Here is a 144,179-nt window from a genome sequence, read left to right as displayed (position 1 = left end):
TTTTTGGTAAGTTACGTACTGACTCTGTACCTCAGTCTTGGTCTGAAAGATGGATAGAATAAGCATCAGAGAAAATTTGTACAAAAAATAATTTTAACTAGATTGCAAAAGCAACCAATTATGAAAAAATTAACTAGTGAATGTGTTCGTCTCATGCCTTAAAGAAGACTTACACTATGAAGATAATTGATTTAATTCACATCATCCGCATCTGCCTTTTAACACTTCAAAAGGCTTCTTCCTACTTTTGATGTTTTCTTGCCAAAGCATGTTTTTTTTCCAACCCTACTGCTATTATCTGGATGGCAGACATTTCTTTCCTACCAAACTAGAGAGAAAAATTCACTAGATTCATTTAGTTTTTCTCTAGGTATCTCTAAAAGTTACTAAAGTAAACTTTATCTCCACATTTATTTTAATTAATCCCTATTCAAGGATTTTCTCTGAGAACACAACCACAGCTTTTCCCAAGGATACCATCACTGACTGTCTGTCAGTTACAAAGCAAACCCTTTCGAGTTTGCTCAGGCTGCACACTTATATAACCATTTCATTCCAAGGATCACTGAGACCTTTGCTGGCATACACACCACTAAGCAAACACAACGTATGGAAATTCAGATTGACCCAAAAGATAAATATAATATGGAGAATATTTTTCTTTACAAAAGGAATTGCTATAGGCTTTGTTCTGCCTATGCTGATGCATATCATCAAACACATTTTAAAAACATTATTAAATGCTACCTGTAAGTCCACTCTGTCAGGTGCAGTGGAGAATGACTGACTGCCCCCAAGGAATTTACAATTAGAGCGGGGTAGAGCTATGTAAAAAACTAACTGTATCTCAAAAACTTTAAATCAATTAGAAATAGGGGTTCAACCAACATACTGTAAATGTGGAAAAAAGAGAATAATACATTCTGATTGAAATATTACTGAAGATTTAGTAATTATCATATCATAAGCATTAACATATCAGAAACATTCTGATAAACTGGTGCAACAGACTGTCTTGGTGGCCTGCTCATATCTCCTACCATCCCTTTTACTGGTTTGGTTGATGTACCCAAACCCTAGTCACTGTAGGGTGCTTCAGCTAACAGTTCATACCGCCAATCCTCCGTGGAGGCGTGCCTGTGGATGACTGAAGCTACCTTTTCTTGTTTGTTTTATTTTATTTTAACATCTTTATTGGAGTATAATTGCTTGACAATGGTGTGTTAGTTTCTGCTTTATAACAAAGTGAATATACATATACACATATCCCCATATCTCCTCCCTCTTGCGACTCCCTCCCACCCTCCCTATCCCACCCCTCTAGGTGGTCACAAAACACCAAGCTGATCTCCCTGTACTATGTGGTTGCTTCCCACTAGCAATCTATTTTACATTTCATAGTGTAAAGATGTCCATGCCACTCTCTCACTTCGTCCCAGCTTACCCTTCCCCCTCCCCGTGTCCTCAAGTCCATTCTCTACATCTGCATCATTATTCCTGTCCTGCCCCTAGGTTCTTCAGAACCACTTTTTTTTTTTTGATTCTATATATATGTGTTAGCATACGGTATTTATTTTTCTCTTTCTGACTTACTTCACTCTGTATGACAGTCTCTAGGTCCATCCACCTCACTACAAGTAACTCAATTTTGTTTCTTTTTATGGCTGAGTAATATTCCATTGTATATATGTGCCGCATCTGCTTTATCCATTCATCTGTCGATGGACACTTAGGTTGCTTCCATGTATTGTAAACAGAGCTGCAATGAACATTGCGGTACATGACTTTTTTTGAATTATGGTTTTCTCAGGGCATATGCCTAATAGTGGGATTTCTGGGTCGTATGGTAGTTCTATTTGTAGTTTGTTAAGGAACCTCCATACTGTTCTCCATAGTGGCTGTATCAATTTACACTCCCACCAACAGTGCAAGAGGGTTCCCTTTTCTCCACACCCTCTCCAGCATTTACTGTTTGTAGATTTTTTGACAATGGCCATTCTGACTGGTGTAAGGTGATACCTCATTGTGGTTTTGATTTGCATTTCTCTAATGACTAGTGATGTTGAACATCTTTTCATGTGTTTGTTGGCAATCTGTATATCTTCTTTGGAGAAATGTCTACTTAGGTCTTCTGACCATTTTTGGATTGGGTTGTTTGTTCTTTTGATATTGAGCTGCATGAGATGCTTCTATATTTTGGAGATTAATCCTTTATCAGTTTCTTTGTTTGCAAATATTTTCTCCCACTCTGAAGGTTGTCTTTTCGTCTTGTTTATGGTTTCCATTGCTGTGCAAAAGCTTTTAAGCTTCATTAGGTCCCATTTGTTTATTTTTATCTCCAGTACTCTAGGAGGTGGGCCAAAAAGGATCTTACTGTGATTTATGTCAAAGAGTGTTCTGCCTATGTTTTCTTCTAAGAGTTTTAGAGTGTCTGACCTTACATTTAGGTCTTTAATCCATTTGGAGTTTATTTTTGTGTATGGTGTTAGGGAGTATTCTAATTTCATTCTTTTACATGTAGCTGTCCAGTTTTCCCAGCACCACTTATTGAAGAGGCTGTCTTTTCTCCATTGTATATTCTTGCTTCCTTTATCAAAGATAAGGTGACCATATGTGTGTGGGTTTATCTCTGGGCTGTCTATCTGTTCCATTCATCTATATTTCTGTTTTTGTGACAGTACCATACTGTCTTGATTACTGTAGTTTTTTAGTATAGTCTGAAGTCCAGGAGCCTGATTCCTCCAGCTCCATTTTCCTTTCTCAAGATTGTTTTGGCTATTCGGGGTCTTTTGTGTTTCCATACAAATTGTGAAATTTTTTGTTCTAGTTCTGTTAAAAATGCCATTGTTACTTTGATAGGGATTGCACTGAACCTGTAGATTGCTTGGGTGGTATAGTCATTTTCACAATGTTGATTCTTCTGATTCAAGAACATGGTGTATCTCTCCATCTGTTTGTAACATCTTTAATTTCTGTCATCAGTGTCTTATAGTTTCCTGCATACAGGTCTTTTGTCTCCTTAGGTAGGTTTATTCCTAGGTATTTTATTCTTTTTGTTGCAATGGTAAATGAGAGTGTTTCCTTCTCTTTCAGATTCTTCATCATTAGTGTATAGGAATGCAAGAGATTTCTGTGTATTACTTTTGTATCCTGCTACTTTACCAAATTCATTGATTAGCTCTAGAAGTTTTCTGGTAGCATCTTTAGGATTCTCTATGTATAGTATCATGTCATCTGCAAACAGTGACAGTTTTACTTCTTCGTATCTGATTTGGATTCCTTTTATTTCTTTTTCTTCTCTGATTGCTGTAGCTAAAACTTCCAAAACTATGTGGAATAATAGTGGTGAGAGTGGACAATCTTGTCTTGTTCCGGATCTTAGAGGAAATGGTTTCAGCTTTTCATCACTGAGAATGATGTTGGCTGTGGGTTTATCATATATGGCCTTTATTATGTTGAGGTAAGTTCTCTCTATGGCTACTTTCTGGAGGGTTTTTATCATAAATGGGTGTTGAATTTTGTCAAAAGCTTTCTCTGTGTCTTGAGATGATCATATGTTTTTCCTCCTTCAATTTGTTAATATGGTTTATCACATTATTGATTTGCATATACTGAAGAATCCTTGCATCCCTGGGATAAATCCCACTTGATCATGGTGTATGATCCTTTTAACATGCTGCTGGATTCTGTTTGCTAGTATTTTGTTGAGGATTTTTGCATCTATGTTCATCAGTGATATTGGCCTGTAGTTTTCATTTCTGTGACATCTTTGTCTTGTTTTGGTATCAGGGTGATGGTGGCCTCAGAAAATGAGTTTGGGAGTGTTCCTCCCTCTGCTATATTTTGGAAGATTTTGAAAAGGATAGGTGTTAGCTCTTCTCTAAATGTTTGACAGAATTCGCCTCTGAAGCCATCTGGTCCTGGGTTTTTGTTTGTTGGAAGATTCTTAATCACAGTCTCAACTGAAGCTATCTTGACGCCATTTGCCCCATTGCCAATGGCCCATTATTGACTAAACAGGAGTCTAAAAGCCTCTCTTCCTGTCTCAAGGTGGGACAGTGCTTGTGGTGCAATTTACATTCCAGCATTCCCCACTGTATCATGATGATGACTCTTCCTACAACTACCAGGGATTGGTTTCTTCCACAGCTTCTTCCCCTCTACATTGTTTCCACCCCTCAGATTTTACCCTGAAGCAGCTACAAACCCTGAGCTTTATCAGCTGGAACCAGGAAAGTATGCCTGGGAAGGATGTTAAGGGTGCTGGACCAAGGCTGGCAAAATGTAAGCCTGGATAAAGCAGAGTTTATCAATATGGGGGCCTCTCCACATTAGACAGATTTTAATGTCCTGGTAAGAGCCCCAGTCCTAAAGCACTGCGAGGAAGGCTCTTAGACACTTGGGAAAGTGTTAGCTCCCATTAAATGGGTAGCAATACCAGAACTGTCCTGGCAGAGTATGAAAAAGGATCAAAGGCTCAGAGGAGTGGGCTTGCTAGAATGGGTCTATTATATAAGTCCTCAAACTCCTAGTGGACTGTGTTTTTCGGAATTCTCAGAGGACTCTCCTTACTTGGTGGACTAGCTACTGGTCTCAGCCTCAAGGAACAGACCCTGAGGGCAGCAAGCCTTGTCCTGTAGGGTGGATCTCTCCAGAGTGTATTTTAAAGGGACCCCTGTTGAGTGTGGCCAAATGGACAAAGTCTGAATTCACAGATCAAGTTTCCTTTAAAAAATAAAAATATATGGGAAATAACCAGAGAAAAATAGAAGGGAACTTAAATCCTTCCAAGAAAATCAGTGAGATTGGAAAAATGATTCTGAATTAATCAGAAATGCTCTCTCCTCCTTAGAGAAAGGCAGTAACAATGGACATTGATCAATTCCAAGGTTTTGTGTCAGGGCCAAGTCAGGACCTGCATCACCCACTCCTTCACTGTTCAGCCTAGCATCTTGGAGTGGGAGATTAGGGACTTGCTATGTAAACATGAGACTCTGGAAGCAGCACAGAGCAAAACCTCTACATGCCCGTGAAAGCTCTTTCCCATCAGGAAGGAAAACACTGTAGATGGTACTGAGTGTACCATAACAAGAGCAATTACAGCGAGAGAGATTACAGCCTCAAGGATCAGTGCTTCTGTTACTCTGTCACAGAAGGAGCATTTGGAGTCATTGACACATGGTGTGCTGGGAAGGAACATAATGTTAGCCCCAGAGATAGGTGCTCCATAGCCATGAAAAGTATGGCCCTCCTCCTAGCAACATCTGTCACCTTTGCTGTGCCCAAAGTGTCGTTACTGTAGCTTTTTTCAGAATATATTTTAGGCTTTCATTTTAGACAAGATATCACACGCACATCGCCATCGACCCCATTACAGCATTTGCTGAGACATATGGGAAGAAGAGTGAGGCGCAGGCTAGCACTGGAAAAAGTGAGAAAAGAGCAGAGCCAGGATTGGTTCTCATTGTTAACCCAGAGTTTACCCAGAATGGAATCCTAGAAGCAAGAATGTTTGCAAAACAGAAGATATGTTAGTTGTTTTTATAACATAAATCTCTTGAAATAAACTCTGTCCAAAAGCTGTCACACCTGTGTTTGAAGATCATATAAGTCAGTACAACATATACAAAATAAGGCGCTCAGTGTTTGCACACACTGGCAGCTCCACTCCAAGCACCATGCATGATCTGTATGTCTTTGGTTACCGTTAAATCTTACATGTTAATAATTTCTATCTGAAATCAGCTGGGCACTGGAAAAAAAAAAGCAATCTGCTTTGATTTAACCTGTATTGTTCCTAGGTTTGCTTATTATAGCAAAGCAGCCACAAGACAGCACCACAATCCTTTGTGATCTTATGCCAACCATCTAGCCTCTCTGAGGTATAAATCTGTCATCTGAAAGTCTCTTCTTGGAGTTTCTAACTATAGACCTGCTGACTCTTGGACCTGAGATTCATGTGTAAGTTATTTGCAAGGTCATGAGAAACCTATGTCAATAAATTGAATTCAACTGGTCTACTGCAGGTTGGGTTCTCCAGAATCAGGGCTGAGGTAAGAGACTGAGGGAGTTGTTTATTAGGGATGAACGCCTGGGAAGGGAAGGAAGTGGGAGTAGGATGGGGCAGAGGGAGAAAATGAATAGTGATGCATGACACAGCCTCAGCCAACCCAGCGAGGTTATATGGAGTGAGTATTGTCATTCAGGGTATCCCGAATGGGGCAGGTATAGCCAGGCTGTTAAACCTGCTTCATGATCTCAGGTGCTGTGGCTTCCTACAGCTGAGCAGAACCCAAGTGGCTAAAAATTAGAGATTGTCTGTTTAGCACACTCTCTGCAGTGGGTCAGCAAGTTCTTTCTTTTTTTTTTAAAATAAATTTATTTACTTTATTTATGTCTTTTTGGCTGCGTTGGGTCTTCGTTGCTGCATGCGGGCTTTCTCTAGTTGCGATGAGCGGGGGCTACTCTTCATTGTGGTGTGGGGGCTTCTTACTGCAGTGGCTTCCCTTGTTGTGGAGCATGGGCTCTAGGCGCACGGGCTTCAGTAGTTGCAGCACGCGGGCTCAGTAGTTGCAGCATGCAGGCTCTAGAGCGCAGGCTCAGTAGTTGTGGTGCGCAGGCTTAATTGCTCCACGGCATGTGGGATCTTCCCAGACCAGGGCTCGAACCCATGTCCCCTGCATTGGCAGGCAGATTCTTAACCACTGTGCCACCAGGGAAGCCCAGCAATTCTTTCTTGAAGAGGAATCTAGACGCTGCATTTCCGTGTCTGCCATATAGTTTCAAATTGATGGTGTCCTCTGGGTCCTAGCAGTAGAAAATACTTTTCTGGGAAGAATTTTTCCTGATTCATGCCTCTTAGATTAAGTTCATCAAAGTATAAGTTCAAAATAATAAAGTATCAAACATGTAAGCAAATAAGCCAGTGTGAGAGAGAATCAGAAAAAAATAATAAAACATTTAGACACCACACAAGACTTGAATACTGACTATAAAATGTTAGCTTAAAATGAATTTTTAAAGTAAAGATATATTGAAAGTATGATTAAGAAACAAAAGGCCATCATTACCCATTGACTGGGTAACTTCATATAATTCTACGGAACAAAATTTGAAATTCTAGTAGAAATTATTGATCTTCTAGGAAAATTAATTTGGCAGAATTGGCCCAATTGAGATTAAAAAGTCCAAATAGGCCATTTACCATAAAAGTATTAAGAAAATTGTAAAATAACTTTCGGGCTAAAATGTACCAGGTCCAACTGGTTTCACAAAAGAATTTACTGGATTTTTCAAGATCAAGTAATCCTAAAGCTATTTAAACTATTCTAAACCCTAGAATAAAAGAAGAACTTAAAAATTGTTTTTATGAAGTAGATTAACATTTATGTCAAAATATATTAAAATTGCACAAAAATTGTAGACATCTCCTTTTAGAAAATTGGCATAAAAATCTTAAATGATTAGCAAGGACACTTGCAAAACACACTAAAAAACAATACATCATGACTAACTAGAGTTTATTACAGAAATCTAAGGTGATTCAGTGTTGGGAATCTGGTAATATATTCATCACATTAAAAGAAGTAAGGAGAAAAATCGTGATTTTTTAATGAAAATTTGACAAAATTCAAACTCCATTTTAAAAACCCAATTAAATAGACAACTTACTGAATGGGAGAATATATTTGCAAATCATATATCTGATAAGGGGTTAATATCAAAAATATATAAACAGGGCTTCCCTGGTGGCGCAGTGGTTGAGAGTCCGCCTGCCAAAGCAGGGGACACGGGTTCGTGCCCCGGTCCGGGAAGATCCCACATGCCGCGGAGCGGCTGGGCCCGTGAGCCATGGCCGCTGAGCCTGCGCTCCGCAACGGGAGAGGCCACAACAGTGAGAGGCCCGCGTACCGCAAAAAAAACAAAAACAAAAACAAACAAAAAAAAATATATATATAAACAACTCATACAACTCAGTAGCAAAAAAATCCCAAACAATTTGATTAAAGAAATAGAGAATATGAATAGACATTTTTCCAAAGAAGACATACAGATGGCCAACAGGTACATGAAAAGAGGCTCAACATCACTCATCATCAGAGAAATGCAAATTAAAACCACAATGAGATATCACCTCACACCTGTTAGAATAGCTATTATCAAAAAGACAAGAAAAACTAGTGTTGGCGAGAATGTGGAGAAAAAGGAATCCTCATGCACTGTTGGACTGTAAATTGGTGTAATCACTATAGAAAACATTATTCAGATTCCTCAAAAAACTAAAAATAGAACTACCATATGACCCGGAAATTCCACTTTTGGATATTTATCTGAAAGAAACAAAAACGCTATTTCAAAAAGATATATGCACCCCCATGTTCATTGCCGCATTATTTTATAACAGCCAAGACATGGAAGCAACCTCAATGTCCATCGATAGATGAATGGATAAAGATGTGGTATATATCTATAGAATGGAATGTTATTCATCCATAAAAAAGAAGAAAATTTCGCCATTTGTGACATGGATAGACCCTGAGGGCACTACGCTATGTGAAATAAGTTGGAGAAAACAAATACCATATGATTTCACTTATATGTGGAATCTAAAACCAACAACAACAACCCAAACCTTGAAATCATAGAGAGAACAGAATGCTGGTTACCGGAGGCATGGGGTAAAACGTGGGAGAAATGGGTGACAGTGTTCAAAAGGTACAAACTTCCAGTTATAAGATAAATACTAGGAATGTAATGTACAACATGATGACTATAGTTAACACTGCTGTATGGTACACAGGAAAGTTGTTAAGAGAAATCCTGAGTTCTCATCACAAGGAGAATATTTTGCCTTTATTTTTTTCTTCTTTCTTTTCTATTTATTGTTTCTATAAGAGAAGATGGATGTTAGCTGAATCTATTGTGGTAATCATTTCACAATGTATGTAAATCAAGCCATCATGCTGAACTCCTTGAACTTATAAATTTTCCAGCCTAATACAAACCTGCTGTTGTCTTCCTACTTAGAACTGTAATTTGTTAACATAATTGCTTAACCTTGAATTTAGAGGATATAGATGATTCAGACACTAGGAGAAAATCTCTCAGCATTTCAGCAGACTTTTCTACCCTTTTGAAGTAAATTCTCCTTATTACCTCTTTTTGAATTTCATAAAATCTATCATCCTTGCTTTGACCTTTGGCAGGTGGGAAACCTCCCTGCAACTGTGTGCAGTAGACTCCTGACAGTAAGTGAAGTGAGCTTGAATAAGCATGGAAGATCATGACTAACCAATCCAATAGCAGGTTGCTCTCTTACAAGAGAGAGAATTGTTAGAAGTCACAGAAACTTGAAAATAGCAAAAGGCATTTCAGGCACTTAGTCCCAGTCCTCCTTCCTGCGCCCTTACAAGTCTATAAATTCCACTCCATTAATAAATCCAGGTTCTAACTAATAAGAACCTGCTGCATAAGAAAATAAATAAAATAAAATTCAAATAAAAAAAAAGGAAAAAGGAAGGAAGCAAGTATGTCATCAAGTTTTTTCAAGATTCAGTGACAGATTAAATGAATAGCGACCTTCTCCGTGATGAAAGGATCCAGGAAAAGGAGTATGTTTGTGAATAAAGGTGATGAATTTGCAAAAAAAAAAATAATAATAATAATAAATCCAGGTTCTTAGGTTTGAATCTTTAAGCTCATCTTTGACTCCTCCCCTTGCTCTCTCCACAACAGGTAGATCAACTGGTCTTACTGGCTCACGCTGTCTCCTAAACTCATCCCTCCATTTCTGTTTAGCACTGCTCTAATCCCATTCTGAGCCGATACTCCCCCTCTTCTCCCAAATATCCCATAAATTATAGCTGGTTGAAGATAAGAAGAAAAGTTGCAATGATGATCACCTTTTCCATCAAATCAGATGTTGACTCATCTGCAAAGTTCACAGTACACACCCTCCAGAGAATGATGTAAAGGAAACTGGGCACGCCAACTTTTTCTTTCAATCTTAAAATCTTGGTTGACGTTGGCAATCCTGGCTCCCCGGCTTTTTGGAAAGTGTCCCTGTTTTTGGCACTAAATTCAACCTTTTCATATCTACACCAAATTCCTCAAATTACTTACTGGTTATGTCCTCCCAGTGGGTATATGTTACCTATTTGGATTATTTACTTTTAAAAGAAAGGAAGAGAGAAAAAGAAAAGAATAAAAAAGTGAAAAGAAAAAACCCAAGCGGGTAGAACCCAGAGTCAGCGGGTCACATTTAAAGCCCCCTCAACTCAGGCCGCACATTAAATACTGCTTTCATTATGTTCAAGTCCAAAGTCCTTTTCATTACACTCAAGGCTTTTACCGCTTCTCTCTCTCTTAATCCTGTATCCCATTACATATAAAATCACTTGGCCTGGAAGTATGCCTGCTTCACTAAGTCCTGCTTTATTATTTCCACAGCAATAAGAGAATTAGCTTTTGCACGTTGCCAAAGTAACTGAGTATTTCCCAAAGAACCCAAAAACTCCTTGAGTTCTATATCAACCCACTCACTCCCAGCCAGTGGTTTTATCATCAGAATTGCACTCATTAAAGAGGTGGTGGGACTTCCCTGGTGATGCAGTGGTTAAGAATCCGCCTGCCAATGCAGGGGACACGGGTTCGAGCCCTGGTCCAGGAAGATTCCCACATGCCGAGGAGCAGCTAAGCCCATGCACCACAACTACTGAGCCTGCACTCTAGAGCCCACGAGCCATGACTACTGAGCCCGCGTGCCACAACTACTGAAGCCCGCGTGCCACAACTACTGAAGCCCGCACGCCACAGCTACTGAAGCCCACACGCCTACAGCCCATGCTCCGCAACAAGAGAAGCCACCACAATGAGAGAAGCCCACACACCGCAACGAAGAGTAGCCCCCGCTTGCCGCAACTAGAGAAAGCCCACACGCAGCAACGAAGACCCAACGCAGCCAGATAGATTAATTAATTAATTAAAAAAAAAAAAAAAGAGGTGGTGGGTCACTTCAGACTCTGTGGACATGGAGCTGGCTGAGTAGTCATTCACCCAGAAGTAGAACATTTATATAGGGAAAGTCTGCATGACATTTTGTGCCCTTCTAATAGGCAACAGATAACAGTAAAGCAGGAAAAGTCAAAGTTACCACGACTCTTTCTTAGGCCCCGACTTTCTGTATTGATCATGAAGACACACTTCAGAGTATTTATCCATATTTTATTAGCATTGTGGCTCATAGCTTTTGTTGTATTTTAATTTAGCTTCAATTCAACAAGTATATTTTTGGACACGTGATTCTAACTCAGAACCATGCTGGGTTCTGTGGGGTAATGGAAGATTGTGTCCCTTTATAAGTTAAAAAAAAAAAACCTGAAGAAAGCAGGAATGTTGTTTACCTTGAAAATGCATCATTTTGAATAATACTGGATAGAAGTATATACCTAGAAACTAAACTAAGGAGAAAAATGTGACTTCCAGGCTAGGTTTTGGTACCTATCTGAGAATGCAGAAATGTGTTTTACTCCTTTTCTTATCAGTCAGTATCCAGTGAAGAAAACAGAAACTGCTAGAGGTATTTCCAACAAAAAGCGCTTTAATTCAGGGAACTGGTGTTTTGGGAGGTCTGGCTGAGCAAAACAGATAGGGTGTTACCCAAAGACCAGGAAGCAGCTACTGCTGAGGGGCCAGAACCAGGACCCTAGACTCATCACGGACCCTGCTGGAGATTTGGCCACTGCAGTGGAGAAGGACATGTCCCTGCTACCTTTACCTGGGTCCCCCATGCTAACTCTGTGGGGCAGCTGTCACTGAGGCTGCTGGACCCAAGGCCACCACTGAGGAATGTGAAGTTGCCTGCCACTCCCAGAGACCGGAGGAGAAGAGTGCCTGCCTTCCTACTGCCTTCTCATTTTGCTTCCATTCCTCCTATTGGCAACACCTATCTGAAACCCAACCCCCAAAGGAGTCTAAGAAAATGGCTCCAGTCTTTCTGGAAACAGAAGAATGCATGGAAAAGAGGGGCTGTGATTGAGTGCTGGCAGACACTACCTGGTACACTTAGAGATTTTAAGAAGAAAATAACGAGGTAGAAATGATACCATTAAAATAGGCTTGTATCTTTACAGTTCTGGGTTAATACCAGTTTTAAAAAATGCCCATTAAAAGAACTGTACATAGTTTCAAGAAAAAAATTTTTTCTTAGAGAATAATACATAATAAAACAGGCTATTAACTCTAGCTAGCTTTTAAACTCTGCTTACTAGAAAAATAAAGAAAAGCCAAGTTCATGTGGAATACCATTAAGCCAATCTTCAAAGTTAAAGAGATTTTCTAATGTGAAACTTTACTTCGCAGTGAAACAAGAAGCTGACACACAACATCATTCATTCATCCACTCAAGAGTCTGAGATGGACGACATGCATTGTTCTAATTTCTGTGGGTAGTGCACGAGAACACCCGTGGCTTTATCTGCACCTGCACAATTGAGATAGTCTGCCAATAAATAATTACAGCATACTGTAACAGATGTATGTACAAAATACAATGGAGGCATAGTGATGGAGTGAGAGAGACCATTAGAGGGCAGAAGAAGTAGTATATGCAAAGCTACAGATGCACGGAGAAATTCTGATGCATTTGGGAAGCGCTATTGAACCGTTTCACAGTATCAATTTCACCTTGTTACTTTTTGATATCTCAAACCCTCCAGTGGCCTCCTTCACACCAAAAAGAATCCCAAAGTCTTTACAAGGCCCTGTGTGATTCGCCCCCTGGCTACCACTTGGGCTTCAGCTCCTCCCACACTGGCTTTCTTGCTGTTCCCTCTGCCCAGAATTCTCCACCTCCAGGTCTCTGCCTGGCTCTGCCTTTGCCTCAATTGGCTTGCTGCTCCAATACACCTCATGAAAGAGCCTTTCCTGACCTCTGTTACTAATAGAGCTTCTCTCTTCTAACCTTGATTAACTTTTCTTAATGGCATTTATCTCTAGCTGACATGATATATTTATACTTGTATATTAAATACAGTCAGGGCCAACTATACTAGTTATTTTATGTAAGAGACTTAAGCATCTGCAGATTTTGGTATCCATGGGGGTCCTAGAACAATTCCCTGATGGATGCTAAAGGACGACTGTACTTATACATACTCATATACTTGTACATTACGTACATATAGATTGGCATTATATATCACTTATACATTATTTGTCTCCTCCCCCCCACACACATGGGGACAAGGACGTTGCTTTATTCACTGCTGTGCTGTACGTCAGCACCTAGAACAGCCAAGTACATACATGGTAGATAATCAATAATCCCTTGCAAAATGAACTAATACATAACTGAATGAACAAATGAATCGACGAGTAGGAAAAAGGGTGAAGACCTGGACAGATCACCCTGGTGGGAAAACAGAACGTAGTATGAGGGACTCAGGCCTTGTATTTGATTGGGGTCAAAGAAGTGCCACCAAGGTGGGTGAATACATGGGAAAGGGAGGCCCATCAGTTTCTTCAGGTTCCGAATTTTGCCTAGCATTGGCCCTTTGGCAAATCATTGTGGCTTTTCTATTCAATAGGAAATGCTTTTGCTACACTTAGGAGACTTTCGAGGGGGAAACTCTGCATAGTCTCACTTCAAACTTTAGCCTAAAAAAAACCAAAACAAAACGGGGGAGTTATTTGCTTCTAAGCACAGTAGCCAGAATAAATTATGGAAAGATAAAAATATCACAGAACTCTGGTTGAATGACTAACTTGTAATAAATCCCCTGCCCAGCCTCCCTTCCCAATCCCTGTCTCCCATAATAATTGCAGGGAAATCTCTTGGAGATACATGTAGTGAAAAGTGATCAGTTCCAAAGAAAAAAATGGAGTGGGGAGTGAGGGGTGGGTGGTGGCGGGAGATTAAAATTAGAATGATGACATGGCAAGTAAAATTAACACCAGAAAGGGAAAAGAGCTTGAAATCCAAGTCAGCCTGACAAACAGCACCACTCAAACAGCTGCTCCCCAGCTATACTGAGAGGGTTGGAGAGCGCTCTGCCTTTCTCTTTCCCAAGGAACCTCTCCCAGTTGACACCCTATGTATCGCTCCTCCCAAGTCCGCCCCGGACACTCTCTCATTCTCTTCCACTGTCTCCCTGACCTCGGATCCGGGCTTGTTTTCCTTGGTGCCTTGCCAAGAAAAAGATGTAAATTCCACATAAATGTCAAGCAAGGCCCTGAAGCCCCTCCTTGACCTAAAAAGTTGGTTTTCCTTGCTGCTTAGTTAACTGGAGCACAAGCACAGAGATTTTCTAAATTTATTCAAACTGTAAGACATTGAACCACTGAACAGAGGACATCAGGGAATCTAGATTGGGAAGACGGATACCTCCTGCTGCCCCAGTAGGGCTTTGTAAGTCGGTTAAAACACAATACAAACAGCATTATAATGACGTAAATTATTTATATAGATGAGCACAGATAAAAGTGAAATTAAAACACCATTAATGAACTTCACCATGTTCTGTTCTGTTTTGTTTTGCTGCACTTTAAAGCTTTTGAGAAGGAAAAAGCATGTTGATGAGGATGAAGAAAGTTTACTAGAATAGATGCGTAATTAACAATTTTTCTGGTTTAGTGAAAGTTCTCTTCAATTCTCTGCCTTTTGCCAGATGAACAGGGGCACAGAAAGCCAGAGAATTACTGCTATAGCAGACTTGCCAGATTTAACACAACAAAAATATAGCAAATAAACATTCAAATTGAACTGAACATTCTGTGTTTTACCTGGCAACTCTGCCCTGTAAGGCTCTTGTCTTATTCTGTGTCACGATTAAAAGCATGGCTTGGAGACCTACAGCTCTGTTATCTTAGTAAACAGTTTAACCTCATTAAGTCTTTGCTTCTTCAAATGCAGAATGAGTTAATAATAGAACGTACCTCATAGAATTGTTTTGAGAATTAAATAATTCAGTCCATGTAATACCATACAGAATGGTGTTCACACATAGAAGATACTCAATTAACTTTTATTATTATTATCATTATTAAGGGATGGTGAATTTTTAATCAATTAATGCAATTAATTTATAGAGGATTATTTACAAGAAAAATTCAAGCAAGTTTCCATATTTTGATTTTGTTTTATTGTGTTTTTAACTTTAGGAATTGCTCTTGAAAGTAAGAACAAAGGGTATATAAAATTATTACATAAATATTTTAAAAATATACAGAACTACATTTCAGTTCTATATTGGGAGGTATGGGAAAGGAAAAGTTAATAGGGGAAGATGGAAGAAAGAAAGACAAAGACAGGCCAATATGCTTGGTTTGGACTGCATGTTACCTTAAAATGTTTTAAGTTATTTTCCAACACTTAAAGACTGGGAGAGTTCACATAAATATACACAGTTCTGGCTCCTCTGCACAAATTCGAACTTCAGGCCCTCCAAGCCTTGAGTAGCAGTTGCCCTTATTAGATGCGGCATACGCATTCCAGTTCAGCCCCTACCATCTACCAGACTTTGAGGCTTAGTGTCAGTCACCATGATTCAATGTACTTGCACTGTTTTCATTCTTAGACCTGGTCAGCTTCACTCATTCATGTCACCTGCCTGGCACAGTAGGGGGGTCCAGGTGTGGCTGCACTAAACCTCCAAAATAATCTCTAACAGCAACCCCAAGCTACCCAAGTAAACAAAACATCTAAGTAAATAACTGGTGAGCTTGGTGAGCTAAAATGACTTAAGACAAATCACCTAGACCCACAGACTTCGAATGTCTTTGCTCAAATACCTCCTAAAGGAACTTTGAAACCTTTGTACCTCTTGTACATTTTTACGTTGAAATCTAAAAAATTCTGTCTTATGGTTTAACAGTTGAAATGATATAATTTCTAGCATAATGTAAGTACTAAGTTTTAAATAAAACTCATATCATTCCTTTAAAGGCACCTGATGGACTCTAAATATGATTGTATATATTCAGCATTTTATACTGAAATTGTAGACTTTAAGAAAAGACTCAAAGATAGTACCGAGAGCTCTCTGTGCCCTTCCCCCAACTTCTCCTAATGTTCATATCTTACATAAGTGTGATATAATTATCAAAACTAAAAAATTAACATTGCTAAAAAAACTATTAACCAGTACTAATAATGACAGACTTATTTGGATTGCCCCAGTTTTCCCATTAATATCCCTTTTCTATTCTAGGGTTCTATCCAGGGTACCACATTGTATTTAATTGTCATGTCCCCTTAGCTCCTCCAATCTGTGACAGTTCCTTGGTCTTTCCTTATCTTTCAGCATCTTGACACTTTTGGGGAGTACTGGTCAGGTATTTTATAAAATGTTCCTCATGGGACTTCCCTGGTGGCACAGTAGTTAAGAATCCACCTGCCAATGCAGGGGACACAGGTTTGAGCCCTGGTCCAGGAAGATCCCACATGCCGCGGAGCAACTAAGCTCGTCTGCCACAACTACTGAGCCTGCTCTCTAGAGCCTGCGAGCCACAACTACTGAGCCCACGAGCCACAACTACTGAAGCCCGTGCGCCTAGAGCCCGTTCTCCGCAACAATAGAAGCCACCGCAATGAAAAGCCCGCACACCACGAAGAAGAGTAGCCCCCGCTCGCCGCAACTAGAGAAAGCCCGCGCACAGCAACAAACACCCAACACAGCCAAACATAGATAAAATTACATCTTTAAAAAAAAATAATAAAATAAAATGTCCCTCAATTTGGGTTGGTCTGATGTTTTCTCATGGTAAGACAGAGGTCATGGATTTGTGGGAGAATTCCACAGAGATGATGTGCCCTTCTCATTGCATCACATGAGGGGCTACATGATATCAATATGTCTTTATTATTGGTGATGGTACCCTTCATCATTTGGTTAAGGTGGTATTTGTCGGCTGTCAGCTTAAAGTTCCTAGACTTCAACTGTAATTAATAAATATATACTTTGAGGTAGACACTTTGAGACTACTTAAATAGCCTATTTCACTTGTTGAGTATCCATGGACAGGTCTTGCCCACAATTACTCTAGTGTTCTAAAGTGATTTTCTATTTCCCTTATCCCTTCTTCGTTTATTAACTGGAATTCATTTGTAATGAATACTTACCCCTCCTCCCCCATTTATTTATTTAGTTATTTATATTAGCATGGACTCATGGATATTTATCTTATTCTTTAGGTTATTAGTCAAGAGTTCTCCAGAGAGACAGAATGAACAGGACATGTATATACATATATACAGGTTGTGTGTGTGTGTGTGTGTGTGTGTGTGTATACATGAAGAGAAAGTGAGAGAGGGGTTTTAAAAATGAACTCACACTAATGTGGAAGTGCAACTCTAAAATATACAGGGGAGGCCGACAGGCTGGAGACCCAGGGAAGAGTTGTAGTCCGAATCCTAAGGCAGTCAGCTTGCATAATTCCTTCTTGCTCAGGGGAAGTCAGTTTTTGTTCTATATTCAGGACTTCAACTGATTGGATGAAGCCCATCCACATTATGGAAAGTAATCTGCTTAATCTCATCTAAAGAACACCTTAACAGAAACGTCCAGAATAATGTTTGACCAAATATCTGGGCACCATGGTGAAGTCAAGTTGACACATAAAATTAACCATCTCAGGTTATAATCCAAATGACCATTATTTATTTTCTTTCTCAAATTTTTCCAACTTTACCTATTAGGAGTTCCTTCAGGTTGACTCCTATGTTCTCCTGACAAGCTTCTACCCTTTTGTACTTTTATACTTTCTGGAACTATGACATATTTCAGGCTCATCTTGTATTTTACCGGTCCCAGCCCTGGAACCAACCACTTCTCCAAGGAACGTTGTTCTTTTTATGGAGAAAGATATTTAGAAACAAAGATCTAGGCACTGAGTGTGCCCACTGCTACTGGGGTATCAAAGCTTGTAGGACCTCTCAGTGGACAGAGCTAAGAAATGTGTGTATGTACACTTATGCACAAATACATATTTATTTATGTATCTATCTCTGCATATTTTAAAACATGAGTTTACATTGATACCTCTGAATCTAATTTAGTGCCACAGGGTTCAGTTCTAGCCTTCTCCCTTCCCTTATTTGTAATGTCTTTTTCCAACAGTGAGAAACCCTTTCTGACATTATGTACAACACATTAACTTGTTTGTTCCCTTCTAGCTTATATATAGTTTCAGTATTGTTAGCCCATACTGCTGCAGGAAACACATTTACCAACCAGTGTTCAGTGACTATGTTTAGTAATTTTGTGTTTAGTCTTACATTATCCAGTCAAAACTCTGCTTTTCAAAGTTACTTAAGTCAGTTCCTTTCATTCCCACCCCCTTCAGTGCAGTTATGCCATTCCTTTGAACTACGGTTAAAATCATTTGTCACAGTCTATCTTTCATCTTTAGTTCCTTCCACATCATAGTCAATCTTTTCTTTTTATTTACATACAGTAGAATTCTCTCTTCGTGGTGGACACTTCTGTGAGCTTTTACATAGTCATATAATACCATGATAAATGATCTTAACACTTTGCTGTTTATTAATCTTTTTTCTATGCCTATCTGTGTCAAAATTAACATTATAGTATTACTTCCATCCTATCTGGGAAAGAGTATGCCACTAGAATAAAAAGCCTAGTTTTACAGATCATGGCCACTGTTTAGACTTCATCTACTTCATATTGTCTTCCCAAGGATCAAACGAGATCATCATATAACTTTGTTTAGTAGGAGATAATTGGCTTCAAGCTTTTGTATTACCATCCGTTTCTTTCTCTTGTAGAAATATAGTTTTGGCTCTTGTGGATATTAAAATGTATAAATTCATCTTTAAAAATAAAGTGAAATAAAAATAAGCGATCTTTCATTATCCAAGCTTATTATAGGATCTCGTGATCCATATGCTGATTCTAAAGATACTTTTCAAAAGCCATATCCATACATAAATTTACACTGGCAACAGTCCTTTCTTCCTGCTGTAGTGCTTTAAAATTCAAATGCAAAGAGACCATCCTGAAATTTTCTTGCCTTGTGAGCGACATGCTCCATGAAGGCCTAAATTTATCTCCAGCCCACATAGATCCAGTCTTCACAGAGTTTGCTGCTATGAATTTTAAGAGCTGGAATGAAGAATAGTAAAATAGAGGTCTGAGAGATTACTTGTGCTGAAAAAACTCAGCCGCACATCAGTTTAGATATCCTTTCTGAACATTTAGTTTCAAAGAAGGAGACTTACAGAGGAACCGATTACAGACTTGGACTCAAGAAGAAATAGGAGGCGTGAGTCAATACACCTACAGAGGGTAGCTTGTGTTCTGTCCCCTGAAATCAGGAATGGCCTTGAGGAAAACTGGCTTGTGGCACCTCCCAGACAGTAAAGCTGGAATTAAAGGAAATGGGGTGAAAAAAGATTTTTGTAGTGTGTCCCTAAATAAAGAATTTCAAAATTTATGATATCTGGGGACATGAAGGAATATTGGGTAAAGAAGTTAACTGTGATATTTATAGGTATCAAATGAGAGATTGTTATTTTTAAAATGGTAAAAATGGTTCTCCATCTTTGTTTGCAGTGGAACAGAGGACATAGGCCTGGTCTGTGACATTTAAAAGATTGGTTAGGTAATAGGAATTTCCCAGCAGGGAGGACTTTCAGACTGTGGAATGGTTAACAAGTGAAAGTGCTGGGTTTCATTAGCGAAAGCATTTTGGAATCCATATTCGCTCTTACATTTGTTCCTTCCTTTTTGGGGAGGGTGACAGGAAAATGCACTTGATCACTAGCCTATTTCCAGTGTTCTTCCCAGTAACTAACTCATTCCCCAGTTAAGGGACAGGTAACAAGATTTCACCCCCATTGATTATGGAAAGAACAAGACTCACCATGGAAATAGAAAGCTAAGCAGACATAGATGGTGAATGTTATTGGAAAGAAATCTGAAATGAAAGGGGAAACTTGTGAGATGAGAAGTAGTGTCTGGGAGTGAGCAGTGGGCAGAAGAGAGAGAGACACTAGAAGCAGGGACTTGGGCAGGGCAGAGGGAGGGGTGGAGCCAGATGACCACTCTACTCCTCTCCAGGATGAGACTTAGAAAGATGAGAGGAAGAATCTTTAGGGCCATCTAGGTCCAGACATGTTTATGAAACGGATAAAGTTTTGCTAGCACAGTTCACCTCCCAGTCCCTCTCTCATTCGAACATTTCCAGACCCTTGTGCCCTGTCCCTGGTCAGCCAGTCCCTCTAGCACCCTAGCATGCCCATTTAATCCTTTCTCTTCTCTATCCTCTAAAACTCAGAAATTGAGGGAGGTCTGCATTCATATGGATCTCTTCTTTTTCTTTTCCTTAAATATGCCCACAAAAGCAAGCTCTATCATTATTTTCTCATTTTCTAACTCCTGAGGATTTTATTTCTTCCCCTTCTGTCATCCTCCCTCAACGTCCCCGCATTGTGTTTCAAGTTTCCTAGATCTTGAAGGTGTCTTGTGAGGATGCAATAATACATGTAAACAGTAGGTTGTTCAAGTGCCTCCAGATACTCCAGGATTCTACCCCAGAAATTCTGACTCACTAAGTCTAAAAAAGAACTGGGCTCCAGATTTTTTTAAAGCTCCCTTGGTGATTTCAATGGCCTCTCTACTTAGGAACAACTGGATTAATAGATATGTCAAAGAGAAGGTAGAACTCACCCTAACATTCACATCAAAATGCAAAACAGTTATCTTGACCAAGTACTCTTCAAAGTACTAAGCATTATATCTGTTTTCTGTTAGCTGCTGCATCTTCTTCATCCTTGTGAGTGTGTGTGTGTGCCTATGTGTGTGTATAATCTCCTTCTCTCTACAGATAGATAGACTGATATTTGCATCTTTCCTCTTTCTAGTTTCGTCTTCTTTAATCCCTTTTTCTCCTACTTCCTCTGACCGTACTATAGATTTACACGCTCGAAGTTAGGCCAGGGATGCCCCCAGAACTTTTGCAACAGGGGAGCTAAAACCCAGCAATAGTGTGAGAAAGGAAGGCAAAGTTAGCAATTTTCAACCTAAAAAATGAGTGGCCCTGGGGCAAGGAGGGCACAGGAAGACTTTTAAGGGATGTAAAGGCACCCATAGTTTTAAAGGAATTAATTTCTCAACATTCATTTGCACTCTTTCTTAACATCAGGTAAACTCTATTTTCCATCTCCTTTTTCACAATATCCCATCGGCTACCATAAGTCATACCCTTGGCCATTAGGAATCTCACTATGGTACATTGTTCCAAGGGGTAACAACTTCCAAGGTGACAAACTAAGGAGCCATTGCAAATACTATCTTGGGGAACCTCATTTAATGAGTAATCAAAGTAGATCAAACCTATCTTAATAAAAGCTTCCTGTCTTCCTGTGTCTTATATCAATTTGACGAAAGTAAGAAGAAACTGGGTATTAAGATGATTTAAAATCAAATATGTTGTAGAACATGGTCACTGAGAGTGATGATTTTCCTTTTACAACTTTAACCTCTCCATCCTTAAACCATTATCAAAGAATTAGTTACTAAAGAAGGTGCAAGCAAAGCAAATCAACAATATGAAAGAAAATATAAAGGCTGAAAATGGATTTTTTTTTTACTTAAGTGTGAGCATTGTGTTTCCATTTTTCTCAGTAGTCATCCACAGAATGAGTGATTAAGTGGAATAAAAAATACCCATAAACAACCAAAGAAGAACGAGAAGTACCACATCATTCTAATTACAACAAATAAGACCTGCAGATGCAAATTTAATGTGATATCACTTATACTTGGGGAAATTAAAGCATACAATAAAGTAATACAATTAAGAACCTATTTTCAGAGATTGGTTCAAGATGGTAGAGTAGAAGGACGTGCGCTCACTCTCTCGTGCGAGAGCACCGGAATCACAACAAACTGCCGAACAAACATTGACAGGAAGACACTAGAACTCACCAAAAAAGATACCCCACATCCAAAGACAAAGGAGAAGCCACAATGAGATGGTAGGAGAGGCGCAATCACAATAAAATCAAGTCCCGTAACTGCTGGGTGGGTGACACAGACTGGAGAACACTTATACCACAGAAGTCCACCCACTGGAATGAAAGTTCTGAGCCCCACATCAGGCTTCCCAACCTGGGGGTCCAGCAACAGGAGGAAGAATTCCCAGAGAATCAGACTTTGAAGGCCACCGGGATTTGACTGCAGGATTTCGACAGGACTGGGGGAAACAGAGACTCCACTCTTGGAGGGCACATACAAAGTAATGTGCACATCAGGACACAGGGGGAAGGAGCAGTGACCCCAAAGGAGACTGAACCAGACCTACCTACTGCTGTTGGGAGGGTCTCCAGCAGAGGCGTGAGGTAGATGTGGCTCACGGTGGGGATGGGGACCCTGGCAGCGGAAGTTCTGGGAAGTACTCCTTGGCATGAGCCCTCCCATAGTCCACCATTAGCCCCACCAAAGAGCCTGTAATCTCCAGTGCTGGGTCGCCTCAGGCCAAACAGCCAACAGGGAGGGAACTCAGCCCCACTCATCAGCTGACAAGAGGATTAAAGTTTTACTGAGCTCTGCCCACCAGAGCAACAACCAGTTCTACCCACCACCAGTTCCTCCCATCAAGCTTGCACAAGCCTCTTAGATAGCCTCATCCACCAGAGGGCAGACAGCAGAAGCAAGAAGAACTACAGTCCTGCAGCCTGTGGAAAGCAAACCACATTCACAGAAAGAAAGATGAAATGAAAAGGCAGAGGGCTATGTACCAGATGAAGGAACAAGACAAAACCCCAGAAAAACAACTAAAGGAAGTGGAGATAGGCAACCTACCAGAAAAATAATTCAGAATAATGATAGTGAAGATGATCTAGGACCTCAGAAAAAGAATGGAGGCAAAGATCAAGAAGATGCAAGAAACGTTTAACAAAGACCTAGAAGAATTAAAGAACAAACAAACAGAGATGAACAATATAATAACTGAAGTGAAAAGTATACTAGAAGGAATCAATAGCAGAATAACTGAGGCAGAGAACAGATAAGTGACCTGGAAGACAGAATGGTGGAATTCACTGCCGTGGAACAGAATAAAAAGAAAAGAATGAAAAGAAATGAAGACAGCCTAAGAGACCTCTGGAAAAACATTAAATGCACCAACATTTGCATTATAGGAGTACCAGAAGGAGAAGAGTGACAGAAAGGACCTGAGAAAATATTTGAAGAGATTTTGTCGAAAACTTCTGGAACATGGGAAAGGAAATAGCCACCCAAGTCCAGGAAGTGCAGAGAGTCCCAGACAGGATAAACCCAAGGAGAAACATGCCAAGACACATAGTAATCAAACTGACAAGAATTAAAGACAAAGAAAACTTGTTAAAAGCAACAATGGAAGAACAACAAATAACATACCGGGGAACTCCCATAAGGTTAACAGATGATTTCTCAGCAGAAACTCTACAAGCCAGAAGGGAGTGATACTTAAAGTGATGAAAGAGAAGAACCTACAACCAAGATTACTCTACCCAGCAAGGATCTCATTCAGATATGACAGAGAAATCAAAAGCTTTACAGACAAGCAAAAGCTAAGAGAATTCAGCACCACCAAACTTCTCTAAGTGGGAAACAAAAGAGAAGAAAAGGACCCACAAAACAAACCCCAAACAATTAAGAAAATGGTAATAGGAACATACATATTGATAATTACCTTAAATGTGAATGGATTAAATGCTCCAACCAAAAGACACAGGCTCACTGAATGGATACTAAAACAAGACCCATATACATGCTGTCTACAAGAGACCCACTTCAGAACTAGGGACACATACAGACTGAAAATGAGGGGTTGGAAAAAGATATTCCATGCAAATGGAAATCAAAAGAAAGCTGGAGTAGCAATACTCATAACAGATAAAATAGACTTTAAAATAAAGAATGTTACAAGAGACAAGGAGGGACACTACATAATGATCAAGGGTTCAATCCAAGAAGAAGACATAACAATTATAAATATATATGTACCCAACATAGGAGCACCTCAGTACATAAGGCAAATGCTAACAGCTATGAAAGAGGAGATCGAGAGTAACACAATAATACTGGGGGACTTTAACACCTCACTTACACCAGATTATCCAGACAGAAAATTAATAAGGAAACACAAGCTTTAAATGACACAATAGATCAGACAGATTTAATCGATATTTATATGACATTACATCTGAACACATCAGATTACACTTTCTTCTCAAATGCACACAGAACATTCTCCAGGATAGACCATATCTTGGGTCACAAATAAAGCCTCAGTAAATTTAAGAAAATTGAAATCATATCAAGCATCTTTTCCAACCACAATGCTATGAGATTAGAAATAAATTATAGGAAAAAGAAACGTAAAAACCACAAACACATGGAAGCTAAACAGTACATTACTAAATACCCAAGAGATCACTGAAGAAATCAATGAGGAAATCAAAAAATACCTAGGGACAAATGACAATGGAAACACGACGATGCAAAACCTATGGGATGCAGCAAAAGCAGTTCTAAGAAGGAAGTTTATAGCAATACAATCCTACCTCAAGAAATAAGAAAAATCACAAATAAACAATCTAAACTTACACCTAAAGGAACTAGAGAAAGAAGAACAAACAAAACTCAAAGTTAGTAGAAGGAAAGAAACCATAAAGATCAGAGCAGAAATAAATGAAATAGAAACAAAGAAAACAATAGCAAAGATCAATAAAACTAAAAGCTGCTTCTTTGAGTAGATAAATAAATTTGACAAACCTTTAGCCAGACTCATCAAGAAAAGGAGAGAGAGGATCAAATCAATAAAATTAGAAATGAAAAAGAAGTGACAATGGACACCACAGAAATACAAAGCATCATAAAAAACTACTACAAGCAACTCCATGCCAATAAAATGGACAACCTGGAAGAAATGGACAAATTCTTAGAGAGGTCCAAGACTGAACCAGGAAGAAATAAAAAACACGAAAAGACCAATCACAAGTAATGAAATTGAAACTGTGATTAAAAATCTTACAACAAACAAAAGTTCAGGACTAGGTGGCTTCACAGGTGAATTCTATCAAACATTTAGAGAAGAGCTAACACCCATCCTTCTCAAACTCTTCCAAAAAATTGCAGAGGAAGGAATACTCCCAAACTCATTCTATGAGGCCACCATCACCCTGATACCAAAACCAGACAAAGATACCACAAAAAAAGAAAATTAGAGACCAATAGCAGTGATGAATATAGTTGTAAAAATCCTCAACAAAATACTAGCAAACAGAATCCAACAACACATTAAAAGGATCGTACACCATGATCAAGTGGGATTTATCTCAGGGATGCAAAGATTCTTCAATATATGCAAATCAATCAATGTGATACACCATATTAATAAATTGAAGAATAAAAACCATATGATCATCTCAATAGATGCAGAAAAAGCTTTTGAAAAAATTCAACACCCATTTATAAAAACTCTTTATAACTCTGGGTAAAAACTCTCCAGAAAGTGGGCATAGAAAGAACTTACCTCAACATAATAAAGGCAATATATGACAAACCCACAGCAAACATCATTCTCAATGGTGAAAAACTGAAAGCATTTCCTCTAAGATCAGGAACAAGAAAAGGATGTCCACTCTTACCACTATTATTCAACATAGCTTTGTAAGTCCGAGCCACAGCAATCAGAGAAGAAAAAGAAATAAAAGGAATACAAATTGGAAAAGAAGAAGTAAAACCGTCACTGTTTGCAGGTGACATGAAACTATACATAGATAATTCTAAAGATGCCAGCAGAAAACTACTAGTGCTAATCAATGAATTTGGTAAAGTTGCAGGATACAAAATTAATGCTCAGAAGTCTCTTTCATTCCTACACACTAATAACAAAAGATCAGAAAGAGAAAATAAGGAAACAATCCCATTCTCCACTGCAACGAAAAGAATAAAATACCTAGGAATAAACCTACCTAAGGAGGTAAAAGACTTTTACTCAGAAAACTATAAGACACTGATGAAAGAAATCAAGGATGACACAGACAGATGGAGTGATATACCATGTTCTTGGATTGGAAGAATCAACATTGTGAAAATGACTATACTACCCAAAGCAATCTACAGATTCAATGCAATCCCTATCAAATTACCAATGGCATTTTTTACAGAACTAGAACAAAAAATCTTAAAATTTGTATGGACACACAGAAGACCCCAAATAGCCAGAACAATCTTGAGGGAAAAAAGCAGAGCTGGAAGAATCAGACTCCCTGACTTCAGACTATACTAAAAAGCTACAGTAATCAAGACAATATGGCACTGGCACAAAAACAGAAATATAGATCAATGGAACAGGATAGAAAGCCCAGAGATAAAGCCACGCACCTATGGTCAACTAATCTATGACAAGGGAGGCAAGGATATACAATGGAGAAAAGACAGTCTCTTCAATAAGTGGTGCTGGGAAAACTGGACAGCTACATGTAAAAGAATGAAATTAGAACACTCCCTAACACCATATACAAAAATAAACTCAAAATGGATTAGAGACCTAAATGTAAGCCCGAACACCATAAAACTCTTAGAGGAAAACATAGGAAGAACACTCTTTTACAAAAGTCACAGCAAGATCTTTTTGACCCACCTCCTAGAGTAATGGAAATAAAAACAAAAATAAACAAGTGGGATCTAATGAAACTTAAAAGCTTTTGCACAGCAAAGGAAACTATAAACAAGACAAAAAGACAACTCTCAGAATGGGAGAAAATATCTGCAAACGAATCAACAGACAAAGGATTAATATCCAAAACATATAAACAGCTCATGCAGCTCAATATTAAAAAAACAAAAAACCTAATCAAAAAATGGGCAGAAGACCTAAATAGACATATCTCCAAAGAAGACATACAGATGGCCAAGGAGCACATGAAAAGCTGCTCAACATCACTAATTATGAGAGAAATGCAAATCAAAACTGCAATGAGGTATCACCTCACACTGGTTAGAAGGGGCATCATCAGAAAGTCTACAAACAACAAATGCTGGAGAGGGTGTGGAGAAAGGGAACCCTCTTTCACTGTTGGTGGGAATGTAAATTGATACAACTACTATGGAGAACAGTAGGGCAGTTCCTCAAAAAACTAAAAATAGAATTACCATATGACCCAGCAATCCCACTACTGGGCGTATACCCTGAGAAAACCATAATTCAAAAAGACACATGCCCCCCAATGTTCATTGCAGCACTATTTACAGTAGCCAGGTCATGGGAACAACCTAAATGCCCATCAACAGACAAATGGATAAAGAAGATGTGGTACATATATACAATGGAATATTACTCAGCCATAAAAAGGAATGAAATTGGGTCATTTGTAAAGACGTGGATGGACCTAGAGACTGTTATACAGAGTGAAGTAAGTCATAAAGAGAAAAACAAATATTGTATATTAACACATATATGTGGAATCTAGAGTAATGGCACAGATGAACCAGTTTGCAAGGCGGAAATAGAGACGCAGATGTAGAGAACAAATGTGTGGAAACCAAGGGGGGAAAGTGGCAGGAGATGGTGGTGGTGGGATTAATTGGGAGATTGGGATTGACATATATACACTAATATGTATAAAATAGATAAGTAATAAGAACCTGCTGTATAAAAAAATAAAATTAAAAAAAATGTTTGAAGTTTAAAAAAGAACCTATTTTGTCAAATTTTATAATAAAATGTATATAGATATACACACATATGTCTCATGTATATATATATTATATGTAGTATAAATAATAAAATCTTCATTCCATCCTTTTAATTTACCTTATAAAAAATTTCATATTTACCGTATTCTACATATTAAGAATACATAAAAATACAGAGTAGCTACTGGATAAACTAGTTTTTAGTAGTATATACTTCTTTCTTTTGTTAATACATAGGAAAAGCTTAATCTTAACACCTAAAGAAATTAATGGAGTTATCTCTGACTTTTCATACATAATTCTTTTTTAATTATTCCCCAAAGCTGAACATCAGAGTCTAATATATGAATGTATACCCATTTATTCAAGGAATACTATCCCTCTTAGCATCCTCTTTTCTTCTTAAATAAATTATATTAGTTATTCATATAATGCATTAGTAAAATTAGTAATGAATAATTATATAAGTTTTTGTCTTTAAAATCTTCCAAAAACTTACAGTAGTTATATTAGCTACAGTAGTATTCATTACATTAGTTCTTATATAATTTTAATCTTGAATTGACTGCTTTTTATATTTTATGAGATTTATACCATAATTTATCTTAGACATTTTTATTATATCCTGAAAATTCATTATTTTTTAATTGTTTATGTAAACTGAAAAAGGGAGCCAGACTCCCTTTTGACTGAAGTCTAATTTGACTGATTCTGTTGATTGTGAGGATTGGCTTTGTTAATTACATTAAATGGCAGATATTATACAGAAATTTATGTTACTTCAGGTCCTCCAAGAAGCACGTGCCAAGACAGAATTAGATAGGCAAGAGACTTACTAGGAAAAAATCCTATGGAGAAAAAGGAGAAAGGAGCTGGGGTTGGCAGGATAGCCTTTAGACTACAATGCAGTTCTGACACCTACAAAAAGAGAAATTGCTACTGTATCAGTTTCACCTTGGAAACTGGAAAGAGCATCATTCCCACTCTTGCAACAAAGAAAAAGCTAGAAAAATGTCAAATTAACAAGTTTCCTTTAACCAATCAGACAACCGAGGGCACAAGGCAAACAAATGACCAGAAATCTGCGGACGGGGGCTTGCAGGGAGAAGCAGTTGCTTATCTCTGGTGGATGCTGTCAGATACCACAGATACCAGTAAAGAGTCAGCTGAATAAACTTAATAAATTACAAAGGGATGAGTGTAGGCCAGTATGACAGTGTGAAGCTCCTGAAGACCAGATATCCAGAGATAAAAGGTGTTCATATTTCTTGCACGCTTTTCCTCCAAAAACCTCACAAGGCACTCACTAAAATGATTGGGAAGAATCTAGAGAAGGTTCCCTTGTGGTACAGTTTTGGAGAGGAATCAACAACCACCTCTGAAGAACTCTGACTATACAGTTCAGATGTTACCCATCTCCTGAGCCTATCCAAATTCTGGTCTGGTTTGTGTTTATTGTAGACCTAAAATTCTGGAAATGCAAGCACCACAGAGATTATCTGGGCCAAATAGTTCACTGTAAAGTTGAAGAAATTAAGTTACCTATCCAAAGTTAAATACATAGCACAATGCAGCAGCAGAACTAAAGCCCAAGTCTCCTCAAATGTCCATAGTACCTTTCAATAACTCTTTCTTATTCTTTAGCTGTGGTATGCATATACATTCCAGCCTAAACGACGACACATACGGGAACACTATAAAATCTTAAGTTAGATTTCCTGTTCAACCTTCAGAATTAGCCACATTACTCTAGCTAAGGTGTGTGTAAATGAGACAAACATACTGTGGATAATATTAAAGTCAGAAATGCTAATTGGCATTTCTGCTTTGGACAGGTGAAGCGGGGCTGCATTTCTCTACCTGAGTAACGTTGGCAAATGAAAATACAGACCGTTGCAGAGAGTGTATTATTTAGTTTCCTGATTGGCACCCCTTCCCAGGGATATGATCAATCTCTTTCATTAAATATGAACTCACTTATAATGCATCATCAGAACAATTCAGAGAACAGAAAAAGAAAGCGAGAGAGAAAAGAGAAAACTCAAGATTGATTTGATATTAACAGTTGAAAACATTCAACATCTGGATTTCATACATGAGTAAACTACTAAAATAAATTTAGTTTGAATGAACACTCATTTCTTAGATTGAGTAGTTTTAAAAACCTAATAAATTCAGTCGCTCTGATATACTCATATATTATTTTAGAGGAAGTAATTTTTATGCCCAAAGTCAAATTATGGACTACACATATAATTGCATATGAATAAAAACCTGCCTCAAATTTTTCTTCTCAGCAATGTGCCTTTAGGTTATATGAATCTGAGTAATATTATATGCACAAATATATAAAAGACATGTGAATGAATATTTACCTTCAAAAATATAGGTTTTATTCAAAGAATAGCACTTGACTATTTTGCATTTCTATAAAATAAAATTATACTGCAATTATAACATATTACATTTGTCGAATATAGCTAAAGCACTGCCTAGAGGGAAATTTATAGGATGAAATGTTTCTATGAGGAAAGAAAAGAGGTTTCAAATCAATTCACTAAGTTTCACTTGAAGATTAGGAAAAGATAAGTATTAACCCCCCCAAAAATAGAAACTATGACTTAATAAAAGAGCAGGTATTAATGAAATATATAGCAATCAGTAGAGAAAATTAAAGTACCAATAAAAGAAGGCAGAAAAGATATTATTTTCAACAAATGGTACAAGAACAACTAGATATCCTCCATATTAAAAAAAAAGAAACTTTAGAACCAGAGTAATTTCCAGCTACTGGCCTATTGCGTTTGAGTTACATCGTTCCAACTTTTGACATTATGCACAGGATCATTGATCTTTATATACAGTTTGCAAGTGTTTTAAATAGAGTTTAAAAAGAAATTATGGAGAAAAACACCAGTTCATTAAGAGTTTTACCATGTGTTATTCAGGAGTGTTAATGTTCTGGGGAGGGGGCCTGAGGGGGGATAGAGAAAGTGAAGGAAGAGAGAAAAGTATTGCATATGTAGATTTAGTATTCAATAGAAATTGTTATGAATATTTAAGTTGTATTACTATTTGAATATTTTTCATCACAGGCATGAGTTAATTTTATATAAAATAAATTTTCTTTGTAATTTCAAAAAAAAATTGAAAACCAAAAAAATTAAAAAGCTGATTCACTTTGTTATACAGCAGAAACACAAGGTTGTAGAGCAATTATACTCCAATAAAGATGTAAAAGAAATTTTTTTTAATTAAAAAAAGAAACTTTAATCAATCCTTATCTCACATAATGGACAGAAATTAATTCAAGATGGATCAAGGACTTAAATGTAAAGCTTAAACTACAAAGTAGAAGGAAATAATATCTGCTCAACTTTGGTGAAGGTAAACTCTTAGAGAGGAAACAAAAAGCATAGACCACCAGAGAAACAATTGATTAATTGGACTTTAACAAGTTAAAAACTGTTACTCATGAAAAGACACCATTAATAAAATTAAACAGAGAGCCAGGGACTAGGAGAAAATATCTACAATACATGTATCTAACAAAGGACCTGTATCCAGAATTTATAAAAAACATTTACACCTAAATAATAAGAAAAACAATCCAATTAAAGAATGGGCAAAACACTTGAAAAAACATTCCAACAGAATGCATAAGAATGATCAATATGAACATGATAACTGCTCAACATCATTAGTCATCAGGAAAGTACAAATTAAAATTACAATGAGATGCCACTTATATCCACCAAAATGACAAAAAGGCCTACACCACCAACTGCTGGTGAGGATGCAGAGCAAAGAATACAACCAATTCTGGAAAACCGTTTAGCATTTTCTGCTAAAGTCAGAGATATACCTAGCCTACAACCCAACAATTTCAGGTCTAGATATTTACTCAATAGCAATAAAAGCATGTCTGTTAAAAGGCTTGATAAAAGAAAGTTTATAGGAACTTATTTATAATAGTCAAAAAAACTGGAAACAATCCAAATAAAGTATCACTCAACAGTAAATATCAACAAACTGCTGAGACATCCAACAACATCAGTGAATCTTGAAAATGTTATATTGAGCAAAAGAAGCTAAGCACAAGAGTCCTTTATAAAACTCAAGAACTGGCAATGCTAATGTTTGATCATTGAAATCAGACTTGTGATTATCTATGGTGGGTAGGAACTGACTATAATGGGTCACAAAAGTACTTTCTAAGGTAATGTAAATGACTTATAACTTGATTGTCATGTTGGTTATACAGGTGTATACATTTTTTGAAATCCATTGAATTATACATTTAGGATCTACACATTTCACTATTTACAAATTTTACCTCAACAATAAAATGATGCAATAAAAAATTAATTCCTTATGTACACTTCAGTCACTGCAAATAAGAATTGTAAATAATTATAGGTATATTGGGGGATTTGGCATCCTTTTTATGAGTCAGACATTGCCAGATTTATGTCTTATAAAATATAGTTTTTATTAAAAGAATAACTCGACTATTTTTGCTAGTTCTTATTCATAGCATTTTATTCATAGCATTCTGTATTGATGTTTTTAAAACAAAGCATTGTTATGATGTGTCAAATACCTAAGGCCACTTTCCTTCTCCACATTTCCATAACTCATGGAGGGAGACTGAACAGTACGTGGCATTTTGGCTTACACAATAAAGTTTATCCTTAAGAGCTATTCACAGGGAAAAGATGGTTTAAAAGGCAGATCAAGATGAGCTAGGTCAAATAATACCATAATTAAAAAGCTGGAAAAAAATAGCAGACTAAATTTGTGCTAAAAATAGTTAATATCACTGGAATTTTGTCCAAAGAAAACAATTACAAAAATATATTGTTAATATAAAACAGCTGGAGATTTTGTTTAGCAAATAAGAATTTTTTATTCTTTATTAGAAAGCAACTTAAAAATTTTTTTCAACTCAAGGGTCTTTTCCTGGCTACTTGCTGTGCATAGTAGAAATTAGTTTCTTACTCACACTGGGAGACCAACTCCAGCTGGTTTTATTCATATCGATTTAAAAACAGGTAAGGAGAATAGAGCTATCACAATATATAATTTTTTTATCCTAATAATTGATATTTTTAAAACTTTCACATTGTTAGAGAATATTTGTAAACTAATAAAGCCTAAAAAGTTTAAGACCACATACAGTTCTTTGTTTCAAAGCCTCCTGAAGCTTGAGAGAATTACTGGCTTTACAAATTAGAAAAGAGAGAATTAGTGAGTTGTCTTCCTAAAATTGCCCAGCTGCCTCTAATTTGGGAAAGATAAATGCAGGTTAGGAAGACCATTGGAAGCTGCCAAACACAAGCATTAGCAGGAAGCCAAGCTGAGTGGGAGGAGAGAGACAGCAATCCATCTGCAGACAAAGCTCTTGTGAAGTTGGGGAAGTTTTTTTCTGAGGAAGTGCCCCGGAAAGTTCATAATAATTTCTTGAACGCTTGTAAAATTCATAGCAGCAAGGCATCAGCAGTAGCTGTTCACACTTTATACACCTGAAACCTTCACCTCCAGAAAGTAGAGTTCTGTCTCTTTTGAATCGTTTTCATGTACATTAAAAGGAAACAGTGGGAATAAGGGATCACACTTGGACCAAATTAGGATACAACGGCTTTGGATGAATCCCCACAGTACGTGAATAACCACGTAGGGCACCAAGAAGATGACCGGTCATTGAAGGGTAAACCTAATTCTGTGTGTCTCCTATCAACATACTGCATATGAAATAATAAAAGAAAGATTATACTGGTTTATAAAACACTTAAAGCAAAGAAACACTAATCCTTCATTAAACATTTAACACTTCCTGTGTCCCATATATTTTATGTACACACTTTAATTTTTAACAATCCTGCAGCTGAAATAATGCCAACTTCACTTTACAGATGAGGAGACACAGAAAGACTGCAATTATTTGTCTGTCTGTCTACATGGGTTCCTTGAGGGCAGGAATAGTATTTTACTTGACATATGGCCCCAAGGCATAATAACTAGTCCATATTAAACTCAAGAAGTATGTGTTGAATAAATGAGTAAATGACTGAATGAGGTACAGTTGGGCTGACCTTGCAAAATACATAGGATTGGAATAAGCAGAAGCAGGGGAGTGAAGGTAGAAAAGAAAACCAGGAGGAATATCCGGCATGTGAACATGCATTTTATCAAAGAGGGATAGGCTTATAAGTACAGATGATAACAATTTCAAGAGCTATTAGGAAAGAATAACAGAATTTCCTTCTTTCAATTACTTGTTCTTGTACCTAAGTCAATTCACAAATCCCATACTGATGTAAAACACCAAACTTCAGTGTATCATTCTGTTGGAGTCAGAAAAAACACAGACTTCTGACTTATATAAAACTTTATACTCTGTTCAAATCGATTTGTGCGTGCATCCCCTATATTCGTCTTCACGTCAAGTCACTTGAATCAGCAATGATTAAACATTGCTGAATTCTGTTTTGATACACTCTTAATTTCAGTTTCGACACGATGTAAAAATGTCAACTCTCTAGAATCTGAGAACAATCACTCTTCGCATGTATTTGTTAAGATTATAATTCAATTCTGCATTGTGTATGGGAGAGAAGAAATTCAAATTCAGTTTACATTTCACAAACATCTTGCAACAGCTGTCCACAAGATCCTATGAAAAGCAGACTCTGACTCTCGGTCATTATCACAAACTGTTCATATTTGAAAGATTCATAGTTTAGTATGTACTTTCCTGATTACATAAATATGCACATTTATGGGAACTTAATGGAAATATTTCCTCCTGAATCATTAAGGTTGAAAATTCAGTATAGGTATATGTTTTTTAACATTCATTGATAACATTTTAATCTATTTTTATGTGTATTAGATTTTGTTTACTGTAAGAAATGTTCTTTAAAATCTGCAGTGCATTAAATTTAAGTTGGTAAAAGGATTATCAGAGTTCTCTCCAAGTCAAGAGCATCCAGGGGACTTCTAGTTCCCAATCCAGCAAGTAAAAGCTTAGAAGTCACCACTTCGCCCTAACAAGTAAAAAGCTAAACAAACTGAAAAAGCAACAACTCTTCTTAGATCTGTAAGAGAAGTGAGGTCACAGGACGAACCTCTACCCCCAATATTGGAGAGAAAGACAGGCAAATACAGAGAATCACAACCTATTGGAGCAGAAACCTCCATGGGAACCAGTGCCAGGGTAGGGACCCTGAACTGTAATTGATGAATTGCTAGAGGCTCAGTGTGGACAAGTCTGAGAGAGAGAAAAATCCAGGGGAATCCAGGCATCAGAGATCTCCACATTTTGTAAGTTTTATTTCCTGGAGCTCTCTAAGATTCTCACAGTGAAGATTAGAGAAAAATCCCCTCATGCTTAGGGGGAATGGGGAAATTAATCATTTCAAAATATGCCAGATTATTCAGTTCTTTTGAACAAGCTCTGCCCTCAGGAGAAACTATTTAACCAGAGACAAACCTACTGGGACTTTATCAGTGCCTAATGGACCCGGGAGAAGGGAAATCCCCAACTCCAGCTCACTCTAGCCCATCCTGTCCCACTAAGTGGGAAAGAAAAATGAAAACAAAAACCAAGAAGTACGTGTGAAGTTCACAATCCAGACTCACTAAAAGACTGACACTCACAGGACTACAGAACCCTTCCCCTCCCCCTACACCTTACCACCACTACTAAAGTCCTATATTACAGCAGTTCCTTTTACCCAGTTAATGACCCATTATTAAAAAAAAAAATACAATATATACTAAAAGACAAACAACACAGTTTGAAGAAACAGAGCAAGCATCAAAGCCAGATCCAGATATGGCAGAGATATTGGAATTATCAGACCAGAAACTTAAAACAGCTATGATTAATATGCTAAGGGTTCTAATGGATAAAGTAGGCAAGGATGCATGAACAGATGGGCAATGTAAGCAGAGAGATGGAAATCCTAAGAGAGAACCAAAAAGAAATGCTAGAGATCAAAAACACTGTAATAAGTGCAGATAAAATGAAAACTTTTGTTTTTCTTATTCTTAATTAATCTAAAACATAAATTCATTCAAAATCATAGCAAAAATGTATTCGACTATATATACACTCATGTATACTTATATATAAGTGAAACAAATGACAGCAATGATACAAGGGATGGGAGGGAGGAATCAGGATTGTTTTGTTGTTATAAGGTACTGGTACTACCTAGGAAGTGGTATAGTGGTATTTGAAAGTGGACTCAGATTAGTTGTAAAGGTATGTTGCAAACTCTAGGGTAACCATTAAGTAACACTTAAAAAAAAAAAGGCATAACTGATGAGACCATGAGAAAATTAGTAAATATAATAAAGAGAGGAGAGACAATAGATTCACATAAAATACTCAGTTAAAACCAAAAAAGACAGAAAAAGAATGGAAGAAAAGAGTAGAAACAAAGAACATGGGTAACAAATATGAGAGATATTACTACAACTATATCAAAAATCACTTTGAAAGTCACTGGTTTAAATGCACCAATTACAACAGAGATTATCAAAGTGTATCATAAAACAATACGCACCTATATGTTGCCTACATAAAACTCACTTTAAATATAAAGACAATTTTTATACAGATTAAAAGTAAATGATTGGAAGGAGATATTCTATGCTAATACTAATCAAAAGAAAACATGAGTAGCTATATTAATTTTAAATCAAGCAGATATCAGAACAAGGAAAGTTACCAGGGATAAAGAGTGGCATTACATAATGATAAAGGGGTCAATGCTCCAAGAGGACATAACAATCCTTAATGTGTTATGCACCTAACAACAGAGCCTCAAACTGCATGAGGCAAAAACTGATAGAACTGCAAGGAGAAATAGATGAATCCACTTTTATAGTTGGAGACTTCAACATCCCTCTATTAGAAATAGATCCAGTAGGCAGAATATCAGTAAGGACATAGTTGAATTCAACAACACTTTCAATTAACCGAATATAATGGATATCTACAGATTGTATACTCCAACGTGATACACATTTTTCTCAAGCCAAGAGCATCCAGTACTTTATTTTTGACTAAACTTTTTTGGTTCTCCCTCAGAAAGTCTTTCTTTTAAATATATATTATGATTCTATGAAATATACTGTGTGACAGTTTTTAAAGTCCAAAATGAAATTTCATAATGCCTGTTATGGAATGACACATTATTCCTATAAAGCAACATGGTGTATTGCGTCTATAAGGGTACCATAGCATACTACTTGGAGTATAATTTGGAGTGGCAAGGGAGTCTTATTGTGAGACCTAACAAGAATAAAATAATCTTATATCCAAAAAAATGTGGAAAATGTTTCTTCTCAACCAGGTATTGGTAGCTCTCAACCTGTGGAAAGGAAAAATTATGACCAGTTCACTTAGGACGACACACTAACTTAACCATTTGGGCTCTCTAAAGAATTGCTTTGTGAGTCTCAAAATCCAATTCACTGTGAATATTACTATGAATATTACTGTGTTCCCTGGAGAGATTCCTCCCTGTGCATAAAAGTCTACACACTCATTGAGTCCAAGGTTGAAGGGATGTGCATAGGTTATGTAGTATAATAGTGAAACAGGACACACTCAGCCTTATCCTTTTGTTCCTAGTCCTGTGCATTCTTAAGATAAGACAGCAGCATCCATTAACCAGCTCTACCCATTGTTTCCCAGTCTATGCATTCTGGCTGTGAGGGAGACACCACTTATGGGCCAAGGATTTAAAGCGTGTGCTGTATCCTGTAGGACAGCACTCCAACCTCTCAGGGTGTTGTCACCCAGATGGTGCCCTAACTGACCCTTTAGTAGGCCATGCCAGAGTTTTATCAAATCAGGTATTTCTGGGTAATAGAGACATGGTAAGATTGGTGAATTCTGTGAGCATGATCCATTGTCTCACTTCTCCCTCTGTAAAGCAAGTTCCTTGATAGAAGGTAATATAATACATGATACCACAGATGTTACATCTGTAACCAGAGCTGCAATTGGCATCATCATCTGATTATCTTTTTTTTTTTTAATTAATTTATTTTTGGCTGTGTTGGGACTTTGCTGCTGCACACGGGCTTTCTCTAGTTGCAGTGAGTGGGGGCTACTCTTCGTCGCAGTGTGTGGGCTTCTCATTGCAGTGGCTTCTCATCGCGGAGCACAGGCTCTAGGCGCGCGGGCTTCAGTAGTTGCCGCATGCAGGCTCAGCAGTTGTGGCTCACGGGCTCTAGAGCACAGGCTCAGTAGTTGTGGCACACAGGCTTAGTTGCTCCTTGGCATGTGGGATCTTCCCAGACTAGGGATCAAACCCGTGTTCCCTGCACTGAGGGGGATTCTCAACCACTGTGTCACCAGGGAAGCCCCATCATCTGATTATCTTTATGATAATCCACAGCTTTTCTTTAAGATCTGGATAGGATTTGCACCGGCCCAAAGCATAATTAAATCGGACTGTGGTAGGAATCCTAAACTTCCAAGTATTTGGTGGCATCAATTCCCCCATCGATACAGTATTGGTTTTGGTTTACTTTTTCTGGGGGGAAAGGAGAGATCTGGAGGACAGTTCCAGGGACTTTCACTTGGCCCTTTCTATTATAATAATCCTCACTGCACAAATGAGGAAACGTATGGGAGAATCCTGCTAGTTACTAAGCACGTGCATTTCCACTTTATATTCTAACCTTGGGGAAATGAGCACAGGATGGTTCTGTGGTTGCCAGGCACTCATTGCTGAATTGATTTGGGGCAGGAACCAGCTTACTGCCTAGCCGTCACAGACTCCCAGTAAGCCACACTGATGTTTTGAATCTCTGGAGATCAGAGTCATCTCAGAGCCAGTATCTAAGAGCACTTAGGAGGTCTGGGTATTTGTTTCCTCCTGGGCACTGTCAATGAGATAGCTCCCACTGGAGAAGGCTTGGAGGAACATACACAGTAAACACACGTTTGTGGAAGAGTCATTCTTTAAAGAGAGCCAGTCTCTGCCCACATAAAGAGTCTGTGGGTCTGTGTTAAATTAATTAAACAAGAAAGCCATTAGACTGAGGGAGCTCTAATGCCATGGCAGCAGCATAAGGAAACCAAAAATCTAAGCCTGTAAATGTCTCAGGGTTATGAAATCAAAATGCTAAGGACAACCAATCACAAAGACCCAAATAGGCTTTAAGTTATAGCCAATCAAATAATTTCTGTTCTCCAATTGGAAAAGAAGTAAAACTCTCACTGTTTGCAGATGACATGATACTATACATAGAGAATCCTAAAGATGCTACCAGAAAACTAGAGCTAATCAATGAATTTGGTAAAGTAGCAGGATACAAAAGTAATGCACAGAAATCTCTTGCATTCCTATACACTAATGATGAAAAATTTGAAAGAGAAATTAAGGAAACACTCCCATTTACCATTGCAACAAAAAGAATAAAATACCTAGGAATAAACCTACCTAAGGAGACAAAAGACCGGTATACAGAAAACTATAAGACACTGATGACAGAAATTAAAGATGATACAAACAGATGGAGAGATATACCATGTTCTTGGATCGGAAGAATCAACATTGTGAAAATGACTATACTACCCAAAGCAATCTACAGATTCAATGCAATCCCTATCAAACTATCAATGGCATTTTTCACAGAACTAGAACAAAAAATTGCATAATTTGTATGGAAACACAAAAGACCCCGAATAGCCAAAGCAATCTTGAGAAAGAAAAATGGAGTTGGAGGAATCAGGCTCACTGACTTCAGACTATACTAAAAAGCTACAGTAATCAAGACAGTATGGTACTGGCACAAAAACAGAAATATAGATCAATGGAACAGGATAGAAAGCCCAGAGATAAACCCATGTACATATGGTCACCTTATCTTTGATAAAGGAGGCAAGAATATACAATGGAGAAAAGACAGCCTCTTCAATAAGTGGTGCTGGGAAAACTGGACAGCTACATGTAAAAGAATGAAATTAGAACACTCCCTAACACCATACACAGAAATAAACTCAAAATGGATTAAAGACCTAAATGTAAGGCCAGACACTATAAAACTCTCAGAGGAAAACATAGGAAGAACACTCCATGACATAAATCACAGCAAGATCCTTTTTGACCTCCTACAGAAATGGAAATAAAGACAAAAATAAAGAAATGGGACCTAATGAAACTTAAAATCTTTTTCACAGCAAAGGAAACCATAAACAAGACAAAAAGACAACCCTCAGAATGGGAGAAAATATTTGCAAACGAAGCAAAGGAATAATCTCCAAAATACACAAGCAGCTTATGCAGCTCAATATCAAGAAAACAAAAAACCCAATCCAAAAATGGGCAGAAGACCTAAATAGACATTTCTCCAAAGAAGATATACAGATTGCCAACAAACACATGAAAAGATGCTCAACATCACTAATCATTAGAGAAATGCAAATCAAAACTACAATGAGGTATCACTTCACACCAGTCAGAATGGCCATTGTCAAAAAATCTACAAACAGTAAATGCTGGAGAGGGTGTGGAGAAAAGGGAACACTCTTGCACTGCTGGTGGGAATGTGAATTGGTTCAGCCACTATGGACAACAGTATGGAGGTTCCTTAAAAAACTACAAATAGAACTACCATATGACCCAGCAATCCCACTACTGGGCATATACCCTGAGAAAACCAAAATCCAAAAAGAGTCATGTACCAAATTGTTCATTGCAGCTCTGTTTACAATAGCCCGGAGATGGAAACAACCTAAGTGCCCATCATCGGATGAATGGATAAAGAAGATGTGGCACATATATACAATGGAATATTACTCAGCCATAAAAAGAAACGAAATTGAGCTATTTGTAATGAGGTGGATAGACCTAGAGTCTGTCATACAGAGTGAAGTAAGTCAGAAAGAGAAAGACAAATACCGTATGCTAACACATATATATGGAATTTAAGAAGAAAAAAAATGTCATGAAGAACCCAGGGGTAAGACAGGAATAAAGACACAGACCTACTGGAGAACAGACTTGAGGATATAGGGAGGGGGAAGGGTGAGCTGTGACAGGGCGAAAGAGAGTCATGGACATATACACACTAACAAACATAAGGTAGATGGCTAGTGGGAAGCAGCCGCATGGCACAGGGATATCGGCTCCGTGCTTTGTGACCGCCTGGAGGGATGGGATAGGGAGGGTGGGAGGGAGGGAGATGCAAGAGGGAAGAGATATGGGAACATATGTATATGTATAACTGATTCACTTTGTTATAAAGCAGAAACTAACACACCATTGTAAAGCAATTATACCCCAATAAAGATGTTAAAAAAAAATCTACAAACAGTAAATGCTGGAGAGGGTGTGGAGAAAAGGGAACCCTCTTGCACTGTTCGTGGGAATGTAAAGTGATACAGCCACCATGGAGAACAGTATTGAGCTTCCTTAAAAAACTAAAAATAGAACTACCATATGACCCAGCAATCCCACTACCGGGCATATACCCTGAGAAAACCATAATTCAAAGAGTCATGTACTACAATGTTCACTGCAGCTCTATTTACAATAGCCAGGACATGGAAGCAACCTAAGTGTCCACTGACAGAAGAATGGATAAAGAAGATGTGGCACATATATACAATGGAATATTACTCAGCCATAAGAAGAAACGAAATTGAGTTATTTGTAGTGAGGTGGATGGACCTAGAGACTGTCATACAGGGTAAAGTAAGTCAGAAGGAGAAAAACAAATACCGTATGCTAACACATATATATGGAACCTAAAAAAATAATTTTAAAAACTGGTTCTGAAGAACCTAGGGGCAGGACCGGAATAAAGACGCAGACGTAGAGAATGGACTTGAGGACACGGAGAGGGGGCCAGGGTAAGCTAGGACAAAGTGAGAGAGTGGCATGGACACATATACACTACCAAATGTAAAACAGATAGCTAGTGGGAAGCAGCCGCATAGCACAGGGAGATCAGCTCGGTGCTTTGTGACCACCTAGGGGGGTGGGACGGGGGGGTGGGAGGGAGACGCATGAGGGAGGAGATATGGGGATATATGTATATGTATAGCTGATTCACTTTGTTATAAAGCAGAAACTAACACACCATTGTAAAGCAATTATACTCCAATAAAGATGTTAAAATAATAATAATAATTTCTGTTCTTTGTTTCCACACTTTCTCAATATAAATCTTTCCCCTGGTTCCTTTTGGCAGAACGCCCCTAACCACTTAAGGTTTGACACGGCCCAATTCAAAGAGATTGTACTCAAATAAACTCTTAAAATGTTTAATATGCCTCTATATTTTAACATCTGTGAAATAGCTTAAGTTTGAGAACTCTGGTAAAAGACCAAGATTCCTCACTACCATACTTTAACTAATTATTTTTCTGACCTTCGGAACTGGAATTTTTCCACTCATATAGAACCATACTGCTACAGTGGATTGAAAGGTGGCTCCTAAAAAGATATATCCATGTCCCAGTACATGGACCTGGTACGTGTGACCTTATGTGAACAAAGAATATTTCCAGATGTGATTGCATGAAGGATCTCTAGATGAAATCATCCTGGATTACCCAGGTAGGCCCTTAACCCAATGACGAGTGTCGACATAGAGACAGAAGAAAAGACACAGACACACATAGAGGAGGAGGCCCAGTGACCACAGAGGCAGAAATTGGAGTGATGCAGCCAAAGCAGCCGAAGAATGCCTGGAGCCAGCAGAAGCTAGAAGAGCAATGAGGAATTCTCCCATAGGACATGCGGAGGGAATGAGGCTCCGCTGAACCTTGATTTTAGACTTCTGGCCTCCAGAACTGTGGGAGAAGAGATCCCTGTTGTTTTAAACCACGCAATCTGTGGTAATTTGTTACAGCCTCTAAAAAACTAATACAGCAGTCCATTTCATGCCCATGGATCTGATCATCAATTAACCATTGTTATAAATCCCTGCAGGAACAAACCACTCTGCCCCTAGGGTTCTTATTATAACTGCCCACTTTTTTCTGATGCTTAAGTTTCAGCCTCACTTCTAGCACTGGGGATTGCATTATTCCCATTAAACAAGGCTGTCAAATTCCACTGCAGCCACCACTGTCATCTCCAGCTTACAGGGAATAGTCACCACAGAGTTTTTCAAGGATCATAATCCACTTACGATCGCATTTTTTAATGTCTTGGTGAAGACCCTCTCGTGGAGTATAGACACCTTTAAGAGGCATCTGAGAAAGTTGCACATAACAGATCCACTCCAACAACCCATCTTCCTAATATTTTCCAGGGGGAGTCCTGGCATTTCAAGCTCACTGATATAGGTCACTTTTGAGTTTAGGCTCCAGTTAACACATATAGCAATTCTCAGGGCCTCAAGCCAACACATTAAATCTTGAATTCTACGCAAGAACATCAACTTGGCTTGATATAATCTTTTGTTTTACCCTTTTTAGTCTAACATCCTTACAATAAATTCTTATATATACTCCCCTGAATCTAAGTAAAAATTGACACACTCTTGAAACTCTTTCAGTATATAGGCTAACTCATACCAGACCATACACTGTTCTTCCTCACCAGTATCCTTACCTAAGCATGAGATCTAACCTGGGTGCACATCTAATTGACAAGACAACTCTACACACATTACAATCAGGCTTCAGACTTAATCCTTAGCCACGTATTCCCTGTATATGCAGGAGATAATTTCTTTAGAGCTGTCTTAAGGGCTTTCTGAATTTCTGTCTGGGTCTGTATTGGACATCTAAGGCTTTCAATATATCCATTTCTTTATGGACTCGCTCTAGGGTAAGAATACCCATCTTATGCCACAATCTTTGTCATCAAACTGACTAATTGCATTTCATCTCCCTAAGCTTATCGGCCATCCTGCACCCCGTTCCATGCCTCCACTGGCGAAGTTTTGAGTAATCATGATGCTACCACACACTGCATATTACCAGTGTCCCATTTCCTATATGGAGGGTACCCACATGCTCTTCAAACATGTAAGCAGCCCGAGCCTACGATTACATCTTAAAGTCCATTTACTGGGACCACTCTTGGTACCAATTACTGCTTTGTTCATGGTCCAGCAGAACCTGTTGGCAGATTCAAACTGGCTAATTTGAGAAGTATTTAGTAAAAGGACTGTTTACAAAGGAGATGACATTGTTTAAGGAAATCAAAAAGAAAAAGTGAAGCACCTTAACCCAGCTACAAAAGAAAGCCATTATCACCCATAAGCTGAAGAAGTAAAGAGAAGGAATGAGCCCCAGAACTCAAAGAGAGTTGAAGAGTAGGAGGGATGACCGTCCAACCACAGCTGTGGTCTTAGGCAGATAAAAGCAGTCGCTTGACAACAACAGACCAAAAGGCAGATGGGAGAAGCCAGGGTAATAAATATCTCAACCTCTTTCTCTCAGACCTCAAATTTCCTGCTGATGCTTCCTATTGACCAAACCCAACTGAGGAATATTGTGCACTCATTGATGCACTGCATAAATATCAGCCTCCAAGGGCACAAAGATGAGAAGAGAAGGGGGAAGGTAGAACTGAAGAAGCACATGAAGAATATCCGAGAAAAACCATATGCTTTTATCTTTTAATACACTTTTTGGATTTGGTTTGCAGTCAAATGCTCTACCACTGAGCTATCCCCCCTATTTGCTAATATTTTGTTTAGGATTTTTGCATCTATATTCATAGTGAAATTGGCCTATCATTTTCTTTCTTGTACTATCCTTGTCAAATTTTGATATCAAGGATATGCTGGCCTCATGAATTGCGGAGCACTCATTCTTTTTCTATTTATTAGAAGAAGAATATCTAGTTAGTAGAATCAGAATCTTTCATTCCTTTAATGCTCAAAAGTGACACAAGATCATTTTAATTGCGTTACATTGGACAAAGCATGCTACATAATCCTGCCTCACTTCAAGAGGATGGAGAATTGCAATCAATCACTCAGTGTTCCTGGAAAGAGAAGAGAAACAGCATTTTGTACCTCTTGACTCATTTCCCTTTTTTTTGTTTTCCATTTCTAAGGTTATCTGTATCAAGAACTGTGAAGTATCTGAAATGCTGTCCTAATTGCAAGGTAACAAGTTTGGTGCCACAAGTTCATAAATGATAGTAAAAGACATGAGACTCCTGGGTTAGAGATAAAGCACAATTTATTTTTCACAGAAACAGCAGCAGCCAGAAGATCAGCATTTTGCCCTAAATCCCTCAGAGTGACACAAAGTCCAGATGACACATGCACACAGTGAGCTGCTTCATAGACTGGGAATGCTGGGCTTAGAGACTCTGAATCTTTTACAGGGAACAGTGAACACTATCTCTATCTTCTAAGACTGCTTGCTTTACAAACATCCTTGAAAAAAGGAGAACTAAGTACCTCTGCTCAAAAGACGTGCAGAAATGTTAAAAACCTATGGAGAATTGTTTCCCAACTGACTTTTTGTTTTAAGCCTACTTGCGTACCCAATGTAGAGATTAATTCTCCATTTATATTGTGAATAATAATTTATCAAAATAAATAAAACTTCTTTTGCTCTTTTTCTTCTTGATTTCATCCTCAATATTAATATTGCCACCAATTATTTTGTTGTCTATTTGTATATGACTGATATAGTTTTACTATATATCTTTAAATGTCATTTTATTGGGAGTACATATCTGGTACACAGCTTGTAGTTCACTCCTTTGATACCATATAAGAATAACTATCCTTGGGCTTCCCTGGTGGCGCAGTGGTTGAGAGTCCGCCTGCCGATGCAGGGGACGCGGGTTCGTGTCCCGGTCCGGGAGGATCCCACGTTCCGCGGAGCGGCTGGGCCCGTGAGCCATGGCCGCTGAGCCTGCGCGTCCGGAGCAGCGGGAGAGGCCACAACAGTGAGAGGCCCGCGTACCGCAAAAAAAAACAAAACAGAATAACTATCCTTTGCTAGAATTTTAACCCATTCAAATTTATGCACTGTGATATTTTTAATCTTGTTTTTCTCTTATATATACTTCCTATTAACCTAAAAAAACAAACAAAACCCCTTTATTTCACAATAGTTCTCAAGTTTGTTGCTGTTCCCTTTTTCTCTCTAGAAATGTGGAGTTTATAATTCCATTTTCATTCTGCTAGCAGTTGCCTTTAAATTTTTTAACTAAATATTTGAATACCAACTTTCCTACCTATATATCCATTTACTCATCTCCCCTTGAAAAGATTTGGAACACTTTTATCCCTCTGAACCCTCCTATAGCAGACATTTAGTGACAATACTCAGGGTATTTTTTTGTTGTTGATTCGTATTTTTGTTTTTTGCAGTATAGATTTTTATTTGAAAATTTATTTTTGTTCATTGCATTGTTTCATAACCATACAAATGATGATCATTTAGAAAGGATTGAAGTTGCAGTGCTCACTGCCATTTCTCATATACAGTATCATGCCCAGATCCTACCGCCATAGTTTCGAGGTCAGCTGGAGGACAGAATGAGTACACATAGACTGATGACATGCTTCCTGCCTAACAATGTCTTCCTGTTGTCTTCACCAAAAAAAATTTGCCTGAAAGTAAAATTCTTAGGTCATTTTTTCACCCTCAGAATTCAAAAGTCTTCAACAGAAGTGTTCCTCCTTCACCTTCTGGCACTTAATGTTGCAGAAGAGAAATCTATGCTGTTGTTATTGACTTTTTTCCTTGTGGCTTTTCCTCTTCAACTTGAATGCTTATAGAATTTGTCCAATATTTCTGAAATCCAGAAATGTCATGAGGTTGTGTCTATGTGTATCTCTATATTAATTTTCCCAGTACTTGGTAGATCCTTTATACAGCTATGGATATATGCCTTTTTAGCTTAGGGAAATTAGCTTTAAATTTCCCTTTGCTAATTGTTTCTCCTTCTCTACTCCATTTTAGGCTTATGTTATTTCTAGTGTAGACAAAGCAAAGCTGTTAGACTTATCATTTTTGCTCATCTTCCTCATTTCTTTGACTTTTCCTCTGAATTCAAGGGGACTATCTTTTTTTTTTGACCGCACCGTGTGGCATGCAGGATCTTAGTTCCTCGACCAGGGATCAAACTCATGCCCCCTGCATTGGGAATGCAGAGTCTTAACCACTGACTGGACTGCCAGGGAAATCTCTAGAGGACTATCTTGAGCTAATCACCCAATCCCTGTATTAGCTTTAGCTTTCAAGTACCAAATCTGCTCTTCATTGCCATTAGTGTGTTGTTTATTCTAATTCAGCAATTGTTTATTTTGTTGTATTTATTTATTTATTGTAATGATTTATGTAATAGCAATTTTTCCCAGTATTTTTTTTCCAAAAGATGAAAAATGCTATCAAATGTCCTTAATATAGTTGAGATCTGTTAAATGAATATTTGTTCTCATTCTTCAAAAGGATCCCTTTTTTGATTTTTGAATCTTTACGTATACAGTGACCATCTTTTTTCAGCTTGTTTTTGCAATATTGGGATATAAAACTTTGTTCTGTTCTACTGTTTAGGCCTCTATCCATATAATATAGTCCTAAAGGAGAAAGAAGGAAACACCTTCTACAGTTTCATTTGTTAGTGGGCCAGGGGAGGTGTGCTCATCAGGTCATAAACTAGAGAAAAGCAGGTCCTTCTACGGCAGGGGAGTTTAACTTCTTAACTGGTTGCTGTCCAGTACCCTAGTGCCAGGATTCTAGTAGGCAGCAACTGGACTTTTTCCCTGCTGGCTGCTCTCTAGCCTGACACCATCTCTAGCCCCTTCTGCTGTGGATTTTTGGAGACCTGTGTAAAATGAGAGCTGTAGTTCCAATGAGATGGAAAAGAGTTTCCCAGAAGAGTTGACCTTATTAAGCAAAGTCTCTCTGTTGTTGAGCCTTTTTTTTTTTTTTTTGCTCTTTGTGGTTATTTTCCCAGGCCTAAATTAAGGTGCTGCCCCTTTTCATGTATGATTCAATAGCTCTGGTTGCCTGCCCTCGCTCTGCCCCCCACCAGTTGTACTCCACAAGTCTTCCATTACTATAAGCAAGTGCTTTACTCCTAGGGCAATAGAGGAACTCTCAAAGTCCTCTACTTGCCCCTATCTATTGCCCCCTCGCTGCCTGCTGCCCCAGCCCTTCCTGCTGCCTCCTCTGCTCTTCCTACTCTGACCTGGGGGTTTCTCCTGAACTGTCTTGTGAAAACCTGGTTATTTCCATTCCAGTGTAAACCCACTTCTGTCTGTGTTAAATTTTTACCTGTTTATTAGTGATCAGAATGGTCCCCAATCTAATCCTATCTGCAATTTATTGTTTAGAAAGTTCCCAGAACATCTGAATTGTCTATGAAAACTTGAAAATAACAACAGCTTTATAGTGCTTCCCTTTTCAATGTTTAGTTCCTTAAAGACAATAATCATGTGCCATGTTTTTGCTAAGTAAAAAAACTGTGGATATCCTAGAAAATATGTTGCTAAAATGTTGGTAAATATTTATGTAGAATAAATATTAATATTTAGATTGAATTCCTTGACTCCTTGATCACTAAACTTGAGAGAACAGCCTCATTAATTACTGATTGAAATTAAGAGAATTCTCTCTCTCTCTATATATATAATATACACATACGCACATATATACTTATATATAAGTATAATATATACAAATATATTTGTTGTGTGTGTATGAAATATTGCTACTTGAATTATAGCTCTTCACTTTCACTTTTAATTCTTCTCTCTAGCTGGATGTCTTCTCTTTAGCCAGCCAAATGCACTCTCCCACTTGTCTCCTCTGATCTTTGCCCTGAAGCTATACGAATTATGTCCACAGACTTCTATTTTTTCTGCTTTCCTTTCGGGTTCTTCCAATGGGAAACCCAAGCAAGAGACTGGAGGAAGAGAGAAGTATGAGGTCTGATATTTATTTCTCTAGCTCATGAGATCACCTAGGGCCCTGAGAGTTGCTCACTGATCTCAGTTATCTCCTTTACACTCTCTTTCTGGGTTCCCAGACCGTTCCCTCCCCGGATCCATTTGAGATTAGGGTAGACACAGCTTATCTGATAGTGACCCTACATTCCTACACTATTCCCTTAGTTTCCCTACACACTGCTCACACTTTATAAGAAGTCCCTTTGTAAATAAACTCTCCTTGAATTATCCTATTTTGAACGTATTTCCTGTTAAGATTGACTCATATACCGTTGTTCATCATTGTACGTCCCTGACATGCATGTGGTCAAGGTTATTCCTTTGGTTTATTAGGGAAAGGAATTGTTATAGTTTACTTGACCATTTTTATTGTTCTTACAGAGTTTCATCATTGCCCCACAGGGAGTTTTTCTACCATAGAATAAAATATAGTTCCACTGTTCACCCTGTTTTCCAGTATGGAATGAACTTTTTTGTTTGTTTATAGTTTGTTTTTTCATTGAAATTTTGAGAAGAATGGAAGATGAAAGTAGAAGATAAAATGTGAAGATTCAAATCCCTATATTAAAACATAGCATCTTTTATCCTATATGTAAAGATTTTCATGAAAGAGTATTCTATAATGTTTCCTCTCATCCGTATACTGACTATTCTCCTGTAACTACAATTTTTTCTAAAATAAATTTTTTGAGTTGAAAATTAAGCCTAGCTTTTGTTTGTCTGTTGATTTTAAGTATAATATAATGTATTTGAAATTTTTAAAAATTTTAATCTAAAAATAAAATGTTCTCTTTAAAATATTAATTTCAGTAACACAGTTATATTTAAATTTAACACTAACGATAAAGCATTTGTATAGGGATGTTTTCTCTTCATACAACTTATGACATTATGAAGAACAATTAAAATCAATAAAAGATAAAATTCTACTACCGTACTGTGTGACCTCTGTATTACTCTATTAGCAGTGGACAAAAATGCTGATCATCAAACAAATAGTCCTGGATCTTTTAAGGACTAGGCCTGTGGATATCTATAATCTTAGATGTTGGTTCTGATTGATGTTTCTTTCTGATCTCATCTACTTCACCATCACCAAGTAAAAATGAAGCCAGCACTGGAATTTGTGAAAAATAGTTCTTAGCCAGGAAATGTTTGTGTTTGATCTTGTGAATAAACAAGGGTTCATATCCCTGAAAAGAAAAGAAAATCAAATTCTATTAAATGTCACAAATATATTTTGCCAAGTAAAAACACTTTTATGCCTCAGTGCCTTTACTTCTCAGTTCTTTCAGCCCAGAAAACATTTATTCTCACTTTGTCCATCATCTTTCGGGGCTCAGCTTTTATGACGCTTTAACCTGGAAGCCTTTCTTGATTCTCCCTCTGACCTCTCTAAGTCTAAACTAACCCCTCCTTCTTATATACTTGCAAGCACTTTCATGTATTTTAATTGTAATATTTAGTTCATTCTGCCTTGAATTTCACTATTTACTTGCAAGTCTCTTCCATGATGATAAGAAAGGCTCCTTAAAGATTCAAACTGAGTCTTTTTTTTTTTAATATTTATTTATTTATTTTGGCTGCGCTGGGTCTTAGTTGCAGCACGAGGGATCTTTTTTTAGTTGTGGCATGTGGGCTTCTTAGTTGCAGCACTAGTTCCCCGACCAGGGATTGAACCCGGGTCCCCTCCATTGGGAGTGTGGAGTCTGACCCACTGGACCACTAGGGAAGTCCCTCACACTGGGTCTTTTTCATACATGTGTGTCTTGGCACCATAAGGTAAAGAGTCAATCAATATTTTTGTGTGAATGCTCTTGTCACCTTAGTTCTCTTTAAATCTATTTCAATACTGATACAATTACCCACTTGAATTTTTTTTTTCTAAAATTAGTCCTTCCCTCTATATCTCCAGAGTTCAAAATAAAGATCACAATGGTGCTGTGACAATGTAAGCTTCTCTTTAGTCACCCTTTTTACTACCTTAGATATGAGTCCCTGCACTGTTTCTCTTGTGTTTCTCTTCTGTCTTCTAAATAGAAAATAACTTTCCTGCCTTTATCAAATCTTTGTGCCTTTCCATTTTTATTTGTTCATAATTAATTTTTAGGCTTCTTGTCTCTCCACAGCTATAGCAGCACTTTGAACTTTCTCTGTTATGTAGCTTTGCCACATTATAAGACAATCTGTTTTCTAATGAGAGGGGCACAATGCTAGTTGCCAACCCAATATTCATTCTCTCTTGCATTCATATTTAGAGGCCCAACTCTATATAGGGGCCTTATTTTGTATTTTGTGATGTGCTCAGCTTTCTTAGGCTTTATTATAGCTAGGGGTGGCCATATGACAAGTTTCTGACATATATATGTGTGTGTATGTGTATATATATATACACACATATATATGGCAGAAATATATATATATTTATATATACACACATGTATATATGTACATTTGTAAAAAAGAAGTCATTGGATAAAGCTTACAGGGAAGCTTTTTAGGAGTGGGAAGTACCTTTAGGCTTTTGCCATATCTAGGAGGGGGATATAATGCAGAAGATGAAGTAGCTATCTGTCTCTAAGAGTACACAATCATTAGGGTTAAAGCCAAAGGTTAAATATGGCTGAGGAAGAAGTTAGAAGGCCTGGGTTTCTGAGAGCATTGTGGAGCTACCATACAAGTCTCCAGATGCCAAACTCTGGATCCCTATTATATAAGACAACTGACCCCATATTTGATTAAGTCATTATACTGCTTAGTCTGTTATTTGCAGCTAAACTCAAATGCAACTGAAACAATGAAGTATTGTATCCATTACATTTCCTTGCTTTTCCCCAAGCACTTATCACAATATCTGGCAGATTGAAAAGCAAATTCTGGTTGAATTAATAAATACTGTCTATTCTCTTTATTCTTTTTTGCTTTCTGTTTTTTTTTGGCTGCATTGGGTCTTTGTTGCTGTGTGCGGGTTTTCTCTAGTTGTGGCAAGCGGGAGCTGCTCTTCGTTGCGGTGCGTGGGCTTCTCACTGCGGTGGCTTCTCTTGTTGTGGAGCATGAGTGCTAGGGGCACAGGCTTCAGTAGTTGTGGCATGTAGGCTCAGTAGTTGTGGCTCGCGGGCTCTAGAGCGCAGGCTCAGTAGTTGTGGCACACAGGCTTAGTTGCTCTGCGGCATGTGGGATCTTCCCAGACCAGGGCTCGAACCTGTGTCCCCTGCATTGGCAGGCGGATTCTTAACCACTGAGCCACCAGGGAAGCCCCTCTTCATTAATCTTAATTGACTCTTCTTTTCAACCAAATCACAAATACTACCTGTACCTCCTCCTAAAATTTGTTTTCTGAAAGGTTAGGTATCTCTTTACTAAGATATCTCCTTACTAAAGATCCTTCCATAGTGTCAAGTCAAGATAAAGAAAGCCCTGGAGAAAAGGAGCCAAAGGATGTGGCATTCTTAAAGAAAGCATTATGTAGAAATATCCTGGGCTTATTTTAAAGTTTCCTCTCTATGGTATGTATATATACACAATGGAATATTATTCAGCCGTAAAAAAGAATGAAATTCCACCATTAGCAACAATACAGATGACCTAGAGAGCATTATACTTAGGGAAATAAGTCAGAGAGAGAAAGACAAATACTCTATATTATCACTTACATGTACAATCTAAAAAATAAAACAAATGTATACACCAAAATAGAAACAGAGTCACAGATACAGAGAAAAAACTAGTGGCTGCCAGTGGGGAAAAGGAAGGCAAGATGGGAGTATGGATTAAGAGGCACAAGCTACTATGCATAAATAAATAAGCAACAAGAATATATTGTACAGCATAGGCAAATATGGCCATTGTTTTATAATAACTTTAGAGTATAATCTATACAAATATTGAATCACTGTGCTGTACACCTGAAACTAATATAATATTATAAATCAGCTATACTTCAATTTTTTTAAAAAAGTTTCCTCTCTACAGACAAATTCACCAGGTCAAAATACTCATTTAACCTTATTCCAACACTTCTTAGCCCATATTTCATTCAAGAAGTACTAACACATTTCTGTTATACAACATTAAACAAAACATGTAGAGAACTTTATAGGTTTTCAAAGTGCATAAAGGCAAAAAGTAATCATCAAAGATGAGAATAGCACATTATGGTACATACAATAAAAGGAACAATAAGTAACTCTTAAAGAGTAATATAATATGGAAAAATATCCATTATCCCCATTTTATAGATGAGAAAACCGGGGCATTGAGACATTAACAAACTTGCCCAACTTCTCCCATAAGTGATAGAGCCAGAATTCAAAGCTCTAATCTACTCTAATCCTTTATACCAATTTCATGTTTTTTGCTAACCTTTATAAAATTTTGCAAAGCAAAGAAGGAAGGTCTTAATGTCCTGCAGATCATTAATGACAGAAATGGGGAAATACTGGGTCAGGTGTCTTGACTTTAAATCCACTATTGTCCTACTCTGGCCATTGCACACACCAGGAGAAACTGATCTGCCTCATATACAGTTCAAAGAACAGAAGTCTTTTTCCATGCTTTTCCTACAATTTGTATCATGATTGCAGGAGTCAAGATTATTTTAAGTTTTGAGTAGTTTTTTACTCAATGAGATAGCAAATACCTCTGTTCATTTAGGAAATTCTGGAAATTACAACAGGACATAAACTATTCTTTAAGTAGGCTGAATATTAATACTTAAACGATTACACCAGCCCAAAACCATAAAAAGGCAAATTTTTTAGTTTGTCTGAAATGACAATTATATTTGAAGTCATTTCTTTATTTACACTAGGGTTGCTTGGCGTAAACGGAGCTCTATTTACAGAAATTCAGTAAGATCCTGAAATTAGAAATGCATGTGAATAGAACATTTAATTTGATACTGCAGTAATTTGATTAAATACACAAAGGGAGTTGTGTGTATGAATTGAAGAAGCAGTGGAATATCAGCTTTGGGAGTGAACTTCAATCCCACTATGGGTCCTATATGAAACACTATTGCTAGTATTGGCTAGGCTTTCAGTGATTAAATATTTATGAGGCAGCTTAGTTTACTAAATATAATATTTAACATAGCTTCAGTTTCTTGTTACCCTTTCCTTCAGTCCCTAGAGTAAAATTTTTCTTAGCCTGACTCCTAATGGAAAATTATTCAAAAAAGTTGAAACTTTAACTAGTTTCTCCTCTTTACTCCTTCCCCCTCCCTAATAAAAACACAGGCAGGAAATAGCACGATTCAAAACGACTATTATATTTGAAGTCATTTCTGTATTTTCCCTTAGCTGACATCTTGCATGGAATTAAAGTACAGCAATTTAATTAGCAGAAGGCAGAGAATCAATATCAGATGTTGGGATCATAGGCTTGCTTAGTATAAACGGAGCTTTCGGGGAACTCATCAGGGACCCCTCAATTCTGTTCATCAAAATGTTTTACAGATTGCATCTTATAAATTACTGGAATTAAATGGTATTTAATTTTTACAGTGCTTTCCCCACTCCTAGTTAACTGGAAGCAAATGAAAAATGAAGCCTCAGAACTATACCCCATCAGTATGATTGTCATTTAGGGCACAAAATTATGAACAGAATTTATTTGAGAATCTACCGTGCTTTTAGGCAGACTTGTGATGATTAATCAAAGGACAGACTTTAGGTTTCAAAATACCTATCTGGTGATAATATTCATTTATTCATTCAACAAATACTTATTAATTCCCTAGTCTGTGACACTGCTGTAGGTATTAGAGATATAGACACAAATAAACTAAACAATATCCCTGTTCTTATGGAATTTACTGTGGAACTAATGTGCTTGAACTTGCTATTATTAGGAGGGTCTGGTTTCATGTTAGGTACTTGGAAGACTTTCAGATGTCTTATCTTTACCTTTTAAGTGTCTTAGCTTCCTTTCAATTTTAATCTCTGCCGTACATACCATCCATGTATTTTGTTACTGTTATCCATGGGTTCTCTGTTTCTTAATCCAATGGAAGTATTTAACTTATGCATGGAATGTAGTAAAAGGCAGTCAAGTTACCTCTAATAATTCCAATGACCAAATTAAGGTCCCAAATAAAGTTTGACCTCCTTACCTCTTCAACACTCTTTAGCTTGAGATGAGCAGTGCCTTCATCTTTGGTAAGAAGAATGCAGTTCCAGGGCGACCACTCCAAGGACTTATCCCACCTGACCATGACCAGATCATTGAGATCATTCCAGGTACTGAGCACTGACTGGGATGCCCAGATGTTCTCAGTCAGGTACTGAATATCTTGTAGCTGCATGTCAAAACATTTGTGAAAAACAATGTTTTCTTCTAAACATAAAATTTTAAATTATTCTATTACTTGAGAAAACAAATTATACTGAGTATATTTTTTAAAGGAAAACATTATTCATGAGGTTTTCTGCGCACATGGCTTATTTCTCATCAAATCTCTGCTCATTCTGCCCAAACCATAATATGTTACCAATCTCACAGTCATGACTGCATCTTTAACCCAGAGTAAGCTGTGTATATTTCTTCCAATATGCTAATTTTACCTTACATTTATATGGTATTAAGTACTTTTCAAAATTCATTAGTAACTATCATCTTATCCTCAGGGTTACTGCAGATCATTTTATTCCCATTTTACAAATGAGGAAATTAAGATTTAATAAAGAATAAGCAATTCGCTTAGCGTTATTAAAAACTTTATTGTTTTAATGAAAAAAGAGGGAAAAGGGAAGAAATGAAATAACTGTTTTAAAACTTTTTTAAAAAATTTTAAACCATATTAGCTAAAGCTCTTGAAATGACTTTCTGTCACAAGGTCTGCATATATAAACTCAGAATTGCCAGAGAGGCAAGCTTCACAAAGAATAAACATGGGAAAGAGAAACATTATTTTAATAGGTTTGGATGGGAAAGCAGAAATCTTTTCTGTAAAATCAATGGACAAATTTCATCCATGATTGGCAACATTTACTGATCATACCTGCATCAGGAAAGCAATTTTAGAATCATCTTCATAATCAGCTTCTGAATAGTAAAGTCGTTGAAGTAAACATTTGTACTTCAAACATGATTCTCGTTTTTGAGTCTCATTGTCAAGGTTAATGCAGTGGCGACAGCGGTAAATGTGGTGTGAGGTGGATGATACAGCAAACTCTGTAGAAGGCAAATAGAGCTGGCAACTGAGGCAAAAGTAAATCTTCTTATAAAACTTCAGTGGATCTTGAGGGACCTGAAAGAAAGAAAGAAAGAAAGAAAGAAAGAAAGAAAGAAAGAAAGAAAGAAAGAAAGAAAGAAAGAAAGAAAGAAAGGAGGGAGGGAGGAAGGAAAGGGAGGGAGAGAAGAAGGAAAGGAAAGGAAGGAAGGAAGGAAGGAAGGAAGGAAGGAAGGAAGAAAGAAGAAAGAAAGAAAGAAGGAAAGAAAGAACGAGAAAGAAAAGAAAGAGAAGGAAAGAAAGAAAGAAAGAAGGAAAGAAAGAATGAGAAAGAAGGAAAGAAAGAAAGGAGGAAAGAAAGAAAGAAAGGAAAGAAAGAAGGAAAGAAGAAAAGGAAAGAAAGAAAAAAGAAACGAAAGAAAGAAGAAAAGAAAGAAAGAAAGAGAAAGAAAGAAAGAAAGAAGAAAAGGAAAGAAAGAAAAAAGAAAAGAAATGAAAGAAAGAAGAAAAGAAAGAAGGAAAGAAAAAAAAGAAAAGAAACGAAAGAAAGAAGAAAAGGAAGGAAGGAAGGAAGGAAGGAAGGAAGGAAGGAAGGAAGGAAGGAAGGAAGGAAGGAAGGAAGGAAGGAAGGAAGGAAGGAAGGAAGGGAGGGAGGGAGGGAGGGAGGGAGGAAGGAAGGAAGGAAGGAAGGAAGGAAGGAAGGAAGGAAGGAAGGAAGGAAGGAAGGAAGGAAGGAAGGAAGGAAGGAAGGAAGGAAGACAAACTATAACAGCCAGGCCAAATGCTAAGGGCTAATTTATCTTAGAATGAGATAACAAGTTGGTTAATTTTAAAGTCATATTTTTTCCTTAACTTCCTACTCTATACAAAATTTAAATTTCAAGTAGTATTCATTTACCCTACCAAAATATTAAAAATCTCTATTATTCATAAACTTTTAGATATACATGGTAAAATCACCTAGAAAATTAACTGACTGAAAAAAATGAGTCGGTAGAGGCTTTGAGTTGCAATAGTAAGAAAACTTCCCAAGAAGAAAAGAAAAGAAAGTGCTTTGGCACTTATTTTTAAGAATTTAGATTTTTGGTGCTATGCTGTGTTAATTATTTTTACAGGCAATAGCTAGATTCACACAGAAATTAAAGCCCACTAAACCAAGTGTTCTCATTTCATTTATCTTAACACTAAATTTAGATTGGCTCAATTATCAATATTCAAAATTTGAAATTCTGCATTATATGGTAGTTCTATTTTTAATTTTTTGAGGACCCTCCATAATGCTACATTTCCACTAACAGTGCACAAAGATTCCCTTTCTTCCACATCCTTGCCAACACTTGTTACCCTCTGTCTTTTGAGTAGACATTTTAACTTTGGTGAGATGATATTTCACTGAGCTTTTGATTTGCATTTCTTTGATTAGTGATAATGAGCACTTTTTCATGTACATGTTGGCCATTTGTATGTCTTCTTTGGGAAAATGTTTATTCAGATCCTTTGTCCATTTTTAAATTGGATTAAAATTATTTTGTTATTGAGTCGTACACGTTGTTTTTGATACTAACTCATCGGATAAATGGTTTGCAAATATTTTCTCCCATTCAATAGGTTGCTTTCATTTTGTTGAATTCTTTCCTTTGTTGTGCAAAAACTTTTTAGGTTGATAAAATCCCATTTGTCTATTTTTGCTGTTGTTGCCTTTGCCTTTGGTGTCACGAGCAAAAAATTGTTGCCAAAGCCAATGTCAAGAAACATTTCCCCTATGTTTTCTTCTAGTAGATTTACAGTTTCAGGTTTTACATTTAAATAATTAATCCATTTTGAGTCGATTTTTGTATGTGGTGTGAGATAAGGGCCCAATTTCATTTTTTTTTGCATGTGACTGTCTAGTTTTCCCAACACCATTTATTGAAGAGACTGTCCTTTCCCCGTTGTGTATTCTTGGCTCCTTTGTTGTAAATTAATTGACCATATAAGTATGGGTTAATTTCTGGGCTCTCGATTCTGTTTCATTGACCTATGTGTCTGTTTTTATGCCAATAATATACTGTTTTGATTACTATAGCATTGTAATATAGTTTGAAATCAGGAAGCGTGATGCCTCCAGCTTTGCTCTTCTTTCTCAAGATTGCTTTGGTTACTCTGGGTCTTTTGTGTTTCCATACAAATTTTAGGATTTTTTTTTCCTATCTCTGTGAAAAATGCCATTGGAATTTTGATAGGGATTGATTGCACTGAAGCTGTAGACCACTTTGGGTAGTAAGAACATTTTAACAATATTAATTCTTCCAAAAATTTCTTAAATACAAAACAAACAATAAAAGCATGATCCATTTTAAAACTGAACAAATTGAACGTCATCAAAACAAAAACTTCTGCTCTGTTAGAGATACGGTTAAGAGAATAAAAAGACAAGCCACAGACTGAGAAAATATTTGCAAATCATGTGTCTTACAAAGGACTTATATGCAAAATATATTAAAAATTTCAATAACGAGAAAATAAGCAACTCAACTGAAAAAATGGCAGTGACAACAGATGTTGAGACACTTCACCAAAAAGATATATGGATGTCAAAAACATGCATGAAACGATGCTTAATATTATTACTCATTGGGAAAATGCAGATTAAAACACTACACACCTATTAGAATTCCAAAAATGAAATAAAAACTGACAATACCAAGTGCTGACACGGATGCAAAGCAACTGGAACTCTCATACATTGCAGATGGAGTGCAACATGGTATAATCAGTTTGGAAAAATGTTTGGCAGTCTTTATAAAGGTAAATATGCATTTACCATATGACTCAACAATCCCACTTCCTAGGTATTTAACCCCAAACAACCAACTTACACAAAAACTCACAATTGAGTGTTCGTAGTGACTTTATTCACAAAAGCCCAAAACTCTAAACAATTTAATGTCCTGCAATTGTCAACAGATAAACTCTGGCACACCCAGACCATAAAAATATTATTCGGTTACAACAAAAAACTAATGATACACTAAAAAAATATGGGTGAATATCAAATACAATATGCTAAATGAAGGAAGCCAGTCTTGAAAGACTACAGGCATACCTTGGAGATATTGCAGGTTCAGTTTCAGACCACTGAAATAAAACGGATAATAGCAATAAAGCAAGTCACACGAATTTTTTTGTTTCCCAGTGCATATAAAGCTATGTTTACACTATACTGTAGTCTGTCTAAAAAAACAATGTACATAATTAAAAATACTTTATTACTTAAAGATGCTATCATCTGAGTCTTCTTTTTTCTGGTGAAGGGTCTTGCCCTCCTTAAGGGCTACTGATCGGTCAGGGTGATGATTGCTGAAGTTTGGGGTAGCTGTGGCAGCTTCTTAAAATAAGACAACAATCAAGTTTGCTGCACTGATTGACTCTTCCTTTCATTATGCTAATGGTTTCTCAGTAGCATGCAATACTGTTTGACAGCATTTTACCCACAGTAGAACTTCTTTCAAAATTGGATGACTCCTCTCAAACCTTGCCACTGCTTCATCAACTAAGTTTATGTAATATTCTAAATCATTTGTTGTGATTCCAACAATCTTCACGGCATCTTCACCAAAAGTAGATTCCATTCCCATAAACCACTTTCTTTGCTCAGCCGTAAGAAGCAACTCCTCATTTATTAAAGTTTTATCATGATTTGGAGCAATTCAATTACATCTTCAGGCTGCACTTCTAATTCTAGTTCTCTTGCTATTCTCACCACATCTGCAGTTACTTCCTCCACTAAAGTCTTGAATCCATCAAAGTCATCCATGAGGGATGGAATAAACTTCTTCCAAACTCCTGTTAATGTTGATATTTTGACCTCTTCCCATGGGTCACAAATGCTTTTAATGGCATCTAGAATGATGAATCCTTTCCAGAAGGTTTTCAATTTACTTTGCCCACATCCATCAGAGGAGTCATTATCTATGGCAGCTATAGCCTTATGAAATGTATTTATTTATTTTAAAAAATTATTGAAATATAGTTGATGTACAATATTATGTTAGTTTCAGATGTTCTACATAATGATTTAACATTTGCATACAATATGAAATGATCATCTGGATAAGTCTAGTAACCACCTGTCCCAGTACAAAGTTATTACAATATTATTGACCATATTCCTTATGCTGTATATTACCTCCCTGTGACTTATTTACTACATAACTAGAGGTTTGTACCTCCTAATCCCCTTCAACTATTTTGCCCCCACCCCCGCCCCGACGCTCTTACTTCTGGCAATCACCTGTTTGTTCTCTGTATCTACAAGTCTCTTTTCGTTTTGCTTTGTTTTTTTTACTTTTTAGATTCTACTTATAAGTGAGGTTGTGCAGTATTTTTCTTTCTCTGTCTGACTTATTTCACTTAACATAATACCCTCTAGATCCATCCATGTTGTAGCCAATGGTAAGATCTCATCTTTATGGCTAATACTCCATTGTGTGTGTGTTGGTGTGTGTATATATATATATACATATATATATATATACACACATACCACATCTTCTTTATCCATTTGTCTATCAATAGATAATTAGCTTGCTTCCATATCTTGGCTATTATAAACAGTGCTGCAATGAATACTGGAATACATATATCTTTTCAAATTAGTCTTTTTGTTTTCTTTGGGTAAATACACAGAAGTGAAATTGCTGGGTTACATGGCAGTTCTATTTTTAATTTTTTGAGGAAACTCCACATTGTTTTCCATAGCGGCTGTACCAATATAAATTCTACCAACAGTGCACAAGGGTTCCCTGTTCTCCGTATCCTCACCAACCCTTGTTATTTGTTGTCTTTTTGATGATGGCTCTTCCACAGGTGTGAGGTGATATCTCATGGTGGTTTTGATTTGCATTTCCCCGATGATTAGTGATGTTGAGCAGATTTTCACGCGTCTGTTGGCCGTCTGTATGTCTTCCTTGGAAAAAGGTCTATTCAGGTCCTATGCCCATTTTTAATCCTGTTGTTTGTTTTTGATGTTGGGTTGTATGCATTCTTTGTATATTTTGGATATTAACCTGTAATTAGACATTTCATTTGGAAATATCTTCTCCCATTCAGTATGCTGCCTTTTCACTTTATTGATAGTTTCATTCACTGTGCAAAAGATTTTTAGTTTGATGTACTCCCACTCACTTATTTTTAGCTTTGTTTCCCTTGCCTGAGGACACGTATCCAAAAAATACACTTAAGACCGATGTCAAAGAGCATATTGCCTAGGTTTTCTTCTAAGAGTTTTAAGGTTTCAGGTTTTACATTTAAGTCTTTATTCCATTAAGTTGATTTTTGTATTTGGTGTGATAAAGTAGTCCAGTTTGATTCTTTTGCATGTGGCTGTCCAGTTTTCCCAACACCATTTATTGAAGAGACTGTCTTTTCCCCCAGTGTGTGTTCTTGCCTTCTTTGTCATAGATTAATTGTCCATATAAATGTAGGTTTGTTTCTGGGCTCTCTATTCTGTTTCACTGATCTATGGATCTGTTTTTGTGCCAGTACCATACTGTTTTGATTACTGTAGCTTTGTAGTACAGTCTGAAGTCAAGGAGCATGATACCTCCAGCTTTGTTCTTCTTTCTCAAGATTGTTTTGACTACTCAAAGTCTTTTGTGTTTCCATACACATTTTAGAGCTATTTGTTCTAGTTCTGTGGAAAATGCCCTTGGAATTTTGAAAGAGGCTGCATTAAATCTGTAGATTGCCTTGGATATTATGTGATTTTAACAATATTAATTCTTCCATTTGTTTATGTCATCTTCAAGTTCTCTCATCAATGTCATAGTTTTCTGAGTACAAGTTTTACCTCGTTGGTTAGATTTATTCCTAGGTATTGTATTCTCTTTGATGTAATTATAAATGGGATTGTTTTCTTAATTTCTCTTTCTGAGAGTTTGTTATTAGTGTATAGATATGCAATAGATTTCTGTATATTAATTTTGTATTCTGCAACTTTACTGAATTCATTGATGAATTCTAACAGATTTTGGTGTTATCTTTAGGATTTTCTCTACATAGTAGCATGTCATCTGCAAATAGTGATAGTTTTACTTCCTTCTTTCCAATCTGAATTCCCTTCATTTCTTTCTCTTGTATGATTACTGTGGTTAGGATTGCCAATACTATGTTGAATAAAAGTGGCAAGAGTGGGCATCCTTGTCTTGTTCCTGATCTTAGAGGAAATGCTTTCACCTTTCCGCTATTGAATATGATGTTGGTTGTAGGTTTATCATATATGGCCTTTATTATGTTGAGGTATGTTCCCTCTATACACTTTGTTGAGAGTTTTTATCACAAATGAATGTTGAAGTTCGTCAAAGCTTTTTCTCCATCTATTGAATTGATCTTATAATTTTCATTCTTCAGTTTGTTAATGTGGTGTATCACACTGATTTGCAGCATTGAACCATTCTTGCATCCCAGAGATAAATCCCACTTGATCATGGTGTATGATCCTTCCAGTGTGTTACTGAATTCGGTTTGCTAACATTTTGCTGAGGACTTTTGCATCTATGTTCATCAGTGATATTGGCGTGTAATTTTCTGTGATGTCTTTGTCTGGTTTCAGTATCAGGGTGATGCTGGCCTCATAGAATGAGTTTGGAAGTATTCCTTCCTCTTCAGTTTTTTGGAGTAGTTTGAGAAGGACAGATGTTAACTCTTTTTTAAATGTTTGGTAGAATTTCCTGTGAAGCAGTCTAGGCCTGAACTTTTATTTGTTGCGAGTTTTTGATTACTGATTCAATTTCATTACTGGTAATTGGTCTGTTCATATTTTCTATTTCTTCCAGGTTCAGTCTTGGGAGATTGTATGTTTCTAGGAATTTATCCAGTTCTTCTAGGTTGTCCACTTTATTGGTGTGTAACTGTTCATAAGAATCTCTTATGATCCTTTAATTTCTGTGGTGTTGGTTGTAACCTCTCTTTCATTTCTGATTTTATTAATTTGGCCCCTCGTTTTTTTCTTGATGAGTCTGGCAAAAACTTCATCAATTTTGTTTATCTTTTCAAAGAACCAGCTCTTAGTTTCATTGGTATTAGTCTCTTTATTTCTGCTCTGATCTGTATTATTTCTTTCCTTCTACTAACTTTAGGTTTTGTTTCTTCTTCTTTTTCTAGTTCCTTTAGGTGTAATGTTAGGTTGTTTGAGATTTTTCTTATTTCCTGATGTAGGCTTGTATCACTATCAGCTTCCCTCTTAGAACTGCTTCTGCTGAATCCCATTGATTTTGGATCATTGTCTTTCCATTTTTATTGTCTCCACGTATTTTTTTTTATTTCCTCTTTGATTTATTCAGTGACCCATGTTTAGCAGCATATTATTTAACCTCCAAATGTTTTTACTTTTTGTAGTTTTTTTTTCTTGCAGTTAATTTCTAGTCTCATAGCATTGTGGTTGGAAAAGATGCTTGATATGATTTCAATATTCTTAAATTTATTGAGACTTGGTATTAACCTTCATAAAAATAAAGAGAGTTAGGGCTTTGCTCTGGAAGAGGCTTTGGCTTATGGAAATGTTACGGCTGGTTTGATCTTCTATCTAGACCACTCAAATTCTCTCCATATCAGCAATAGGGCTGTTTCATTTTCTTAGCACTCATGTGTTCACTGAAGTAGCACTTTTAATTTCCTTCAAGAACTTTTCCTTTGCATTTACAAGTTGACTAACTATTTAGTGCAAGAGGCTTAACTTCTGGCCTATTTCAGCTTTCGACAAGCCTTCCTCACTAAGTTTAATCATTTCTAGCTTTAAATTCTCCAATTTAAAGGGAGAGGTGTGCAACTCTTCCTTTCACTTGAACTCTTAGAGGCTGTTGTAGGGTTATTAATTGGCCTAATCTCAATAATGTTGTGTCTCAGGGGATAGGGAAACCTGAGGAGAGGGAGAGAGTTGGAAGTACCACCAGTTGGTGGAGCAGTCAGGACACACACACGTCAATTAAGTCCGCTGTTTTATGTGGGTGAGGTCCATGGTGCCCCAAAACAATTACAATAGTAACATCAAAGATCAGTGACCACAGATCACTGTAACAAATATAACAATAATGAAAAAGCCTGAAACATTACAAGAATTACCAAAATGTGACACAGAGACACAAAGGGAGCAAATACTCTTGGAAAAATTGTGCCAACAGACTTGCTCAATGCAGGGTTGTCACAACCTTCAATTTGTAAAAAAAAAAAAAAAAGAAAGAAAAGAAAAAGAGAAAAGAAAAAGAACACACACACAGTATCTGCAAAGCTCAGTAAAGTGAAGTGCAATAAGACATGGTATACTTGCACATAGCATATCATTCCATTTATGTGACACTCTAGGTTAGGTATAACTATAGAAATAAAATTCTGATCAGTGTTTGCCAAGGGTTAGGTAGCCAGGGGAAGGGCTGATTACAAAGTAGCAGCATGAGGGAATTTGGGGGAGGTGATAAGACTATCTTTTATCTTGATTGTGCTGTTGGCTGTTGATTATATGACTCTGAATTTGTCAAAACTCACCAAAAGGATTGAATTTTACCAAAGGTAAATTTAAAAAGTGAATAAAATGATACAATGTTATATGAATGTGTAGAATATTAAATTCTATTATACTACTGCAAGCATATAAAAACTGAGTAAGTCTATAGAAGACTAAAAGGTAGCTTGGAAAAATGAAACAACGATGTGAATAAGAAATAATTCAATGGTCAACTTTTCTCTTGAACTTTTGTTATATTTTGAAATTATCTTGCAATACAGTTAAGTTTCAAAACTTCATTAAAAAGAAAGAATATAAAAAATAAACAATTTTAATTTTTCTAAAAATTTTGACTAAATATTGAGATTTTGTTTATGTTAAAAAAGCAAAATACATGTTTAGTCAGCTTCTTAAATAGATTATTAGTCTAAACATAATCACTGGAACAAAACGCTGTTTCAAATTCTTTAGTAAACCACCCCCCCCAAAACTTTACTGAAGGTGTTTTAAATAGTTTTGCAAAGTAAGAAGGCAGTAAGGCACTTATCTTGGCTTTAGAGAGAAAAATCCCCAAAGGAGGCTAAACATGTTAGAGTTGGAAAAGGTAGTTTAATTCAAATACGTGTTACATTTGAAGTTCTCGCAGGATATCTATGTGGATCTGTTCAGTAATAATTATAACTCCGTGATAAGTATTATAAAGGAACACAAACAGGTGCATGTAGAATCTCAGATATGAAGAGTTTAACTTTCTCTGAGGCCTAATGAAGGAGGGTACATGTGAATTGAGTCTTAGAAAATGAAGAGGAGTTGGCTGGGTAAACTAGGGGACAGCATTCCAAGTGGAAGCAACAGTACATGGAAAAGCATGATGGTGTGAGAGATCATGATGTGTTCCACACACTGTAATATTCAACTGGATATTTAATCCAGAGAGTAGGAGAGAATTCAAGCTTGGAAATACAAACAGAAAAAGTTAAATGATTCATTTATCAACATAAAAAATATCATTCAAAGGAGATTTCACCAATAAGATGGTCTTCCACATGGACCCCCTAGTAAAGTATTAAAGCAAAATCTGCATATACTTCGACTTACTATAGCACGTCTTAGAATTTTGATAAAGGAATACAGGGAAGAAAAGGTAGAGTACCTTAAGGTGTCTTGCAACTTCTGGATTAAACAGAGGTGTTTTGATGTACTGAAAAAAGAGTGTTGCAATCCTTTTTCTGAGTCCTTCAAGGTTCTCATGTTTGACTCCTCTCATCATAAGGTCAACCTCCCTGTCAATCAATTCTAGAATTTCTTGAGTCAGTTTACAATCATGTTCCTGTGTAAAACACAACCATATTCAGTATAGAATTTTAAAAATCACTAGTTTTTAAAATTATCACCCAAACAAACTGAAAACTACATTCCAAAGGTAACAAAACATTGCTGACATAAATATAAGTTGGTGCCACTAATTTAGAAAAAATTTTGACGTTATCTAGTAGAACTTAAGATATGCATAATCTACAACCCAGCAATTCTACTCTTAAGTGCTTTAAAAAATGTGCACGGAGTCATCGTTCACACCAGCTCAAAATGAGAAACAACTAAATATCCATAAATAAATTGATTACATAAATAATGACGGCTTATTCATACAGTAGAGTATTACGTGATATATGGACATGAATTAACTAGAGCTATATACAGTAACAAGTTTAAATCTTACAAATTAATGTTGAGCAAATGAAGCAAGGCACAAAATAATACATACAGTCTCATTCCATTTAAATAAAATCCAAAAATAAACAACACTACACCGTATTATTTAGAGATGTATACAGAGGTGGTAACTATGAAGAAAAATCAAGGAAATGACTACCATGAAAGTCTGTATGGTAATTACTTTTAGAGGACGAGAGGGTGAGTTGCAGATATGAAGAGAAAGGGGGACGTTGGCAATGTCCTGTTTTGGGGCCAGAGGGCAGTAACAAGATTGGTGGTTTTATATTTGCTAAACTATACACGTATATTTTATACATGTTTTCTGCATGTTTATATAATTCACAATAATCTTTAACAAAGTAATAGAAATGATGGTGACTGAATAAGAAAGCCCAAGTTAGAGTGAAGTGATTAAAGTAGAAGGATTTAGAAGTAATAAAATAGAAGTAAGTTCCTCCGACTGCCCTCCGACTACAAAAACCATAGTTTGAATGAAGGAGTCAGAGGGTAACGTCAGTAACTGTAAAATAATGCTCTTCTCTTCTTTTTAATATGTACTTGGTATGGCTAATACAAGAGTCTGCATCAGTGGTCTTTGACCCTGAGGGCACATTAGAATGACCTAGGGAAGATTTTAAAAGATTTTAACAGTGCCCTCACACTTGAGAATCTGATTTAACTGCTCTGAAATGGGGCCTAGATATCATTCCTATTCATTTATTCTCAAACTCTCTCCCTTTCTCTCTTTCAAGCTCTCCAGATGATTCTAACATACACCCAGGATCAAAATTCACTGGTCTATATTAGCAACTGTCATCAAAATAATACTTATTATTTATTGAGGGCTCCCTATTTGTAAGCATTGAGACACATAAATTATATATTTTATTTATATTCTATATACATACGTATGTATAAATATATACACATATATATGTATGTGTATCTTCAAAGCAACTAATTTTACAGATGATGAAACTGATTTTCAGAAATATTAAATAACTAATCTACGGTTGTGCAGCCACCATAAACACAGCCAGACATCGAGTCATGCTTAAAAGCCTTAATCCTCCATCAAATACTGTTAAATAAATGTATATGTGGATATATTAGGTTAAACATATTAAGACATGCACAACTTATCTTTTATGAGTCCATCCTTTGGTTTTTTTAATTAACCAGCTAATGGTCCTAATTATGTCAAGTAAGAATATTTCTACTGTACTCTACCTGCACTCTCCTTTTGCCAATTTGGTCTTTCTACTGCCCTCTACAGATACCATGCTTATTTCCCACCTCTGGACCTATGGCTTCTCCCTCTCTTCCTATCTCTAGCGTCAAAGGCATAGTCACTTGACAAACATCTCTGAAAAGGCTGTCCAGAAAAAAGGCAGTCAATGCCTTATTGAGTCCATGCCTCTGCTTTCAAGATGGGCAGAAATATGAGAGACCTATGGGGACTTACCTTCCAACAAGAACCATTTACTCAACTACTTAAAGTGCCTTAAATCAATAACTGATGAGGAAAAGGAGGTAAAAATACTTATACTAATGCTGCATTAAAATTGCTAAAAATAAAATTTTCATTAAAAAGTGTGAAAATATATAGCCAATAATTGCTGTTTTATTGAACTGAGTTGAGTACTAATCTCATGCTGTATATATCTACATTCATTGCAAAGGTAAGGATACATCTACATTTAGAATATTCATTGTGTTATATTTACTTTTGTATGTGTCATAATATATAGTTTGAGAACTTGTAGATAAATGTTAATGCATAAACCATATCCTCCCCCAATTATACCCAAACAATATAGTTGTTCACAAAATAAAATTCATATATATAGACATTTATTATCTTTATAATTACTTAATACAAACCATCTTGTTTATTTTAGTATTCAATTTTTTTATTGATAGTGGTAGTGATACCCAAAAACTAAGAGAAACTAACTTACCTTTACAGTATGTTTGAGTGTTAACAGCACATCCAGTCTCTCATCTTGAGAGAGATTTTTCAGCACAATGCAGTTATAGATGTTTTGCAGCTCTCTGGCTCTGATGGTGAATTGTGTATCCATCTCAATTATTTTGCCATCAAATCTTCTCCATAGCTTTGGAGCTGAACACTTAAAAATAATGTTTATAATTATCAGTTAATTAAAAGTTCAAAAATAATTTTGTTCCTTCTACTATAAGTTAACCTTATTATCATGTGCTTTATGGAATAAAACTATCACTAAAACTTAAGAAAATTATTTGAAGAATTTGTAGACCATGGGAAAGTAAAACAATTTAGGAAAAAAAATATGAGAGAGCTTTAGTCTGCAGAAGTACAAACACTTCCTCAGGATTCAGAATTTGCTACTAATTTGTACTAACTAGTATGATGGTTAGCTTGATGGATCTATGAAATAATCCCTGGGGAACAAAGCATGCTATTTAGAATGCTAAAAAAAATTATCTACTTGGTTCAGTTATACTGAGTTGTATGAATGTGTCTTGATCATGCCTTGCCAATTGAGAACAACCCTTGTGGAACAATGATTACAATCCTCAAGGCATTAGACCTACAGATATAGCAATATGGGACTCAGTTACAGTTCTGTTTCCTATAAAAATAAATCTATAACAAGTTCACAGTTCTTCACAAAGCAGATGTCCATAGGGAAACAGCTGTATTTAGCTATTTTAGCAGTGCTGTGGCCCCTGCCTCCCTGACAATGGCTAAGATTCTCACTTCCTACTTCCAAATCTAGCTTGGTGCCTCCCAACATAGCCCGTCTCCTGAACTGAGGGTCAAAGATGGAGCTAACTTGCCCTGAAGCTCATGTGAGGAGTCCCAGGCTAAGAATTCAGAGAGAGGAAATGGAGTGAGTCCTCCACTGACTCAGGACCACAACAAAATATTTAAAGACTATGTTTGCCAATGCTTTTGTTCCCTCCTACTCAAACTACTGAGACTTTAAGAGAAGATGCATTGACCTAGAAAGAGCACAGTGAAAATTCACTGACTCTTCTACTTTAAGGTATAAAGCTGCTCAGTTTCTTTCCCTGATTATAATCTATCAAAAAGGAGGCTATGTTGATCACAATTTCTAACTGTCCAAATGCTGCATTTTTGTAGACTGATTGGTAATTGCTTTGGAGACCTGTAGTCCAATTTATGCCATACTTGCAAGCATTTAAATCTTAGATTTGATATAATTTAAAGTTTAAATAGAAGCCCATGTATCAAAATAAATCATCAGGAATGTAGAATAGCCAAATAGAGAAACCATTTAAGGCTGTATTTAGTATGACAGTAGTATGAATTTTTAGTTACAGCCTCAATTTACCTTTAATTTTTTTACATTTCATATTAGCTAAATTACATTGAAAACTACAAAGCTACCATTTAACAACTATATTTGATATGTTTTCAAAGTAATGGCATCATTTTCTGATCAAAGGTAAAATGAATGTTGTGCAGAGCTAGGAATCTCCATCAGAAACTTTAGATTCTCAGTTCTAGTTTTAATCTAGCAAATGAGAAGCTGCAGCCCTATGATTAATTTCTATTTTTAAGCCATAAATCTAATATTAAATAATATACAGTTAATTAGCAGATTGATAAAATTAATAAAATTTATTAAGGATTACAAAAGGGAAATAGCTCGATAAGAAAATATTTTATGATTTAATTATTATCACTTAGAAATTTTAAAAATATATTGTTTTAAATGGTTACAGCCTTGTTTGGGGTAGGCCTCAGAGTGTTACTGAAATCTAATGTTTGCTGCAAAGCTCTTTTTAAAGCCTTTAAGGAATAAGCAATCTTAGGCTAAGTTTCATATAGCAATATTCTAAAGTCTAAAGCCTTAATCTTTGCACACAGTTTTCCTCAGGGTGGCTCTATTAAATGTAATTTCCCTTCTTCCAGTAATGTGATCAATACCTTTAGCTCTTCAGGCTGATAAGTTATTTCATTTGTAATAATCCAAGTACAATAACCTTTTAATGAAATGCTTAGTCCATCTACTTTATTGTGGTTTTTTTCAGCTGCTGTATTGATTTAACTCTACCTTCCCTCCAAGTTTTTAGCCCCATCTAAGACACTGTGATATAGTAATACCTTGGATTTTTTCCAAATATATTTAACATCCAAATTGTTTCTACCCTTTGATTTTTAACTTAAATCCTAACTTTTCTATAAAGATTCCTAACTACTATGGTTTGAAACCACTGAAATCACTATTATCTGTCCTATTGTACATGTAAACACACACACACACACACACACACACACACACACACACACAGTATGCAATGGGGCAATGCAATTTGTTCTATGATTACAACTCTATTTCTCCTTACAGGTTATAAGAAATAAATTTCTTATGTAGTTTTATATATTTCACAGGGCCTACAGTATTCATTCATTCATTCAATAAGTATTTATTGTGTTTACTATAAACTGGTCAGTGTACTAGGTAGCAAGTAGATAAATTCTAATTTCATGAACTCTTAAATCTAAGAGCATAGAAAGATTAATAAATAATTAAAAGTTGATTATGCTTGATGATGCAGGTAAACAGGTAACTACAGTTTGATATGAAGCACTTCACTGGTGAAAAGAAAATAATATCTAAGATAAAACCTGAAGAATAACTAGGAGTTAGCCAGATTAAAGGAAACTGTGTGATATAATCAAAGATTCCTAGATTTGAAGTTTGAGTTCCCTAGTGTAAGCACTGAAATGACATTTAAAAAATCTGTTTGGCAAAGTTGTTTTTATATTTGGATTTATTTCTGCCAACACTGATAACCTGGTCTTCAAGTCTAAGCTTCTCTGATTGCAGACCTTAAGGTATTTCTTTTATTCTGATGCAGGAAAATGTCAACTTTGCTTATTTCTCTTTCTATGTCTTTTTTTCTTTGAATGCTTTGACTACAATAAGAGATGTACAACAATCATGTTCTTAAATTGCTTCAGAAAACAGGAGCATAATAAATTCCACTTAGCTGCCAACAAATGAAACAGCATAGACTCTGGAGGAGAGGAACAGAAGAACAGCAGGAAGACACATTTTGAGGAAGGGAAGGTGGAGAGATAAAAACCTTGAGAGCAGCAAGCTTCCACAAAAGAGAAGAAATGGCTGCACTGTGAGAGACGGTCTTTTCTTTCTCCTAAATTAATACTCTAGACCCTCAGGGGACAAATTAAGAATAACACTAACCCCCCAGAGCTACTGGGTAGTGATCAACTTTTCTTTTACACAGCAAAGTGGTTTTGTCCGTCCATAGAGGACACCCCTGTGTACTGTGGTACTCAGAGAGAGGCAAGAGCTGGTTGCATTTTTCTATCCCATTACCTGTTGGCCACCTGAGTAAGGAGAAAAAAAATTAAATGACACAGCTAAAGCAGATTGCAGTTTTTTAGCTTGTGATTGTGAGAAGTGGTGTGTAAATCAAAGAGAATCAAAGAAATAAATGGCCTTGACTCTAGGGAAAACCTCTTGCAGAAATTCAAATTGTCTCTTTACACAGTTTGGGTAAGCAGTACCCAAGATATATTAGAAACTGACTGATGATTTTTCATTCAAATTTCTTGACCTGAATTTCTTCACCTCTGTCAATTTGTGAGTTTTTAACATTTGACAACCTGTGGATGTCAATGTTTGATGTGATAAAATTACAAATTTTTTAACTAATGCTTCAAAAATCTTTAAACTTTTTATGGAGAATGAAGGCTTAGTATAGAGTCCCTAATAACTGAATAGTTCAGTGCTTTTATTGGACTAATTTAAAATAGTAATCATTCACTACTCAGAGAAATTCTGTGTCCAGGATAAGAAGATAAAAAATAAAATATTAGTTCAATACACTACATAATACTTAGACACACTGAAGTTAAACTAAAACCAAACCATAAAATTTTATTTTCCAGAGTTATTTCCAAATTATGGGAAAGTAAATATTCTCTTTACATATCTATATATTATGGTGCTAAATGTGGATCTTAAAATCCGCATCATGGCCCTGGTTGTTAGCGTTAACATTTGAAAAAACTCTGACCTTATCTAGCCTCAGGGATTACTTATAAGCTGTTTTTTCTTAGCAATCAAAAAAACTGTAGAATAAGTTACTTCAAGTTTCATGAAATCAACACTGACTCCTCCTGAATATTTATTGGAGACAATGCTAGGCATGGGTAGGGTTGGGATAGGCATAAAACGGAATAGAACTGGTATAACTATTTACAACAAAAGACTATAAAATCTACCTTAACTGTTTTCTATGATGTTTATCATGGCACCATATACAAAAAGGTGATTTAAATGACTTTGTATTAGAATAACAAAGATTTCACAATTTACTATAACAGGTTAAAAGCAGGTCAAAAGTCACCGTTGGTCAATATTTTTAAAGAATGGACTAATTAGGGTACTTAATGGACTGGGGATTGACCTCAAGTGCAGCTGTTCCATTCCGTGGTTGTGTTTTGTCTTGCCCTGTATAACACTTTGGTCAAAACTGAGGTAAAATTCTCTTGTATCAGCTAAAATGTCCATTTCCTCTAAGTCTTAGCCTGGGGATTGGTGAGATTAACTGGTTTATCAGCTGGGGTGACCACAGGTTCAGAACCCCAATTCTAAAACCTATGACCCACACAAAAACCTATGACCCACAAAAAAGCCTTTCCCTTGATTTCTACAAGTTTTTGTGGCTAACTTTTCCATCCTTCCTGTCATCTTCTGATCCTGCATCTTTGTGTGCTTCCCTGAATCAGTCATTAAGGCCCAGTCATTTCTCTTGCTCCTTTTCCTCTTATGAAAAAAAAAAAATCATCTTGCACTTAATATTTCAATTATTAGTGATATAATTAATGAAGTTACAAGAAGCCACATTGTGTCCCACTGCCTTCTAACTGTCCTCCCTCTACTCTCTCTCCTGGCAACACTCGAAAACCTCCGTTTTCCTGGGATAGAGCAATTCTTCCCATACTCAGGATCCTTTAGGGTCTCAGATTCTACCCCAAAACGTATCAAAGTATTTACCAAAAAAAAAAATCTTCCTTCCTCACAGGAATTCTCATGAACAAAATCTCCCCATCTCATCTTTTTTGGCGACATTTAAAGAACTTCTTACAAAGTTATACTTCATGACAGAGAGTAATCGTCATCAACTGGCTCCAGAGGCGCTTTTATATGTTGGGACTTGATCTACCTTTGGACTCTCTATAATTTAAAACATGTTTAGGGACAATGCTAGACATGAAGCTGGAGGTTGGGGGGTGGGGTGAGGGGTGTGCAGGCATAATGAAGAATAGACATTGTATAAGTATTTACAACAAGAATTTAAAATCGCTTACAGGAAACAAAGCAGCAGATGAAGCACAAGCAGGAAGTCCTGTACAAGGTTCAGCCTTAAATAAGGAAGGTAAGTACCACCCATCTTCCCTGTCCATTGGCACCTGAGAGGCCTCCAGCTCTTTCTTGTGCCCTGGGTCCATGCTGTCCTCTTAAGGTTAACAATCAGACACATAAGGAACACAGTTCCCAGTGATGAAGCTGGATTCAACATAGAGCAACTTGCTAAAGGAATAAGTTTAGTTCAAAATATGACTCTGGAGAAGTATGAATATTATGGCTTCCATACAGTAGAACTCAGCTATTCTAGAATGAAGATATTCAAGAATTTGAAATGATAGTATCTACACTGCATATTTTCTCATAGTACCTGAAATATAAAATTACAAATCATTGGGGCTTCCTTGGTGGGGCAGTGGTTAAGAATCCACCTGCCAATGCAGGGGATATGGGTTCAAGCCCTGGTCCGGGAAGATCTCACATGCCACAGAGCAGCTAAGCCCGTGTGCCACAACTGCTGAGCCTGTGCTCTAGAGCCCACGAGCCACAATTAGTGGAGCCCGCACATCACACTACTAAAGCCTGTGCTCCGCAACAAGAGAAGCCACTGCAATGAGAAGCCCGCACACCGCAACGGAGAGTAGCCCCAGCTCGCCACCCGCGCACAGCAACAAAGACCCAATGCAACCAAAAATAAATAAATAAAATAAATTTTTTTTAAAAAATTACAAACCATTATTTATTTCCCTTATTTTTCCTCCCTACCTTCCTCCACAAGCACTTATTGATACTCTGTGATGAGCACTGAGCTAGGATATGAGGCTATGCAGATAAAAGATGGCTCTTGCCTTAAGAAACTCAGAATCTAGGAAGGATTCAGACATGTAAACAGATATAATAAAAACTGACCACAATGTACTAAGACAAAAATGAAACAGAGTCTTATGAAGGTATATAGTACAGGCTAAAGTAGGAGGATCAGTGATCCTTCCCAGAAGAAGGGACATCTGAGCTTGTTTTGAAGGGTGACTACTTGGTTACTGAAGAAGGAAGGAAAGGATGTTCCATGTAGAGGCCACAGCAGATGCAAAGGCATTGAGAGCATGTGGTCTTTCTGTGAACGTGCAAGTAACTGAGCGTAGCTGAAACAGTATGGCTGTAGTGTGCAAGCAGAGATGATAAACAACTGTGGGATGGGTCAGGTGTGCCAAGAATCGACTATAAAAGTCCTTGTTCCTTGAGGGCAACAAGGAGGGCCAGGGGCAGAGTTGTGTTGAATGAGGTCCCTGTGGCAACAATACAGATGATGGAGGAGGGAATTAAGAAGTGAGACTGGAGGTCGAAAGCCTCATTTGGGGACATAAAGTAATCCAGATGGGAAGGAAATCCAGATCCAATTAAATCAGTGTCAAGTTTACACACACAAGGCAAGACCTGTCTCATGACAGCCTCTCAGAGGAGATAGGGAAGCAGGAGAGGGGAGCTGTTCCATAACATCTCAGAAGCTTCCCATCCTCTCCAGTGCCAGCAGGATCACAGGGCATTCCACCAAGACTCAGATTAGCTGTGGTTCAAGTCTTTGTTTACGTGGCGTATTTGGATACACGCAAGGTCATCAAGGTGCATGGCAGAGCCACTTCCCTGTAAGCAGTGGTAGTGAGTTTGGAAAGGAAGAAGTAAAGAACTGAGGAGATTATTAAAGTAATAGAACAGACAGTTTGGTGGCTAAGTGGGACGTCAAGAACAATGCCCAGGTTTCTGTCTGAAGCAACTTAAGTAGATGATGAAACATTCACAGAAGATAAATTATGCGAGTGTTACAGAAGAGGATCAGTTTGGAGGTGAGGGGTCAAGGAAAGGTAAGATGATATGACTCAGGGGTTGACATGTCAACTTGAGGTTTACTCTGGGGACATCCAAAGAGCAATGATAGTAGGCAATTCAGGATGTGATTTGGAAGCTCCTAGGAGAGGTCTGGCCTGGAACTGTAGGGAGTTCCAGGATGCAGGCAGTAGTTAAAACCACAAGAAAAATTGAGATCAAACAGGAGAGTGTATAAGTAAGGTGAGTGGGGGGCATTTATAGTATCAAAAAATATGGTTTTTAAGAACAAATGTTCTCAAATAACAAGAATCATACAACCAGAATCACTACACGAGAATATCTTGAAGAACTCCATCCCTTTTCTTCTGGTGGCTGGATTGGCTTTTAATTGTTTGGAAAGATCAAGTTTATAAAAGGAAATTGGTCACTATGGAAACAGGCTCTTCAATATCAAGCAGGCAGTTTCACCACAAAAGGGTAATTACTTTAGTTTTTCCCTTAATTGTATGTTTTCATGGTTTTCAATAATCATATATCCTTTGGGTCAGAAATTTCTAGTCACTTAATGAGCTGGTGAACAAAAGCAGAAACACTAGTCTATAGCTATTTCCCCCAGGTTGCTTACTATGGGGCACTGCAGATCCAGACATTTTGTGACTTCAATACTCTACATTTTATCAGGGTGTGCAATTCATCTAATTTCTATAGCCAGCCTAAGTCTAAATGAACAGAGTCACAAAGGTGGTGTCTCCATTTTTCCCTTCATAGCTCTTTTCTTAAGAACACGTTAATTTTATGTGACTTGTCAATCGTTATTCTAGGCTGCAGTGAAAATCTAAAGCTGTATAAGAAGAAAGAAAAATATATACAAAATTTAAATAAATATGTCACCAAAATACTAAACAAAATTCACACAAATTCTTACAATGTAAGTCTCTTCTTTAGTTCATTATTCTATGTTTTTAAATTCAGGATACATTCATATTTAAATAATTGTTACTTCAATAACCTTATCCAAAAAAGCTTGTATCGATGCTTCCTGGTTAGCCGTATAAGCGATGTATCTATGTCTCCCAATGGAAGCAATTATCTGGGTCTCTTTTTCCAGGAGTTCACACAAAGCAGCTTTCCTTTCAGCTCCAGTGAAAGACTGGTTAATGCGTGCAAGTTCTTCTTGCCTCCAGACTAGAGGAATAACATAAAAGACTCTTGCGTTTTTATAATCCCACATCTTTACAGAACATTTTTTACTATCACCTCCAGACAAGTGTATTTTATTTTTATAACAATTTAAATAAAATTATATATGAATAGAATCTTTCATATTGTACACCTGATATATGAAAAAAATAGGATGAAATGAAAGCTGAGAGACATAAAGCAATAAAAGTAGAGTCAAACTAACAGAAGCTGTAAGACATCAGTACAGATCATGTCAAATTATGCCTCCAAGTAAGCATGCACACCCCCCAGTATTGGAACAAATATGGCTTGGATTTGTGGCAGCCATGAACGTGTCCTGCTCAGATCTCCCTTCAAGAGAGTACCTGTAGCTAGGAGTACAGCTGACAGTACCAGCTATAGCACTTCGGATCTGCCGCCATATTGGAGCAGAGGCCACACTTTTCCCACACTTACTCCCAGTCAATGAGTAAGAACCATGGGGGAAGCAGGGCCTGGCCATGTCTGCCCAATAGTCGTCTCTTCTGTGGTCAATCAGAGCTGACCGTCAGGCCGGCTCAGACTTCCTCAGAACTCTACCTGTTTGAAGATATCCATCCCTCGTCCTCATTCCTTCCCTCTCTGCTTTCACAGGTGTCAACCTACATCTCAATCTGAAGACTTTCTTTGCCTTTCCCTGCTCTCTCTTCCCTGTATCTTTCACTTCAAACTCCATCTTGGTGTCTGCTTCCCCCAGTACCCAAATTGACAGTTTTATGTAGAAATGTTGACTTCAATTGTTTTCTTCATTATTAGCACTTTTAGAACGATTTTCCATTTCTTTACAAAACCCTAATTATATCAGCAAATGTTATAAAGTAATTACATTTACACTTTACTCAAACCAATGAATTAAGTTAGAATAATATCTACAATATTTTAAAGTGTTGGTTACTATCAACAAAGACTGTGTTGCACATTACTATATATAAAACAGATGATCAACAAGGACCTACAGTATAGCATAGGGAACTCTACTCAGTACTCTGTAATAACTTATATGGGAAAAGAATCTGAAAAAGAATATATATATGTATATGTATAACTAAATCACTTTGCTGTACACCTGAAACTAACACAACATTGTAAATCAACTATACTCCAATATAAAATAAAAATTAAAAATAGAATGTGTTGCATGAAATACATCCTAAAACCAAACCATAAAATGCCAAAGAATAGTACTTTTATAAACTCACTTTACCTAAAGATTACACCATAGTCTCAAAATTAACCTCAGAAAATACAGAGTGCAAGATCCTATCCCAAACTTAAATAAATCAAAGTGGCTGGGCTCAGAACTTTTTATTTTAACAAGTGTTCCATTCAATTCTCATACATGTTAAATTTGGGGAAGAAAACTGTTTTATATCCCATATTTCAAAAGTGTCACACTTATTTATATTAAAGGAAAAATAATGTTGGAAAGAACCTTAGATTTTAAACAGTTCAACACCCCTCCCCATCTCCCAGCAGCTTGGACAGGTTTAATTTGCTCACCCTGGTCCTGGTCCTAGCCTGTGAGGCTAAACAGTCAGTCTATTCTTTGCACCGCATGGCATCGAAGACAGCTGTCACAGTCCACTTAGGCTTTCTCTTTTCCAGACAAAAACACTTCCCTTTCTTAAATTGCATATTATTTGACATAATTTCATGTCCTATCCAGGCCTAGTTCCTCTTTAATATATGGCATACCAAATTTCTGACAAGATGGAGGTTTATATACAGGCTGTTAACTCCAACTCCTCTCTCCTAAGTTCTTCTAGAAATGATACAGGAAACATGAAATGGGGGAGGAGAGGGAGAGACCGGAAGCAGTACTGAAAATCAGAGAGAGGTGTGATCCATGTGATAGAAATCTCAGGGCAATTTCCGTAAGACACAGTGCAGATTCGACTGGAAGACACTCAAGGAGGCACAAATGTCGTCCCCCAAACTGCTGTTGTTTCATCTCAGAAAATGGACCCTCTAGCAGAAGGTAGTAAACCTTAACTCAGGACTCAGAACTAGAGAAAATGGTAGGCTATGAATCCATTTGATAGTTTACCTGTTTTAAGAACGTCTTTGAAAAACTTTAAGAAGGAATAAAAAAAGAATGCTTACATTTCAAATCATTGCAGAAAAGAGTAACAATCATAAATGTGCAGAAAAAGACAAAAAAATTAGAAATAAAAAGCATAAAGCAAGATGAGAGAAGCAAAATCAGGCATAATCATTATATTGAAAAATATGAAATGGTTCGATTTTTTTGACTGAAAATAAAATATTATGGTTTTTTAAAAATTCAATGACATGATGTTTTTGGAAGGCACAAAGTGATGCCAAAGACTAAGGTTAAACATAAAAGGATGGTAAATATGAACAACAAAAAAGACAGATACAGGGCTTCCCGGGTGGCGCAGTGGTTGAGAGTCCGCCTGCCGATGCAGGGGACACGGGTTCATGCCCCGGTCCAGGAAGATCCCACATGCTGCAGAGCGGCTAGGCCTGTGAGCCATGGCCGCTGAGCCTGCGCATCTGGAGCCTGTGCTCCGCAACGGGAGAGGCCACAACAGTGAGAGGCCTGCGTACCGCAAAAAAAAAAAAAAAAAAAAAAAGACAGATACAGCAATATTAATATATTGAAAATAGGGGGGAAAACACTCAAAATTCATCCCTTGGGATAGAAGATAATTTTATGATGAAAGGTATGACGACTCTCATGAATATTTACACTGAAAATCACATCCCATCAAGCTATAAAAAGCAAAACTTGTATCAGTTATAAATACTACTGTAGTGAGTATATTTTATATTATATAAACATAAATAAAATACAAATGAGTTAATCTATGACAGTCAAGTAAAGAAGAATTAAAAACAAAAAATATCTGACACAGTATGATTAACCAATTTAAATTAATTAATATACATCAAGCTCTGAACACCAAAGTCTGAAAATATATCTTATTTTCGAAGTTCTATGAAGCATTTATATAAAGTTATATAAATTCTAGGAGTAGGAATGGAAGAAAACATAAATCCCCCAAATCAGAAACATCGAAAACTGCATTTTTTGACACAGTACAATTCAACTACAATTAATAACAAAAGTTTAAAAAAGAAATATATTCCCATCTGCTTGGAAATGTAAGCAATACTATCAAAAATAACATTTTAATCAAATAAGAAGTAAAAGGTATGAGTGTCAACAATTAAGGAAAGAAAAATAAAAGCACTACATATCAAAATGCATAGGATGAAACAAAAATTGCAGTAAGGTCAATTTGGGGGAATTTTACATAAGTAAGCCTCATATTTAAATCAGGCACCTGAAAAGTGTGTATTGGGGCAGGGAGCCGGGCAGAGTTATAAAAAGACGTAATGTATGTGACAATTAATCACAAGCCTCCTCTGGAAGGTCATGTCTTCTGGGCACACCTCCCATTCTCCATGAATACTGAAAGGTAACAGTATGGCTTTGATCCCCTGGGACATACATTTGGACTGTGAACCTGAACTCATTTGAGCCATATTTGTTTTCTGCTCTTCACAGAACATGGAAGCAAAACAAAAGTAGAAACAGTGACCTACTGTTCTTTATTCTGAACAAACAATTCCAAAAAGTCACTCTAGTCTTTGACATTCATCACAATTCTTTTCAATGTGAACTTATTAGGTGCTTTACTACTGGAAAGCCATATTTACTTCATTAGCCATGTAATTCTTTCCTTTTATGTAGAGACGATTTATTACTTTATTGTCAGAATGATGAAGCTTCAGAGTCTCCTGAACTACACTCTGGCCATAGAATCAAGCCTATTTTTTATCTGAACTTCAAAAATCCTAGTTCCCTGATCTGGTTATTATATCAATACTTGTCAAAATCCTATCACTTCTTCGCCAATTCAAAATACCCAACTACAATTTTTGAGCAATTGTTATCTGAAAGAACTCTATAAAGTTTGATGGTACATACAAAAGTGAGAAAGACATAATGCCTTCTTGAAGGAGCAAACGTGTCTCTGCCTCTCCCTAGTTGGATAGACTGTAAAATCCTTCCACTGGGACAGAATTTTTGTTTGTCATTACATTTATCTTTACCCAAAAGCCTGACATTTTTCACCATTAGTTTTAAAGACTTCCTTTGGGTAAATCAACTCTTGACATAAGATTACTTCCTCTTATCTTCTATTAGATATGATTCAATCAAGTAAAATGTATTCTTCTGTTGTTATATTCCAGGCATGATTACTCTCTCATCGTGTTGCAGGGATATTTCAGAATATATTACATTTATATATAATTTATATAATTAGAAATATTTTCCTTCTTCTATTAAAATTTCAAGTTTACTTTAATACTAGTCCCTGCATCGAAAGGTAAATATCTCAAGTCATGTTGTTTCTGGCCCTCCTCTGTTATAACCACTGCCTTTCATGATATCTAGTTTTATAATTTTATCATATTATTTCTTCCTCCTCTCAAATTTCAATTTGAAATCATCCTGATCAGGTCAAGGACTTGTCACTTGTGTTCTTTATAAGAATCCCATTCTGTCTCTTACCAGGAATACATTATTCAGATACTGTACAGTTTGGTCTATTCGAAAAGAGGATTTGTAAATTTAAAAGCTAAATTGTGTTCAGCAAAAGGATTGTAAATTTAAGGGCTAAATTATGTTATGAAAGTCCAGAAAATCCATGATTGATGAGCTTATCATTTAAGAGTAGTTTTACCAACCAAAAAGCTTTAAAACTTTGACAATATCCATATACTAAAAGGCAGTATAATAAAGAGGAAGATTGCTTGCTTGTGGAAATAATAACTGAGAATATTTACCTCATGGGATTATATGGATGTCCCCAGAAAGCAAATAAATCTGAATGATATTAGTAAGCGTATTTTACTTCCCAGTTTTACATTAGAAACCTTTGGGACCAGTAATAAATTTAGGCCACTAGGATATTTAAGCTATTCTGCCAACCTCAAAAAGCAATATACTGATCTGCTAGATTAATCCTTAAGTCCTGGGTGAATCTGGAGCTATACATATGTGTATTCAAATACAGTTATATCCATATATATTCAGATTTTGTATTTTGCTTAAATTATTAGTATGACTTTTAAAAAGAAAACAACCCAATGAAGCTAATTAGAAATATGAAAATAATGGACCTTAATTCCAATAAAATTCTCCATTAGATGAACAAACTCCCTGTAAATCTACAGTAAAGGATAGAACATGGCATCAGAAAAATACCATGACCCACTACTAATAAGGAATAGAAAAACACAGACACCAGGAACAGCTATATAAAACTGATTTTATAACTGATTTGACAGTTTCCAGAACTATACAGAGAAGACATTGAGAAAAATGAGAGATTCTTCCTGCTTTCATAAAATATATGCTCCCTGGGAATGATAATAAAAGCAAACAAAAAAAATTGGAATCCTACATTAGTTTGCTAGGGCTGTCATTGCAAAGTACCAGACTGGGAGGCTTAAATAACAGAAATTTATTTCCTCACAGTTCTGAAGGATGGAAGTTCAAGATCAAGGTGATAGCAGGATTAGTTTCTCCTGAGGGCCTCTATCCTGGGCTTATAAAGAGCCACCTTCCTCCACTGTCTTCACATGACCTTCTCTCTGTGCATGTCTGTGTCCTAATCTCCTCTTCTTATAAGGATACCAGTCATACGGGACTAGGGTCCCATATGAGCTCACTTTTTCTTCATTAGTTCTTTAAAGGCCCTATCTCCAAATACAGTCACATTCTGAGGTACTGGATGTTAGAACTTCAACATCTGAATTTGGGGGGAACATAATTCAGCCCATAACAGATGTCAATAACCTCCAATATTTTTAAAGAAAAAGATATGAAAGCAACCGGTTCCTTTCAAAGAATACATTTATCTTATAACCTTAACTTACATTCTTGAACAAATTACCTAATTTCCAGGGTCTGAAGTTCAATTATAAAATGAAAGGATAGCACTAAAATATAAAGTCCATACATATTTTAAAATTTCTGAGATCTAATAAACTTGCTATTCCAAACAAGAAACAGCAGAACATACAATATTTTGTCTGTCACTGGCAGTTTATACGCATCTGCTTTTTAAAATTCTTATCACAGACTGGAAGCCTGAATGGAAAAAAACCAAGAAAGATTCAGACTGAAAGCCCAGGGCCAGATCTGTCAAAGGACTGGGGCCAGCGAGTCGCCAGAAGCTAGAAGTCAAGGGACCTTGAGATCAAGAGGTAATAATTAGAGACGAGTCAGAAAACACCATTTCCACTAGTTAAAACAAGACAAAGGGTAGAAGATTCAATTCAACAAACATTTGTTAGACATAATGAACAAGGTCCTATCTGGTGTCCTAGGTACAGACATGGACAGTTAAGAGAATGGTATGCACAGAGAATAATGGGGCAAGGAAAAGAGGCTCTGAGCCTAATCCATGTTGATAAGAGACATTTCCTCAAGATAATGACTCCTATACCTAGTCTAAGATAAGAGTGACCAGTCAGATCAATGAAAGAAGTTGCCCTCAACATACTGATATAAGAAAAAAAAAAAAAAAAGACATAAAAATCAAACACTGTTGAGGCTTCCCTGGTGGTGCAGTGGTTGAAAGTCCGCCTGCCGATGCAGGGGACACAGGTTCGTGCCCCGGTCCGGGAAGATCCCACATGCCACGGAGCGGCTGGGCCCGTGAGCCATGGCCGCTGAGCCTGCGCATCCGGAGCCTGTGCTCCGCAACGGGAGGGGCCACAACAGTGAGAGGCCCGAGTACCGCAAAAAAAAAAAAAAAAAAAAAAATCAAACACTGTTGCCCAGAGATAGTCTTGTCTTTGATACAGCATATTATCTTATATAGTTAAATTCATTTTCCTAAATTGATATCATTTTGCTTTTATTACTAAGCAACAGGTTACCTGGAGGAAAAGTTAAACTTTATTAGGAGTTGTAATTCAAACTATGCAATTGTCACTATGAGCCACAAGGGGGCAACAGTTTCAAACACTGGAGTAAAGAATATGGAATGAAAACTATAGTAAATAGAAGAGCTATGTAAATTACTGAGCTTGTGAACCAGAATTTTAACTACAACAAAACAGAACTTTAAATTATTCTTAGAGTTCTAATTTAGAATTTTAGGCCTGGAAGAAAACTAAGAGATGTCTCTTTTATGTAAGAAATTTCATTTCCATTTTCTTCCATTTATCAAAGAGATAGATGTATTACTATTGCTTGTTAGACCTAGTGTTTAATTGTATCATCTTCAGTAAATAGCATATTATCATATAGCTATTTAAATAGACCTGATATCTGACACCTAAAATTGTATTCGATTAGAGAGGAAAGGATGACCTGAGTAACAGAGCACATAGTAACGTCCACAAATAAACAGTATATAAAGAAACAACGTTATAGTAAGAAAATTTACTTAAAGTTAATATTATGAATAATCATAGAGAAGTCAAAGACTATTATTTCTTTGGATAAAAAGACCGTATTCAACTAAAAAAATAACTGAGGCTACTTTTAATTTTTTTAATTCTTCTATGTCATCACAAGAGCCCAACTTCACTTTCTGGTATCTAAGGTAACAAATAACTCTTCTGTTCTGGTTACTTCTACTTTAGAGGTACTCTTGGGAAAGCAGAAGCTAGAGACAGTTGCATGGCTACATCCTTGGGTTTCCCTTCATTCATTCACTTATTCATTCTACCAGTATTTGTTGGGCATGTGAGCTAAACACAGAAAAAGAGATCATCCAAAAAATAAATGAGTCATTCATTTACGGAGCTTACAGTCCAGTAGTGAAATTAATGTTAAAAAAAAGTATTGTGGTGTTATAAATGAAAAGTTGGTATGCAGTGAGAACCATAAGATGGTAATAGGATGTCCCAGTTGCACTGTCAGTCACAAAAGGCTTTGAGTAGGTGATATTTAAGCTGAGATTAGAAGGTGGGTATTGGGGAAAAGCTTCAAGAAGAACAGTGTATATACTGCCCAAAGTAGGGAGTGATTGACTTGTTCAAGTAACGGAAGTTTTTAACTGTGTCAATGACTAGCACACATCCTATGGAAGAAATAAGCCATAAAATCAAATGTGTAGAGAATATATATACATATACATATATATATATTTATAATCATTAGTAGAAGGGAATAAAAAGGTATCTCCTGTAAAGAGCAGAATCAAAGACAGAATGCTGGACTGAGGGGTTCAAGACAGTTCAACTCTGAGTTCACAAATTCCCAAGACCATCAGAGAAACAGACTGGACAATACTTTCTCTTTTTATCTCATAGGGATGAGTAGCAAATGAGATAACATACTAAAACTGAATAATTCACAGAGCTGTAGTCACATTTTATTCATCCATTGTTAATATAAAAGCGTTTCCAATTTCACACTAGCCTTAATTCCTGTCCCAAATGTAAGACATTATTCATCTTTTAAAATTCTCTAGTCCAGATACCCCAGACATCTTCCTAAAATAATAAGGTTCCCCTTTTGTCTTTAGTAAACCTGTTTTTCCTACTAATGAAAAATTATAAAATTAATATTTTATGCAAAGCCTATTTCAAACTTACGTTCCAGTGCATTGTAAAGAAGTTCAAAATCTTCTTTTGTTTGAGGATTATGCCTCCGGTAATAATCCAATTTCATCCACTCTTCTTTTTCTCTTATCTTCCTTAGTTCTTCCTGTGCTTCCCACTGCAACCTTAACATTTTCTGTCTTTTTAAATTGTCTACCACAGCTTTAGCATGCCATCGTCTGTAGTAAGTCTGTATCACAATTACCTATACTTAAAGAAAATAAAATATGGTCAACCTTATTACACAATGAAAGGCAACAATGACTATTTCTATTCCAATTCAATAAGTACTAAAAAATACTGAGAGTCTAGTTTCAGCTCTACGCCATGTATTCTCACATACATTATAACAGAAAGGTCATAGATAATGCACATCAGCTATCTGACTTTGAAATCTAGTAGCAAGTATACCTTCACAGGAGGCAGTTAGTATGAAGTTAAGAGCACAGGGTCTGGAGTACAGCTTAGTTTAAATCTTCCCTCTGCTACTCACTAGTTAGTTAATTTGGGTAAGTTACTTGCCATCTTTGTACTTTAGTACCCTCAGGTGCAAAACAGTGATAATAATACTATGCATATAAAGTGCTTACCTCAAGCCTGGTACACCACATGTCCTCAATAAATACTATTACTGTTATGAATACTATGTACTGTTACCTACTTTTTCTTAATTGTCATTAGCATAGGCTCATACCTTTTAAAAAATGGTATTTACTAACTACACAGTGGGTAGGTTATATGTGGAAACCACCGAAGCAAACATGTATTTATTAAATTGTAAGAAAAATATATATGTCTGAAGGTATATAATACAGTACTAGAGTTACAAAAAGCTTGCGATATAACTGAGAGATTTTTTGTTTTTATTTAGTAAACTCATTTAAAAAAAGTAAAATATAGAGAGGCTAGATCAAGTTTGAGGGTAGAGAATACGCTGACACGTCCCTTCCCCTCATCCTAACCCCTGATGACTACAGAAAAATTATAGAAGCAGAAATCAATAAAGATATTGGATCATACTGAAGGAGTCCTCCAACAGAACAGAAACTTTAAAGAATTCCCTTCAAGAAAGGAGGCACGTGGAATAAATTGAAGAAGGAATTAGTGTTACAGCTCTTTTAAAATTTGTCTCAGGTTTTCTGGTCCACACCGGAAAACCCCCCACGGAGCAGGGGTGGAATTTGAAGGAATCTACAGCCTCATCATGCACTGGAGAGGCAAGCTAGAAAACACAGAAGTGTCTCTAAGATGTTTCAACCCCAAAACTGGTGGATCCTGTGAGCAGAAGGGGTCTTAGGGCAACTAACAAGGTGACTGCTTGAAAAATGCAAAAGGGACAGGCTCCTCTAAAACAATTTAGGTAAAGAGCATCAGAGGTATTTGCCTCTAGGCAAGAGTGGTTGGTGTCCCAGAAAGCTGGTGATGCCCAGTATGAATAGAAGCCCCCTCTCCAGAAAACTAGCTGCCTCCCAGAATCAAGCCTTGCACATCCCTGAAAGCCACTGAGGTAAGGCTACAGTAAACAAATATGTTGTAGCACTTTGGACATCAGAAATTTCAAATACTCTTGAGTACACACCCAAGAGTAACCAAAGATTTGACGACAGCCAACAGAATAAAAGGTTCCTCATTCAGTGTAGAAGAATTTACATTTGTGTGAAAGAGAGTTACTAGAACAGAGGTTCTCAAAGTATGGTGGCCAGCCCACCAGCAGCAGCAGCATCTGGAAAATTGTTAGAAATGCGTATTCTCAGGCCCACCCCAGAGTTAATGAATCAGAAATTCTGGGGTGGGCATGGATTCTGTATATTTACAAATTTTCCACATGTTCTGCTGCATGCCAAAGTTTTAGAACCACTCTTTTAGAGTAAAACAAAACAAAGCAAAACAAAAAACAAGACCAGACTAGATAGAGTTAACATTTTCAGAGAGAAAGGAAAGGCTGTTGAATCAATACAAAAGAAGGAACAAAAGACTGTGACAACATTTTTATCTTTGAAATTAAAAAAAAAATCAGTACAATGTGTTTATCTTGGGGGCTATTAAACTTGTTAAACTCATTAAGGATACTAAAACACAGTTGTTTAAACAACTTAGTTTTTCCCTTCTCGCATGATACTCCAGGGATTGGCCCAGGGATTGGCAAGCAGTTTAGGACTAGTAGGAAGCTCTGTGCTGTATTACAAATGGCTTCCTACTTGTGTTTCCTAGTGGCTGATCTTCTAGTCAGTAGAATGGGGGAAAAGACAAAAGAACTGCAATCCAGTCACTTTAAGAGCAATACCCAGAAGGGGCACACATCATTTCCCCTCACATTTCTTTTTTCCAGGCCTTAGTTCCTTGGCCTCACCAACATAGAAAAGAGGTTATAAAATGCAGTTTTCAGTGTTGCAGCCTCATGCCCAGGTTAAGCTTTACTACAATGGGAAGAATAGGTTCCTATAATCTATTCTGCTGATTTACAGAACATGCAGAGTCTAAGAGGGAATTAGTAAGCAAGAAACTTAGACAAGAAAATCTTTTAGAATGCACGTTGAAAGGTCGTAAAAATTAGAAAGAATGGAGGAATATTAAGAGCCATGGAAGATAAATGTAGACATTCCAAAATATGTCTGATACAAGTTCCAGACAGAATGAAGAAAGTTGGATTAGAGAAATTGCTCAAAATATAATAGAAGAGCATTTCCCCAAACTAAAGACATGAGCTCTCAGATAGAAAGGATCCATCACCAAGTCTCAAGCACATCACAGTAAGATGACTAAGGATTAAGTGAAAATTCTAAAATCTTCCAGAAAGAGGAAACAAAGAACTGAGAATCCCATTGACATCAGACTTTTAATCAAAAACAGCTTCAAAGTTATAAAATAAAATAATTTTGAAAATAAGTTTGAATCTAACCTTCTACACCCACTCAGACTAAAACCCAAAATGAGGTTCATTCAATAGGACTTAGATGGTTCACCTCCCATGTGTAATATCTGAAATAATTACTAGAGAATATGTTCCAACAAGAACAATAAAGAGGGGGAGGCCTTCAAGACGGCAGAGGGAGTAAGACATGGAGATCACCTTCCTCCCCACAAATACATCAAAAATGCATCTACACGTGGGACAACTCCTACAGAACACCTACTGAACACTGGCAGACCTCAGACTTCCCAAAAGGCAAGAAACTCCCCATGTACCTGGGTAGGGCAAAAGAAAAAAGAAAAAACAGAGACAAAAGAATAGGGACGGGACCTGCACCTCTGGGAGGGAGCTGTGAAGGAGGAAAGGTTTCCACACACTAGGAAGCCCCTTCACTGGTGGAGATGGGGGGTGGGCGGGGGGGAGCTTCAGAGCCATGGAAGAAAGCACAGGAACAGGGGTGAGGAGGGCAAAGCGGAGAGATTCTTGCACAGAGGATAGGTGCCGACCGGCACTCACCAGCCTGAGAGGCTTGTCTGCTCCCCGGCCTGGGCGGGCGGGGGCTGGGAGTTGAGGCTTGGGCTTTGAAGGTTGGATCCCAGGGAGAGGACTGGTGTTGGCTGCGTGAACACAGCCTGAAGGGGGCTAATGCCCCACAGCTAGACGAGAGGGAGTCCGGGAAAATGTCTGGACTTGCCTAACAGGCAAGAGACCATTGTTTCGGGGTGTGCGAGGAGAGGGGATTCAGAGCACCACCTAAATGAGCTCCAGAGATGGGCGGAAGCCGCAGCTATCAGGTCGGACCCCAGAGACGGGCATGAGATGCTAACGCTGCTGCTGCCGCCACCAAGAAGCCTGTGTGCGAGCACAGGTCACTATCCACACTGCCCCCCTGGGAGCCTGTGCAGCCCGCCACTGCCAGGGTCCCGTGGTCCAGGGACAGCTTCCCTGGGAGAACACACGGCACACCTCAGGCTGTTGCAATGACACGCTGGCCTCTGCAGCCGCAGGCTCGCCCAGTATTCCAATTATAACTAACGTACCCATCCCTCCCCCAGGCCTGAGTGAGCCAGAGCCCCCTAATCAGCCGTTGCTTTAACCCCCTCCTGTCTGGGAGGGAACAGATGCCCTCAGGCGACTTACACGCAGAGGCAGGGCCAAATCCAAAGCTGAGCCCCTGGGAGCTGTGCAAACAAAGAGGACAAAGGGAAATTTCTCCCAGCAGCCTTAGGAGCAGCAGAGTAAATCTCCACAATCAACTTGATGTACCCTGCATCTGTGGAATACCTTAATAGATAACAAATCATCCCAAATTGAGGTGGTGGACTTTGGGAGCAACTGTGGACTTGGGGTTTGCTGTCTGTGACTGACTTGTTTCTGATTTTTATGTTTATCTTAGTACAGTTTTTAGTGCTTGTTATCAATGGTAGATTTGTTTATTGGTTTGGTTGCTCTCTTCTTTTTTTTTCTTTTATTATTACTTTTTTATTTTAATAATTTTCTTTTTTAACTTTTTATTTATTTATTTTTTCTATCTTTCTTTTCTTCTCCCTTTTATTCTGAGCTGTGTAGCTGACAGGCTCTTGTTGCGCCAATCTGGTGTCAGGCCTGAGCCTCTGAGGTGGGAGAGCCGAGTTCAGGATATTGGATCACCAGAGACCTCCTGGCCACACATAATATCAATTGGCTAGAGCTCTCCCAGAGATCTCCGTGTAAACACTAAGACCCAGCTCCACCCAACGGCCAGCAAGCTCCAGTGCTGGACGCCCCATGCCAAACAACTAGAAAGACAGAAACACAACCTCACCCATTAGCAGAGAGGCTACCTAAAATCATACTAAGTTCATAGACACCACAAAATACACCAACGGACGTGGTCCTACCCACCAGAAAGACAAGATCCAGCCCCACCCACCAGAACACAAGCACCAGTCCCCCCAACCAGGAAGCCTACACAAGCCACTGAACCAACCTTACCCACTGGGGACAGACACCAAAAACAATGGTAACTATGAACCTGCAGCCTGTGGAAAGGAGACCCCAAACAGAGTAAGTTAAGCAAAATTAGAAGACAGAGAAATATGCAGCAGATGAAGGAGCAAGGTAAAGACCCAACAGACCAAACAAATGAAGAAGAAATAGGCAGTCTACCTGAAAAAGAATTCAGAGTAATGATAGTAAAGATGATCCAAAATCTTGGAAATAGAATGGAGAAAATACCAGAAATGTTTAACAAGGACCTAGAAAAACTAAAGAGCAAACAAAAATTAATAAACAACACAATAAATGAAATTTAAAATTCTCTAGAAGGAATCAATAGCAGAATAACTGAGGCAGAAGAACGGATAAGTGACCTGGAAGATAAAATAGCAGAAATAACTATCACAGAGCAGAATAAAGAAAAAAGAATGAAAAGAAATGAGGATAGTCTCAGAGACCCCTGGGACAATATTAAATGAACTAACATTAGAATTATAGGGGTCCCAGAAGAAGAAGAGAAAAAGAAAGGGTCTGAGAAAATATTTGAAGAGATTATAGTTGAAAACTTCCTTAACATGGGAAAGGAAATAGTCAGTCAAGTCCAGGAAGCACACACAGTCCCAAACAGGATAAATCCAAGGAGAAACATGCCAAGACGTGTATTAATCAAACTATCAAAAGTTAAATACAAAGAAAAAATATTGAGAGCAGCAAGGGAAAAGCAACAAGCAACATACAAGAGAATCCCCATAAGGTTAACAGCTGATCTTTCAGTAGTAACTCTGCAAGCCAGAAGGGAGTGGCAGAACATATTTAAAGTAATGAAAGAGGAAAACCTACAACCAAGATTGCTCTACCCAGCAAGGATCTCATTCACATTTGACAGAAAAAGTAAAACCTTTACAAACAAGCAAAAGCTAAGAGAATTCACCACCACCAAACCAGCTTTACAACAAATGCTAAAGGAACTTCTCTAGGCAGGAAACACAAGAGAAGGGAAAGACCGACAATAACAAACCCAAAACACTTAAGAAAATGGTAATAGGAACATACATATCGATAATTACCTTAAATGTAAGTGGATTAAATGCTCCACCCAAACACCTAGACTGGCTGAATGGATAAAGAAACAAGACCCATATATATGCTGTCTACAAGAGACCCACTTCAGACCTAGGAACACATACAGAATGAAAGTGAGGGGATGGAAAAAGATATTCCATGCAAATGGAAATCAACAGAAAGTAGCAATTCTCATATCAAACAAAATAGACTTTAAAACAAAGACTATTACAAGAGACAAAGAAGGACACTACATAATGATCAAGGGATCAATCCAAGAAGAAGATATAACAATTGTAAATATTTGTGCACCCAACATAGGAACACCTCAATACATAATGCGAACGCTAACAGCCATAAAAGGGGAAATCGACAGTAACACAATCAGAGTAGGGGACTTTAACACCCCACTTTCACCAATGGACATATCACCAAAAATGAAAATAAAAAAGGAAACAAAAGCTTTAAATGACACATTAAACAAGACAGACTTAACTGATACGTATAGGACATGCCATCCAAAAACAACAGAATACACTTTCTTCTCACGTGCTCATGGAACATTCTCCAGGATATACCATATCTTGGGTCACAAAACAAGCCTTAGTAAACTTAATAAAATTGAAATAGTATCAAGTATCTTTTCCGACCACAACACTATGAGACTAGATATCAGTTACAGGAAAGAAAACTGTAAAAACTGCAAACACATGGAGGCTAAACAGTGTGCTTCCAAATAACCAAGAGATCACTGAAGAAATCAAAGAGGAAATCAAAAACTACCTAGAAACAAATGACAATGAAAACACAACAACCCAAAACCTATGGGATGCAGCAAAAGCAGTTCTAAGAGGGGAGTTTATAGCAATATAATCCTACCTCAAGAAACAAGAAAAATCTCAAAATAAACAACCTAAACTTACACCTAAAGCAATTAGAGAAAGAAGAAGGAAAAAAACCCAAAGTTAGCAGAAGGAAAGAAATCATAAAGATCAGATCAGAAATGACTGAAAAAGAAATGAAGGAAACAATAGCAAAGATCAATAAAACTAAAAGCTGGTTCTTTGAGAAGATAAACAAAATTGATAAACCATTAGCCAGACTCATCAAGAAAAAACGGAGAAGACTCAAATCAACAGAATTAGAAAGGAAAAAGGAGAAGTAACAACTGACACTGCAGAAATACAGAGCATCGTGAGAGATTGATTACTACAAGCAACTATATGCCAATAAAATGGACAACCTGGAAGAAATGAACAAATTCTTAGAAAAGCACAACCTTCCGAGACTGAACCAGGAAGAAATAGAAAATATAAACAGACCAATCACAAGCACTGAAATTGAAACTGTGATTAAAAATCTTCCAACAAACAAAAGCCCAGGACCAGCGAGCTCCACAGGCAAATTTTATCAAACATTTAAAGAGCTAACACCTATCTTTCTCAAACTTTCCAAAATATAGCAGAGCGAGGACCACCCCCAAACTCATTCTACGAGGCAACCATCACCAATACCAAAACCAGACAAAGATGTCGCAAAAAAAGAAAACTACGGGCCAATATCACTGATGAACATAGATGCAAAAATCCTCAACAAAATACTAGCAAACAGAATCCAACAGGACATTAAAAGGATCATACACCATGATCAAGTGGGGTTTATCCCAGGAATGCAAGGATTCTTCAATATATGCAAATCAATCGATGTGATACACCATATTAACAAACTGAAGGATAAAAACCATATGATAATCTCAAAAGATGCAGAAAAAGCTTTCAACAAAATTCAATACTCATTTATAATAAACTCTCCAGAAAGTAGGCAGAGAGGGAACTTACCTCAACATAATAAAGGCCATATATGACAAACCCATAGCCAACATCGTTCCCAATGGTGAAAAACTGAAGCCATTTCCTCTAAAATCAGGAACAAGACAAGGTTGCCCACTATCACCACTATTATTCAACATAGTTTTGGAAGTCCTAGCCACAGCAATAAAAGAAGAAAAAAAATTAAAGGAATCCAAATTGGAAAAGAAGAAGTAAAACTGTCACTGTTTGCAGATGACATGATACTATACACAGAGAATGCTAAAGATGCTACCAGAAAACTACTAGAGCTAATCAAAAGTAGCAGAATAAAAAAATTAAGGCACAGAAATCTCTTGCATTCCTATACACTAATGATGAAAAATCTGAAAATGAAATTAAGGAAACATTCCCATTTACCACTGCAACAGAAAAATAAAATACCTAGGAATAAACCTACCTAAGGAGACAAAAGACCTGTATGCAGAAAACTGTAAGACACTGATGAAAGAAATTAAAGATGATACAAACAGATGGAGAGATATACCATGTTCTTGGATCGGAAGAATCAACATTGTGAAAATGACTATACTACCCAAAGCAATCTGCAGATTCAATGCAATCCCTATCAAACTACCAATGGCATTTTTCACAGAAGTAGAACAAAAAATTTCACAATTTGTATGAAAACACAAAAGACCCCGAATAGCCAAAGCAATCCTGAGAAAGAAAAATGGAGCTGGAGGAATCAGGCTCACTGACTTCAGACTACACTACAAAGCTACAGTAATCAAGACAGTATGGTACTGGCACAAAAACAGAAAGACAGATCAATGGAACAGGACAGAAAACCCAGAGATAAACCTATGCACATATGGTCACCTTATTTTTGATTAAAGAGGCAAGAATATACAATGGAGAAAAGACAGCCTCTTCAATAAGTGTTGCTTGGAAAATTGGAGAGCTACATGTAAGAGAATGAAATTAGAACACTCCCTAACACCATACACAAAAATAAACTCAAAGTGGATTAAAGACCTAAATGGAAGGCCAGACACTATCAAACTCTTAGAGGAAAACATAGGCTGAACACTCTATGACATAAATCCCAGCAAGATCCTTTTTGACTCACCTCCTAGAGAAATGGAAATAAAAACAAAAATAAACAAGTGGGACCTAATGAAACTTAAAAGCTTTTGCATAACAGAGGAAACCATAAACAAGACAAAAAGGCAACCCTGAAAATGGGAGAAAATATTTGCAAACAAAGCAACTGACAAAGGATTAATCTCCAAAATATATAAGCAGCTCATGCAGCTCAATATCAAATAAACAAACAACCCAATCCAAAAATGGGCAGAAGACCTAAATAGACATTTCTCCAAAGAAGATATACAGATTTCCAACAAACACATGAAAGGATGATCAACATCACTAATCATTAGAGAAATGCAAATCAAAACCACAATGAGGTATCACCTCACACCGGTCAGAATGGCCATCATCAAAAAATCTACAAACAATAAATGCTGTAGAGGATGTGGAGAAAAGGGAACCCTCTTGCACTGTTGGTGGGAATGTAAATTGATACAGCCACTATAGAGAACAGTATGGAGGTTGCTTAAAAAACTAAAAATAGAACCACCATATGACCCAACAATGGTAGCAATGACCCAACAATCCCCCTACTGGGCATATACCCTGAGTAAACCATAATTCAAAACGAGTCATGTACCACCATGTTCATTGCAGCACTATTTACAATAGCCAGAACATGGAAGCAACCTCAGTGTCCATCAACAGATGAATGGATAAGGAAGATGTGGCACATATATACAATGGACTATGACTCAGCCATAAAAAGAAACAAAATTGAGTTATTTGTAGTGAGGTGGATGGACCAAGAGTCTGTCATACAGAGTGAAGTAAGTCAGAAAGAGAAAAATAAATACCATATGCTAACACATAAATATGGAATTGAAAGAAAAAAAAAGGTTATGAAGAACTTAGGGGTAGGACCAGAATAAAGACGCAGACGTAGAGAATAGACTTGAGGACACGGGGAGGGGAAAGTGTAAGCTGGGACGACGTGAGAGAGTGGCATGTACATATATACACTACCAAATGTAAAATAGATAGCTAGTGGGAAGCAGCCGCATAGCACAGGGAGATCAGCTCGGTGCTTTGTGACCACCTAGAGGGGTGGGATAGGGAGGGTGGGAGGGAGATGCAAGAGGGAGGAGATATGGGGATATATGTATACGTATAGCTGATGCACTTTGTTATACAGCAGAAACTAACACACCATTGTAAAGCAATTATACTCCAATAAAGATGTTCGAAAAAAATCAAAAAAACAAAATAAAATAAAATAAAAAAATAAAGAGAACAACAACAAAAGAATAAAGAGGAAAAATTAAAGAAGTAAGCAAAAACTTCCAAAAAAGGTATTAAGCTAAATATAACACATTTGAAAAAATTTATATATTACATTGATGTAAATATATAAAAACAATAGGAAGTTATAATTATATAGTAAATTATAATGATGTAATATACATACAATTGTAATTCCAGATCAAGTTCTCACTGAACAGGAGGAGTGAGTGAGGAGGAAGAAGAAATGAAGAAAAGCCTGCTAGGGTCCTTGACTTGTTCATGGACAATATATAGAGCCTGATTAAATATGCATTTGGTATTAAAAAATTAAGTCCATTAAAATTTTTTTATGAGTAACCACTAGAAAAATAGAAACAAAGTACCTACTTCTGACCTATGAAAGAACAAAAAAAATGGAAAAGAAAACTTTAGTCAAACCAAAAAAAAAAAAAGTTAGTAAAAATAACGAACAAGAATAAATAATAAATCAAAAACAAAATGAGATGGCAGTAATGAGTACAAAAATATCAGTAGTCACACATAATATAATCTTGCTTACAACAAGAAAGATATAAATACCAAGCACTGAACTCCAGAAGTTCAAGAATAAAATAAACATGATACAAATAAAAAGGTATCTATCAAGATAGAAGAACGTATTAAATTGAAATTTACTCCTTTTACTATCTTTTAACCAATCCCTCTGTTTACAGTTCACATCTCACTTCCATCTTCCACAGAACCTCCAATTCACTTTCCGAGATTCTGTGGGGCAAACTGATTTGGTTCTTGACGCCAGCCCCCTTGGCAGGCATTTAGATTTTCACTTCCTCTGCTCAAGTAAGTCAATGCTTCCCCATCTGCTTTACAACTTTAAAAAATCGACTGACATTTACTCTTCTCTCTTTCCATATATTCTTTGTTCCTGTATGTTTATGCTTTTCTTATTCCCTTAATATCATTTTATCCGAGTTTGGAAAGTGTTGTAGTGTAGTGTAGTGTTGTTCATTTCCCCACCTAATAGCCTTTCTCTCCAACTTCCTTACTAACAAAATCTCAGTCTTACTGAGGAGCAACAATATGAAACTTTAAAAATGTAATTATCACATAGTCCCAGCAGGGACAGTGAAGTCACATGACCCAGTTCAGGTCAATGAGATGCAAGTTGAATCACTGGCAGGGGCTTTCAGGGAAAATTCTTGAATGGCATACATGGGACATGCTCCCTTGATGTCTCCCTTCTTGCAGAATGCAGACATTATGCTGAAGGTTCATTAACCATTTTATCATCATATAGTAACAAGTTCATGATAGTAAGATTAATTATTAGAGTGGAAGGGTAAAAGGAATTCAGGTTCCTGATGACATCACAGAGCCACCAGCCAGGCCCCGTACAGTAAGAAATTAAAAATTCATTTGGACTGAGAAAATAAGAATCCATCAGGCTTGAATACCAGGCACGAATAAAGTCAGCTACAAAATTAATAGGAAGCAATATTTTTCCCAAGGACACTATGCAGGTTGTTATGACATTAGTAAAATGTCATAACAACCCCTTCTTTGAGTGACTACTATTTTCTTTCTCTCTGAGAAACTTTGTTCTCTAAAATCATAATCTATCATAAACTTTGCTGTCTGAAATTAGATCACTAAGAATGAAACATCCCACTCTTGCCTGAAGGATCTGTGTTATTTTGACAGAGAGAAGCAGCCTTGATTTACAACGAACGTGCTGAACTTCAGAGAAGAAACACATCCACATCTCTCTCCTAACTTTGTTACCAAAGGAACAGGACTCTTTGGTCCATGTCTCAGTCCAGACTTGATGCTGACCCATCTACACGCAACCTTGTTGGACAGAGACAATCAAAATACTGTAACACTTAAATTTCACCAAAACTTCACTCCTCCCCAAAAGTCTATAATAACTCCCCCTTTTCCTTTTGTGTAAATTAGTTTGGACTGAAAACGTAAACATTTTCAGGCTGGAATAATTGCAGGCACTGATAAAGTCAACTACAAAGTTAGCCGCGTGGTTCCCCTGCTGAGCAGTCTCCTTCAGTGCAATGAGTCGACAGACTGAGACTACAGGCTCCTCTCTCAACGTCCTAAGCTGATTGGGCTAGAGCAGCAGTCTAGCTCCAGGTTTCTTGTCACGCAAAAAACAAAATCACTGCTTTCAACTCTTTTTATTCAAGCAAAATGATGCTAGGAAGTAGCAGAGATAAAATGCATATGCTTTGTATGTCATGTTTAACTGATATCCCAAATGTTTAACAGGGTAAAGGTGTCCACTCTTCCCCAACTGATCAATGTACTTCTGAGCAAGACCTGCAATTTTTCATGAAAATTGCAAACTTACTCTAAAATTCATATGGAAGAAAAACTTGCGTTAATAGTCAAGACAGTCTTGAAAAGGAAGAACAATGAGGTAGAATCTAATGGACCAGGCCTCAAAATATATTACAAATCAGTAGTAATTAAAGCAATACATTACTGACATAGAAAAAAACGTATACATTAATGAAAGAATGCAGAAGTCAGAAACAGATGCATATATATATGAAAATTTAGTATACATTACTGTGGAGAGAATAAACTTGAATATTCATGGTACTGAGCAGTTGGCATTACATTTGGAAAAAATAAAATTTAACTCTTCTTCATATCATGTTTAAAAATCCAGATAAAGTTGTACACACACACCAACTATAAAAGAAAGTTATACTTATGACTGTGGGATGAAACAGCCTTTTATAACAATACATAAAATGCAAAAACCATAAAAGGGAATATTAATAAGTTTGACTATAATGAAAGACATCATAAACTAAGTATGAGTGATAGGTGGAGAGAAAATATAAAAATATATTTAACATCTATAAGGAGACAACAATTTTTTCAAATAATATGTACTACTGGTGAAGTCAGCATGGAATGGGCTCTTATAAATGGTTTATGCATACATCATTTGGTACAAGATTTCTGAAAAACACTTGGTAATATCTAAAACTTTTAAAAAGTCATCATTTTTTCCCCTAGTAATTCAACTTCTAACATCTTCTCTAAGTATTTTTTAAATGCACACTACAATTTATATAGCATTAAGATTTTGATGAAAACATGTCTAAATGTCCTAAAAAAGAAAGTAATTAAATTATAGTGTTAACATTGTGGAATAAAATAATGCCGTTAAATTGTTTATAATAAATACTAAAAGGTAGAGAAATGATTGTGATACAATGTTAGGTGTACAAGAAACTTCTTTAAAGTTCCATGTATAATTATCTCCCAATGGAAAGAAAAAGAAAAATCTGGGTGAGGAATTTTTTGCAAATTTTTTTTATGATTAATGTCATTTGGAAAAAAAGAAGGAAAATACTATATTGACTATGTTTAGGGTTAGATATTGAATAAATTTTTGTTTAAAATGTATGGTGACAGAATATCAACAAAGAGACAGAAATTTTTAAAAAAAGAACCAAGTGGAAATTTAGGAGTTTAATAGTGAAATAATTGAAATGAAAACACAAAAAACAGGCTCAACAGCAGATCTCAACTGGCAAAAGAAAGAATAAGGAATTTGATGATAGATCATTAGAAACTATCCACTCTGAAGAAGAGGGGGAAAAAAGGTAAAGGAACAGAGACTCAGAGATCTTTAGGACACCATCAAGTATACAAGCATACACAAGTACTAAAGGGAATTCTCCAAACTGAAAGAAAATGATATTAGATGTTAATTTTAACTCAAATGAAGAAATAAATAGCACCAGAAAAAGTAATTATGTAGGTAAAATATAAAAGACTATATAAATATATTTTCCTCTTTTCTACTCTTATTTAAAAGTCAATTGCACAAAAACAATAATTATAAAAGGAATTACAGGGCTTAGAACATAAACAGAATGTACATGTTTGTATGATAATAGCACAAAGAAGAAGGGATAAACTTGGAGTTCTATTGGAGCAAGGTTTCAATACTTTATTAAATTTCAGTTAGTATTAATACAAAGTATGTTGCTATAAATTGAGATGTATATTCTAATCCCTAAATTACACTTGGAGCAACCACTTAGCAAACAACTAAAAAAATTTTTTAAACAATAAAGCAATAATAAAAAAGACGACCTCATTAAAATTGGACAAAGTATCTGAATGTACATTTCTCCTAAGAATATATATAAATTGTTAATAAGCACATGAAAAATATTCAGTATAATTAGCCATCAGGGTATGCAAATCAAAACCACAATGAGATACCACTTCACACTCACTAGGATGGCAATAATCCAAAAGTGCTGATAAGGATATGGAGAAATTGGAATCCTCACACACTTCTGGTGGGACATAAAATGGTGCAGCTGCTTTGGAAAACAGTCTGACAGTTCCTCAAAAAGGTTAAACAGAATTACCATATGAGGGCTCCCCTGGTGGCACAGTGGTTAAGAATCCGCCTGCCAATGCAGGGGCAAGGGTTCAAGCCCTGGTCCGGGAAGATCCCACATGCCACGGAGCAATTGGGCCTGTGCGCCACAACTGCTGAGCCTGCGCTCTGGAGCCCACGAGCCACAACTACTGAAGCCCGCGTGCCTAGAGTCCGTGCTCCGCAACAAGAGAAGCCACCGCGATGAGAAGCCCATGCACTGCAACAAAGAGTAGTCCCTGCTCGCCACAACTAGAGAAAGCCCACGCGCAGCAACAAAGACCCAACTCAGCCAAAAATAAATAAGTAAATAAATAAATAAATTACCATATGATCTAGCAATTACATTCCTAGGCAGATACCAAGAGAAATGAAAATACATATCCACATAAAAACTTGTACGTGAATGTTTATAGCAGCCTTATTCCTAATAGCCAACAAGTAGAAACAAATCAAATGTCTATCAACTGATAAATGGGCAAACAAATTGTGGTATATATATTGACCTACCTACAGTAGGTATATACAATTGGGTACATACAATGGAATATTATTTTGCAATATAGATTGCAATATATTGATACATGTTGCAACATGGATAAGCCTTGAAAACATTATGCTAAGTAAAAGAAACCAGTCACAAAAGACTCCACATTGTATGATTACATGTATATGAAATGCCCAGAATAAGCAAATCAATAGAGGCAAAAAGTAGATTAGTGGTTGCCTAAAGCAGAAAGGAGTGGAGGGAAATAGGGGCTGGCTGCTATTGGATGTAGGATTTATTTCTGGGATGATGAGAATGTTCTAAAATTGACTGTGGTAATGGTTGCATAACTCTGGTTACACAGTAAAAAGTCATTTAGTATTCGCCTATAATAAAAGTTATCTTACCGCCTTTAATCTTTTAGCATGGTATTCTGCTGCTGAAAAATATTTTCCTGGTGCTACCAGTTTATCAGTCATATTTGATACATACACACCAATTTTAGTCATCTGTGTGGATGTTGTATTTGTAGTTTGCTGGAGCTTTCTTCTCTGAAAAACTGTCTAAAATAAAAACATTTAAAAAATTTAAATAAATATCTACTATATACACATAAAGTGAGTAAAGAACATATTTTCCTACACATTTAAGTTAATATCTTTTATTATTTTAATTACCATATAATTCCCTAGAAGATTTTAATTTTAGAGAGCTACACAATAAAACATTTTTTGATTCTGTAGCTTCAAAATCCTACATGGAAAAATAAAAATATTACCTGTGTATCCCTACAAAATGCATTCAGTTTTTCAGGAATCTTTTTAGGTACAGTTTGTGTTCCAGCATTGTGATATTCCATTCCTGTTACTTTATGTCTGAATCCACCAAGAAATGGTTTGTGAAAATCAGATTTTATAATCTCAACACCTACTTCCTGGTACTGATCAATGCCTGAGGAGATAAAACCAAGATTAAATGAAAGTTCAACTACAAAGGGACTCTAAAAAAATACTTTATCTAAAAGATATCAAATAACTAACCAGTTTGTACTCTGACAGTTATGATTTGAGAGGCATCACTTGATCTATCTAGTCTTTTGATTGGATATAGAAATGGATGTAAAGAAAAGATTTCAACTTGGACAATATCCTGGGGCTTAACTCCATGTTGTAGTAGCGTCTCATGGTCTTTAATAATCATTCCTAAAAATGAGATAAAATTATAAAAAGTGTTATGGCAAAGAAATGATTATATGTACTCATTTTAAGGGATGGGAAACATCAATGGTGCTTATATGAACACATATTGTTTAATTACCAAATAGCATATTGATGATGTCCACCTCTTGCTGTATTATTAGTATCAAAAACTCCACAATGGAAAAAATTAAGGTGGTACTCCTGAGCAAGAATTCAGCATTATAAGTAAAGTAAAAATACAACTCTCAACTAATCAGAAATACAAATATACAATAACCATGCAATTATAAACATTTAAAAATAAAAAACACATTCTATAATATAAGGAAAATCATATTCTAAACATCGATTCTCTAAAAAAATCACAATGTTTTATACATAAGCATAGGACATATCCATATCAGGGAAAGCCTGATTATTTTAATACACACTCCTAATGTATACACTCAGAGTTCTAAAGAATCCCTTCCTTTCTGTTTCTATAATCAGAAATTCATATAAATTAATTCATGCCAAGGTAGAGCTAAGACTCAGTTTTTTGCTGAAAAAAGTGTACATCATCACCTTACTTTTATGTTTTATTGCTTCAACTTATACCCCCAACCCCACTGGTTTATTTCATAAACTGACTATAAATTTCTTTCTGTATTTTAAGGCATACATAAATACGTACAATGTTACTGGCTGCTGCTTTGTATAATGATAGAAACTATAAGTTTTCCAATGTATGTTCTTTCTAAATTACAATTAGGAATTTAACATAGCAAAGGTTTGTTTTACTCATTCTTAGAAATATGTCAGATACCACTAGTCTATTTTAGCTATGTTCAAGAAAGTACATTCAAAAATCTTTGAGTTTTGGGCTTCCCTGGTGGCGCAGTGGTTGGGAGTCCACCTGCCGATGTGGCGGACGCGGGTTCGTGCCCCGGTCCAGGGGTATAAGTTGGGCCGTGGCCGTGGCCGCTGAGCCTGCGCGTCCGGAGCCTGTGCTCCGCAGCGGGAGAGGCCACAGCAGTGAGAGGCCCGCGTACCGCAAAAAAAAAAAAAAAAAAATTAACGTTATATGGATTTTGCAATAGGTTGAATAATGGCCCTAAAATATATCCATGTACATTCCTAGAGTCTATGGATGCTACCTTATATGGAAAAAGTGACTGCAGATTTTATTAAGTTAAGGATTTTGAGATGGGTAGATTATCCTGGATTATTCACATAAGCCTTAAATGTAATCATAAGTGCCTTTTAAGGGGAAGGAGGAGGGAGATTTGACTACAGAGAAAATGATATGACAGAAGCAGAGAGAGATTTAAAGATGCTATGCTGCCGACTTTGAAGATGAGGAAGCCCAAGAATGCAAGAAATGCAACTCTAGAAGCTGGAAAAGGCAAGGAAGCAGACTCTCCCCAGAGCCTCCGGAGAACAGCCCTGCTGACACCTTGATGTTATCCAAGTGAAATTGATTTAGGATTTTTGGCCTCCAAAACCATAAGCAAAATAAGCCACTAAATTTGTTAATTGTTACAACAGTCATAGGAAACTAACAGAGATTCCTCTTCCAACTAACACAGAGCCCTCTTCAGCCCTCTAATTGTTTCTATTGTAGGCTTAGTCCCACCAAACTTGGACTCCAGTTCTAGTACTAGAAGAAAGTACCTGTCTTAGAGAGTGGTTGGCACAGAATCAAGCTCTTTGTTTATTGCTGCTGACATAAGCCAGTGGTGATGCACGGTATTTACACATAAAGAAGAAAAGTCATGAAGTGCAAAGAAATAGATTCTTAGGTACCACTGGCCAGGTGCTCAGTCTCAAAGTGCTCTCTCTTCTCCAGTTTTGAACTTCACCTTATAGTTAATGCCAAGCAGTTCCAAATTCCCTTTTTGGAGTCATACCTATATTTAAGTTCAGACTCTGCCACTCATAAGCTTTGGGAATTTGCAGAAGTTCCTCAAGCTTTAGTTTCCATCTCTCAAAAAAAATTAATAGTAATACCTACCTCAAAGGATTTTTGTGTAGATTGAATGATAATGTGATAATGTAGGCAGAATATTCTGTAGAAGGACTAGCACATAGTAAGTGCTCATTGAATTAGCCATCATCATCATCATCAGTATCATTATTGTTACAATAACTATTTAAATTTTAGCTTTGTTTCCTCAATCAAGCTTTAGTAACCTGTTGTTTGAATACATGAACATCTTACTATTGGAGCACATTCATTACAATAGTTTTCTAAAAATAATTTTGAAACAGAACTGATTGTTTTTCTCTGATTTGGCAAGGAGGAAGAACTTCATAGGTATGGCTTATTCCTTTTTAGCACTTCGGATTTTCCCACCAAAAAAATGTTCTTATTGCCCTAGAAACTTGTGGCATCTTTATAAGTTAATATCAAACTTTTTAAAATAAAATATTATGATCTGTGCAGGCATATTCTACAGAAACATTTCCTGAGCTATTCTAGTCTGCTTAATTCTATCACAGTTACTAAGACCTCAGCCTCTCATGACACAAGGCTAATATAAGGTGGGCTACTCAATATTGCCCACAAAATATAAATAAAGTTGAACATCATCAGAATGTGAACTGATCTTAATGTACAGAAGACTGATAAACCATTTTCAGTCCTCTTCTTTTTCTATATATACATGCTCATTCATCATCTATCTTTTTAACCTCATTTCCTCCTACTTCCCATATATAATTTACTTCTACTCCCTCTAAATTCCTTACTACTTCCCAAAAGTCCCAGGTTTTCTCACCTCTTTGGGACTTAGCAAAAGTATTATCACTTTTATCAGATGAAGCTTTCTAGAATCTCCCAGTTTCCTTCCTCGCTATTCTCACAGTTTTTTGAACATATCTCCATCAAAACATTTACACACTGTGTGGTAACCACAGCATACATCTTCTTCCTTCCTAGTCTGTAAACAACTTGAAAACAGGGATTTTGTTTCATGTTTCTTTATATCTTTGGCTCTTAGCAAAGTATTTGGAACAAAGTATGTCCTCAATAATAATGTGTTGAATGAATGAATATATAACCACAGTATAATGTTCAAACAGTAAACATGAAGATATTTAGTTTAACAAATCAAAGAGAAGTCTTGATAAGTTTTATTAGCCTCCAAGCTTACCTGCACATCTCATCTGCAGGACATAAGATGGGACATCTAATAGAGATGAAAAATGATCCTTGAGGCATTTTAGAACAGTGTCAACTTTAAAGGGCATTATAATTTCCTGGCCCACAGGAAGAAGTACAACTTTTACTGTAGAAAAAATAAGAGAAAAAAAGAATCACAGTTAAAAGCAAGGGTCAGCATCATAGAATCCACAGGCAGAGAAATATGGGACAATTTGTAATCACATAGAATGCAGGTTGTCTCTGCCATGTTCTCCCACCACACCTCCGTAATAAGAGCTACTGTTCATTTTCTAAGAGGAGAAGTGACAAACATTCAGTTGCAGCATTTTGCTTTGAAAATCAATGCATAATCTCAAGAATTAGAATCAATGGTCAATGCCTGCTCCCCCAACTCCAGCTCAAAGTTCAGATCTCTCTTGCATTGCCTTGTATGAGGATCAGTGCACATTCGAGATTACCTCCTTGCCCAGAATACCGTGAGAAGGAGGAAATGAAACTAAAGTGCTTTTAAAGATTCTTTTAAAATCATTTAAAATTTTTAAAGATTCCCAATATCTGGTATATATAATTCAGATATAAACATAGGAAACATCTCAGAACATCAAGTGTTTTTGTGTAGTATTACAAAGGGAGACCCTGAGACCTGAACTTAGAAACATACATGCTTTGATTAGATATTTATACCATGCATCAGGAAATCAGTGTGTACTCATGAAGTTAAGAAAAACCAATAGGGAAATTTTCAAAGAAAATTTTCCTTGACCTTGCGATGACAAAAGATTATCTAAGTCCATTCTTCTTCCCATAATTGATTTATATCTATAGCTGGCAAAATGCAAAACAGAAAATCATTGTTTTTTACAAATATCTGGAATAACTATGCACAAATCTACTTTTCACAAAAATGGACATTATGTAGCTCACTCCCAACTCTATAAAATAAAAATCAAGACACATGTTAAAAATAGAGAAAAACTGTTATTATAAAATGATTATCTGTTCAGAAATTATAGGGAGGGTATATAATACTTAAAAACTAATTATGATGGGGTAAACTTTTTACTTTTATATCTACAGACTTTAAATTTTAATGGAGAAGATATAATATAAGTAAGATGGAGTGGAGAGTACACATGTAGACCAAAAAGTTTCATATATTTCTAGATGCCTGACATGACAGTTTTCATAAAGCTCTATGAGACATTCATCACTAGTCCCAGCATGAAATGTAACAAGGCATTATTGATGCTAAGGTTCTTTAAGCTTGTGAAATATTATTTTCACAGTTCTCTCTTAGTAAGAGAACACTCTCACATATGCTACATTATCAGAAGGCTATTTTAATTGTTTACTGGATTCAACATTCTATGATTAATGTATTTTAAATTTTCCATAGCAGTGACTTCCTAAGCTTTGGGAAGGGAAAGTTTGTTCAGGAATCTGTGAGCCTCAGGAAGTACAGAACCAAGACCACTTTTTTTTTAATCATCATATATTTGGTAAAAGCTATAATCACAGAATTATCAAAAAATGGAGCCCAAATTCACAATGAATAATGTAATTGAGGGATAACAACTTCAATTAGGCATAAATGGGCTTGATTACTTTTCCTCCTCCTTTTTATTCTTACTTGCAAGAGCTAACTACTCCACTAGATTCAAAAGCTACATTGTACCAGCCAGACTAAGCTGCTGTTATTGTTAAATGATGACCCATGTTCTCCACTCTATGGATGGAAACTCTCTCAAAAGTTATGGACAAGGGAGGAAGGAGCAGTCAGTTAACCACCCAGGTAGAATTCTCCATGTAACCACCTTCTTGCTGCTCCCCTTCTGCTTTGTTATCAAGAATGTAGTAATAACTTCCACATGCCATGGGATCAACATTATGTCTTTAAAATTAACCCATAATGAAAGACAACAATGATTTTTCTGAAGCTTAATATAAAGTTAACACTAGGCAGAAATATGGAAATATGTAAAAGCAACGAGATATGTAGAATGAGTACTGTATATGAAACTAGAAAAATATGGTGTCAAGTTCCCATCCCCCTACTTGCTAGCTATGTACAATTAATTCCAAAATGGCATGCAAAAGAATTACAATTATACTCAAAAATTTCTCCCTAAACATTTTAAGAACCTATTTTATTTTGGAAAAACAGAGAGACAACACTTTAAAATTTATTGATGCTCCTTTATTTAGGGAAGTAGATACTGCAGAATAAAGGAGAGGCTTCACACATAATTAAGAGATTCAAGTGGCATAGCCACAGAGGTTTGGTGGATAAGAGAGTGGGAAAGTAATATCAAATATAAAATAAATCTTCAAGCAAAAGCAAACAAGAAAAAACAACCATTCTTCAAAATGAGGCGGAAAAAATACCCTATCATCCCTAGGTAATACCTGTTGCTGACGAATCTTTCATTGATGTTTTCAGAGATTCCTCTACAGCCTTTATTTTTTCCAGAAATGCCAGAGAATCTTTTGAATATTGTTCAGCTGACTGCACTGCATTATCAGATTTAGCTAGAGACTCTCCACCGTCTCCTGGAGAATATGAAACTTGTTCATCTGCCGTAACGTCTTCCATGAGTTGCTTGACATCATTTAGTTCCAGGTTTAAAACGCTCTGGTCACTTGGCTCCTCAACACGTTTTTCACGGCCCCCACTAGATGGTTCTAGTTCAGATTCACAGTCTTCAGTTTGATCTGACTCTGGAACCTCTTCTGAGGGAACTGGAATATTGGTAGTCCCAAAAGCATCCTCTCTTTCTTTTGATGAATCAACATTCTGAGCATCAGATCCTTCCTCCTGGTCAGACATTGTCCTGAATTAAAAATAGATAAATAAATAAATAAATAATACATATATATATATATATATATTTACTACACTTAAAACTTCTACACCAAATATCAAATTCATTGCTGGCATACAGCAATGTTCATAGTATACTATAATGTGGCTCATTATTTTTTTAATATTATCTTAGTAATGGCATTAGGCAAAAAACATTGGTGAATTTTTAATAAAAACACCACAGAAAGTAAAAATGTGTACCAAAAAAAGAACCTCAAAACACAATAAATTTGAGAGAAATATTCTATGAAGAATATATTTTAAAAATTCTAAAATATATTGTCATCTCTTATTCAATGAACAATGCCTTGTGAAAGAAAAATTTTTTTCAATAGCCTTTTTTCTAAAAAAGTCTATTTATGCTTCTGACATTGCAACTGAATAGAAGCTCCAAGGAACCTGACATCTCCACAGCAACTATATGCTGGAAAGTACACACTGTAGTAGCTTTGCTCTCACAAACTGTAGCAGAGGTGTCCAGTGACCTCTGTCCCCCAAAACAAACATATCAACAAACAAATGTGGGTTGATCTTGGAGCTAACTAGGGCCTAAGCTACAGCAACCAAGAGTTTTAGGTTGGGAAACAGTACGACAGCATACAGGAGCTTGGGCCAGGGTGGGCCAGAGCAGCCCAGAGCCAGGCATCAGAGGCAGGAGCTGGATCACAGCAGTGAGAAGCCAGTATAGCCAGGAGCCTACCTATAGAGGTTGGCAGCCAGGGAAAGGGGATAGGGGAAGTGACCCTGAGGCTGATTTCCGAGGCAAAAGCACAGGGAAGATTAAAACTTGAAATAGTAGTGCGATGGAAAAGCTGTGTTTGGAACTTTCACTTAAGCATAGATCCTTATGGGGAAAAAAATTAACCTTAGTGAAGTTCTCTGGCTACCAGATGACAAATTAAAAATAATTAATAATAACAATATCCTGAATAAAAATGTATACTTGTTGAATTCAATGAATACAGCATTAAAGCTGAAGAGAGAACTAGTGAACTGGAAGATAAATCAAAAGATTGTATATAGACTGTTGCAAAGAGATAAGGATATGAAAAATATGAGAGATTAAGAGCCATGGAGAAAAGAATCTCCCTGCCAACTCAAGGGGACATGGGTTTGAGCCCTGGTCCGGGAAGATCCTACATGTGCGCAGCAACAAAGACCCAACACAGCCATAAATAAATAAAAGAAAATTTTTAAAAAATATATTAAAAAAACAACAAAGAGTGTGCAACAGAGACTGCACGTAGCCTGTGAAGCCCTTTTCAGAAAAAGTCTGCCAGCCCCTGATCTGGCATGTGCCAAATTGGAGTCCTAGAAGAAAACAAAGATGGAAGAGAGAAAATATCATAAAACGTAATGGCTGAAAAATTTTCAAAACCGATTAAAAATATGAATCTACAGGTCCAGGAAGCACGATATAAAAATATACTTAACAGGATAAATAGAAATAATTCATAGCCATTTATATTGTAATTAAATTACAGAATAACAGAAAATCCGAAAAGCAAACAGTGATCAAGGACATATCATCCACTGTTTTGAATCATATTTGCCGGCATTAATGCAAAGGAAAGAAAAGTAAAATCACTGCAATTTCTCATCAGAAAAATAGAAGCCAAGGCAATAACAGACTAATTAAAGGAAGGTTAGCACATGACTAATTAAATTAGCACATGACTAATTAAAATAATAGACTAATTAAAGCTATCAACCCAGAATTGTACACCCAGCAAAACTATCTTTCAAGAAGAAAAACAGAAACATTTACAGACAAGTTATCACCAAGATATCTGCTCTGAAGGAACTTCTAAAGGATACAATTGAAGAGGAATAAAATAGGCCCAATGTAAGTCTGAAGCGCAAGAAGGAAAGGCTAACAAATAAATCATAAACATATGGGTAAACCCAAATAAATATTGTCAACACAAAATAATAGCAGAAAATTAAAATATGAGACAATAAGAATATGTAACTGGGAAGGGAAAGATGACAATAAACTATTATCAATTCCTTATACTGTTTACAAAATTGAGAGCTATGATATTCTTAACTCTAGACATTGTTAAATTAAATATGCATAGTTAAACTTCAAGAACAACCAATAAAAGAACTGAAATAAAGTTTTAAAATTCCGGAACAATAAAGAGAAAAAAAATGAGACAAAACTGAACAAAACTTCAACTTTTAAGAAGTTCGAGAAACTTCTTTAGGCTCTCACCCACACACAAAAATCTTCCTTTTGGTTATTTTCTCCTATAACAAAGTTTAGTGGCCTGATTAGAAAGAGAGCACCATAAAGAAGCCTTAACTCCTAGCAACATAATTATCTACCCTTTTTGGAGAATCTGAGATAATGCTTTTGTTTCTATCTGGTGGGTCAGCCTCCCCCCAAAATGGCCAAGACAGCATCTTCTAAAACAGCAACAGCAACAAAATCAAAAACTTCTGCTCTTCAAAAAAGACAACTAGAAGAATCAAAAGGCAAACCATACACTGGGATGTAGTTTTTTGCAAAACTCTTAATCTGATAAAGGACTTGTACACAGAATATACAGAGAACTTGCAAAACTCAATAATAAGAAAAAAAAACAGTGAAAAAAATGAGGAAAAGATTTAAACAGATCCATCACCAAAGAATACACACAAGAAAGCAAATAAGCAAAGCCAGGACAAGATTGAGGCAAGCGTGGCACCTGTGCTACCTTATACACGCACTTGCACCTGAGAATAAATGCCTCCTAAAATTTTAGACCTAGTTGCCTCACTCTAACCCTGGCCCTGAGTACAAGCACATGAAAAATGCACAATATCATTAGTCATTAGAGAAATGAAACTTCAAATCACAATGAGATTTCACTACACATCTATTAGAATAGTTTTTAAAAAATTTTAGCCCAACAATAGCCAGTGAGTATGAATACAAGTGGAGCTCTTTCTTATACCTTGAGGCAAAAATGAAAACTGATATAGCATTTGAGATAACTGTTTGTCAGGTTTCTTGTAAAATTAAACACATTTATCATGTGACCCAGCAATCTGTATCCTTTACCCATGTGGAATGAAAAACTACATTCACTCAAAATCTTCACACAAAAGTTAATAAAGGCTTTATTTTTAATCACCAAAAACAGGAAACACAAACGTTCCTTAGCTGAGGAATGGATACACATACTATGATGCATTCATAAAATGGAATACCACGCATAAATAAAAAGGAATAAACTATTGATACACACGTGTGAATCTCAAATAAATTATGATAAATGAAGAAGCCAATTCTAAAGGCTACATACTGTATTGTTCAATTAAGTGAAAAATCAAAGCTCTTGGTTCACAACCTCCAGAATTCCCTGGGTAAAACAGAAATTGAACCTGGTACACAGAGGGCAAGGACAATCGAAGAAAGAGGCAGACCGCTCCAGATTGCAGGTGGCAGGTTTAATAAGCAAGGACACTTACAAAGGAGGGTTGTCTTGGGCAGCCTAAAGACAGTAAGTCTCAACATCTACCCGCCAAAATCCTGAGTTTATGAGATCTTAACTGGGTTCAGTCAGGTATTCAGTTCCGATGGTCTCAATAGCACATCTCCTAGTCCAGGAACAATGGGCAGAAGGTACATTCCAAGGACAGGAGAGGGGGAAAGAGCCTCCGATTGCCCCCCTGGGTAGTGGGTAAACCGGAGGTCATGTCCTTTCAATGACCTCTCCTCCATCAAAAGCACATACCAGTATGTACAATGTTACAGATACGACTACTTTTGTATATGTGTAGAATACCTCTGGAAGGTGAACTGGAGGACAGGGAGTTGGGGAACATGGGTGCAAGACAGATTTTCACTGTTCATTCTTTTTACTGTTTGAACTTTTAATTATGTATTATGTATTCAAGGGTAAATGTTATAATCTTTAAAAAGTTGTTTAAAAAGAAAAAAAAAACACTCTACTATGATTGCATACAAAAACGTCCCCCTTTCACGTACAATGCATAATTTCGTTGGTATATCCAGAATATTAGTGTAAGTAGTAAGGCGGAGATACAGTTTTCCCTTCTACCAAATAGACTTGTTGAGCTTTTAAGTTTCTTAAGAGGGCACAGCAAAGACCGTGGGTGGAGAGGAGTGAAAGAGGAATGTCTGAAAGCGCTCTATTTACTAAAGACGAAAAATGGTCACCATGGATGGCTAAACATTTTCTAATGCCAGACTGGGTTGCACACACGTCTTGCTTCTATATTATTAACCGTGATAAACACTCGAGGTGGGAGGTGAGGTACACCTCCTAGCTTGATGCCGCTACTTCCGAATCCCAAATTAGAGATAAGAGCCAGAAAAGGAGCCAAGAAAGATGGGATGCTTTGCGCAGTTTTTGGGTTTTGGTTTTTTTGCGGTACGCGGACCTCTCACTGTTGTGGCCTCTCCCGTTGCGGAGCACAGGCTCCGGACGCGCAGGCTCAGCGGCCATGGCTCACGGGCCCAGCCGCTCCGCGGCATGTGGGATCTTCCCGGACCGGGGCACGCACCCGTGTCCCCTGCATCGGCAGGCGGACTCTCAACCACTGCCCCACCAGGGAAGCCCATTGCACAGTTTTTTAGGCAAAGGTGAAACATTCCCGAGTGGCCATACAGTCCCCAGAGCCCAGGTTGCATCAACGCCCCGCACAGAGCCCTCGGAGTCCAGCGCCTTAGTCACCCGCTCAAGGTCGGCCTAGGGGTCGGGCCAGTCTAGGTCAGCCAGAACCTGTCCTCCTACCTAAGAAACGCAGTTAGTCGGGTAGAAGCGGTTTCCCGGGCTCCTAGAAAGCCAACTCCACACGCCGAATTCTGTTTCCGGTTGTATCCTAGCAACCTCCCCGGCAGCACTCCCGCGAGAAGAGGCGGTGCCCGCGCTTAGAAAAAAAGGGTCGAGTGATGGAGCCAGGGGAGGGGGCGGGGCCAGGGGAGGGGCAGATAGAAGGAATGAAGCAGAGGTTGGGGCGGGGTGAGGGAGAGAGCGGATTTGTTACCTACTCGCTACCTAGGTCCGAAAGTGGTTCTGATGGTAACCACTCTCTAGGCTGTCTTTCACACTTGTGAAATGGCACAGTTCTCCGAACCAAATACTGACAGCAATTCGCGCTATGGATATAAAAAAGTCAGGGTTAGAGAAAATGTAAATATGAAGTGAGAGTGAGGACTTAAGCAAAGGAGAACACAGGTGTACAACAGGTGCCTACTTGTTTTTCTTAAATTTGGAACTTGGCTCTTAGCTCCCTTGCAGCCAAACAGAAAAGGGAGGTAGGAGCTATTAAATAATTCCGCTTTTAAGTCAGGAGAAGCAAAGTTATTGTTAATCACTGAATTATAAACGCTTTTTTTTCCCTATGACTATAAATTCTTTAAATTGAGAAGGTTTTTAAAGAAGCACGTATTATTGCGGGAAAGGATCAATTGTGTTCCTATTGTATATGTAGTAACAAACTTCATGTGGCTTCATAATAGCTAACATTTATTATTATTTGTTACTAAGCACTTACATATACTTCTAATTTAAATTTTACAATGACTTTTTAAAGGAAGAACTGTGATCAGCTTCCTCTTCTAAGGCTCAGAGAGGTTTGGTGGGGGAACCAGAAATAAACGCAAGCAGTGTGACTCCAGAACCTCCATTTTTGACCACTATTCTATGCTGCCTTTGACCTAAAACCGTTTGATATTTAAAAAGGATGTAAGATTAATTAATAAAATTAAAATTTGTGTTATATATAGTACAGGTCCATTCTTCCTTCATAATGTTCAATGTCTTCATTCCTTTATGCCATTCTGTTGAAATTGCATTCTCCTCTCCCCAATAACTTCCTAATGGCCAATGTGATTTTTTTCCGTCTTTCTCTCATTTTAAAATAGATATTTCTTACTAGAACAATATAAAATATGTGTTATATTCTCAGATGAAATTGGCTTTGCTAATGGTTTTAGATTAAAATGTTTTTGTTTTTGTTTTTGTTTTTGTCTGCACCCGGTCTTAGTTTCAGCAGGATCTTTAGTTGCAGCACGCGGGATCTTTTTTTAGTTGCGGCATGCCAGATTTAGTTCTCTGACCAAGGAGGGAACCTGGGCCGTCTTCATTGGGAGGTTGGAGTCTAAACCACTGGACCACCAGAAAAGTCCCAAAGCATATGCATTTAAATCATTCCATGAATCCAGATATTCATGAAGAGCAAAGGGCATTTTGATAACCAACCACTAGTGTTAGTCTCTCATGAATAAACCAGATGTTGCTGGAGATATGCAGACAAATTCTTCCCAGTGATCCCCTACTCCCATCTTCAAAATCATAATGTATCTTAAATTTTACTAGTAATGAAAATTTAATTGGTTTTAAACAGGTTTCCTGTTTAAAATGTATCATTCACTGCCCTCCCTGTTAGGGACAGTATGAAAAGCTAGATATAGTCATAGAGGCAGGAGATGGAGGCATGAAAACCTGGTGGTAGATAACTTAAGTACTTCACCATCTTAAATGTGACTTGATACCTTCTATATGTTCATATTTTATTTATAGTTTGCTGTGGAGGTGATTTTATACAACTCAGTTTTACAATATAAGCCTAACTTAATTGGTAGGCTTCCCAGGTAGTCTATACAAGTTGGAAAGCACATCAAAATCACATACATACATATGTGTATATACACACACACAGAGATATACGGTTGTTTGGTTATATAAAATAAATGTAAATGCAAGCTGAAAATAACCAATCAGAAAAAGACCCTCAATTCTAAAGGTGGAAAAGTAATTTAAAATACCATTTTACTTTTCACAATAAACCTTTGCATTTTTCTCAGGATTTATTGCCCAAAATGACTTACCTTTATTTCTCATGAAATAAGAATCCACCTTTATTTATCTCAGCTTTTATTTATACATTTCTTTTAAAGTATTTTTATTTTTACAAAGACGCCATCTAGTGGCTTTATGAAATCAAGCATTTCAAAGTATTTCCCATTGTTACTTCATGCTAAAACGCAAATGAATGAATCAGAAAAAAATATTAGAATAATTTAGACCAAGGACCTGAAAATTATTCTTTAGAAATTATCTGTAAGAACTGAATTTGGATCATAATACCTTTATGAGCTTGTTAAGAGACTGGAAATACAGATCCATAGTCCCTTTTCTGAAAACTTAAGGGACAGATGTGTTTGAAATTCAGGTTTTTTTCAGATTTTTGAAAGGTAATATGGACAAATACTGTATATTCTGTAAAACCTTCAGTGGGTCTGGGGAAGTACTCCAGAAGCAAATACATTAATACTTCTGTAACAAAATATATTCATAATCACATTAAAGTGGGATAAAGACCATAAACAGTCTTTTCTCAATTCAGGTCAGGGTTTGCTTCCAAATGAATTATTAAAACACTTCCCGTTTTCAAACATTTTTGGAGTTTATAATTTAGATATGGAATTGTGGACAATATTTTACCCTAAGAAAAAGAACCAACCCTCCAGTCACAGAAAAAGAGAGTTAAGTGAAATATTATCATAAAATAGTAATGTTTACCTTTAGAAATGCCTAAAATGTTCACCTGAAAAAGAAACCAACATATTTGAAGATTATGAGAAATCTCAAAAAAGAATCTCTGCAATGCTTTTCATTTAGTCATGTATAGAAAGAAGCGAATTGACTATTCATATCATGTACGCACACAACAAAAAATAAGCAACTAATATAAAACGAAAGACCACTTTGAAAACTCTATGTTAGCAATGTGTGGCAAGTTAAATTTGAGTTCTATAGTACATTCCAAAAAAAATTTTTTTTAACTTTGGTTTTCTATTTCTTGTTTCTATATATGATTTGCCATGTTCCCTTTCCCCTGCCTCTGTTTATGAAACCACGTGTTGAAATGTCATCATTCTCAGCCCAGATCCATTGTGTGACTCTTTTGAGCACTGTCAACCCTCATTAGACATGTAATATGAATAAGAAACAAACTTTTGTTGTATTAAGACACTGGGATTTAGGGGTAGCCTATTCTAATTCACTATTTTTCTCATATTTTCCTTCACTAAGGAGAGTTTTGGCTAATTACCTCTAAATGAAAACATTCGAATAAATTTCTTCAGTCCCCATAAATAATTCAATTTCTGTATCACATTCCCACTTTGATTTTGTTGGGGAAGAAGAAATTTTCCTCTACCCTTCCAGAGTCTTCTGCCTGGTCAAAGAATTAGGTTGACATGAGACAGATTAACAAGAGAAAATCACACAAATTTTAATAACACATAACATGGGAGAGACCCAGGAAGACTGAGTAACTCACCAAAATGGCTGAAACCCTCACATTAAATACCATCTTTAGCTAAAGACAAGAGGATGTTGTGAGTAGTGGTTTGGGACTTCAGAGGGGAGGAAGGCATTTCACAAGGATATAGAAGAGCGAATGTTTGGTAAATAAATGTTTGCTGGGCCATGCAGAGACAATGGAACACGGAAGTTTTAACAGACTTTGCTAGGTTCCTCCCTGTCTATACACCTAGTTCATACTATAGTTATGTATGGTGATAGCTTCCTTCAAAATTTCTTCCTGAGTCTTTTAGGCCTTGATTGTTTTCAGCTCAAAATAATCTGCATACCACAGACATATTGGGGTGGCAAGTTTTGCTCCCCTACAATTTCTTGTGAATTCTATTGAAAATAAACCTCTTCATTCTCCTCTAAACCAAACTCCTATCTTCTCATTTACTTTTTTCTCCATTGTAATTGTAGTATAGACTGCCATCCCACCAAGTACTGAGTTTCAAAGGAAATTCTGAACTAAGATGCAAAATACTACTCATGGTATGTTTGGTGATTCGTTGCTTTACCCTAGACCCCAGAACACACTTGCATAGGCAGTTTCTTTAACTTCCATTTGTCTATATAGCCCTTGAGAGTGGGAGTAAAAAGAAAAGGCTGATATTAACCTATATGTGGGAATTTTCTTCGATGGAGCACTGTTGATTTTCTCCCTTTGAAGAAAAAATGTGAGGGTAGCAAACTGCCCTCCAGTGATTAAGAAGCCTGATATAGATAACTGGGGACGTGGCAAGGGTTCAAGCTCTAGTCAGTCCTCTCTTCAGTTGGAGAACACGGTAGGCAAGGTCCTGCAAGACCTGAAGATCTTGGCTTTTTGAGAAAAATGAAAGTGATCTTCAATTTCATGGGAGAGTTCCTGGGTAAACAGTAGAACACAGACTCTGGAATACTGTCTTGGCTGTTAGAAGGAATTAGAAGAGCTGGCCCAGTGGGAAGGCCCATTTGAAAAGCCTGATGAAGCATCAGGTAAAGAGACTTAACTTCTGAAGGCAACACAGCAAGTCTTCCCATTGTAGTAGGTCCTAAATTCAGCTACTTAAGAATCTGGTGACAAGAGTCATGTGGATTTGAGGAAGCTCTCACCTGGACCCAAGTGAGAGGCAGGCAAACCGGCTAGGTTGACCAGCTGGGTTGACCTGGGGAGAAGTTGCCCTGCACTCCACTTTGCAAATGTGGACGAGGCAGCCCTCAGGGACCCTTGCACTTAAGAGAGCTGGCCTCAGGGCCTCTGGGGCCCCTCCAGCTCAGAAATGGAGGCTGACAGGTTGCTCACCCCTGCACCCACCAGCATCACAAGAATAATGTAAGCTGCCTGATCTTCTCCATTTGATAGATTTGACAGAAGATTGCTTTCCTTTTTATCTAGTATCCTAATCTTCATGGCTGTGCTCAAAAATAAATCTGCTTTGCCTTGTAACCACAAAAAAGCTCAATTAGCTTCACTTCTCTAACTATACTTTAGGATTAGAAAAGGAAATTAAAACAGAGATAAGCTTCCTTACTTCCATCCTTAATTCTGAGGGAAAGGAGTCAGGGAGTGGAATAATGGGGAAGAGGCAAAATGACACCTGAGGTCTGGCAGCACATGATGGCTGCCACTGCTGGCATGATATCCTTTCTATTCAGAAAGGCAGACAACTTCCCAGCTTCTCCTGATCAGAAAGGATGGCAACCCTCAAGGCTGAGCCATATCCTGTGTGCCCAGGATAGCCATAGCTTATACCTATTACTCTTATCACACTTCCTTTCACTCTCACAATCATTACACAATGAATGAAAAATTATATGCTTATCCTAGATATAAGCCATTTTCATCCCAAAGGAAAGAATGCCAGAAATTTGAATATTCTGCACTCAGTCCACAGACTGGAAAAAGGGGGCATCACTTTGCTGCTACTTTCTTCTTTGTCTGCAAAGCTCAAACTGATTAGCTTCTTTTTCTTGAGGTGCCTGGATTAGGGTGATTTAGCTGAATGAGACCTATGAGGAGCCCAGGGAGACTGAAATGGGCCACTCGGAAAACTACTCAAATTAGTCTAGAAGCCACTCAACAACAACTGAAGATCTTTAAATAGAAGAATCAGCTGCAACAGATCAGGAAAGGTTAATCTGGAAGTTTATAAAAAGCACCTGGAAAACATCTGCAGCCATAAAAACAATCAGGTGTAAGATTATAGGGGCAGTTGGAATGGCAGCTAGGAAGTGTAAAAGAGTGGACCACACAGTGATGTCTTTAAGATACCTATCCCATTAACATTATCTGCCTATGATCCATATGAAGATTTCTGTACAAAATGAAATCCAGTTTATTACTTTAGTTTTTTACAGGTACTTTGACAGAAAAAGTTAAGAAAGCAGATCTACATTCTTTTTTTTTTAGATCTACATTCTTTTGGTGCAGTCCAACCAGTACAGGCAGGAGGGACAGCATCCCAAGAATATTGGGATATAAAAAAATATAATGTTTAGGAGCATGAGTTCTGGAGCAAGACTGTCTAGGTTCAAAAGTTAACTCCACATCTTACTATGTAACCTTGGGTATGTTATTACACTGTCTCTGCCTCAGTTTCTCCAGGGTTCCCATGTTGCCTAATTGCAGGGGAGCACTACTTGCAACTGAATTCTGGTTTCTTTTTCTGGAAAAATTTGCAGCATCTCACTCTTAAGAGTTGTAATGCAGATCTAATGAGTAACATTAGTCAAGTACTTAGAAAATTGCCTTTTCTATTAACAAACATTAGTCATTATTATTATTACTATGACTACTACTGCTATTCTACAACTAGCATTCTAATTTCTGATGTAAACATCGTATAAGGTCCCCTTTTATTAACAGCCACAGGAGCTCTGCTGGTGAAATATATAAGATGCCAAGGATCATGGGAGAAATGGAGCTGGAAGTATGTATCAAGTCACCTTTCTGTTTTCATGTACCCAAAGGACCTGAAAAAATTGTTGGCCAGAAAAATAGCTTGAAAGCACCTATGCAAACATGCTTTAAGATCATATATTTTGACCTCAGTAAAATTATATATTAAAGCAAATGGTTAGAACTGAAAAGGAAGATATAAATCATAAATTCTACTTCTTTTACAGAGAAGGAAATAAATAGGTTCTTTTGAGAAACTGACCACGTGCCTCGACTTAGTCACTGAGTTCACGGTAGTGGCTAGAGCCTGGGAATGAGAGCCCCTGGACTCGTCCCCAAACGCTTTTCCCACTTCCCACATAGAAGCGTCCTCTTGCAGTCTGACTGCTAAAAATTAACTCAATCCACTTTAAATATTCCTTTAGCATTCAATTTGCATCTATATAAGGGGAGAAATATTGTAAAAAAAGAAAAATACATTTTTTTCCCTCATTCCAAAAATTCTAAAAGGTTCTGTTTGGCCACAAGAGATAGCAAAACACATATATACATGCACACATACACACACAAGAAACAAAAGTACTTTGTTCTTATCTTTGAAGGTAAGAACTACCAAATTTAAATACTCAGAAATGATAGGAGGCTAGGTAGAAAAGGTGAGGACATATGAAAAGTAATTTTATTTTTGTTTAACCTTAAACTTACCAAACTACTTTTTTCTTTGAACAGCATTTATCTTGTCTGATACCCAGCTGCACTCATATTGGAAATTAGTGAAAACTACGTAATGATTCCACTTTGAAGTTATAACCATACAACTAAGATGTTTTGAATATAAGCCTATCTGTAAGTCAGATAAACTTTAAGAACTCTTAGTGTCTCTTCTTTTACAGAAATTCTATCTCTATCCTACTGTACTTCAGTTGATCAAGAAAACTAAAGGCAAAGGGCCAGAAAGCTAACTTCCTTAAAAATGAGACAAAAGGAAAAGTTTTTCCAACTACCACTATAAAGAAAAATTTTTCTTTCAAATACCAAATCAATTTTCTCAAGTGTACAATGAATTCTAATTTGATAGGTATTTTTCTTACTACTTCACTTCAAACAGTGACCTATAAATTTGTTTAAACAATAATAATAATTAGGTACCTTTTATGTTTTTTCAGAATAAAAAAAGTTAAATGATGTGTTGAAGATACTACTAAAAATACTTCACCTTTTGAATATGGCCCCTGCATTGGAGATCTATAGGAATTTTTCCAATTAACTTTCAAATCTTCCCACAACATTTCTGTTTTAAAAAATATTTTTGAAATAATTTGAATGAATGCTCTACAAATCAAAAACCGATTCACAAGTCCCTATTACATAATCAATGATTTTATCAAGTTTCCTATATATGTTCTGTATCAGTTTTCTTGACTATAAGATGTCAATAATATGGAAATATTTTTAATAGAACAGAATATTTAATTACATCAGTTTCCCATAAACACACAAGTCATTTAATGATGTTTATATTGGCCATTTCCACTGGTTGGCAAGAGGCTCTTCCACTAAAGGCTCCCATGGTCTCCATTGCACCATTTTTCTTGCCAGACTTAGTTCATTTTCAGCCTGTTAATAAGAAATTTTTAAAAGATCGTTTGATTATATTGTCTAATAGATATTTATCACAGCTAATAACTGAAATATAAACTAGTAGAGCTACTTCTTTCATATTAATACATAATAAGCTGTTCCACCATCACATGTTGAACATCATTAATTAAATTACCTTAATTCTCACAGCTACACAATCATCATGAGTAAGAAAGGATGGCTTTTGATTTCTTCTATTTGATTAAAATTTGCTTTTATAGTGTTCAAAAGTTTAGTTGGTGAGTTTTTGATCTTAATTGTCTGTTTCACCATTTAGACTACAAATTCTCTGAAGAAGTATGTCTCTTAATCTATGTTAATGGCTTTCAAACTTTATCTTACCATGGCCCACTGCTTAAAAACATTTTTTTTTAACTAAGGGATCCACAAGATACACATACAACTAAAACAAAACTAAAAATATCATCACCTTTACTAGCTGTCATACACTCTATTTTCTATTGAATGTAAAAAAAAAAAATACTAGTCACAATCCACCTAAACTGATTTCATGATCCATAATCCTTTAGAAACACAATCTGTAAAATTGTGATCTGTGAAGTGTAAGAGAATACAATAGTTGTATTTTTATTGATCAATCAAATCAATTTCCTTAATCAGATTATGTTACATTTAATTTTTCCTCTCAAACACAATTTACAACACATTTAACAAATATATTTTAGCTATCTTTTTTTTTTAAACATCTTTATTGGACTATAATTGCTTTACAATGGTGTGTTAGTTTCTGCTGTATGACAAAGTAAATCAGCTATACATATACATACATCTCCATATCTCCTCCCTCTTGCATCTCCCTTCCATCCTCCCTATCCCACCCCTCTAGGTGGACACAAAGCACCGAGCTGATCTCCCTGTTTAGCTATCTTCTTATTTCACATTTTTTCCACAGCAAAAAGACCTATGACAACTCTGGCCAACTTAGAAGAAGAACACTGTTGAACACTTGTCAGGACATCAGAGAAAGAATTCAAACACAGAATGAATGCTTAGTTTCTATCAGAGGCTATAATTCTCCAGTTAAAAGGCAATGCCTCGGGACTTCCCTGGTAGTGTAGTGGTTAAGACTCTGAGCTGCTAATGCAGGGGGCCTGGGTTCGATCCCTGGTCCAGGAACTAGATCCCGCATGCATGCTGCAACTAAGAGTTCGCATGCCACATCTAAGGAGCCGGCAAGCCACAACTAAGGAGCCCGCGAGCCACGACTAAGGGAAAAAAAAAGGCAATGCCTCATTTATGCCAGTGGTGCGAAACAGCCAATCTATGTTTAGCAGCAACAGTCTAAATGTATATAAACAATGAGTTAAAAAGAGTAGATAAACAGAAATCTGGGGGTAGAGGTATTTCCTAATGCTGAAATGAGAAAATACTGATTAAAACAATCCCTAAGGATGACTCTCTCTCTGAATGCCCTTTGACTTTTGTCTCTTGAACATTCATGCCTTCTTTATGCCCCCAAAAAGTCACTGCATGCTGAGGAGGGTTCCTACCCCTGAACACCTCTTAAGTCAGCCCTACTTCAGGGAGCTGGACTCAGCTGGCATGTGGTGCCTGTAACCACTCCCTCCCTCTTCTCTGGCTTCCGACACACTACCCTTTCCTATTCCTCTCATATGTCCCTCTAGAAATGGGCTGTCCAGAATGGTAGCCACTATCTACCTGTGACTACTGAGTGAGCACTTGACATGTAGCTAGTTCAAATTCAGATGTGCTGAGAGTATAAAATACACACCAGATTTTAAAGACTTAGTATAAAAAAAAAGTAAAATGTCTTAATTTTTTACATTGATGATATGTTTCAATGATATTATTTTAGATCTACTGGGTTAAATAAAGCATTATTAAAATTTAACCTTAGCATAGCACATGAAAATTTGAGAACTGCACAGATAACGTAAAAGTACTTAATGTACCCTAAGACTATAACTGCATGATAAATTAATGTAATAGCTAAACTAAAGTTATGATCAAAGTGAAATCAGGTAAAGAAAGAGGAACAGAAGGAAGACAATAATAATAAGTTTGCATTAAATTCCCATAACACTTTATCTAGTACCATATCCAACCTGGCAAATGAATAGGAAGGCCAAGAAAATAGGCCTCTGAATGACTGAAACAGTCTACATTTATAGAAAGCTGTCTGAATACTCCATTCTTCTTTTAACAGAGCCATCTAACAATTCTTTCAAATTTATATATTATGTCTATTGGTAAGAGATTTTGATAAAATCAAGCAAGAAAATGTAAGAAAAAAATGTTTACTTTTTTTAAATATGAAAAACGTAAAAATTACATGAAACAGAATTAAACATTTATCAGACCCTTACAAGGGGAAGACATTCTAAACCTATATATAATATTGGGAAGGAGGGGAGATTAAAAGGGGAGTGGGCAGAGGGAGAGTGATTTGACCAAGTAAAAAATTTTAAAACCTCTACATATGGGAGAGAATAGTTAAAGTCAAAAGGCAAAGAACAGACTAAAAAAAGAAAAAAATATATATAGCAAAAATTTAAGGTTAATATCTTTTATTTGAAAAAAACCTCAAAGAAATATATAAGAAAAACACTAAAAACAAATGACAGAGTAAAAACCTTAATATAAATTACAAAACACGAAATACAAAAACATATTTTAAGAATTTAACCTTCAAGAGTCAAAACTACATTTTAATTTTATGACTCAAAAGATCTGTATTTTTCCATATTAAAAATATAGTAACCCTTTAAAATGTAAAAATATATGTATCTAAAAAGATAATTATTCAAATAGCAATAATACTGTGTTACTAATTTGAACTAAGGGAAGGCTAACAAGAACATGCTAATTAAATTCTAAACTTCCAACAAAAGCCTCATAAATTCAAATTATAATCAATGATAAATATTTAACTGACATACATATGTCAGAGTATGCATTTTCTTATGTGGTTAGTCTTCTATTGGATGAATTGATATAAATTAAAAAGTTTAGTTTTCCTTTCTTTCTGGAATGTGAGTTTTGTACCTCTATAACATTGTGCCTTTGAACATTTGAAGCTAAACATCTGAATATTCAACTTTTCTTTACCTGAAGAATCACCTCTTCTATTTGGCCTCCCTGAAGTTGCTCTTCTAATTTTTTAACATTTGGTTCCTATAATTTAAGGGAAAAAAAGAAAAAAATAGTTAAAGAAGCACCAAAAGCACTTAATATGACAAATATAATTAATTTTTCTTTCATTGTACCCTTGCTAATTTTTACCAAATATCTGGTTAAGAGCCATTTCATCTCTCTACTGTTTTATTGCTTTTCTGTCTTAATACTAAAAGTGTTAAACGTTTATTGATGTGCTTATCAAGGGTAAGAATATGATGTTTAATTCAGTTTTTCTAAAATATGGATTTTAAAATAATACTTTATTTTCTTAGTACTTCCTATATTTCCTCTTAAGCATTAGCATTAAAAATAAATGCTACCCTATGACCCAGAACTCTACTCCTAGGTATATGCCAAACAGAAATGCATAATACATTAACCAAATGACATGTTCAACAATGTTCACAGCAGCATAAATTACATCCCCAAACCAGAAACAATCCAAATGACCATATATAAGAGAATAAATGAATAACTGTAGTATTTGAATATAATAGAATATTATAGAGCAATGAGAATGAACAAATTACAACTATATGCAACAACATAGATGATTCTCTCAAACGTATTATTAAGCAAAAGAAACCAGACAAATACATATTGATGATTCCACTTATAAAAAGTTCAAAACCAGGCAAAATGAATCTGTGGTGTTAGAGGTCAGAAGAATAGTTATCTTCAGGAGGGTAGTAACCTTGAGAAGAACAAGAAAGGGTTTTGGCATTCTGGAAATGTCCTCTTTTTTGATTTAGTGTTGACATGTGTGATTACTTTGTGAAAATACATCAAGTTCTATGCTTATAATGTCTGCACATTTCTTTATGTACATTATTCTTCAATAAAAGGTTACCTGAAACTATCACAACATTGTTAATCGGTTATACTCCAATATAAAATAAGAAGTTAAAAAAAATAATTAAAAATAAAATAGCCACTGTGCTTCCCCACTTTGACTCCAAAAAAAAAAAAATGTTAATATAGTAACTAGAACATTCAAAGACATATATTTATTTTCTAGTAGACCAAGCTTTTTGAGAGCCAGAAACCATGATCTATATATACACATGCATATGTAAATAAGGTGTAAATAGGGTAGCTTCTTGGCCTATAAATGGAGTGAAAACAGGGAGAAAAAAAAAGTTACTTTCTACAGGAATTGGCATCTGTCTCAGGGCATCTGCTGGCTGACCCAAGATATCTCTATGGCTTGCTCCTCCACTTCCAACCAAGTCTTTGCTCATACATCTTCTTAGTGAGAACCATTCTGATAATTTATACTGTGGTAGGCTGGAATAATGCCTCACAAACTGTACATGAACTAATCCCTGGAATCTATGAATGTTACTTTATATGGCAAATATTTCGCAGATGTGATTAAGGATCTTGGAATGGGAAGATTATCCTAGATTATCTGAGTGAGCCCTAAATACAATTATAGGTGTCCTTATAAGAGAGAGGCAGAGGGAAATTACACATGGAAGAAGAAAAAGTAAAGACTGGAGTGACTCAGCCACAAGCCAAGGAATAACAAAAGCCACCACAGCTGGAAAAGGCAAGGAATGAATTCTATCCTAAAGCCTCCAAAGGGAGTACAGGCCTGCCGACACCTTGATTTTGGCCCCTGATACTAATTTTAGCTTCCAGAAATATAAGACAATAAATTTCTATTATTTTAACTCACCAAGGTTGTTGTAATTTGTTACAGCAATCATAGAAAACTAATACCTGTTGTAACACCCCTCATCACCCTCATACACACCATTCTTCCTTCTTCCTTCTTTAATTTCCTTCACTGCACTTACTATGTTCTAACACACTATGGAATGTACTTTTTTTTTTTTTTTTGCGGTACGCGGGCCTCTCACAGTTGTGGCCTCTCCCGTTGCGGAGCACAGGCTCCGGACGCGCAGGCTCAGCGGCCACAGCTCACGGGCCCAGCCGCTCCGCAGCATGTGGGATCTTCCCGGACTGGGGCATGAACCTGTGTCCCCTGCATCGGCAGGCTGACTCTCAACCACTGCGCCACAGGGAAGCCCTGGAATGTACCTCTTTATTCACTTATTTTTCCTATTTATTTCTTTGGCTCCCATCATTAATGTATAATCTCCAAGGCAGGGATTTTTATGTTTTGTTCATTGCCATGTAGGCACTAGCTTCCATGCCCAGAACCATACGTAGCATATGATAGACATGCATTAAGTGTTTCTTGAATAAATACAAAGTAGTTAGAAAAGAGAGGGAAATAAAGCAGATGAACATGTTTGAGAAAGACTGTTTAACTCAAAATGACTGAGCTATGAAGCCAAAAATTAATAACAAAACAGGGAAGCTGGTCACTGTCACGATACCCAGGAGGGAGAATGCAGAGAAGGCAAGGAATATTCAACATTATTTTCAACTCAGGAAAAGCCTGTGTTGGGAAAACAACTCAAAATTTGTCTTACTTAAGTTGGGTCAATAATGTGAGTTTTATTTACTAATGGCATAATGCCACCAAGCTTAATAAGGTACCATGTACTGAATGCTCACTATATGCTTGCACCTGTGTTAAGCACTGTACATATATAACCCATTCAGTCCTAACAACAAGTGTTCAAGGCAGGTATTATTATATCCAAGTTATAGATGAGGGAATTGAGACTGAGAAAATGGGCAGTATGCCAACTCACAAAGTAAGTATTAGAGCTGAGATGAAAATTTTGGAAAGACCACAAACCAATGCTTTTCACCACTATGCTATTACTATCTCCCTAGTATAATCTGAAAAAAATATTTACTTTTATTTCCATTTTAGACTTAGACCCTTTATAATCATTACAATATTCCCTGAAGATTCCATGGCTCTATGGGCGGGATTAAAAATCTGTGTTAATTTTATCAAACAGCATTCAGCAATACAGCTATTACATAGCGCTTGGTGTTTTTAAAAATTATTTGTATACAGCCTTTTGGATAAACAAATATTTCTAAGGACCTTATTAAGTGTCAGGCACTAAGCTAGATTCTTGGGATAAAAAGATGAATGCAATTCACAAGTAGTTTATGGACTAGTACAGAAGACATAAAAGGCTTCACAGAGGAAGTGATGGATCTTGAGGACTGAGTAAGAACTGCCTGGCATACAAGGTAAGGGTATTCCAGGAAGAGGGAAGAGAAGATACAAAGAAACCAAAAATAAAATTGCATGGAACTCACATAACTGTCAGAAGTCTGGTATTACTGAAGTATAGTGTACAAAACAAGAAATGACAAGATAAGACTGAGAAGATAACTTAGAGCCAGATCTTGGGGGGGCTTCCATACCATGCTAAAGACTTCATCCTATAAGCCAGTGGCTCCCAAACCTGGCTATACGTCAAAATCATGCAGATAAAGGTAGCTAGATGAGTTTCACACAATCAGCCCAGCATAAATCCTTAAATTCAGCCTTTGAGAAACACTGAACAGGAAACCACAGTAAGGTTTTAAGCAGGAAGATCTCATGATCAGATTTACATATTGAAAAAAAAACTCTATTGGCAGTGTGGGGCATATAATGAAATATGATAGAACTAAACACAGACCAATTTAGTTATAAGGCAACTGAACAGCCTAGGTCAGAGAAAAGAATTTTAGAACTATTAAGTGAAAGCAATGACAGTGAACTCTTCTTTGGGTGACACTGGCAAAAGTAAAGGAAAATATAAGGATAAGTTTCCTTTTTCTTTTAAGGTAGGAAAAAGCTAAATACATTTTGAGGCTAACTGAAAGATGATAATAAAATGGAAGGCTAAAAGAAAAACAGAGAAGAAATGATTAAAGGGGAACACGGTTATGGAGAAGGAAAGCAGAGAATAAAAGACAGTTGAGACTGACCTCATGAAAAGAAAAAGAAATTTCTTACTATGAGATGGGAAAAAATGCATAAGCCCATTTTCCTTAAAGAAAGATGAATTCAAAAGAAATGTTAATTTCCCCTTTAGAGACCTGTAATCTGTGAATTACTTCCAGAACTGCCAAGATAAGAATAAAAGCTCCAAATCGAATTGCACTGTTTTGCCATATACCTGCAGAAAATGTAAGAATTCTCTCTGGACTACAGAGTTTGGTGATCTAATAATAAGAAAACTATATTAGGGCCACTTATTACATGTATAAGTGGTCCTAAACTTTTGGAGTTTATGAACACTATTTTGGATAATTACAAAAGTCCATGAAATAACTGCTAGTGTGGAAATTTAACAACAGTGCAATATAGTTTGGTATAAAAGAAGGAGCAGCAGTCTATTGTGTGCCTGTCTAGGGCCTTTGATTCAGAAGCTGTAAAATGTTTGTATTAGTCTTCCTGGGCTGCCATAACAAAATACCATACATAGACTGGATGGCTCAAAGATGAAAAATTTATTTTCTCACAATTCTGGATACTGGAAGTCCAAGGTCAAGGTACGACAGAGTCCGTTTCTGGTGGGAGCTCTCTTCCTGGCTTGCACACAGCGACCTTATTGCTGTGTCCTTACATCGCAGAAAATGTGAACTCTCTGGTATCTCTTCTTAGAAGGACACTAATCCTACTGGATCAGTGTACCACTCTTATGATCTCATTAACCTTAATTACTCCACACTGCAGGGTTAGGGCTTCAACATATGAATTTGGGAGGACACAAACTTTCTGTCCATAACAAAGCTCAATATAATTTTTGGTAGTTAAGAGACTAACTTGGTCCTCTTCTTTTTATAACAAAGCACTTTTTAAAACAGTTATTCCTGACAGTTGTTAAACACAATATACATATTTTTTTCGGTTTTGTTTTCATTCTTCTCTATTCTAAAACTAGAAAAATGAAATAAAGATTGATATATCTATAGATAAGAAGTAAAAGATCAATAAAGGATTAGACAGGTAAGAGAGATAAATGAAAGCTATAATGTTAACTTAAGGAAGGGACTTGATCTTATTTCACTCCTGTATTTATAGTGACTGTCATATAAAAAGTACTCAATAAACAGGAGTTTGATGAATGAAAGGGAGAAAGGATGGAAGAAACGCATGGAGGGAAGGAGAATAGAAAGGAGAGTCTGCAGAATATGCAAAAAGTAATCAACTGAATTTTTTATTTTTTTTTGTTAAATGTTGCATTGGATACCATACATCCAAGAAAACAAAATCAAGTTAGCTACTTACCGCTTTAACCATACTCAGCCTCTCATTTGTAATCTGTTCTGTATACTTTCTATATGCTGCATTTTTAGGGATTTGTCCAAGAACATCAAGAATCTTTGTATACAGTATTTTTAGCCTCTGAAAAGACAAAAAATACAAATTTCCAGTTTAAAATGTCACCAAAGATTTAAAAAGTCTCACCGATTATTAAAAAAAAAAAATTCACAACTATTTTTTTAAAAAGCATTTAACTATTCCTTGCTGCAACTTCTTCATGTCTATGCCTATCGATCCCTTTACAGCTTAGGAAAAATGTGAATATAAAGATGGAAACTTTTCATATTTGTATATATGACAAAAGTTGTACAGAAGTTAAAGGTATGATAACAAAAATAAAACTGCATTCTAACTTATTGCTAACAATCTTTTTGGTAAATTAAATCACTTACTAAATCAGTATGTCTCAAATTGAGGTCCTAAGCACCGCAAATTCTGATTTTTAAAAAATTTTTTATTTGGATTTCTATAGAAATAGAAAAATATATAAGCAGTATATTATCAGTATGATCAAATTTAACGGAATATAGTGATGATACTTCAGTGCTTATGCTTAGTGACTATGATCAAGTTGGTACGACGTGAAGATTTCACCACAGGCTCAACAGAAAAAAGCAGCAAGAAAACTGAGTCACTGCACATATTAAAGCAGCACATATTAAAGCACACTGAACTTAAAGGTCAATACAGCAGCCAGCAGTAAAGTCATACGATAAAAAGTTGTTATAGTAGACCCTAATTCACAGTTCATAAATATTAAGTATAATCATAAATATACATATGTGATGAGAATTTTTCATTATTTCTTTGAAATTTGTTTTAGTTTAATTGTATGAAACCGGAGGTGCTAATACCTAATTTCATTCATATATGTTCACCATATATATGAATAAACAAAACCAACCTTAAGGGCCTCTAAGAATCATTTTTCTTAAAAAGTACTCTGCATATTTAGACATTACTTCTATATTTGAATATGATGTTCTGTAATAGAGGGTATTTTACTATACTAATGTAGAGCTTGTTAGATAACATATAATCTAAATTGTGTGTGTGTGTGTGTTTGTGTGTGTGTGTGTGTGTGTGTGTGTGTGAGTGTGAGTGAGGGGTGGTTTAGCCTCATTTCTTCTCAATTTTAGCAAAGGGCATGACAATAGAAAGGCCTGGTAAGAGACATGGATTCTAAAATGGGGATGTTAATAATATCAGCTTCATAGGATTTTGTATAACTTAGAACAGTACCTGGCCGCACATAAGTTTCAATAAATGTTAGCATTATTATTCTATTGGGGAAAGAAGAGTCACATCAGCAGATGTCAGAGGTTTCATAGAAAAGGCAGCATCTGGGATAGACCTAGAGGGATGGTAGGACTTAGACATTTGAAGATGTTAGAAAAGGCAATCTTACACATAGAATACATACAGAGGACTGAATGGCAGAAAATACAGGTAATGTAAAGTAATTATTATATAGTTCTATTTCCCTTGAACTGTGTTGTCTAATATAGTAGCCACTAGCCAAATTTGGCCATTGAGCACTTGAAATGTGACAAATCTGAACTAAGATGTGCTGTTAAGTGTAACTACACACTGGATTTTGAGCATTTAGTATAAAAAAAGACTATAAAATATCATTAATTTTTTATATTGATTATATATTGAAATGGTAATATTTTGGATGTGTTAGGTAAAATAAAATATATTAACTTTTTCCTTATTAAAAAAAAGTGACTCCTAGAAAATTTTGTACAAGCATGGTTTATATTTATGACTTGCATTATATTTTTATTGGACAGCACATGGCTAGAATATAGGACACAGAGAAAATGCTTTGGAGATAAAGTTGGAGAAAAAGCAAATCAGACTGTATATGGTTCTGCATGGCAAGTTAAAGCATTTGGGCTTTATTATGTGGGCAATTAAAAGATTTAGGGAAATTGTGATTAGATGTGTGCTTCAGAAAAATTAATCTGGCAGTAGTGAGTTAAAAGAATAGGATAAAGGAGCAACAGAGAAGAAGGCCAGTAACAAGGTTGTTGCAATTCTCTACACAAGAACAAGGGACTAAACTGTGGTAATAATAATAGGACAAAAAAAGAGAGGTCATAATGGAGAGTTGTTATAGAAAAGGATCAACAAAATTCATCGCTGGAGTGAACATGAAGATAAAAGAGTGTAAGAGAAGTATCAACTATGATGTCCAATTCCCAGCCTGCAGAGTAGAAAGACTTTGATACCATCAAGAAAAATACTCCACAGTGGAAGAAACAGATTTAGAAAGGGAAAACCATGAGTTCAGTTTTAGACAATGAGTCTAAAGGCATTATGAACTCATAACGAGTACAAGACATTAACTCAACAAACATTAGTTACTGAGCACATACCATGTGCTAGCATAGTTCTAGCAGTGAACAAAAGAATAAAAAATTCCTGTCTTGATGATAACCTACAGTCCAGTAGAGAGAGACAACATACAAGATAAATCAGTAGAATACAGTCCGTTGAATAGTGATCTGGAGAACCACTGTAAGCACTTTTGTATTTAGAGTGAAATGGAAAAGCAGTGGTGAATTCTGAGGAAAGGAGTCACATGACTTGACTCACATTTTAGCAGGCTGACTTTTGTTGAAAAAAGATCAAACTGAGGCAGTGAAAAGCAGGGAGAGGCAGTTAGGAAGCAAATGCAATTATCCACAGCCATGATGATGGCGGCTGAGAATACGGTAGTAGAGGAGGTGGTGAGAAGTAATCAAAATTTGGATATAGGGCTTCCCTGGTGGTGCAGTGGTTGGGGGTCCGCCTGCCGATGCAGGGGACACAGGTTCGTGCCCCGGTCCGGGAGGATCCCGTGTGCCACGGAGCGGCTGGGCCCGTGAGCCATGGCTGCTGAGCCTGCGCGTCTGGAGCCTGTGCTCCACAAGGGGAGAGGCCACAACAGTGAGAGGCCCGCGTACCGCAAAAAAAAAAAAGGATATAATTTGAAGGTAGAACCCAGAGGATTTACTGAAGTACCCAATGTGGGATGTGAGAGAAAGAAAAGAATGAAAGATGATTTCAAGGTTTTTGACTGAGTGAATAGAAAAATGGAACTGCTGTTCACTGAGATGAGCAAACCTGAGAGAAGAGCAGGTTTTAGGGAGAAGATCAGGAACCCAATTTGGGGCATGTTAAGTTTAGGTTGCCTGCCTGACATCCAAGTGGAGATGTCCACTAAGTAATGAAATATACAAGACTTCCATAAAGGGAGAGGTCAGTGTGCTTGCCACGGAAACCCAAGAGTTATCAGTGTGTAGGTGGTATTTAAAACCATCGGAATGGGTCCAGACACCAACAGAGAGCAAATACAAATAGAGAAAAGACCCAAGAACAAAGTCTTAGAACTCCACCATTTAGAAGTAGGGATATGAGGGATAAGCAGAAAAAGAGAAGGCCAAAAGAAGTAGGGGAAAAAAAACACACCAGGAGATTGAGGTGTCTTGAAGCACAGTAAAGTGTTTGATGGACAGTGCCAAATAAGTCAAATGCTGCTATTGGGTTAATAAAGATGAGAAACGTGAGCTGACCATCGGATTTAGCAGCATGGTGACCTTGAAAAGAACAGCTCTGGCCAAGCCTGACCGGAGTGCCTTCAAAATGGATAAGAGAAATAGGAGACCGTTAAGTACAGGTAACTTTTGAGTTACCTGTAAAAGGGAAGGAAGGAGAGAAATGGCGTGATTATAGGAGGGAGGAGAACGATCCAGGGAGGTCTTTTTTTTTTTTTTTTGATGGAAGAATGTCTGAATACTGACGGGAAAGACCTACTAGAAGGGAAAACTGATGACAAAAGGCGGCAACTGCTAGGCCGCTATCTTTGGTAATCGAAATTGTACAGAATCTAAGGCACCTAAGAAAAGGTGAGGCGGGGGAAAAGGTGGGAAATGGCGATACAGATCTGGGAAGACACTCGCAAAAGTACCAGTGAGCCACTAGAATGCCACGGAAAAACTCAACAAGAAAATGGTTTGAGAAAGAGATCATGGCAAAACAACCAAACAAAAACGTGGTACCAGATAAACCAAGTACTAAATACCGCTGCTGACTCCAGAGCTCACGCTGAGTTGTAATTTGGGGCTTGCAATATCCGTATCGCGTTAACCATTGAAGAAACAAGGTCGCAGGGTTCTAGGCTTCCTTGGAAACTCAGGAAGGAAGAAAAGAGGTACATACCTCGTGTGGACTCTCACATACAGCCAATCCCACAAGGCCAGTGGTCTGTTCAAAAAACAAAACACGATTCGTGCTGTTTACTACAATTCCCCGCGTACCCACGCTAAGACAAGCAAAACCACTACTGTCCTGGCTAAAACTGGCCTAAAACCAGCTACCGGTCTCTCAAAGCCGCTGGTTCGGAGTTTTCTTCTCCCTCTCCGATCGGAACCGCTAAACTGGTCACCCCTAAGGGCAGAGTAAAATGAGTCCCCCAGAAGCACCGCCAAGCCCGTGACAGTTCCGGCCACCACCCGCGGGCTGACTCCATCCCCACAGTCTAAATTCCGTCAGTGACCTCCACCCGCCTCACCTTCTTCAGCAAGCCCGCCATGACAGCGCCGAGCTACCAGGACGCGCAGCCCTCTGGGAACTCGCCCAGACCCGCTCAATCCACCACAGAGGCCGCCATTCCGTCACCTTGGAAACAGCTTGGCCCCGCCCCCTAAGGCTCTTTACCGGCGCAAAGGCTCTGCACCGCCCATTCCTAAAAGAAAAAGTGACGCATGCGCAATGAGTGCACAAAGCCTCTAAACCAGGAGGGTGGGGCAAACGTTACGTTAGGTGTCTTATGTCTCAGTTCTTGTCCCTCTCACGCTGCCTGCCTACCCAAAGGTTGGGGGAAACCCTCCAAGCTACAAAAACACACCAGGAGATTGAGGTCATAGTCGCTCTAGGAACCTGCATTCGTCTTAACCTTTGGTGAATTCCTCTCTTCTACAGCGTAGTGTGCAGTAAAATGAGGGTGGTCGTGGAGCTATCGTCTAAGTGATCTCTTAGGTGCAAAGGTTAGTTCAGTATCCTCAGTCTTATGAGGCAAAGCAGAGCCAGAGGACACTTCCCATCGCAAGCCTTTTCTCTTTCATTTTACTCACTGAAGTGCAACATCCATTTTCTCATTTTCCCAGGTGAAGTGATACCGGACCATACCCCTTTTTTTCACTTACCTCTACAAACATGTACTGAACACCCGTTATGTGTTAGTTGCTGGGACATAGTTTGTAAAACAGCATCTCACATCGCGAGATTTACAGAACAATGACGAAGACATGCATTAATAAGTAATTTGTTAAGTGTTCCAAAAGAGGTTTGTGCCAAGTGCAATGGTAGCAGGGAAGAAGAAATAACTGAAAATTGTGGGATGACTGGAGTTAAAAAGGGCATTTGCTTAAAAAGTCAATGGGAGAAGAGCACAACAAATTGAGAATATATATAACTTAAATGTTAAAACAACCCACAGAATGGGAGAAGATATTTGCAACCACATATAATCACCAAAAGATAAGTGGTGCCTAGAACATATAAGGAACTTAACATAAATCAGTAAGAAAAGAACTATGAATTGGGAGATTGGGCTTGACATATATACACTACTATGTATAAAATAGATAACTAATGAGAACCTAATGTATAGCACAGAGAGCTCCATTCAGTGCTCTGTGGTGACCTAAATGGGAAGGAAATCTAAAAATGAGGGGATATATGTATATGTATACTGATTCACTTTGCTGAACAGCAGAAACTAACACAACATTGTAAAGCAACTATACTCCAATAAAAATTAATTTTAAAAAAAAAGAACTAATAACCAGAACAGGTCTTCCTGCTTCCATTCTTGCCTACCTCTCTGGAATATATTAAATGAGTTAATATATGTAAAGTGCCTGACTCAGTGCATGGAACACAGAACCACACAAGTGATTTTGTTATTTTTTATTTTGCTGTTGTCATTCTCAACCCAGTAGCTAGAATAATCCTTTTAGAAAATACTTCGTTCAAAATTCTTCCATGATTTTTCACTCAAGGTGTAAAAACCACAGTTCTTGCATCGCCTACAGTGTCTCACATGACTGTCCCCTCTGCCCCTCACCTCTCAGACCTAACCTTCTAGCCCCCTTCTCTATACTCAGGTAGCTGCTCTTCTAACCCTTTCTTTGGAAAGCCCTTCCACCACCACCAGATGGGTGCATGACTCACTCTCTCACCCCTTTCAAATCTTTGCACAGTTTTACCTTCCCAGTGTGGCCCGCCGTGGCCGTGAGATTTAAAATTGCGGATTGCCACAAAGACATTCCTTACCCTCTTCTCTGCTTCAGTTTTCTTCATAGCCCTTAGCAACTTCTAATATGCTATCTAATTATCTTACTTATATTGTTTTTGGGTATCATCCTTTCTAGAATATAAGCCATATGTGAATGGAAATTATTTTCTACCATATCACATGTGCCTGAAATAGTACCTGGTACATAATAGGCACCCAACTAATATATTTTTAGTGAATACAGTAGAAAAATAAACAAAAAAATGACTAGACAATTGACAGTAATGGAAACAGGATGAGTCAACAGACATGAAAAGGACTCAACCTCCCTGTTAAACAAGGAAATGCAAATTAATTATAATTTTACTGCCATCTTATGGACAAAAATTAAGGACTTACAATACCAAGTGTTAGCAAGGATGTGAAGCAACAGGAATACTCATACACTGCTGATGGGAGTGAATTGGTATAATCACTTTGGGGAATAATTTTACAGTAGTTAGTTGAAGATGTGCAAAACCTATGACTGAAAGCCATGGGTGGATTTGAATTTTGTCCCCTTGGGCACAAACTGACACTGAGTAATAGATTAGCTTGATCATATGCTCCTCTCTTCTCTTAGAATAGCTGCCCCTAGAAACATGAGCTATGGGGATATAATCTTTCCAGTTCAGATTACCCAAGAATTAGGCTTTACCATAACTTGCATCATAATTTCCAACTTCTAGTATTTAAATCATCCACTATTACAATTCAGGACAGAGTAAATATACAGTAATGAATATGCATGTGTCAATGGCATTTTAAAGATACACATGTGCATGGATGTAAACACATACATAAAGTAACTATTGATTTGGAACAAATCATCTGATGTACCCATTTACTTCTACAAAGGTGACATATATATTTGGACACACTAGATTAGATTCAGAAAACCACATTAGGACTAGGAAGAAATGCCCCTCTTTTTCAAACCAGACAATGCTGAAATAGTCACTGGAACTTAGATGAATGGAAGTTTATGAGGTCACAGTCTTTGTTCCCTGTCTCTCCAGATTCTTAGAATTTTTGCCGTTGTGGGATGTGTTCTAGAATGTAGAATCATGGGATTATAAAAGATGCATGTGTTTTCATTGGTTGTAACTTTGGGTTCAGGCTTCTGCCGTACGACATTTGCTGAAGACACCACTGCTAAACAGACCTAGCTGATCCTGGCTAAGGTACTGCATAGATAACCAGTTCTATGTGGTGGGAAATTGTGTTAAGTTTTCTGAGCTAATCCCTTTGCAGAGGTGCGGGGGTATGTATGGAAGGGGCTTGATAGTGGTGTCCTATGGCTGGTGGCAGTAGAATTAGCTACAAAGGGAAATCAACCCTGGCATCTGTGATATCAGAAGGGGATTTGGGAATGTCTTAATATGAGTAGCAAGGGCACCAAATGCACTATATTCTGAGGTAAGAGTTCCCAGATAAATGTTGGAATCCTCGTCAGGAAGGAGACAGATGTTCAAAAGTTCTTCTGCAAATAAAGTTAGCAGGCCAGGTAACTTAGAGTTAAAATCTGTAACACAATTTTCTCTGCAGGACCTCTAGCCTACCCAACAAGGGAGTTCTTGTTTCTCCAAAATTAATTAACTGGAAGGGTTAGGACCTCCTACACTGCTTCTTAATGACACAGACTCTTTTGTGAAGGGCCAGATCTTACCCAAAGTTAAACAGTTAGAGTATTTGCCTAGAATATCTTCTCAGGAAGATTTTACCTGAGAGAGGGATGAGAAAAGGAAGAAAACATCTCAGTTTTCAGGGCAGGAGGAGCTCATTCCTGAAAATCTAGAGGGGATGAGTACTGCCTTGGTCACTTTCCCCTTAGTTTTCATGTCAGGGGGCAGAAGTGAAAATAATCTCGACTCAGGGAGTGTTCTTTCCTTTCCCAACTTGGTAACCAAAAAAATTCATTTTTCTGAAGTTAGTTCTTAGAACAGACCTGACATATTAAAATGCTAATAGTTTGGATATTATCCATCTCTTATGCCTCCATTCATATCAGGCATGTTCAAAATGATTTGGATTTTTTTCCTGGATTCTTCTTTATCTACGCTATGGATACTTCTAAAAAGTGTTCGTACCAGATAACTGGGTGTTTCCAATATGGTAGTTTTTAGAACTTCATTCTAAATTGGGCTGTAAGTCAGATAAAAGCCATTACCCAGTTTTATCTAAGTGGCTATTGGCTTCCAGGTGTTTGACTTGTCTAATGTGTAAAAATGGAGCTAACCAACACTCCCATCCAGATTTGAATTAAGTTTAACAATTGAGATTAAACATAGGCTATTGAAAAATAGAGAGAACCTATGGGACGATGGAATAATAAAGATGTCTGTGGGGACATATCTAGCCCCATTTCTATGTACGAAATGCTGCCACTTCCTATTTAAAAGCAAGAAGGAGGGACTTCCGTGGTGGCACAGTGGTTAAGAAGCCGTCTGCCAATGCAGGAGACACGGGTTCGAGCCCTGATCCGGGAAGATTCCACATGCCGCGGAGCAACTGAGCCTGTGCGCCACAATTACTGAGGCTGCGCTCTAGAGCCTGCAAGCCACAACTGGACCTGAGCACCACAACTACTGTTCAGCCCGTGTCCCTGGAGCCCATGCTCCGCAACAAGAGAAGCCACTGCAAGGAGAAGCCTGTGCACCGCAACAAAGAGTAGCCCCCGCTCGCCACAACTAGAGAAAGCCAGCACGCAACAACGAAGACCCAACGCAGCCAAAAATAAATGAATAAATTAATTAATAAAAGCAAGAAGGAAAAAAAGTGATGAAAGGCAGGAAGTTGTTTGAGGAAATAAAAACTATTTTATGAGACTAAATATTTATTAACATAAGAATATACTAATAAAATGGTAATAAAACAATAATTATTTAAAAAATAAATATTTTAACAGAATTTAGAAATAGGAAGATAAAATTAGGTATAAGAAAAAAGTTGAAAATGATGAAAAGATATAATAAATGTCAATATTGTATTTTTAACTAGTCTCTTGCAAAGTAAAAGGACAAATTAAGTGAAATAAAATAACCAAGATAAAATGGGAGGAGGGGGAGACAACAGCTAAAGTAGAGAAGGGACTTCAGAAATATGAGAGGAAGCATATGACTATTTTTAAAAACTGGATAAGCAGCAGAAAAACTACATAATCTTTCATTAAACAAATGTATATTGATTGCTTACTTTGTATCAGAAGCTGCAATGGGTCCTAGGGTTATGTCAGTGAACCAGACTGACAGGTCTCAGTCATCAGGGAGCTTTGTTCTAGTGGCTGGACACGCAGTGAAAACATAAATCAATTAATAAATTAAATTACCAAATGAGATTATTTTCAAAAGGGAATGAATTAACTGTGTTAGGACACATGGATACCTAGCGCAAGAAAACCTTTCTGAGAAGGTGACATTTATTCTGAGGCATGAAGGAAAGGATCCAGTCATAAAATGTGAGTTAAAGAGTGTCCAGGCAGGGCTGGGCTTCCCTGGTGGTGCAGTGGTTGAGAGTCCGCCTGCCGATGCAGGGGACGCGGGTTCGTGCCCCGGTCCGGGAAGATCCCACATGCCGCGGAGCGGCTAGGCCCGTGAGCCATGGCCGCTGAGCCTGCGCGTCCGGAGCCTGTGCTCCGCAACGGGGAGAAGCCACAACAGTGAGAGGCCTGCAAAAAAAAAGAGTGTCCAGGCAGAGGGAGTAGTAAGGGCAAAGTGTGAGGAGGGAGAGTGCCGTGACTGGAGTGTGACTAGGGTAGAAGGGTGAACAGTAGAGTGGCAAGGACCAGGTTGAAAAGATCGTGCAATGGGAATGGTTTAAACATGGTATTTTACTGTCTAATTTACACTTTTAAAAGACAACTCCAATTAATATTGGGAGAATGGATTGCAGCAGGGAAGGAATAGAACAAAGAAATGGTTAGGAGACTATGCAGTAATCTGGGCAAGAATGATAATGGTTTGAACAATCTTGTAATAAGATTGGCAGTGGAAGAGGGCAGATTCATTGTTTAATTTGAAAATGAAACCAACAAAAGCTACAGCTAGATTGGATATGAGAGGGGAAGGAAAGGACAAATGAAAGAAGAGCTCCTAGGTTTTTGGCTTTAGCAATAAGGCAGGTAAAAATTCATACCAAAGAATTTTTTTTTTAAGGAAAAGAATGAGTTTCAAAAGTTTAAACAGATAAATATTAGCCAAATTATAGACTAGAGAAATAAAATAGCAAAACCAAAAGATGAGGGTTTCAACAAGGAATATTGGAACTCATCAGACCCAATATTTAACACCCTCACACAAAGTGAAGTAAAGATCTTTGGCTAAAGCAGCTACCAGCACCCAATGGATATTCCACTTCCTACCTCCTCAAAGATAGGGCTCCCTATATTAAGACGCATGGGAGCCTATGGTGCTTGGGTCATTTCAGGACCAAAAAGAAAAAACTGACTGGAGGGGACCCTTTTAAAAAATAATTATAAAGCCAAATACCGTTAGGTTGTTCTAGTTGCTTTTCCCTTCTACCCTCAAATGCATCAAAGCCCACTTACTCTGAAGAGTCCCACAGAGGAAAGCAAACTGGGAGAAAAGTCATGTTTTACTGGAAGCATTGAGCAAGACTCTCAGAGAGTAATGAAAGAATAAATTTAAAGAGTTGCTCACACTAGGGACTGGCACAAGGAGAAATGGACATGAAACCCAGAGTGATGACAAAAGAGAAAGAAAATCGTCAGCGGCCTCCAAAACTTCTCATTAAAACGATAGAAATTATTATAAAGGTATCACAGTGGAGTTTTAAAAATATCTTTTAGTTTATAAATTTCAAACCTCCTTTTAATATTCTTTTAGGGTCCTGAATATGAATCCATATGCTTTAAAACTTTTTGGAAACTTTTATCTAAATTTCATGGTCAACATAGCTTTAATTCCCAAGAGCTCCTTTATTTCCCATATATAATACTATATAACATATATATACTGTAGTAAAAAATAGTCTCAGGGAGATTATACACTCAGGCAACTTGGCCTTTCTCTATTTCAACTGAATCCTGTAATATAGAGATATAAAGTATCCAAAATTACCTTTGTTCCCCATAGAAAGCCAGTTAAGTTGACTTCATAAGCCATGTAGTAAGTTCGCCAGGAGGTGGTGATAAAGAGACAGATGTTAATGGCAATCTTGGTAACTTTATACCATTGACGGGATGAAGAACTTATTTCTTTTAGATGCTCTGGCAAATTCATTTGCTAAGAAACCTAATAAGCAGTACAGCATAAAGGACTTTGGTCTAAAAAGTCTCAGATACATGTAGACAGCAGGAAAAAAAAATCCAGTCCAGGAATGGCTAGGACCCAAAAGAATTAACCTGTCATTTCAAAAGTCATTACTAACAACAGTAAATAGCAGGATAAGGCGGCCTTGACTGTGTGGCCTTCTATGACATTCAAATGTTATTGCATGCATTTTTAATAGTTGGAGGATGTATGAGGTTGACTTCAGGGGCAGTAAAAGAAGGAAGGAGGTGGGGAGTCAGTATGGCACTGTCAGCGCCTGGAGGAAGGAAGGCAGTAGGGAAAAGGAACAGGCTGAAGAAAGGTGAGCACAGGTATTAAAAATCCAGCCGTAAGAAGTGGAACCTGCATACCCAGCTTAAGGCCAATCAACAAGTTGGAAAAGGGAAGCTAAATGGAATTCAAATAATATCCTACAAGCACGGTATAGCCGTGATGGTTGTAGGGGACATGGTGGTGAGACTCTTTTTTTAAAATATTTATTTATATGTTTATGTATTTATTTATTTGGCTGCATCGGGTCTTAGTTGCGGCACACGGGGTCTTCAATGCCAATCTTCATTCGGAATCTTTACTTGGGAGCTCGGAATCAGCCGCTGGACCACCAGGGAAGTCCCAGGTGGTGAGACTCTTGAGGAAACTGAGAGGCAAGCATGCATATATATATATATATATATATATATATTTTTTTTTTTTTTTTTTTTTTTTTTTTTTTTTTTTGCGGTATGCGGGCCTCTCACTGTTGTGGCCTCTCCCGTTGTGGAGCACAGGCTCCGGACGTGCAGGCTCAGCGGCCATGGCTCAGGGCCCAGCCGCTCCACGGCATGTGGGATCTTCCCGGACCGGGGCACGAACCCATGCCCACTGCATCGGCAGGCAGACTCTCAACCACTACGCCACCAGGGAAGCCCCGGATTTATTTTTAGTCATTTCACTCCCAGCTACACCAGATGAAGCAATCAATGCCACTACCTTCTTTCCTTTTTGTCCCAAATTTATGTTAATTATCTCATATCTGTGTTGTCACAGCATATAACATCAACACTCTGTTCTGTAACCTTAGTTCTTACATTTCTTTTATTATTAGTTCTACAGTAAATATATTTTTTCAATATTCTCTGCTGTCGAGGATGGGAAATTTTTCCCCTACCCCTCTTGATTATTTTGGCTGGTCTAGTAATTAAATTGACACAAGGCAGATTAACAGGGGAAAACAATTAATTTTGCATGTACAGGACTTCATAGAAGTATGAGACTCAAAGAAGTGACCAGAGCAGGCAGCTTTTATACCTTTTAGACAAAGAAACAATACATTTGTGAAGAATTGACGACAAAGAAGTTTGGGCTTGAGGTAGTAAATTGGTAAACAAGTACAAGTTTTGTTTATACACCCTTCTTGGCCCTGCACTTCATATCTCTGGAGATAAGGATGTCTCTTTGCCTTCTGGTGCAGGGAAGGTGCCTTTCACATGAGAGATTTATTTCCTCCTTTCAGGGGAGCAAAAAAGGGTCAGAGTGTCCTTCTCAGGCCAGCCGTTTCTTACATAACTTTAATTCAAAATAATTAATATGCCAAAGTGGCATATTTTGGGGCATCCTGCCCTGACCTCCATCACTGTTAATGATGTCCATACATCATAGTTACCCGTCATTTATTGTTTGGCTGAATTAATCCCTTAGCCGTTTGGTTTTTTTTTCCTACAGGTGATGATCAAATCTCATCTGAATTTATGCTGATTTGTTATACATGTCAGCAATTTCTGATTACAGCAAAGTGATTCAGTTATATATATGCCAAGCATAGTACCTTGCACATAGAAATTACTTTTAAAATATATTTTTTTGTTTGTTTGTTTTTGTTTTTTGCGGTACGCGGGCCTCTCACTGTCATGGTATCTCCCGTTGTGGAGCAGAGGCTCCGGACGCACAGGCTCAGAGGCCATGGCTCACGGGCCCAGCCGCTTCGCGGCATGTGGGATCTTCCTGGACCGGGACACGAACCCGTGTCCCCTGCATCGGCAGGCGGACTCTTAACCACTGCGCCACCAGGGAAGCCCAAAAGAACTGATTTTTATAGTAATGGCCCTATTTCATAAAATGAGATAAAAATGAGCTGAGAGAGATTTTTTTCAGAGAGAAAAGGAGTAGGAAAAGGAAGTAACGTTCCTAAATTTAGGGGCATTGTATGTGCGTCTTATGAGCCCCTAAACGTAAGAACACTGTGTCTTTCTTCTTCATACTGAGAAGCAGGGCAGAGGGGGAGAAAGATGGGAAATCTCTGAAATGAAGCCTGGACAGTTAGTGAGATGATTCTGCAGCAGAAGACAAACCGAAAGGTTGCTAAGTCCTGTGGTCAGTTCTTAGTCTTCATCTTACTTAACCTAGCAGCAGAATTTGATACAGTTGATTGCTCTCTCCTGCTGCAAATGTGTTTCTTTCCTTAGCTTGCATTCTGTCTTGTGGCTTTGGTTAGCCACAGGGCTCATCCCTTGAATGCCTTTATTTTTATGTCTTTGGGTATTCATTTGGAGAGCTCATCTAGCCTCATGGCTTCATGTATCACTAATTTGTTTTTCCAGCTCAGACTCCCCCTACAAATGTGGACTCACGTTCACTTGCCTCGTTAACCTTTCCTCTTGGACTTTAACAGTATTTCAAGCTGATCCAAGCTGAGGTCCCATTCCTCCCCTCTAAACCTGCTCCTTCTGGGACCTTTTCGATCTCAGTTTATGGCAACTCTATCCTTCCAGTTGCTTAGACTCGATCCTGGTCTCCCCTCTCACAAACCCAACATCAAATCTAAGACAAATTCTGTTAATTTTACCTTCAAACAGAGCAAAATACCTGCATGTTAGATGGTGAAATGTTGTGCTCATTACTGTATCCTGAGTGCCCAGAAAAGAAAGCCCCCTTGAAAGTACTCATTTACACTGACACTGGGTGGTCCAGACCTTCAGGATTGTAGCCAGACTTTCTAAGCTGCATCAAAACACTTTAACAAAACCTCAAAACTCAACTTGATTTTAGTATTTTTGAATTATAGTATTCAAATTCAATATTTTTTAATTAATACTTTGAACTATTTAATATTTTTGAATTATAGGAAATGTGAAAAATTGTCTTATTTGTACGGTAATTGCATATTAAATCCTCAAATCAAGCTACAACTAAGCTGCATATAATGTATGATAGTAGAAATTCCATTTTGGAAAAATCAGAGTGTTTTGTCCCAGGACTGACACTATTTACTAGAGGTAAATCTAAGTCTAGCAGAAATAATTACATTTTTCTAGTTTCCTGACAGAATCACTAAGCTTAACTTTTATACTGGAATTGTTTGAACAAAATGGTGAATCAATTTTGAAATGTAAAAAATAAAGATCTGAATGCAAGTGGGGGGCAATACCAGGATCTCTTAATGGTAATGAATTTACACTGAAATTTAAAAATTTTAGCATGGTAAGTTTTCCTCATCAAATTCGTAAAATTTTTCTGAAACAGGTAAGGTCAAAATGCTCTTTTTCATAATTAACTACTAATTGATGGAATGTCATGCATGAGCAACTTCAAAAAATCAAAACGTAACGACAGGTGCTCATGAAAAGATCAATTCTTTTCAGAAAGAACAGAAGAGAATACTGGATTTTCAGTAATTCAAATTTTACTTTGGTTGTCAATATAAAGCTCTATTATACAGTGTTGATTATAATGATGTTTAGTTTATATAAAACAAGATACTAAGATTAGTGAGAGTCCCCTTGCCTTAGCACTATCAATTTAGAATATGTAAGAGGTTAGAAATAGGAAAGATTAGAAGAAAAAGATTCAAAATACTTTGAGTATCCATTAATGTAAAACCGATTTCTCTCTCTTTAAAACTCAAATGTGTGTGCATGTGTGTCTTTTATTCTCTGACCCTCTCCTCCATAGCCTACTTATGTCTTATCTCTCTTACCAAATTTGGGCTTCTTTTCTACTTATTCTCTCTGCACAAATGGTAAACTTCTTCAGGACTAGAATAGTGTGTCCCACTGTCCCACCCCATCTTGGCATGCATGCCTTGAGCAGTCTAGCACCACATTCTGCATATACTAAAATGTCTGCATGTATAGAA

At 37.0% G+C, this 144,179-nt stretch overlaps 2 protein-coding genes and 1 non-coding gene across 4 annotated transcripts; 1 reads left to right on the top strand and 2 right to left on the bottom strand.

Annotated features, from left to right (window-relative positions):
• Nucleotides 1-49,633: 49,633 nt before the first annotated feature.
• On the bottom strand, nucleotides 49,634-112,089 carry IQUB (IQ motif and ubiquitin domain containing). The gene is made up of 13 exons (XM_060156780.1): nucleotides 111,993-112,089; nucleotides 106,788-107,212; nucleotides 104,371-104,505; nucleotides 101,078-101,239; nucleotides 100,816-100,988; nucleotides 100,445-100,600; nucleotides 84,982-85,192; nucleotides 76,178-76,353; nucleotides 67,951-68,121; nucleotides 65,427-65,603; nucleotides 55,624-55,872; nucleotides 54,736-54,921; nucleotides 49,634-49,816 (listed from the first exon to the last, which is right to left on the bottom strand). The coding sequence occupies exons 2-13, from the start codon at nucleotides 107,206-107,208 to the stop codon at nucleotides 49,634-49,636; spliced, it is 2,400 nt and encodes a 799-aa protein (XP_060012763.1). The 5' UTR covers nucleotides 107,209-107,212; nucleotides 111,993-112,089.
• Nucleotides 86,090-86,149, top strand: LOC132525029 (U7 small nuclear RNA). Its single transcript, XR_009542159.1, has one exon. It is a non-coding gene; the product is annotated as a U7 small nuclear RNA (small nuclear RNA).
• Nucleotides 112,090-119,109: 7,020 nt separating the features above from the next.
• On the bottom strand, nucleotides 119,110-138,062 carry NDUFA5 (NADH:ubiquinone oxidoreductase subunit A5). 2 transcript variants are annotated; one of them, XM_060155987.1, is made up of 6 exons: nucleotides 137,973-138,062; nucleotides 133,011-133,184; nucleotides 132,659-132,703; nucleotides 128,414-128,530; nucleotides 123,184-123,249; nucleotides 119,110-120,069 (listed from the first exon to the last, which is right to left on the bottom strand). In XM_060155987.1, exons 2-6 carry the CDS (start codon nucleotides 133,029-133,031, stop codon nucleotides 119,968-119,970), a joined length of 351 nt encoding a protein of 116 aa, XP_060011970.1. In that variant the 5' UTR covers nucleotides 133,032-133,184; nucleotides 137,973-138,062; the 3' UTR covers nucleotides 119,110-119,967. The 2 variants fall into 2 exon arrangements, with proteins under 2 accessions (XP_060011970.1, XP_060011971.1); XM_060155988.1 differs by lacking the exon at nucleotides 132,659-132,703 and having other exon boundaries at nucleotides 137,973-138,056.
• Between the last annotated feature and the right edge of the window lie 6,117 nt (nucleotides 138,063-144,179).

Source organism: Lagenorhynchus albirostris, chromosome 8 (assembly GCF_949774975.1).
Source record: "Lagenorhynchus albirostris chromosome 8, mLagAlb1.1, whole genome shotgun sequence".
In the NCBI taxonomy this organism is placed as follows: Eukaryota; Metazoa; Chordata; class Mammalia; order Artiodactyla; family Delphinidae; genus Lagenorhynchus; species Lagenorhynchus albirostris.
Note: the sequence above shows the minus strand (reverse complement) of the source record. Positions and strands in the feature narration are given on the sequence as shown.

Coding starts and splice junctions, on each gene's coding strand:
- IQUB (XM_060156780.1), bottom strand. CDS start 107,208: ATGTCTGACCAGGAGGAAGGATCTGATGCTCAGAATGTTGATTCATCA. Junction 85,193..100,444: donor ATGCTAAAAGATTAAAGGCG/GTAAGATAACTT, acceptor CTTTAAGTATAG/GTAATTGTGATACAGACTTA. Junction 55,873..65,426: donor AAGTTGCAAGACACCTTAAG/GTACTCTACCTT, acceptor TCTTTCTTTCAG/GTCCCTCAAGATCCACTGAA.
- NDUFA5 (XM_060155987.1), bottom strand. CDS start 133,031: ATGGCGGGCTTGCTGAAGAAG. Junction 132,704..133,010: donor TGGCGGGCTTGCTGAAGAAG/GTGAGGCGGGTG, acceptor TTTTTTGAACAG/ACCACTGGCCTTGTGGGATT. Junction 128,531..132,658: donor TATGTGAGAGTCCACACGAG/GTATGTACCTCT, acceptor TTGTCTTTTCAG/AGGCTAAAAATACTGTATAC.